Source organism: Muscardinus avellanarius (genome assembly GCF_963383645.1).
Source record: "Muscardinus avellanarius genome assembly, chromosome: 13".
In the NCBI taxonomy this organism is placed as follows: Eukaryota; Metazoa; Chordata; class Mammalia; order Rodentia; family Gliridae; genus Muscardinus; species Muscardinus avellanarius.
Window position 1 is genome coordinate 23,398,214 of NC_137799.1, and position 121,896 is coordinate 23,520,109.

Consider the following 121,896-nt stretch of genomic DNA (forward strand, 5'->3'; position numbering starts at 1 on the left):
TCCACTTGGTGCTACATGTTGCAGATTCATTCATCGGAAGTTCAGGCGGTTCTGTAGACCTGCGCTCGACGCTACATGTAGCTGATTCATCAGAAGTTCTGTCAGGTGGTTGTGCAGACGACAACATGCTTGGCGCTACATGTAGCTAATTCATCGGAAGTTCTGTCAGACAGTTAAGCAGACCCCAACAGCTAATGGCTGACATACTGGACAGTGGAGAACATTCATTTCCACTGTTGCAGAAGTCTACTGGCCATCACTGTTCTATTTGTAAAGGTTTTTCACTTTTCTGTAGCATCATAAAAGAAAGTAACTCTTACGGATGACTGGTGGTGACAGTGGCACAACCATGTGAATGTATTTAATGTCAATGAACTTAAAAATGGCTAAGATGGTAATTTTATGTTACACATATTTTACAACTTTTTTTTTTTAAAGGAAGCTCTGTTCACTCTTTATATATTCTGAAGTATGATACAGACTGCAACTGGTCACTTAACTAGACCCCACTTCAGACACAGAGCATGCAAAGATTAAACACTGTAAGTGGCTGTGAGTATACAAAACAAAGCTAATTCCTGCAGGCCAGCTCTACTGCCCATGCTCTGGTTTCCTAAGTTTTCACACGTCTTTGGTTGGGCCTTGTATCCACACACTTATTATTCAACAGCATAGTAACTAAATCTCCCTCTCAAATCTCTCACACAGAATGCTCTCACTCCACTTGTGACTTCTTGTTGTGTTCTGGATATGTGAAAATATAGACTGGAAATGATCAATGATCAACATAAAAAGAATTGAAATTACTTGGAGAAATAAGATGGAGTGGGTGTGAGAGGGCTGTGTGTGCGGGGATGGGGCAACATATGTACACACACACACACACACACACACACACACACACACACACTCATATCCACCCCCCCCATTTTTAGCAATTCAATTAAAGGGGAAAATTAATTTGCCAAAAGTATAGCAGAAGCCTTTTGGGTGTGCGATGGGATTGGAGGAAGAGAGAACAATAGTCCCAAAGTAAGAATAACTCAAAGTCTCTGCAATGCAGTCTACAATTGTACCATATCTACAAACCTCAGTGATCTCTCAGTTATGAATCGTACTCACCAGTCCTGTCTTCAACCCATTGCGAGGTCTGAATATTAAATACACTCCCTATTTGGGGTATATTTATATATGCAATAACTTCTAAGAACACAACTCCCCACATAAACACACAAGTACCTATGCATCATGAGGTAAAGGAGTAAAAGCAAGCCATCCAAGCCCACATCAGGACTATCTTCCCTACTGGGGGTTGGGTGTGGCTTGTGACAGAGCTCTTGCCTATGGTGTATAAGGCCCTGAGTTCAATCCGTAGGACTGCAAAATAAGGTGATTAAATTCTAGGCAGAGATAAGATGTGATGAATAGCTTAAATTCTATTTAATCCGAGACAAGTCTTCTAAAATCACATATCTACCAGTTGGCAATCTAAAATCAACACATCCAGTTTGGTGGTATTCTGACACAACCCTGTATCTTGTTAATTCAGGCCACCCACACATGTTAACTTGAGGGTATTACCCACCATCCACTCTAAGAACAATCTGGGCCAGAAGGATTCAAATTTCCACTACACCTAGTGTGACCCAAAGACAGATGCTGGATGTCAGAATATGCGCTAGAATGAACTACAGGGAACCCTCGGCAGGTCTCCAGGAACCCATGACAGGCTAGGCCAAATTCTCTGAATTTGGGCTTTGGTACATTCATATTGTTCAGTTTTTAGTCTGAGGGCTAAACTTTTTGGCTATAACCTAGGGTCAAGCCATAAAGAAGTAGATATGGTAAAGAGAAGGAAGCAGACCCCAACCAGGTTACCAAGGGTTAGGGCCCAAGGTCATAGCAAGCAAAGAGGATGAATGGACACATCAATCCAATCATACCCTCAGGATGAAACCAAGGAAGAGGAAATCAAGATCTGTTTGGAGGTACCAAGATAGTTATACACATCCAGTAGACATTTACTGTAAATGGACTAGAGAAACACCAAACACGACTTAAAGAAAATAGAGCTACTTAGAGATGGAAGAGAGACCAACAAACAGGATGGGGTAAGACTTGGGCAACAATAGTATTAGGGATAAAAGCACTAAAAACACAAGATCCCTTATCTACAGGGACAACAAAGTTTCTCAGGGAAGGATTCTTTAAAATCAGAATTCTATACAGAGCAGTGATCATTCAGGTGCATGGAGAAAAATAAAGACATTAAAGAGTACAGAAGGGCAGAGTAACCAGCCCAGTGCACCTACAAGGGAAAGAACAGAGAAGGTATTCTAGTTATATGAAAACAAAATTAGAACAAAAATTCCAGACATAAAAATAATAACCAACCAAGTTGAATTAGTGTATGAACTTTTCAAATACAGAGTAAATACTATTTTCCTACATCTACAGACCATTCCTCAAAAATTATCATGCACTATGCCACAAAAAAAATCTCAAAGTTCTCTAAAGCAAAAATCTTGTAGGCTATGTTTATGATCAAAATGCAACAAAACTAAAAATTAACATAAAAAATAAGAAAAACTTTAAAAATACTATTTTAAATGGTATAGGATTATTTAGGGATATAGGACATGGTGATTAAAACCCAAGGAGAACAGGCAAAGCACTGTACTCTGGAAGATGGATTTCCTCATGTGCTTTCATTAGAAAGTATCATGAAAGACTGAAAAATAATTATTAAACTCAACCATCCTGAAACATGATAAAAGAAGCTAGAAGAGATTATAAGGTAAAGGAGAAATTAATAAAACAAAACAAAATGAAGGAGATGGTAGAGACTGCATTGTGAAGGAAAAAAATCAAACATAACCATCATTTATTTAACATCTCATTCTGAGCACTATATGCCAGGTGCGAGGGACAGAATGTTGAAAAGGACCAACATATGCTGTCTTGATCCAAACCACAGATGGTCTACAAAGGACTTCTAGAAGGAAAACATAGGATATCAATATTTTTAGCTTCCATTTTTATTCTGTACATTTTAACTTTGTTCTTATTGGAAACTAAAATTAACATTTGTATTCAGTGTTTTCTTGGTTGGTGATCTGATGTTCCTCACATATAATGCATAGTTACAGTGGAAAACCCATGTATTTCTCAGTTTTCACACCCTGTTCATTTCTTGGTCACTTTCAAATTCTTTTCTATCAGTTCCTCTTCCTCTGTCTTTCCACCTATAGTTTAAGCTGTAGATGCTAATTTACACAGAATACCAAAACTCTCAAAAAAATTGACTGAAGACCAATATACCCATTCACCTGAGGTACAGAGTATCATGTAGAAGGTAGTAAATGCATCAGACATATGATGTGGCTTTATCACATGATAAATAATGTACAACTAATGTAAGATATCAATTTCATTCTGTCTCTACTTATTTGAGACTATACCACATTCGTTCTTATCTACAACTGAAGGTAGTACTTCTACTCAAAGCCATCACTAAAGACTGAATTAGATTTCCTTAGCAATAATATGTGTGTTAGCAACATGTTTGTCTACTTCTGTCTTTCCTATTTCCCATCTTAAGTATTTTGAAAATGTAAAAGCAATTTAGTTTATTGCCTCCTTTCTACTGACCAATCTAGTTAATCAAGCCAAGTGTAAAATGACAAAGAGCTTTTTTCACTTCGCCATTTCCCAAGGAGAACTTGATATCCCCTTGATCTTAAATTAAGATGACATTATCATCAAGTGGTTGAACCCCCTCTTCTATTATACTGGCCCACTTTCTTCTGCAATATTATATAACGAAGAACAAGAGACAAGTCAGTAATTTATATCAGCAGTTACTGAAATGCTAATTAAATGCTTTAATAATCTAACTACATAGTCAACTGGCATCAAATTATAAGTATATAGTAATTGTTGATCAGAAACAAGTTAATACCAGGCGTGGTGGTGCATGCCTGTAATTCCAGTATTTAGGAGACTGAGACAGGAGGATCACAGGTTCAGGGCCAGCTTCAGCAACTTCATGAAGCCCTCTGAAACTTAGTGAGACTATGCTTCAAAACAATAAAATAAGTCGGACGTAGTGGCACATGATTGTAATCCCGAAGGACCACAGGTTCGCAGCCAGCCTCAGCAATTTGTGAAGCCCTCAACAACTTAGTGAGGCTGGGTTTCGAAATAAAGAATAGGACTGAGGATCTTGCTAAATTGCTAAGGCTGTCCTCAAACCTGTGAGCCTTATCTCCTCCTCAAAAGTACTGGGATTACAGGTATACAACTGTGCATAGCTGGAAGGCTTTCTTTCTTTCTTTTCTTTTCTTTTTTTTGGTAAAACTAGGGTCTGGAAACCCTTCTACTTCCAGGCTACACTCCCAGACCTATTTTTTTATATATATATTTTTATTTGGAAACGGTCTCTTAAACCAGCTCGGCTGGCTTCGAACCTGCGCGATCCTCTTGCCTCCGCCTCCCAAGCGCGGGGATTATGAGCGTGCACCACCACACCCGGCTAAGTCTTTCTTTTTAATCTGATTTTTCTTCCAATCTGAATACTTTTTTCTTTTCCTTATTTCTTTTCCCTTATTTCATTAGCAAGATATTTCAACTTCTGTGGAAGCTTTGTGTTGGTCATAGAATTTGCCCACTTTATATAAGTTGTTACATTTATGGAATAAGGTTGTTTGTAAGTCTATTTGCCTTTTAACATCTGTGAAATTGGTATTATCATTCTCATTCCTGATATTGGTAATTTGTATCTCCTCTCATTTATCATCAGTTTAACTAAAAATATCTACTTTTTTCATTAAGTTTCATTAAGTTTCAACCTCCGAGCTACACCCCTAGCCCTATTTTTTATTCTTTATTTTGAAAAGGGTCTCACTGGGCTGCAAAGGGTCTCACTAAGTAGTAGCTGAGGCTGTCCTTGAACCATGATTCTCCTGTCTCAGCCTCCTGAAGGCTGGGATTACAAGCATACACCACCACGCCTGGCTCTTCATTTATTTTCTATTTTCTCTTTCACTGATTTTTGCTGTGATATTTCTTCTACTTTCTTTGGTTGTCATCTGCTCTTTGTTCAGTGTTCTAATGTCCCAAGATGGAGGATCGTTGTGTTGTTTTTTTTTATTTCCTTGCTACAGATCCCCCCCAAAGTACTATTTGAGCTGCACTTATAGATTTTGGTGTTTTCTTGCTTTATTTAGTTCAAAATACTTCCCAACTTTATGAAATTCCCAACTTAATGCAACATTTCCCAACATTATGTCATAGCTCAAAATACTTTCCAAGTTTATGTAATATTTTAAAATACTTCCCAACTTTTATGCAATTGACCTTTAGAGAATACTTCCCTTTACAACAGCAGACTACATACTCTTTTCAAGTATATGTGGATATGTACTACATACTAGCCTAATTGAAAAAATTCAAGTCATGAAAAAAGGTTTTGTAACAATGTTGGAAAATAATTTTTTAAAAAATCTAGAAATCCCTGAATATTTAAAAAGGCAATAACACTATCTGAGTAACACAGGTCAAAAGGTGTGTGTGGTGAGCCGGGCGTGGTGGCACACGCTTGCAATCCCCGCACTTGGGAGGCTGAGACAGGAGGATCATGCAGGTTGGAAGCCAGCTTCAGCTGGCTTAAGAGACCCTGTCTCCAAATAAAACATAAAAATAGGTCTGGAAGTATAGCCCAGAGGTAGAGGGCCCCTGGGTTCCATCCCCAGTACCACCCCCCCCCAAAAAAAAGTGTGTGTGTGGTGGGGGTGAACAGTAAACTGGCTCCCACACACTCTGTCTTGGTCTGAAGTCTAAATCTAATGTTTTGTTTTGATACTGAAGATTAAACCCAGGGACATTCTACCTTCAAAGTACTCCTCCTCCAGCCCTTTTTACTTATTTACTTTTTAATTTTGGAGCAGGTTTTTGCTAAGTTGCTGAGGCTGGCCTTCAACCTTCAATCGTCCTATCTCAGCCTCCCAGGTACTGGGATTACAGGTGTGCACCACCATGCTTGGCTTCTAATTTGTTTTTAAGACAATGTTTTATTTTAAGACAAGTAATTACAATAGGCATAAATACTCTCTTCGAACTCTTACAAGATTCATACTTTTGTCATAGTCATGATGTAAGGTTCTCTGTATTGCATGAATATAAAATATAAAAAGGGAGAAGGACAGTATGGGAAACAGAGGAGGACACAGACTAGGAGACAGGATTAAATATTTCACAAAACATTTCCAAACATTTACTTCTTATCCATGTTCTGAACAACTTTGAGGCTAAACTGTTAGATATTTCTAGTTCCACTGTACAAATACTGAAACTAGTTGAGAGAGGGTAAATGTTTTACCCAAGGCTAGATAAAAATGAAGTCAGAGACTGAAATAAAAACTTTGACTCAAAATTACTTGTCCTGATATAAAATTCTAAAATCAACCCTAGCTATAAAATGGAAAATAAGATTTGGAATCAACCATATCTGTGTCAGAATTTTCTTGGCTAAGTTATTCTTCACCCCAACGGATCCCTCTATCTTGTGCTGTCCCACAGGAGCTGTTCTTATTTCTTTCTTATGCAGCTTAGATTTCATGGTACCTCATTTTAAAACAAACTTTTGTACACATTCAATTCTCTAATCCCTTTCTTGCTTCAACATAGCATGATGACTGTTTTCCTATTAAAGTTAAGACTATTAGATTTAAGTGGGTCCTCAGTGCTACCTGCTAATCATACTTAGTTCAGTGGTTCTCAAACTTTTTTGTGCATAGGAATAAGCCAGAGGGCTTGTTAAAACAGATTTTTTCCCCTCACCTCTAGAGTTCCTGATTCCATAGTATTTGCATCTCCAACACATTCTCAGGTGATATGGTGCTGCTGGTCCAGAGATCACACTGAGCCCAAATCCACATTCGACTTTCTTTCCTTCCTTCGTTCCTTCCTTCATTCCTTCTTTCTTTTTATGGTACTGGGGATGGAACCCAGGGACATTCTACCTCCAAGCTACATCCCCAGCTCTTATTTTTATTTTTTATATTTAAACAGGGTCCCACTGAGTTGCAAAGGGCCACGAACCATGATCCTCCTGTCCTAGCCTCCCAAATGCTGGGATTAGAAGTGTGCACTACCACACCAGGCTCCACATTTTAACTGAGCAGCTCTTCAAATCTCCAATTCCTTCTGACCCATCCTCACTCTTACAGAAGAAACTGAAGCAAGCAGAAGATGATGTGCATGATCTCCCAACACCACATCTAGCTACTTTCCTCTTTAATGTCACCCCTTAAATCCTTCTTGCTGTTCCTCAAACACACCAACACCATACCCACATCGAAGACTTTCATTGGCTACTTGGAACGCTCTTTTCCTCAGGTGTCTTCATGATTCACAATTCTGTATATCTGCTAAAGTCCTCTTACTAGAGAGGTCTTCCAAATCAGCATTACAAAAATTAGCAAGCCTCTCCACTGTTACAGTGCAACAGTGGGAGATATGGCCTCGGGTTCTTGTTCTGAACTATTTTAGAAAATAAACAGTCTGAAAACTGCTGTAAACTTAAGTAATTTTATTATTACAAAGACAGAAAGAAGGAAGACATAAAAGCACTACACCAGAAGAGGTGTAGTGGAATAACTTGAAAACAAGTTACTGAAGTTTTTTTGATACAAAACAGTTTTTATAAAGATACATTACCCTTTATCTTGCTCAACCAATAATCTTCTGACCTGACTACATCTGCCCCTTCTCCAGGGCAAATCTTTTTTTGTGGGGATTCACCATCTTATACACTGTCTGATCTAAAGTCTTCTTCCCATAGGTGTAAGTTCAAATCTTTAAGATCCCCAAAATGTGTTACTTCGATAATCCCTGTCAGGTATCTCTTGAAGGCTTGTGCCCTCCTCCCACATCCTAGTCTGTCTGCTAGAAGTTACTTGCCTTTAAAATGCAAAGGCCCTGGGCTCCTCCTATTTTCTTGTTAGTCACCCTTGGAGCTGGGAAATCTGCAGGGTCTCTTCTCTGAGTGCCTGCCAGCATCCAAGCTGACTTTATAATACCAAAGCTAATTTCAAATACATTTGGAAGCCATTTCCCAGTACCGGCACATCCACCTGTGTCTGGTATCCCTTGTTCACCTTTCTTTGAATTACTTTTCTCCAAGGCACTTAATGTCATAGGATGGTTTACTTAGCAGTTTATCTAAATCTAAATCCAACTACATGGAAACTTTGAGTAGAACAAAGGTAGAAACAGCCAAATAGACTTATTGATAAAAATGGAACCCATTTATCTGAGAAATCTGCTGTGAAAGAAAGAGCCAGATGCAGTGGGCACATGCCTGTAATCCCAGTACTTGGGAAGCTGAGATAGAAGGATCACACGTTTGAGGCCAGAACACTGTGATTTAGAAGACTATGATTAAAAAATAGGACTAGAGCCAGCATGGTAGTACATGCCTGTAATCTCAGTACTTGGAAAGCTGAGACAGGAGGATCCCAGCTTCTAGGCCAACCTCTGCAACTTAGCAAGACCCTGTTTCAAAAATAAAAAATAAAACAGAGCCAGGGGTGTAGCTCAGAGATAGAATTCCTCTGAGTTCAACCAGTGCCACACAAAAAAAGTAAGTTAAGAAAGGAAGGAAGGAAGGAAGGAAGGAAGGAAGGAAGGAAGGACAGAAAGACAGATAAGCAGCTGCAGACTTAGGCAAAGGTTTCTCAAGATGCAAAAGCAGCCCTGAAGGCACAGGGACGGGGACCAGTGCAGAGATAAAGTATAAAGATGCTGAATACAGGAAACAAGACTGCTTAAATATCTGAAAGAAACAAGTACAGGGATTTTTACTTTTATACTAAGAGCAGGTATCTCCTAAGGATTGACTATACACAGGGCACTGTTCATACTTATTGTGACATCTGATTTAGTTAATCTTCAGAAAACAATCATATCAGAGACAGCCTACTGACAGATTTGCCTACTATGAAAATACCATGCAGGCTTCTCTTCCCAAACACATTCACTCTTCCTTTCTCTTACCTTACTTGCTCATAACTGACCCTAGAGTTTGCAGCCTCGGGGTCCTGTGCAGCCAAGCACAAGTGCTCAGAAGCAAACTTGTGTGGAAGGGGCTGAACCACAGCTTGGGCCACTCAGAAGCTTTACATGCCACACACACAGGCAAGTCCACCACGAGCCTGACACAGAGTCCAGCCCCTGCTGGCTGACTCCAAAGCCTTCAGACTAACTTACCCTCAGCTGAGCTCTTGGAGCTATTCCAGGTAATTTTTCACCATAGCACATGCTCCAAATATTTTCTCCTCATTCTTGTTAGCCACTCAATTTCAACCTCAGCCCACTCTCTCAACAGAAAAACCTTCAGATTCACTAAAGACATGGAAGGCACCCAACAGAAAACGTTTCAACCTCCCCTCCTTCTACACTTTCATCTTATTCTCAGGAATGTTCTTTTCCTCTATCCCATCACTATTTCTATAGATGGTAATAAAAGTACAACTTCCAGCCAGACGTGGTGGCACATATTTTTACGTGAGATGTTAAGACAGGAGGATTGCAGGTTCAAGGCCAACCTCCATAATTTAACGAAGCCCTCAGCAATTTAGTGAGACCCCCTTTCAAAACAAACAGAAAAGATAAAATAGGGTTAGGTGTGGCTCTGAGGTAGACTGTCCCTGGATACAATCCCCAGCCCCCTCCTCACCAAAGATGGCTTCTTTTCCAACATCTCTACCCTTTCTATTCCCTTATCTCACTTCTCAAATGGGACCTAGGAATATTGGTACTCTTATCTTGTTCCAGGCTTAACCTGTAGGCCTTCAGTGTTTCATTACTGGCATATACCTTTAGAATGGGCCTAGCTAGTGGCTTCCCACAACCATGTTTATTTTAAATGTCTTCAGGGTCATGCAAACAAACTTCCCTATAATAAACTTTTCTACACATTATTCAGCTGACAGAGAAGGCAGTAAACATATCTCTATTATTATTATTATTATTATTATTATTATTGGTGGTGGTACCGGGGTTCCTGGAGACCCTTCTATCTCCGGGCTACACTCCCAGACATATATATATATATTTTTTTCATAAACAAACTTCATAAAAAATAGAAAAATACTGTACATCCAAAGACAATGTAAACAGAATTAAATGTTACTGATAGAATGGGATAAAATATTTCCAAATGCTATATCTGAAGGTATATTAATATTCCAAATATAAATCCTAATAATTAGCAACAGTAAGCCGGGCGTGATGGTGCATGCTTGTAATCCCTGTGCTTGGGAGGTGGAGACAGGAGGATCGCGCAGATTCGAAGCCAGCCGCGTTGGCTTAAGAGACCCTGTTTCCAAAAAAAAAGTATAAAATAGGTCTGGGAGTGTAGCCCAGAGGTAGTAGGGCTTTCAGGAACCCCAGTACCACCAAAAAAAAAAAAAAAAAGCAACAATAAAAGCAAACAATACCATTTAGAAATAGGTAAAACACTAAAATAGATAATCTCCAAAGATTTTTATATGATCAATAAACACAGGAATATCACTCATCATTATCATAACTAATCATTAAGGAAATACAAATAAAATCTCTAGTGAAATACTACTTCACATTTGTTAGGATGGCTGCTTAACATGAATTACCTTGCTCCAGCCCTTTACCTTGAGTTTGTTCCTATCTTTACTTGTAAAGTATGTTTCTTTTAAGCACCAGATGGATGGATTCTGGTTTTTAATCCATTTTGTCATTTTATGTCTTTTTATTGGGGAACTGAGGCCATTTACATTCAGTGTGATTATTGAGAAATAACATAATTCCTATCAGTTTAAGATTTTATTTCTGTTTGAAATACTGTTTATTCTTTTTTACTTAGTTGTCTGCTGGATGGAAAATCTTGTTTCTCTGGTTCTGGTGTGTATTACCTATTTCTTCTTTGTAGTTAATCTCTTTGAGTATTTTCTCTAGCGCTGGTTTTGAAGAGATAAATTCCTTCAGTTTCTGTTTGTCATGGAAGCTTCTCATTTCCCCATCTAATTTGATAGAAAGTTTTGCTGGGTAGAAAATTTTTGGCTGGAAGTTGTTTTCTTTCAGAGTTTGGAATATGTTACTCCAAGCATTTCTGGCTTTCATGACTTGAAGTCTGGAGTGATTCTAATTGGTTTGCTTCTAAATGTCACTTGGCCTTTTGTTTTTGTTGCCTTTAAGATTCTGTTTGGGTTCCATTGGTCATTTTGACAATTATGTGGTGTGGAGAACCTTTTCTCTGATCCTGTCTAAAGGGAGTTCTATAAGCTTCCTGGACCTGTGTATCGACCTCTTGCTCTATGTTTGGAAAATTTTCTATTATTTCTTTGAAGAGATTAAACCGTTTGGTTTCACTTTCTTTTCCCTCCTCTATTCCAATTATTCTTAGGCTGGCTCTCTTAAAATGGGCCCATATTTCTTCAATGTCAGATTACTGTTGTCTGATTTTTTTTTTCTAAGTTGTCTATTATAAGTTTGTTTTTGGAGTGATCGTCTTCTAGGAGCGACATTCTATTCTCCATGTAGTCTAATTGATTGTTTATACTTTGAATTGATGCCTAAAGGCATCAATTGATAATAAAAATGTACTAACAATGATTACAAAAAATGTAATCAATGATTACATCCTTTATTTCTTTTAGACTCTAAATTCTTTTCGAAAGTCCTATATTGTTTCTACAGTTATATTCCTGATTTTATCTTCTGGAGATCTCTGAATTTCTGTGTTATCAGGTTCTGATATTATGGGGTTGTGGGCATTCATTGTTCTATTGTTGTTCCTCTTTCCCATGATTTTAGAAGTTTGTGCCTTCTCTAGGTTCTTCCCCGGGTCACCACAACTTCACTTAGGGTGCTTTGGATCTCGAGTTTGTGGTAATCTCAGCTGCCACTACTCCTTTACTGGGTTGTATCATAAAGTCTCAGACCCAGGGAGTTAATTGAGACCGTGCGCGAGACCGTGGGGGTGCTAAGATGGGAGTTTTCCCACGGGGAGCTGTGACTAGGGTGTGGTATCTTTGCTACCACTACTCCTTCACTGGGTTGGATTGCAAAATCTAAGACCCAGGAAGATTATCAAAGCTGAGCAAGTCCCTGTTGGTGCCGTGCTGGGATTTCTCCTTTAGGGGCCACAATTTCACTTACGGTTATTGTACGCGCTGATCTGGAGCTGTCACGGGCATGGTGAACTTGCGTCACTGCTGGCAATATGGAACCGCTGCTACGCCCTCAGCCGTGAAGCTTGCATATTTCTTTTCTGGTTTTGAGCTCCGTTTTGAGTCCCTGGAGGGTGTGATGAGCTTGGCCACTGGGAGTTTTAGACATTCTTTGCGCTGAAAGAACTGCTGAATTACACTCGAATAGTCCCCAGCTGCTCACTTCAGCTCCTTGTTTACCTTTCCTCTCTGGAGCCTGGTGCTGTGAGGCATGATGGCACAGGTGCAGCTCCACAATGCAGACTGGTTTCTTTTCTGGCCTCTGGTTGTTCTTCTAGTCTTCTTTTTCTCTGTCCCTTGTGTTTACTTTTTATTTCTCTGCTGATAGCATTTTCTGGCTATGAAAAGCGCTGATTTTGTGGCAATAGAGATTGAGTGTTAGCAGGACTCATAAGCGCTGCTTTTCTCGGTCACCATCTTCCCGGAAGTCCTATATATTTTTTTAAATTTGGAAACTGGGTCTCTTTAGCCAGCAAGGCTGGCTTTGAACCTGCACAATCCTCCTGTCTCCACCTCCCAAGCGCAGGTATTAAAAGCATGAGCCTTGCCGGGCGTGGTGGCGCACGCTTGTAATCCCCGCGCTTGGGAGGCAGAGACAGGAGGATCGCGCAGGTTCGAAGCCAGCCGCGCGCGCTGGCTTAGGAGACCCTGTTTCCAATTTAAAAAATGTAAAATTAGGTCTGGGAGTGTAGCCCGGAGGTAGAAGGGCTTCCAGGAACCCCAGTACCACCAAAAAAAAAAAAAAAAAAAAAAAGCATGAGCCACCATGCCTGGCTCTATTATCTTTTTTTTTTTTTTTGGTGGTACTGGGGTTTCTGGAAGCCCTTCTACCTCCAGGCTACACTCCCAGACCTATTTTAACATTTTTATTTGGAAACAGGGTCTCCTAAGCCAGCGCGCACAGCTGGCTTCGAACCTGAGCGATCCTCCTGTCTCTGCCTCCCAAGCGCGGGGATTACAAGCGTGCGCCACCACGCCCGGCTCTATTATCTTTTAACAATTTTTTTTTTTACCAAATATTATCTCTCCAGGCATTTTAATCACAAGTTAGCAATTTGTTGAAATATTTAGTACATTTTTATTATCAAATAACTTTCTTTGTGTAATGAAATAAATGTGGACTACATTTGTTCATGCCACAAAAGAATGGTATAGATGAATGCCCTACAAAAGTGGAAAAAAATTAATTGAACCATATACTATAACCAGTGTCCAATAGAGCCAAATAATCTTACACAAAAATCTTATTAGATAAAAATTAAGACAATCAGCTGGAAAGTACCAACCCGTCAACAGAAAGCTGATTTCAAAACCAATCCATAGATGTTTAATACTGTATATTTTCATGACATGGCTTTCAGCTGTTGTTTCGCCTTCTAGCCAAACTGAATTGGATTTTAACCACCCTTATGGTGCTGTACATATGTAGGGAGCAAATGCAACCCACTGAAGCAAAACAGTGTGTAAAAGGGAACAATTAAGTGGTGGAGTGTTCTTGTAAAATAAAGCCCTACTGAATAATCATCTCCCATGCGATTATCTTTCTTGGGATGTTCCAACAATATGCCATCATCATATGTAGCTGGTTTAATACCTACTTATTTGTAATGCTTGACATAATGAATTTTCCTGCTTTATTCCCTTAAAAATGAGAATAAAAATTTACCATTTTAATTTATCCTTGCTGGATTGCCTTTGTGAACAAATCAGTAGCAAGACACTATTTTTCCATAACCTACTGTGCAGAAGAATGATTTAACCACATCCCCCACTACTAGCACACTGATTGGGGGAGGGGAGAATAATGGATTTCTGATGGAAAATATGTCAGTTAATCTCTCCTTCCTCAAAAAAGTAAAATTTCCAGAAGCTCATTCTCCAGATTCTAAACTCAAACCTTAATATCTCTATTCTTAGAAAGAAGTCCGAAACTAAAATGTAAATACACAAATGAGATTGTTAATATAATGCATCAGGGAAGTCCACATATTTCTTAAAATTTATATAAAACTGTATGTTATGTGTGTGTAAACGTACATCTTATGAGAGTCAAAGATGTTACCCAATTCTCAGAGGGGTAATAGGAAAACCAATGAAAAGATTCAGAATTACCAAGTAAGGCTAACAGATATAGTATTTCCAGGTCACATTTTAATCTTAGAGGTACAGAGAATATGAGTGAAATCCTAGGATACATATTAGTTCCCTTGGAGCTAATGCTGCACATTTATAACAAAGATTTCCATTAAAAAAAAAATCAAACTAAAGTACTCAATCACAGCCATTTCTTAAAACCTACAACTCCCCATATTCTTTCCTAGTATTCCTATGTGCATATATCATCCTAAGCCCTGGAAATCCAAATCATATGCCACCTCTCACCCTGGGCCTGGCTTATCAACAGAGAGATAGAGAAAAGGCTAATTTAGACCACAAGTTTATGATGCATGAGGGTCTTTGTAAATGTATGGCTTTCTTCCTTCCACCCCAAAACGCTTCTAAAAGTCCTCAGCTTACCTATTTGCTAAATCATAAATATTTAATTACACTTAAATAAAACTTCTCAAGGGTCTATAATAATGGACTAGGAAAATTCCAAGTGACTTTCAGATTCAATTAAAAACCACAATTGCTACAATACAAATAACCACTGAGTATGAAAATACTTGAGCCCTGTTTGTTAGGAACTCACTACTAAAACCACCATGCTCCTAGTTAAGCACATCTCAGGCTCTATTCAGGATTAATGTTCCCAAAGAAATCCTATGTTACAAGCCATGATTCTGCAAGGAAGGCAAAAACCTTATTAAGCTAGTGTGGCAGAAACATGCAGACTCTCACTGCATTTATCCAGCTATATATATATTTTTAAAAAGCCTATCAAATAAAATTTCTAAAGATTTAGTACTAAAGAAAATTAACACTGCAAAAAGACTTCAGATTTTTCCCAATAAAAAAGTACCAGAACTGAGCCAGACATGGTGCCACATGCTTCAGTCTCCCCAGTACTTGGGAGACTGAAGAAACAGGAGGATTATAGCCTCACGGCCAGCCTCAGCAACTTAGCAAGACCTGTTTCAAAATAAAAAATAAAAAAATTGGACCAGGGCTATAGTTCAGAGGTAGAAATGCCCCTCAGTTCAATTGCCAATAACACACACACACACACACACACACACACACACACACACGTAATAGAATTCTGTGTAATCCCTAAGTAATCACAAACACAAATACACTAAAGTTATACCACACATACAAAATTAGCCATAACTACCACAAAAAATACCTAACATTTGTTTTTTTTTTTTTACAAATTCTCATAGTACTCTAAGCTAAATTTCATTTCTCCCATACTTCAAATTTAACCAAAACCTTTACCATATGTATTTTTTAAATTAATTCAATTTAGCCAGGAGTAATGCTGCACATTTGTAATCCCAATATTTGGGAGGCTGAGATAGGATGTAAAGTTTGAGGTTGTCCTGGGCAATTCAGCAAGACCTTGTCTCAAAATAAAAAATAAGAAGGGTTGGAGATGAAGCAGAGTGATGGAGAACTCCTGGGTTCAATTATACACACATTCACAAAAATTAAAATAGTTCATTCCATTTTTTTTTTTTTTTTGGCAGTACTGGAGATTGAAACCAGGGGCTTTCTACCTCTGAGACACACACACACACACACACACACACACACACACACACACACACACACACATTGCCAGCCGTACTTTAGTTTTATTATGAATCAGGGCCTCACTAGGTTGATGAGTCTCACTACTTGCTGAGGCTGTCCTTGAAGTTGTGATCCTTCTGTCTCAGCCTCCCAAGTACTGGGGTTATAAGCATGCAACTGTCATGCTGGCTAAACTATTCATTCTTAATTATATTCTTTATATGAGTACAATGGCCTTGAACCTCTCTGAGGCTAGGGGACACTCAAATATCAGAATTTTGGTAGCATACTTCAAAGGCTCAGAGCTTCCATCCTCATTTATTCACTCTACCATCTCTCTTTACCACTGTGTCTGGCTGAATCGTGCTCTTTCCTGCCTGGCCGAGGTTCCACCTACTCTCCTAAACAAGTCCCTTTCTCCTAGAGCTGGATGGACATGAGCTTGGGCTTTTATCACTCACCATGTCCCCCATCTCAGCACTCAGCCCAAATCATAGTATTCTGCTCTTCAAATACAAACAAATATCTTTGTTCCCAAAAGTTGGTAACAGTTGCGGTCTGCTCAAGTGTTATCAATGCAATCAGGGACATGGCTGGAAGCTCTGCTAGGGACTGTTTCTGGACCTGCTGCCCTCCCCACCGCCTGCTTGTTTTTGTTTCTGTCCTTCCTCTCCCCTCTCACCTTTCCACTTCCACTAAGCTGAGGGCTCTTTTTCCTCCTCTGCCATGCTCTGAGGGCCTGCTGCCAATTTCTTCTGCTGCTGTGACCCAGCTGACCACTGCCTGACCTCTGAAACTGTCAGCACCAAATAAACCTTTCCTCCTCTAAGTTGTGGTTGTCATGTATTTTCATCTTGGTGATCAAAAAGCTCCCTAATACATCAACTGTGAAGGACTGACCATCTACATGCTACAACAGCACAAAATTTGAAATTAATAACTAATTAAGATGATTGGTTTGAAAATGTTCTTAATAAGTTACTACACATTACCCATAAAGTCAAAGTAGAGAAACATATAGATTTAACCTTACAATTCTAAGATTTGAACTCAATTTTCTCCACTATGCAGCATTCAAATACCTTCTCTTCTAGATATTTAAACTTCAATAATAATTTATCTTTTGTGCCTGGCATACTACCCACATGAATTCATTTAATCCTCATAACAATTCTATGAAGCATATACTTAGTATGATTCTCTATTTTTGTAAATGCGAAAACACTAGAGATGTCAAGCATTCTACAAGGGCAAGAACTAAGCGTTATAAGGGCCAGAAACAAAAATTAAACCCAAGCAGTTTAAGTTCAAAATCTAATCTTAAGCAAGGCACTAAACTAAAGGAATTCATTATTGACACTGCAGATGCTCTAGTGGTTTAGGCACTGGAAAGATCTCCATAAAATATTTATATTTTATTATTTTCAAATATTTCATTTGGAAGCCGGGTGTGGTGGCGCACGCTTGTAATCCCAGCATTCGGGAGGCTGAGACCTGGATGATCACGGTTTGTGGACAGTCTCAGCTACTTAGTGAGGTCCTCTGCAACTCAGTGAGACCTGGTTTCAAAATAAAGAATAAAAAATAGGGCAGGGGGTGTAGCTCGGAGGCCAAATGCCCCTGGGTTCCATCCCAGACCCGCAAAAAACCCAAATCATTTGTTAATAAAAATTAGGGAAATCATTAATTACAAAAATCAATCAAGTGCTAGAGAGGCTCAGATTAAATGGTAATGAAACACACAAGCACCTCTTACAAGGAACCAGAAACCAAGTTCCTTTATACCCAAGACCATTTCTGCACCTACTAAATAAAGGGAATAAAACATCATCTCTGTAGTGCCTCCTGGTTCAAATGTATGAAGATTAATAATTAAAACCCAACAACTCCTTAGATAGTTTAAAACATGGCTGCCCTCTATCAATAAGTCAGATTACAATCAATTTGGGGAAGATCTAAAGTAACTGATTTCTGATGTGTTCAAAGACACAATATGCAAAATCCTTCAAATTTTTAAATGCTTCTATTAGAAAGTATAGCCAAATTAAGGCCAGGTTTGGCAATTTAGCAAGAACATATCCTAAAACCTTTTAAAAACAATTTAGTTTTAAAGGCTGGAAATGTAGTTCAGTGATAAAGCACTCCTGGGTTCAATCCCTAGTACCCCCCTCACACATACACTTGTCCTCAAAAGGCCATGTGCTAAAGACTTTGTCACCAGTTTGTGGCAGTACTGGGAATTGGTGGAAACTTTGGGAGGCAAGGCCTGGTTGAAGAGTACATCTTGTCCTGGGCCCACCTGCCTACTCTCCTTCCTTCCCCCATATCTGCTTCCTGGCCTCAATGAGATGAGCAGCTTGCTCCACCAAATGTTCCCCATCATGCTATTCGGCCTCACCACAGCCTGCAGCGATGGGGCCACCTGATTACAGGCAGAAATCTCTGAAACCAAGCCAAATAATTTCTCCCTTTTTTCAGTTATTTTTCTGATTTTTTTGTCACAGAGATGGAAGTTGTGTGTGTGTGTGTTTCATAACTCCAGCACATTAACAGTATTTTACAACATTTTCTTCCAATATTTTCCTTATGTATAGCTTAACTGTCATGATTAGAGAAGGAAGAAAAATGGAGGATAGAAGTGTTATCCCTCTTTCGTATTACTTGAAACTTTTATACGAGGAATCCATCATTTTGCCATCATTCTTCTACATGTTGTGCCCTCCTCACGCCACCTCAATTATCTGTTCAGCCGCTTGTTCCTAGCCCCCCACCATTCTCTGCTGCAGCCCTGGCTCTTCTTGTGGTTCCTAGAACACATCAGACATTTTTAACTGGTCTGAACCAGCTATTCCTATTCCCGTGGGGGTGACGCCCAGCCCAGCACCCCCACGGTCTAGCGTAGCCTCGATTAACTCCCTGGGTCAGAGACGTTGGGATACAACTCAGTAAAAGAGTAGTGGTGACTGAGATTACCACAGACTCGAGATATAGAGCACTCTAAGTGAAGTCGTAGTGACCCAGGGAAGGCACAAAATTCTGAACTCACGGGAAAGAGGAATAACAATAGAACAATCAATGCCCACAACCCCATAATATCAGAACCTGATAACACAGAAATTCAGAGATCTCCAGAAGATAAAATCAGGAATATAACTGTAGAAATAATACAGGACCTTCGAAAAGAATTTAGAGAGAGCCTAAAAGACATAAAGGATGCAATCATTGAGGTAAAGGCCTCAATTCAAAGTATAAACAATTAGACTACATGGAGAATAGAATCTCACTCCTAGAAAACAATCACTCCAAATACGAACTTATAATAGACAACTTAGGAAAAAAAATCAGACAACAGGAATCTGACATTGAAGAAATATGGGCCCATTTTAAGAGAGTCAACCTAAGAATAATTGGAATAGAGGAGAGAAAAGAAGGTAAAACCAAAGGGATCAATAATCTCTTCAAAGAAAAAATAGCGGAAAATTTTTCAAGCATAGAGCAAGAGGTCAATACACAGGCCCAGGAAACTTACAGAACTCCCTTTAGACAGGATCAGATAAGAGGTTCCCCACGCCACATAATTGTCAAAATTACCAATGTGGAAGCCAAGCAGAGAATCTTAAAGGCAACAAAAACAAAAGGCCAAGTGACATTCAGAGGCAATTAGAATCACTCCAGACTTCCCAAACCAAGTCATGAAAGCCAGAAGAGCTTGGAGTAATATATTCCAAACTCTGAAAGAAAACAACTTCCAGCCAAAAATTTTCTACCCAGCAAAACTTTCTATCAAATTAGATGGGGAAATGAGAAGCTTCCATGACAAACAGAAACTGAAGGAATTTATGTCTTTAAAACCAGCGCTAGAGCCGGGCGTGGTGGCGCACGCTTGTAATCCCCGCGCTTGGGAGGCAGAGACAGGAGGATCGCGCAGGTTCGAAGCTAGCTGCGCACGCTGGCTTAGGAGACCCTGTTTCCAATTTTAAAAATGTAAAATTAGGTCTGGGAGTGTAGCCCGGAGGTAGAAGGGCTTCCAGGAACCCCAGTACCACCAAAAAAAAAAAAAAAAAACCAGCGCTAGAGAAAATACTCAAAGAGATTAACTACAAAGAAGAAATAGGCAATACATACCAGAACCAGAGAAACAAGATTTTCCATCCAGCAGACAACTAAGATTGGTTATCTTTGGAGATTCATTATTTATTTTAGTCTTTTACCTATTTCTAAATTGAATTGTTTGCTTTTATTGTTGCTAATTTTTAGGATTTCTATTTGGAATATTATTATACCTTCAGATATAGCATTTGGAAATATTTTATCCCATTCTATCAGTAACTTTTAACTCTGTTTACATTGTCTTTGGATGTATAATTTTTTTTATTTTTTAGGAAGTTTGCTTGTTTACCCTTTTGTTGCCTGTGCCTTTGAAATCATATCCAAGAAATCACTGCCAATTTCATTGTTGTGAAGTTTTATGACCCAGATTTTCTTCTAAGTTTATAGTCTTAATATTTATATTTAGGTCTTTTATCTATTTTGAGTTAATATTTTTATATGGTGTTAGGTAAGCGTCCAATTTTATTCTTTTTCATGTAATTATTATTTTTCAACAATATTTAGTGAAAAGGTTATTATTTCCTTCACCAAATGTTCTTGGAAACCTTGTCAAAACTAACTTGACCATTTATGGAAGAATTTATTTCTAGGCTTTTTATTTTACTCCACTGGTTTATATATCTGCCTTTATAGCAGTACTACACTGTTTCAATTATTGTAGCTCTATAAGGTTTGAAATCAGAAAATGTACATCTTCGAGCTTTGTTCTTTTTCGAGATTGTTTTGGGTATTTAGAGTTCATATTTCATGTTAGGATAGATTTTTTTCTGCAAAATAAATAAATAAATGTATGATAGTTTCACCTTAAAAAAAAGAGAGAAAAAATATCCTCTGGTAAGAAAGAAAGCAAAAAGAAATATTGAAATGTTATCTCTAAGTCATCAAAAGCTTGGTATCAGACAAATGAGTGTTATGTGAGATTATCATTGTTAATTTTGGATAAATTGCTATAATACTAGATGTCAACCACTAAGCCAAGCATAGGAAAGAGGGATGGGGAGGGAATAGGGTGAGGATTGGGTGGGGGCTGACTGGGCAATGTGTGCATGTATGTCTACAAAAGTTTTTTTTATCCCACTATGATGTGTGAATACAGTGCACCAATAAAATAAATAAATAAATAAATAAATAAAACAGAGTAAAAGTATAAAAAAAAAAAAACCTCACAGAGTGCCCTGATGGATCATTAACAGAGCAGAAGGGTCCAGTCTATGTTGCTTGTCAGTTTCCTATTTTCTTACTTCAGAACTGCAGTGGTCTGAAGAATCCTGAGTTTGGCTATTCCAAAGGACAACCTTGTATTCTTGTGAAAATGAACAGAATAATTGGATTAAAGCCTGAAGGAGAACCAAGGATAGACTGTACTTCAAAGGATGAGAAAACAGCAACTGTAGAAACTTACCATAATCATGGAATTATAGACTTAAAATATTTTCCATATTATGGGAAAAAACTGCATGTGGGGTACCGGCAGCAGTTGGTGGCCACCCAGGTCATGTTCACATCCAACAGCACCAAGAGAGAGGTGACGGTGGAGTGCAAGATCGACGGGTCACCCAACCTGAAGAACCAGGACGACCGCGACAAGTTCTTGGGACAAGTGCATTCAAGATCACAGCACGTGCGTAGTCTGAGTAGATTCTCCACAGAATAAATGTTGTGTTGTCTGTCCTCGTTTGTATCAGCTGGACCTGCCATTCTAGAATTGTGAGGCCACCTTGGGAAAGGTGGCGTGGTACAAGACGTGGTGACATTGTGGCAAGCTGCCAGGCCGCAGCGTCGAGTGTCCTCAAGTAACTGCCTGTTGTCTCTGCTGCCCTTGAATGGTGCGCAGTCGCCAGCCAGGGACCCAGGACACCTGCTCCGACGTGCAGAATGGGGGTCTTGTCCTCTATGTGGTTTAACTGCCAAGTGTCTAAAGCTTAATGTGCTGTGCTGTGTAAATATTTTGTGGATTTAACATTGGCTAACTCATTTTGATGCCAACCAAGTTTTAGGGATGAAATGGTACCTGCCAATACCAAGTGACTTTATAACTGCAAGAAATGTGTGTGGAGAAGTTCTGTATATGAGGAGGAAACAACAGTGTTCTGAAAGTTAAAAAAAATACCCCCTCCAAAAAAGTCAAGCCTTCAACCTATCCCTTTTCCCTGATTTTTTTCTTATCACTCATCCCTTACATGTTATTTTACTTATTAATCTTGTTTATTCTCTACTTTTTCTCTACTCAAAGTTCTATAAGGATGGCTATTTTCTTTATTGATTTCCTATTACCTAGGAAAAGTACTAACAAATGGCAATTGCTTGATATTTTCTGGTTGCATAATCTCTATAATCATCATTGTAAGTGGTTATGTCCGACTCCACCAAGGATTCATATAATCAATCCCCTATTGATGGGCACATTAGTTACAGCAAATCTTTCACTACAAATACTACTCTAGTACAGGGTCAGCAAATGTTTTCTGGAGAAATATCAGCAAATATTTTCTGCTTTGCAAGGTCTCTATCATAACTACTCAACTCTGTCGCTACAACAAAAAAGTAGCCACAAACAATGAATGGCTTTGGCTCTTAGCAGGCTGGATTTACCCGACTTCATTGAATGTTTCATGTAGTGTGTGTGTGTGTGTGTGTGTGTGTGTGTGTTACTGGGGATGGAACCCAGGGGCATTCTACCTCTGAGCTACACCCCTAGCCCTATTTTTTTTTTTTTTTTTTTTTTGGTGGTACTGGGAATGGAACCCAGAGGCCTTCTACCTCTTGACTACACTCCCAGACCTATTTTTTTTTTTTTTTTCTTTTGGTGGTGGTACTGGGGTTCCTGGAAGCCCTTCTACCTCCGGTATACACTCCCACGGGCTACACTCCCAGACCTATTTTTTAACTTTTTTATGTGAAACAGTCTCTTAAGCCAGCGAGGCTGGCTCCGAACCAGCATGATCCTTCTGTCTCCGCCTCCCAAGCGCGGGGATTACAAGCGTGCGCCACCACGCCCGGCCTCCCAGACCTATTTTATATTTTATTTGGAAACAGTGTCTCACTAAGTTGCTGAGAGCCTCACGAAGTAGCTGAGGCTGGCTTTGAACCTGTGTGATCCTCCTGTCTCATCCTCCCAAGCATAGTGATAACAAGTGTGTGCCACCATGCCCAGCTCCTATTTTTTCTTCTTTATTTTGAAACAGGTTCTTACTGAATTGTAAAGGGCCTAAATTGTCAAATTGCTTTTGATAAAGATAATTGTAAATAAGTGGAACAACTGGAGCACTGATTGAAAATGTGAATATAAATTGATAAAATAACTTTGATACAATGACTTGAAAAACTTATAAATTGATATAATGACTAGTGTCAGCTAAAGCTGGATACTTATTTTTTCTGTTCGATATCAGAAGGAATACAAGGGTGCCAATAATATTTTATATTCTGATCTGAGTGTTGGCCACACATATTCAATCTGTAGTAACTGATCAACTATACATTGGTATGTTCATCTTTTATAAGAATATTAAACTTCAACATTTTATATGAAAAAAAGAGTACCATATTCCAAGGGGTAATACATATGAGAATAACTGCCTCTCATCCAATTTCCCCTCACCAGTAACGTGTTTTATTTCATTTTATATTTTGACTAATTTGGTAAGGTTAAAAATAAGTTTGTGGAATGCCAAAGTATTTTGTATTTAATTATCAGGATCAGTGAACATTTTTCTTTTATAAATTGGTTTTGGTTTTATTTTTGCCTTTTTGTGGTATTGGGAATAGGACCCACAGTGTTGTACCTTTTAGCTATACCCCCAGCCCTATTTTTGAAACAGGGTCTGGCTAAGTTACTGTGTACTGGCCTAGAACCTGAGATTTCCTGTCTCAGCCTCCCAAGTACTAGGATTACATGTGTGCAGCTCTGCACCTTGTAAATTGTTTTTACTTTATCATACAATGAAGTTTTACAAGTTTTTGCAAATAAACAAGAAAATAAAGTAATGTCATAGATACCAATTCTTTGTCTATTAATGATGTAATTTTTTTCTAGATTGTTCCTTTCTTCTTAATTATGCTTTTTTTGTTTGTTTTTGGTTTTAATGAAGTTCAAGCAGGACAGAATAGTGCATATGTAATCTCAGAACTTGGGAGGCTGAGACAGGAGGGCTGTAGGTTCCTCAGCAACTTAGTGAGACCCTGGTTAAAATAAAAAATAAAATAGGGTATAATAGGCTCAGAGGTAGAACACTCCTGGGTTCAATCACCAGTACTACACACACACACACACACACACACACACACACACACACACACGTTTCAGTTTTTACATAGTCAAATTGCCTGACCTTTGTATTGGTGTACCTATTCCTCAAAAACATTATATGGAATTACATTATACAGAATTATAGTTATTTCATTATTAAAAATATATTGTTGCCGGGCGTGGTGGCGCACACTTGTAATCCCCACGCTTGGGAGGCGGAGACAGGAGGATCGCGCTGGTTCAAAGCCAGACTCGCTGGCTTAAGAAACCCTGTTTCCAAATAAAAAAAAGTTTTTAAAAAAGTAGGTCTGGGAGTGTAACCCATAGGTAGAAGGGTTTCCAGGAACTCCAGTACCACCAAAAAAAAAAAAAAAAAAACCATACACACACACACACACACACACACACACACACACACACACACATATATATATATATATTTGTTAAACCAGGCATTCTAGTGCATTCCTGTAATCCCAGTACTTGGGAGCCTGAGACAGGAAGATCATAGCTTTAAGGACAGCCTCAGCAAGTAGTTACACTCTCATCAACCTAGTGAGACAATTTCAACATAAAATATAAAATAGACATAGGGTGTAGATCAGTGACAGAATGTCCCTGGGTCCAATCCCCAGTACAATTAGCATGTTCTCAAAAAGATAATTAAGTAGAATATCTTATTTGAATGATTAACAAAAAGTCATCAATAAACTAAAAAGGTATTAAGGCAACTCAATATGATGCATTTTGATGCTAAAATTAATATTTAATAGGAAACTTTTGAGGTAATTACTTAATATAATGACAATTTATATCTTAATGGATTAATACATCATTAGAGAAATGTATACAGGAAATATACATTGAGGTAAGATCATCTCCCTTTTTTTCTTTCTTACAGTGTGAGTATCCAACCCAGTGCCCTGCATATGCTAGGAAAGCACTGTACCACTGAGCTACTCCCCAGCCCTTGTGATAAGACTTTTCACTACCAGAAAAAGCCAGCCAGTTGGCCAAAAAGTGATTAAAAAAATATACACATATCAAGAAGATATTCACATACTAAATATATTTGTAAGCAAAATATATTCTTAGCCAGAATGTTCTTTGAGTGTATATATTTTTACTGAATATATTCATATTCACTGACTATATTCAAAAGGAAAATATTTATGAGCTATACCATCATGATGCTTAGCTTTTAAAAGCAGAACATTCCTTAAGATGCTACTCTGAAGGTAAAATGGAAATACTTTCAGCTAAAATTCACACAAATCTTTAAAGGCTGTTCAAATGAGATCCTGGTAAATCAGTGGATTTAATGGATTTGTCAGCTGGGTAGATTGATCTTTTCTTGAATTAGATGCAAAAAATGGCCTAATGCTGAAAAACTTCAGAGGTGAAAACAAGAGTATTTCCAGGGAAGGAAAAAATAATCTTGAAAAGTTTTGTTTGTTAGGTTAATCCAGATGCCAGAAAAGAATTCTTTGTGCATATTTTCAAAAGCAACTAACTGCACTGCTACATTTACTTAAGCAACATTTGGGGAATATTTTCACAAAAAATAAAGTCTAGAGTTCTTTTCCAAGCAATAAACTTTAGTTACATGAGAAATCCAATAATGTAGAGCTCTTTGTTTTCTGAAGATAACAAAAGTGACAGAACCCAAAACTATCATGAAACTGTTAAAAAAAAAAAAAAAAACCCTGAGTAATCTAAAAAGAAGTAAACTCCTTACAACAAATATGTACTGGTTTATCACTCTATTATAAATTAGATAAACTGGAAAAAGTGGTACTAATCATGATGGTGCACATCTTATCCCAAGACAACAATGACAATAACAACAATAAACTTTATGGATTAATTAAGGACTTCAAAATAAGCAAAATACTGGAAGAGGCTGAGTTTGTACTCTTTTCTTTCCCTTTCTTTTTTCTTCTTCTTCTTCTTTTTTTTTTTTTTTTTGGTATTGGGGGCTTTTCTACCTCCAGGCTATACTCCCAGACCTATTTTATACTTTATTTGGAAACAGGGTCTCACTAAGTTGCTGAGAGCCTCACTAAGTAGCTGAGGCTGGCTTCGAACCTGTGTGATCCTCCTGTCTCAGCCTCCCAAGTGCAGGGATTACAAGCGTGCACCACCACGCCCGGCTTGTACTCTTCTCAAATTCAATTATACAAACAAATGAACCAGGAAGTGAACCTGAATAAATAGGCCAACTGTAATTTTTAAAAAGATGCAAAACCAAATTTAAGGAGGGAAAGATAGTGTTTCGAACAAATGATGCTGTAGCAATTGGATGCTGTTTTGGAAAAAAAAAAAAAGAATCTCAAGCTAAATCTCATTCTTTATATAAAATTAGTACAAAATAAATTACAGACCTAATTGCAAAATCTAAAATGTGTAGGAAACAATCTGCGATCTGGAGCTAAGCACAGTTCTTACATTTAATACCAAAGGCTGAATCCATTAAGAGGAAAAACTGGTAAAATCAAAATAAAAAATGTGCTTGATAAAGGACTATTTAAAAAGAATGAAAAGATAAGATATAGGTTGAATATTTTCATAGCACATGTCCAATAAAGGAATAGCACTTAGAAGAAGAATACACACACACACACACACACACACACACACACGTGTATATATATACATATCTCAGAACTCAACAGTTAAATCTAATTAGAAAGGGGCCAAAAGATGTAAAGAAGTCAGGCACAGTGAGTATGTCTGTAATCCTAGTATTTGGAAGGGAGAGACAGGAGGACTGCAGGTTCAAGGGCAGCACAAAATATCTTAGAGAGACCTTGTTTCAAAATTTAAAAATATTAAAAGAGCTGGAGGTATACCTCAGAGATAGAACACCCATGATTTCAATCTCCAGTACTCTAAGGGGTCGGGGGGACGGACATTTCATGGAAGAGACCATACAGATGCCAAGTAAATACGTGCAAAATTTCCAACACTAGCTATTAAAGGATTCAAATTAAAACCTGAATGAGATAGCACTGACTGCACATTCACTGGATATGTTAGCATAGCTAAAATAAAATAGTGACAATTTATCAAATGCTGGCAAAGATCTAGAGAAAAACTATCATGCATACACTGCAAGTAGAATATAGTCACTCTTGCCGGGCGTGGTGGCACACGCTTATAATCCCCGCACTTGAGAGGCAGAGACAGGAGGATTGTGCAGGTTCAAAGCCAGCCTCGCTGGCTTAGGAGACCCTGTTTCCAAATAAAAAAGTATAAAATAGGTCTGGGAGTGTAGCCCGGAAGTAGAAGGGTTTCCAGTACCACCAAAAAAAAAAAAAAAAAAGAATATAGTCACTCTGGAAAAGTAGCTTGGCAGTTACTTAAAAAACTAAGTATGAGCCAGGAACATTCATCTGTAATCTTAGCAACTCAAGAGGCTAAGACAGGAGGACCACAAGTTCGGGGCCAGCCTGAGCAACTTAGCAAGATCTTGTCTCAAAATAAATAGAAAGGGCTGGGGATGTAGCTCAGTGGCAGAGCATGCCTAGGTTCAGCCCCCAGTACCACACATACGAAAAACCAAACATGCAATTAATATTCCTGGTTATGTATTTCAGAGAAATTAAAGCTATGTTCACTACAAAACCTGTGCATAAATGTTCATAATTGCTCTATTTGTAAGAGTCAAGAACTAGAATTAGCCCAGAGAGCTCTCAATAGATGAATGATTAAACAAGCTACCATACACCCATGGTCTACTCTGCAATAAGAGGAACAAAATACCGATAACCCAGCGACCTCCATGAATCTCCAGGGAATTATGCTGCACACACAAAAAGTCCCAAAAGGTTACATACTGTACTTTTCCATCTATCTAATATTTTAGTTTTTCTTTTTCCTGTGTATGTGTATGAGGGGCACAGGGGATGGAACCCTAGCCACACCCCCAGCCCAATTTTATTCTTTTATTTTGAAACAGGGTCTCACTAAGTTACAGAGAGCCTCACTAGGTTGTTGAGGCTGGTTGTAAACCTGAGATCCTCCTGTCTCAGTCTCCCAAGTACTGGGATTACAAGTGTCCCCCACCACACTTGGCTTAATATTTTATTATTACTTTTTATTTTTTGGTGGTACTGGGGTTCCTAGAAACCCTTCTACCTCCAGGCTACACTCCCAGACCTATTTTTTATACTTTTTTTTTTTTTTTTTTTGGTGGTACTGGGGTTCCTGGAAGCCCTTCTACCTCCGGGCTACACTCCCAGACCTATTTTTGCATTTTTATTTGGAAACAGGGTCTCCTAAGCCAGCGCACGGGGCTAGCTTCGAACCTGCGCGATCCTCCTGTCTCTGCCTCCCAAGCGCGGGGATTATAAGCGTGCGCCACCACGCCCGGCTATACTTTTTAAAATTTGGAAACAGGGTCTCTTAAGCCAACGCGGATGGCTTCGAACTTGCATGATCCTCCTATCTCCGCCTCCCAAGCGTGGAGATTATAAGCATGCACCACCATGCCTGACTTAATATTTTATTTTTAAATGAAATGTTCATAAAGGGAGAAAACCAATTAACGGTTTTTAGAGGTTAGTGATTGGATGAGGAGGTCAGGTTGGTGGTGGAGGGGCTGCTAAAAACAGGAACCTAAACAAGTGATAAAACTGTATTGAATACAGCACAGAAACACAAATAAGCAACAGTGATAGAGAAATATGCACAAAATTGGTGGACTGTACCAATATATTGGTTTTCTAGGGCTGCTATAGCAAAATACCAGACTGGGGATCTGAAAGAGCACACATTTCCTCTCATACAGATCTGGAGGCTAGAATTCCAAGATGAAGGTTATAAGCAGGTCTGGTGACTTCTGCAGCCCCTCCTTCTCTCCTTGAATTGTTGATGGCCACCTTTTCACCAAGCTTTTCTTCTGTCTACCCGCCCTTAACATTTCTGTTTCCTCTTATGATACCATGAGACTGGATTAGGACTCACCCTAATGGCCTCATCTTAATCACGATTTAAAGATCCTGCTTCAGTAAGACGCTGTAGCACATGCTTGTAATCCTAGTACTTGGGAGGCTGACAAGGGAGGATCATAGGTTCAATGCCAGGCTCAGCATCTGAGTGAGACCCTGTTCCCAAATAAAATTAAAAAAAGACTGGAGGAATATCTTGGAGGCAAAATGGTCCTGGGTTTAATAACCAAAGAAATGAAAATTAATTAAGTAATTACTTTTTAATTTTAATTTTTTTTGTTTAGGACTATTGTATTTTTTTACCTTTGGTTACTTTCTGAATTTTATAGACTTTCTTTAATGAACATATACTAATTTTCTTTTTTTTTCTTTTTTTCTTATAAATTTTTATTGGTACATTGTAGTCATACATCTCAATGGGGAAAAAAAAAAAAAAAAACTTGTGGAGATATACATGCACACATCACCCAATCAGCCCCTACCCAATCTCTAACCCCTTTCCTCCACCTCCCTCCTACCCATGCTTGGTTTCCTGATTGACTTTGATATGTTTAAGTACATCATGTGCTTTAAAGAGTTTCCCTTATCCTTCCTCTTTTCCCCTCGGATATGTCACCTTTATTGCTCTTCTCTAGGGTTCCTACTTCATCTAGAGTTCCTCCTGTAACCCATTTCTCCCTAATATTTTGCACATTTAAAAGCATCTGATTTATTTTTGTTGTTGTTGTTGTTGACATTTAACTGTAAATGCCATAATTTTGTTCTCCCTAATGACTGGGCAAAATTCCATTGTGTACATATCCCATAGTTTTGAAATCCACTCATTTGTTGAAGGACATCTTGGCTGGTTCCACAGTTTGGCAATGGTGAACTGTGCAGCTATGAATATGGTTGTTCATGCATTAGTTTGGAATTTTGGTTTTCAATCTTTTTGGTAGATACCCTGAGGTGGTATTGCTGGATGATATGGTAAGTTCATTTTCCTTCTTCTGAGGATCTTCTATATATTCTCCAAAGTAGTTGTATCAACTTGTAATCCCACCACCAATGTATTAGAGCTTCTATTTATTAGAGCGTCTATTTCTCTACACTTATTCCCACTTCCTGAAAACCTGAAAGCCAGAAGGTAACTTTGACAAGATGATCCACTCACAACCAATTTTTTTTAATACAAGTCACTTGCATCTGGAAATCTGCTGAGATTACGAGAATAAGCAGCAGCTTCTAGTGCTTCCTGGCCACACAGCTGAAGAAACTCACTGGCCCTTTGCTGTGGAGTAGGCCCCTTTTCCAGGCCTGCCACACAACAAGCTCCGGGCCCTGCCTCGATGACTCCAGACCCGGCCTGACTGCGCGGCAGGCTCTGGGCCCGCCTCATTGGCTCCAGACCCGGCCTCACACCAAGACAGGCTCCGGACCCAGCTTCGCTGGCTCCAGACCCGGCCTCTCCGTGCAGTGGGCTCTGGTCCCTGTCACTGTGGTCAGGATGTTTACAGAGGTTCCCATTTTTCCCTCCATATATATTTTAAGTAGAAGTAAACAGCACGTCATTTGCAGAAGCTGGGAGCTCAATTCCCTAGCAGCAATGCATTTTATCTCCCCACTGAAAGCAGAGTCTCACAGCCTCACCATGGAGAGCAGGATCCACTGCTCCAAGCACACCCTGGCCCCCAGTACAGCACAGAGGAGCGTGGCAGCCATGAGCTGAGGTCTCCTGGGACACCTGGCACAGCAAGCCAGCTCAGCAATACGGGGAGGGCTCCCTCCAACTTGCCCCAGATATTTTTCTTACATAGTATGTTGTCCAGAATTCCTGCACATGTGCAGCATGAGCAGTCTACTTTGGGGGAGATTTTTTCAAGAATTCAAGGTGGACTGGATCTGTCTGCCTCTCCCAAATACTGGCCACCACCACTGCCGCTATCTTGGTCCGTCTCCGTGAAACTTTTTCCTACATAGTATGTTGTCCAGAGTTCCTGAGCATGTGGGGCAGGAACAGTCTACTTTCTGATCTCTTCTGGGATATCCCTCCAAAAATCACTTTTCTTGCAGGGGCAGGCACCATGCTGCCATCTTGCCTCTAATTCTACCATTTTCCACTCTCTCTCCAGTATCTCAGATAGGAAGTCATAACTGGAAATGTTTCTGTATGTTGTCCCAATCAGCTATTAAATCAAAATCTGTTGTCCAGGGTTTCTCAGAGTGATGCATGTCCTATTCAGCCACGGCCAACCGTCACCCCTGAGGCTGTGGTCGCCACTACAGCTGCAAAGAACCTTTGCATTTGGGGAATTGTCTCAACCCTGTAACCATTAAAGAAATCTGGGTGGTCTCTGAAGTTGAAGAACAGCTAAAGATAAGCTACTACCATCTATCTTTCCTCCCTTTTACAAAATAGAGATAGTTGCCAAATAATATTATAATTTAAACCTCCCTGACGGGGCCACATGTCTCCGTCCCCCAGTGCATACTGTGGCCATACTTGGGTGCAAAAAAAAAAAAAAAAAAAAAAAAAAAAGAGCTTTCTTTAGCATTTTGGGATCAAACTTTTCCCAGTTTTGGAGAACACATCTGAGTGGAGATCCGGCACTTACTTTGGATTGCTGGGATCCCCCTTGAGAGAGAAAGGGTATGGTTTTAGTGGCCTGTCTGGGCAAGGTCGCCCACCCTTCCCAGAGCTTCCCACTCAAAAACCACTTAGTTACCCTAGCATTTAGGATATTGCTGGAATCCCACTTAAGAGAGAGAGAGGTCTGCGTGCCCTTTCTCTGTCCGGATAAAGTTCCCTGCACCCCTAAAGTTAGTGGCCTAGCCAGGGTGTCCAGCTGGAACCGCATAGAGCAGTTAAGTGGCATTACTGTCCACCAGAAAGCCAGTGCAAACTTGAAGTTGTAGCCACCTCCCTTCTGCTTGCAACCGAGCTTTCACTATGCCTGTCCTTTTTCTCAATGAGGGTTTCTAACTAAAAATACTGCTATTTTCAACAAAATCTTATTAATTTGCTTCCCTGAAAATATTTTCCAATTTCTGAAGGGCCTAAGAATCCCAAGCCACCAGCGGTCGGGTGTGGCCTCCTCCTGAGCTTCCTCCTCTGAGGGTTTCCTTATACAAATGGAAGCTGTAACTGCCTGTTGAATGCCAGACAATGCCTCCTGGGTGCGGCCCTTACCCTAGCAGACCTGCCTGTTATTTGGTTGAAACTTCTGACTTTGGCTTTTTCTTGAGCTCTTGGAGAAGCTTACCCATTTAGGCTTCCATTAGCTGCTGGGGACTACCAACTGCCATAGTCCACAGACCAACAGGGTGCACGTGGCCACAATTGCTAATGGCCACGCTTCCTAGACCCTGCCGCTAAAAAAAAAAAAAAAGCTAGCTTTTCACCCTAGAACGTGTTTCAAACTACAGAAAAAAACTCACTACCATTTTAGAAATAGGTGCTGGCTGCGTAGATTTAACTTTGTATAGGGCTTTTAACAGAGTACCCCATCTGTGATGTGGGCAGACTGGATGGGCACTCATTGAGCCTATCAAGCCTACGCTATTTAAAGGGTTAACTTCTTGGAGGGGATTAGACCATGGGCTAGTTCCTTGGCTGGGGGTTCCCACAAACCAAAATTGCCTCCCAGATGCCGGAAGATCAACAATCATTCTGGGGGAACTACTTATCGCTCCAGGAAGGCACATAACTTTTGGGGTGCAGTGGTACCAGGATCACCGGCGAGATGCCCTGGAATTCACTTTCAGAGATGCCGTGATGCAAAGGCTGCTCTCTAGCTGTTTTAAAGCTCAACAGCTGAACAGCTAGAGCTAAAACTGCTGCTACCCACCAACCCACTGGCCAAAAAGTCCCGTGAAAAGTACAGAGCCACGGGCTGCGCATTGCCCCAAGACGTTGGGCACCAAATATGGTAGAGTTTTAGCGCCCTTAGAAAGAGGGAAAGCTGGAGCTTAGTTAGTAAAGCACCATGCCACAGACTGACATAGTGGGATGACCCGAAACAAAGTCAGCCCCGCGTGGGCGCCAAATATGTTACGGTGAAATATGTTACAGTGTGGGAATGTTAAGGTTTTGGGGAACTGTCCCCAAGGACCCCTGTAAGGGTTCTGAACACAATTTCCCTCAAACCACAACAAAATCCAAAAAAGCCCAAAACAGAAAAACCGTGGGTTCTTGTCCTGAGCTAAGGGTCAATACACTTTAGCCTGGATTCTTGTTGTAGATTTAAAGAAGTTTATTAAAAAGATAGAAATACAGAAGATAGTCACAGCCCCATGCCAGAATGGCATTGGGTGGGGTGGTCCGAGCCAATTCACCACCCCACAAATGTTATTATTAGAGGATACTGGGCAAAATTTGGAAGGAACTTTGTATTCTATCTTACAAGTGCAAACAAATTTCTATTTCTCAATAGCAAACACACACACACACACACACACACACACACACACACACACACAGAGGACAGGATTTTCAACAAAATTAGATGATAAGGAAGCTCCAGGAACACCAAATAAGTAACCAGAGCTAAAACACCCACAAAAATAGGATCAACAATTGGGCAGATAAGGGGAAGAAAAGGAAAGTTCTAGTGATTATAAAGAGATAGAAAACAAATTTTCCAAAACTACCCTCAAAGCCAGGCATGATGGAGTATGCCTGTAATCCCAGTACTCAGGAGGTGGAGAAAGTAGCATTGCAGTTCGAAGTCAGCCTCAGCAATTTAGGAAGGCTCTCAATAACTCAGTGACACCCTGTTTCAAAATAAAATAGGGCTAGGGGTATATCTTGGAGGTAGAATGCCTCTAGTTTCAATCCCCAGTACTACAGGAAAAAAGGAGGGAGACAGGGTAGCGCACACTCGTAATCCCTGCACTTGGGAGACTGAGAGGAGGATGGCAGTTCACGGACAGCTTCGGCAATTTAGCAAGGCCCTTTGCAACTCAGTGAGACCTTGTTTCAAAATAAAGAATAAAAATTAGGGCTGGTGGTATATCTTAGAGGTGGAATGCCCCTGGGTTCCATCCCCAGTACTGGAAAAAAAAAAGAATAAAGAAAAAGGTCCCATTTAAATAAATTTTATCTAAGTACAACCAATAAAGTTTCTCAGTTTCTGGAAAAGACTGCAAGAACATGAAGACCTACTAAAAGATCTTGGGGGAAAAAACAACAACTGTGGAACTAGAATCCAAATCAACCAAAGAGGCTTTTGCTGGGATACAGGAGATATCCAAAAAGGCCCATCACAGAGAGTACAGAGAAGGCTGCAAAAAAGGCCACATTTTTTATGTTAAAATGTAATATACAATCTGAGAAGGGCAGAAATAATAAGTGAACATCTTGCTACTCATCAGCAGAACATACTTATGTAACCAGGGACCTGATCAAGATAAAGAACATTGCTGGCACCTGGGAAGCTTCTACTTTTTCTTTCCTTGACCCTAATCCTCCAGGGTAGCCACTATCCTGCGTCTACAGAACAGACGGGTTTGCATATCTGGGGAGTATACACATGTGGAAGTGTACAGTATGATCTCTATCTGGCTTCCTTAGCTCAGCATATATGTACAAGACTCATACGTACCACTGGTACAGATGCAGGCTACTCACTCTCATTCACTGCTCACAGTATTCCAATGCATCAAAAGACCAACATTTGTTTTTACCTACTTTGAGTCAGTTTAATAATGTTGTGTAACAAACCACCCAACATTTAGTAGCTTAAAACAACAATTTCTTAATTCTCACAAATGTCTGGGTAATATGGACAGCTTGTACCCTGACTTTACCTGAACTTGTCCATGGTGCTACTTTTTATTAGACGAAGGGCAGCTAAGCTAGAAGGTTAAAGACAACCTCACAGACACATTTTACAGTTAATTTTGGTCTTCAGCTGGGACACCCTGCTTGCCCTCCATGTGGCACTCTTGCTCCAGGACTTCTTTAGATAGTGGTCTCAGGGCAGTAATCTCCTAGTGTGTGAGCATCTATTAAGCCTCTGTTGCACAAAGCTTGCTAAGAGCCAATTGGCTAAAGCAAGTCATTTGGCTAAAATCAGATTCACCAGGAAAGGAGACAACACAACATACTAGTTGTAATTTACTTGGGGCCATCAGTATAACACTATCACATACTAGGTAATTTGGGCAGATTTTAGTTCTGGGATATTACAAATAGCACTATTAACATTTAGTACATTTATTTTGGTGAGTATATACTTTCAAGTAGAATTATTGAGTCATAAGAAATGTATATGTTTAGCTTTAGTAGATACTGCCAAATCGCTTTCCAAGTTGCTGGTACCAACTTATATTTGCATACCAATTTACACTTCCAATAGCAGTGCAGAATTCCTGTCACTCTATATTCTCACAACACTTGGTATTTTTCATCTTTTTTCATTTAGCCATTCTAGAGAAAATACAAGGATTCTTTACTTTAAAGTTGAGTGGCTTGTTTTTTGTACTACAGATGGAACCCAGGGGCATTCTACTTTTAAACCAGACCATCAGCCCTGTTCATTTTGAAACAAGGTCTCACTAAATCGCACCTACTGGCCTGAAACCTGCAATCCTCCTGCCTCAGCCTCCCAAGTACTAGAATACCAGAACTAAGGAAAGGCAGAACACACCCAGTTGCCCCCTCTTTTTAGTGGAGAACAAATTATATTCTAAAATAGAAAATAGACTCAGTATTTTCCTTCCTTCCTTCTTTTTTTTTTTTTTTTTTTTTGAGATGTGATCCTATTGCCTTAGCATCCCAAGTAGCTAGGACTAGAGGCATGAGCCTCCACCCCCTGCAAGTGGCCATATTTTAAAATATTTCACATAAGTTAACAACGGAGAACTTCAAACTAGGAAATCTACCCTCACTCTCATCAAAGGAAACAACTCCTAGAATACAGATAAATCCTTCTATTTTAAATATGAACAAGAGAAGAGAATGAGTCTCACCCTATAAAAAGGTACTGTGAGAAGATTAAAACAAATCAAACAACATCAATAACCAAAGAAGGCACTGGTGAACATACACACACCCACGTGCACACACACTGCCCATAAAACAAATGAGAACTATAACACAGTGCTTCAAAACGAATTACAGAAAAATGATAAAAGTTGTGAAAGAACAGAAAAGTTAAAAAATCAGACTAGCCAGATAACAAGACAATGTACAAAGAAAAATTACAGAGTTCAGCATGCAATAGAATAGAAAAAGGCCTCGGCCAATGCATAGTAGAACAAACCTGTAATCCCAGGTTACTCAGGAGCTGAGACAGGAGGATCACAGGTTCAAGGCCAGCACAGAGTAACTTAGTGAAACTTTGTTTAAAAAAAAAAAAAGGATGCCGGGCGTGGTGGTGCACACTTGTAATCCCCTTGCTTGGGAGACAGAGACAGAAGGATCAAGCAGGTTAGAAGCCAGCCTTGCTGGCTTCAGAGACCCTGTTTCCAAATAAAAATAAAAAGGATGATGGTGTACCTCAGAGGTAGAATGTCCCTGGGTTCAATCACCAGTACCAAAAGAAATAGAAGGAAAAGGAAATAAATAAGGTTCTCAAAAAGGAAATCAAAACTAGAAGGAACAAAAGACTTAACAGGTATAAAAAGGAAAGTGCATTGAAGGAACTGCAGGATAAAGGGAAAATATATAAATAAGGCAAATGCAAAAATAAGATAAAGGGGAAAATGCATAAATAAGGCAAATGTAAAAACTAAGATAAAAGTAATTTGAAGAAAGGTATAAATGTAAAAGATAAGCTAAGAACAGCCAACATATGTATAAAATATGTATAACAGGAGATCACCTTACAAAAAAGAAAATAATAAAAGAATATTAAAAATTTGTAAATGATGAAAATATAAATATTTAGGTCAATATAATAAAAATGCATTTTATATCTGGGAAAATTAACAGAGACCAACACTGACTGTTCTAGTAAAATTAATGGTATGTGTGTTACTGGGTATTGAATTCAAGAATCAAGGACATTCTACCCTTCAAGCTACACTCTCTGCCCTTTTTAAATATCTTTTTTTTTTTTTTAATTTTGAAACAGGATCTCACTAAATTGCTAAGGCTGGCCTCAAACCTGTGATTTTCCTGTCTCAGCCTCCCAAGTATTGAGATTACAGGCATGTACCAGCATGCCTGGCTATTAGCCTTTAAAAATGAACAAAAAAGTCCTTTCGGCATCTGGGCAAGAAGATAAATTACTTACAAAAGAAAAAAAATCATCTTGGTATTAGAATTTGAGAACACATTTTATCAAAATAAAACTGATAAGTGGTAAAACAAGTTTTACAAGTTTTTCTCAAATGTGAGAACTAAACAAACAAACAAACAAAAGTTGGGCATGGTGGTGCACATTTGTAATCCCAGTAGTTGGGAGACTGAGGATCACAGGTTCATGTCTAGACTCAGCAACTTAGTGAGGTCCTCCGTAACTTAGTGAGACAGTGTTTCAAAATAAAAAATAAAATAGGGTTGAGGGGTATAGTTCAGAAGTAGAATGTCCCTAGGTTCATTCCCTAATACCAAAAAAAAAAAAAAAAAGAAAAAAAGAAAAAGAAAAGGAAAAGAGCTGAGGTAGAAGGAAGGGCTACCAATATGGAAGAAAGGAAGGAATTGGGGGCAGGGTAGATGTGGTCAAAGCATGATAGAGATGCATGTATGGAAATGTCATGGTGAAGCCCATTATTTTTGTAAAAGGTTTGTAAATAGCAGGCTGAATCCAGCCCACTGCCTGGTTCTATAATTAGTCTTAACTGGAACACATCTGTGTGAGTTCATTTCCATACTTTCTGTGGCTGCTTTTGAGATGCAGTGGCACATTTAAATAACTATGACAGAGACCTACAACCGGTAAACCTTAAATAATTACTTTTGGTCTTTCACAGAAAAAGTTTGAGAGATAGTTTGCCAATCCCTGCAAGAAAGTAAAATTTTCAAGATACTTGAGGGAAGAAAAGTACAAGTATCTTTTATTTTGCTAACCTGGTCTTCAAGTATAAAAGCTACAAATGAACCACTTTACATATAAAAGCGAGGATCTGATCAACTTCAGGCTAGTAAATGATTACAGAAGCCATATCATAAGGACTTGTGTTGCAGGGTGAATATATTTAATTGCAGAATTAAGATTTAATTACTCCAGCATGGTAGTACATGCCTATAAATCTCTGTACTTAGTAAGAGACTGAGACAGGAGGATCGAAGGTTTGAGGCAAACCTCAGCAATTTAGCGAGATCCTACTTCAAAATAAAAAATTAAAAGGGCTGGAGTATAGTTCAGAGGTTGAATGCCCCTGGCTTCAATCCCCAGTACCAGGAAAAAGGAAGAAAAAAAAGCCAAGAGAATAAAAAAGGGCCAGAGATGTGCCATGACAACACCTCTCCAGAAGTTGCTGCAGTCAGCCAGACTCTGCTCCAGGGGAATCACGTGCAACCAAAAGATGGGAATCAAATCTGCAAGGACTGGCTGAAGCATGCACACAAGTGATGAAGAAATGTAACATATATATAGATGCTGTGGCCGTATGAAGGTGTTTAACAAGAAGTACAACCCCACATGGCACAGCATCCTGAGGATACTTCAGTAGCTTTGTTAACGCCTGAAACCAGATACTTCAACTGTGTCTGCTTGGCACTGCATCATATACCCAACAAATCACCCAAAACAATGACTGAAGCCTGTATTTCATACAAGAGACCAAAATCTTCAGCCTTGGTGAGGGAGCACTTCAGTTTCTTTTAATCTCCTGCTCTTTTCTTTTTTCTTTTCTGTGTGTGTGTGTGTGTGTGTGTGTGTGTGTGTGTGTGTGTGTAAATGCTGGGGAAATTGAACCCAGGGCTGTGCACATGCTAAGCTCTACCACTCTACCACTGAGCTACAACTCTAGGAGGCTTCTTCTTTCTCCTCCTTCTCCTTCTCCTTCTCCTTCTTGAGATAGGATCTTGCTAACTTGCCAAGCCTGACCTCAAACTTGCCATCCTCCTTGAACCCAGGGCAGTACACTTGACAAGCAAGTGCTTTGCCACTGAGCTACACATCCCAGCTCTCTCAGAAATCTTTAACTCTTTATTTACTGTTTTGTATAGGACATCCACTGCACCAATCCGTTGTGGTTTTAAAACATTAGCAAAACGGCTGCATTGGAATTTTATATTCCAAACTTCCCTGCCCGATTTTATCTCGAAATCTATTCCTTTATAAATCTGTTGAAGATGTGAAAAAAAAGGAGAGAAAAGATGAAACACTAGAAATGACATGTACAGAGTGAAGGAGCAGGGCCCTACCCACATAAGGCAACTAACAGGCATGGGGTGGGCGCGCTGTAAAGAGATGAGCAGGGTCCTCCGACTTGTCTGAGTCCCAACCCAAAGCCTCAGAATATGGCTTGTATTTGGAAATGAGGTCTTGAAAAGAGGTGATTAAGAGGGGACCCTAATCCTTTTAATGACTTAATGACTAATATCCTTTTACATTTTTTTATTTTTCTATGCGCGGTACTAGTAATTAAACCCAGGGACATTCTACCTCTGAGATACACCCCCAACCCTATTTTATTTATTTATTTATTTATCTATTTATTTATTTATTGTGGTACTGGAGTTCCTGGAAACCCTTCTACCTCTGGGCTACACTCCCAGACCTAGACCTATTTTTACATTTTTATTTGGGAACAGGGTCTCCTAAGCCAGTGCGCGCAGCTGGCTTCGAACCTGCGCGATCCTCCTGTCTCTGCCTCCCAAGCGCAGAGATTACAAGCGTGCGCCACCACGCCCGGCCCTATTTTATTTTTATTTTGAAACAGGGCCTTACTAAGTTATGGAGACTGGTTTTGAACCCATGAGTCTCAACATCCAAGTACTCAACCTCCTAAGTACTGGGATTACAGGCATGCACCATCACACCCTGCCTGACTGATATCATTAGAGAGGACACTATGGCACGTGAAGAGGGGAAGCCATGTGAAGACACAGGGAGGAAAGGGCACCTCCAGTACAAGGAGACCACAGAAGAACCCAATCCCACCAAAACCTTCATCTTGTATTTCTAGCCTCCAGAATGGACAGAAAACATATTTCTGTTGTTTAAGCCACTCAGTGTATGCAATGTGTGATACTTTATAATGGCAGCCTTAATAAATTAACATATATGAGGAGAAAGTGTCCTAACCGGGTAAGAATGCACAAATATTGTAAACTATGCCGTAGAAATATGAAGTTCCATAAAAGAAAGATTGTTTGACAAGTGGTAATTATGCCCTAAATAACACAATGATAAAATCTAAATATAATATTTACAAGGGAAAATATAAGACAAAACTGAGCCAGGTGTTATGGTACACATTTGTGATCCAGGAACTGGGAAAGAGACAGTAGGATCACAGGTTCAAGGCCAGTCTCAGCAACTTAGTAGGCCCTCAGCACCCTTGTGAGACCTTATTTCAAACAGGGCTGGAGGTATAACTCAGAAGTAGAATGCCCTAGGGTTCAATCCCTAGTGCTACAACTACCACCACCCCCCCCCCCCCCGCCAAAAAAAAAGGTATCAGCCTTAAGGAAAACCGAGAAGAAAAAGAAAATCCAGCCTGGTGTGATGATGCATGCTTGTAATCCCAGCATCTGCTCGGAGGTAGAATGCCCTTGGGTTCCATCTCTAGTAACACACACACACACACACACACACACACACACACACACACACACACACAGAAAAAAAAAAAATCTAACCAGGACATGTCCCAAACCTAAAATAAAAGTTAATCAAAGAGTAATGAATTAGAAAGCAATCTGGTACTGGCTGGGCATGGAGGTGCATGCCTGTAGTCCCAACACTTGGAAAGATGAGACAAGAGGATTACATGTTCAAAGTGTGCTCCAGCAACTTAGCAATATCCCATCTCCAAACAAAAAATAGAATAGGAGCCAGGCATGGTGGTGCACACCTGTAATTCCAATAATTGGGATGCTAAGACAGGAGGATCACATGTTAGCAGCCAGCCTCAGCAACTTAAGTTAGGCCTTCCACAACTTTGACTCTGTTTCAAAATAAAATAGGGCTAAGAGTGTAACCCCTGCATTCAATCCCCAGCAACACACACACACACACACACACACACACACACACACACTCTCTCTCTCTCTCTCTCTCTCTCTCTCTCTAGTCAAGCAAGGAAAAGTAATAGAAGCTAATTTGAAAAATTCTCTGGAATAAACTGGGCGTGGTGGTACACACTTGTAATCCCCGTGCTTGGGAGGCTGAGACAGGAGGATCTCATGGGTTCGAAGCCAGCCTCAGCTACTTAGTGAGGCTTTCAGCAACTGAGCGAGACCCTGTGTCCAAATAAAATATATTAAAAAAAAAAAGGTCTGGGAGTATTGCCCGGAGGTAGAAAGCCTCTGGGTTCCACCCCTAGTACCACCAAAAATAAAAAAAATAGAAAAATAGAAAAATTCTCTGGAATAAAAAGAGGTGTATGTATGAGTGTCTTTTTTAAATATTTGAGCTAACAGAATCATTGATGATTAAAAAGTAAAAACATTTTCAGACATCAAGTGAAAAGACATTTGCTGCCAGGTGTGGTGGTGCACACTTGTAATACTAGTTCTTAGGAGGCCGATCCTCTTGGTAGGATCGCGGTTCAAAGACAGCCTCAGCTGCTACCTGGTGAGGCCCTTTGCAACTCAGCGAGACCCCATTTCAAAATAAAGAATAAAAAATTGAGCCAGGTGTGGTGGCGCACCCTTGTAATCCCAGCATTCAGGAGACTGAGACTGGAGGATCGTGGTTTGTGGACAGCCTCAGCTACTTAGGCCCTCCGCAACTTAGTGAGACCATATCAAAATAAAGAATAAAAAATAGGGCAGGGTGTAGCTTGGAGGTCAAATGCCTCTGGATTCCATTCCCAGACCTGCAAAAAAAAAAAAAAAAAAGAAAGAAAGAAAAAAAATTGGACTGGGGTGGAGCTAAGAGGCAGAATGCCTCTCCGTTCAATCCTCAGTATCACCACAAAAAAGACATTTGCAAGGGGTTTTGGTTGAATGATAGAATTCTGGTTTCTTTAAAGGTTTCTTTCTCTTTTTTTTAAACAAGCATGTAATAATCATTAGCAATTTTACACATGCTACCTTCTGTCCTGCATCTAGAGCAACGGCGACCACAGAACTCAAGAGGAGAGGAAGGTAAAGAGAGAAAGCTATTCTCTATGAAGCAGCTGCTATAGGGGGAGCTATTCCCTGGTGCTGGACCAGCCAAAGCCCAAGATTAGAAGGAAAAAAGCTAAAGCAAAAATAAGTAATTTTATGGTAAAATTTTTAATTTTTTGTTGGTGGTGGTGGTACTGGGGTTCCTGGAAGCCCTTCTACCTCCGGGCTACACTCCCAGACCTATTTTATATTTTTGAAACAGGGTCTCTTACGCCAGCGCGGCTGGCTTCGAACTTGCGCGATCCTCCTGTCTCCGCCTCCCAAGCGTGGGGATTATAAGTGTACGCCACCACGCCCGGCAAAATTTTTAATGTTTTCAAAAGTTTCAAATAGCTGGGTGTGGTGGCACATGCTTATAATCCCAGCATTCGGGGAGGCTGAGACTGGAGGATCATGGTTAGAGGACAGCCTTAGCTACTTAGTGAGGTCCTCCGCAACTTAGTGAGACCCTGTTTCAAAATAAAGAATAAAAATTAGGGCAGGGGGTGTAGCTTGGAGGTCAAATGCCCCTAGGTTCCATCCCTAGACCCTCAAAAAAAGAAGTTTCAAATATTTTAGTATCTTACAATTTTTAAATATTTCGCATGAAGTTGTATAATTTTTCTTTTGAGAAACATGTTACTTCCCTTTGGGTATATAAATATTACTGACAGCCTATACCACATCTCTTTGCTTTCTATATTATTTGCAAGTGTGACAACATGTTTCTGAAATATATCCTCTTTGTCACTAGAGCCATTAGCATTAGCAATATGAAATGGTGAAAAGGCTCTCCAACTGCTGAAGTATAAGACTTTGCAAAACAAACTTGAATGCTGCTGCATAATTTGCTTTTCTCCAGAAAAGCCTATTAAACTTTGTTGGCATTGGATACAAAATAAAATTCCAAAATTTGCATTTTCAGTACTTTTGCTTTCTTGACCTTTATTTGAATTTGAGACTAAGCTTTACCAAACAACAGAATTTACACAGTAACTAGCCAACCACAGTCCTCATTATGGAATCTATGCAGTGCATTTGTTACCTAGGAAACGGACCAGAGCACAGGCAGAGTGCAATTTCAGTCTAGCAAAAGAATTCTCCAATCATGCTGGTAAATAAAGTCCATAAATCAACTAATCAAAAGCAAAGTCAAGAAGAATCATGTAAGAGTTAAGCCCTACAGAAACTTTTTTAAAGAAAGAAGAAAAAATGATGAAACCTTTTGGGTTTCTTTGGGTAACTATGTAGATCTCTTAAATAAATAATATGAGCAGGTTTCTTTACAAACACAAACTGTCATAAAATAAACTGTTCAAAATAAATGGCTTCTCTCCAATCTTCAGTTTCTCTATTTTTGACAGTATTTAAAAGGAAAAGCTTCTTTGGAGCCAGTCTCATACATCTGGTACCAGAATATTAGTCCAAGAATGAATCTGCACTTCCAGCAAGCAACATGGACTTGTGCTGTTCTTAAACAATTCAGGATGGTACAGGATGGGAGGAAAAGTTACTGTCCATACCTTTAACAGACCAGCTTCCCCATCAGACTACAAAACCCTATGTGAAAAAGGAGCCAAGTCACAGATATTTTTAAAGAATAATACTTACTTTCCAGCTTTCCATTTGGTTACTATGAATGTTAATAATTAGTCATTTGAAGGTTTCAGTAAGCATACAGTAACCATTTAAAAAGTTTCCTTTAATAATACCATATTGGTAGTTAACAGAGAAATGCCAGAAAAAGCTATGGATTTTAAAGCTGACTAGATTTAACTGTGGATAGTTTAGTGTTGTTTAAAAAGAAACTGGTATACCAAGTGTGGTGGTGCACACCTGTAATCCCAGTACTTGGAAGGTTGACACAGGAGGATCCCAGGCCAGCCTAGGCAGTTTAGGATGAGCCTGTTTCAAAATTTAAAAAAATAATAAAATTAAAAGAGCTGGGGGGTGTGACTTGAAGGTAGAAAGCCTGTGAGTTCAATCTCCAGTACCAATAAAATAACACAAAAACTGGTAAACATCAGCTATATTTTAAAATCCAATTTTATACAAATTCAAATTTTCTAGTATTTGTCATAATGTAAAAAGCTGCAAAAAATTCATCTGTGAAAAACAAAAAATAATTGATATGCCTTTTCAAACACCAACTTAACAAAAGGGAAATAAGATAGAAATATGAAGAATTTTCTGGAATATTTTTGATTACACTAAAATATTGTTGTTAATTATACAAAAAGCAAAATATTAATATTTACATATCAATAAAAAACTAAGTATTATCTTTTTAGACAGCCCACACAAAGACACTATGGTGCAGAGCCAAGAAAACTGTTAGGCACAACTACAACTTTGCCAAAGCAATTCTCAACACAGGCCACACTGTTAATGTTTGGTTTACACAGTAACTCTTTGTTCAATCTTATCACTACCACTGACAGCCTGGTAAATTCATATAAACAAGCAGTTTAATTTGCTAGCTTCTTTTTCTTTTTTTTAGTACTTCAACCAATTGATGATCATAGCTAGAATTCCGAGAGTAGTATAGAACTCCCTTCCACAATTCATTATTTTAAAGCCAGATCTCATTTCAATACCTCTCCTCTTTGGGCTATTCATACTGGGAAGGGGAGGGAGACATCAAGAGACTACCAGAACCACACACTAAGGTCTGTGTCTTTTGTGCAGTTTAAATGCATTTACCTAATCTCAACCGGAAGTCACAGCAGGAACTAATAAAATTTGATCAACTCGTAAGGGCTCCCTGGATCATTGTTTCATGAAGCCTATTCTAGTTTTTAAGTAAAGTGTGCATAAATATCCAGGCATTTATAAATGTGGGCATGCAATAATAGCAATCTACTAATGTAACTGGGGCAAGAAGCAAAGATAAATTTTCCTTCTAGAAAAAGATCATTATCATAAGCATATTAAACTTTTTATAATGACAAAAATTAGTTTGCCTAAATCAAATACATTAAGTTGTATATTTTTCTCATTAATTTCTACTTGATAGAAATTCAAGTAACAAAGATTTTTCCACCATAATATTTATCCTTCAAATTTAGATGATAATGCTTTTTTTTTCTTAAAGAAATTCTCCCCTTTTTTTCAAATTCTCAGACTAAGCAAAAAAAAAAAAGTTTCAGGAACTGAGCAGCAGATTAATACAAAGATTTATAAAGCCATTCCTACATTAAAGAAAATTTGAATTTGTCAAAGTGATTTTCTGGATGCTTACTGACGTCCATGTATTATATGAATATGTATAGACACAAGAGTGATTCTTTAGAAAACAAGTTAGGCAGATAACTAAATAAGAGATATTAGAAGCCGGGCTTGGTGGCACACGCTTGTAATCCCAGCATTTGGGAGACTAAGACAGGAGGATCGCAGTTCACGGACAACCTCAGCTACTTAGTGAGGCCCTTTGCAACTCAGTGAGACCCTGTTTCAAAATAAAGAATAAAAAATAGGGTTGGGGTGTAGCTCGAAGGTAGAATGCCCCTGCGTTCCATCACCAGTACGGCAAAAAAATAAAATAAATATTAGAAATATCTCTCCATGGTACTTTTCGAAACATTATATCCAACGTATACAACACCTCAATCATACATTACAGAATACATAAACACATAAATAAGGAGAGCATACTGAGTTTTAACATTCATGTTCGTCTCGTGTTTTGAAAGATCTTGTATCTTACACCAGCAAAAGGTCTTAGCCTAAACGCTAGATCATTGTTTCCTGCCCTCACACGTACCTACCCCACGCCATGGAAGCTGTCCCTACCTGACTCTCTTGTTAACTGTTTATTTCATAGGTACATCATTCTGTTCTGATAACCCTGACGAGTGTTAAGGGGGGGAAAACTTTATTCCAAAACTTCACAACAAAAACAAAGATGAAAATATGCAATTGTAAAAAAAAAAAAAAAAATCACACCCATGCTCATTTGTCCTCCTTAGAGAAAATGATCAACCCCGAGACATCCTTTGATCTGGCTCCCCGGCCCGAGGCCGGCGAGCCTCACCTCCCCCTGCCCGGGGCGCCGCGCTCCCGGTGGACTTGACAGCGCACAAATCCCTGTGCGCAGCCTCGGCGGGGCGGGGGCGGCGAGCGCGGGGGAGAGCCTCCTCCGCTACAAACAATAAATACGGCGGCGGGGCGGCGCACGTTCCTTCACACCGCCCGGCCGGCCCGACTCCAGGGCCGCCCCGGACTTGGAAACTCGGGGGCGGCCTCGCCCGCCGCCCGCCGCCCGCCGCCCGCGGGAGACAAAAGGCGGCGGCGGGTCACGGCGCGGCCCCCACACAAAGGCCGCCGGGCCCGGCGCGCGCTCACCCACCTGCAGGTGTCCGTGCGTCTGTCCATAGGCACGCGGCGGCGGCCTGGAGCGCGGCCGGACGGGGCGGGCGCCGCGGCGGCGGGCCGGGAGGGAGGGAGGGCGCCCGCGGGCGGCGAGGCGCGGGCGGCGGGCGGCGAGGCGCGGGCGCGGGCGGGGGCGCCAGCCTGGCTCGGCCACCGCGCGCGCCGCTCCGTGCGCCCCGGGCTCCGCGCGCCCGGCTGGAGCGCGGGGGCGGGGCCTGGCGGGGGCGGGGCCTGGCGGGGGCGGGGCCGGGCTCGGACCCCGGCTCCAGCCGGCACCGGAAGCGCGCCGCGGGCGGCGGGACCCACAGGAAGTGGGTGACGACGCCCCCCGCGACGTGCCGGGCTCGGCGCGGCCGCGGCCCCGGGAGGTGCGGGGCGGCCCTCCCGCCCTCCGCGCGCCCGAGCCCGGCCCCGCCGCCGCGACAGGTGTGGCGCCCGGGGTCTCTGCCAGGTGCCCAGGTGTGCCACGCTGCGCCCCCCCGCCCGGCTCCTCGCACCTCCAGCCAAACGCCAGCAGGTCGGCGGGCCGGCGCCGTTCGTGTGGCACCTGCTGTAAGGCAGTGAGAAGAGTCCCGTCTTCAGCCGGGGCTGTGCCCAGGCACCTCTGACCCATAAACTACATACCGCCCCCGGTCGCCGCGGCCCGGCACCCATCCCACCGTGGAGCGGGGCTGCTTAGGAACACCGAAAACTCGCCAAGACTGGTGCCGCAGCACACCAGGGACACAGGGACGACTCCTGCAGGACTGCACCCTTGCTTTATCCAACACACGCTTTCCAGCACTTACCAGGTACCTAAGTTCGCACCAAGTGTTAGCGAAATTTATTTAATCATAAGAACTCTATAAAATGGGTCCTGTTGGCATTACCATTTTATGAGTAAGTAAACCGAGGCCCAGACTTTAAAAATCTGCACAATATCACATAGATGGTAGCTGGAGAAGCCCAGATTTATCCAGGCAATCTGTCTCCAAAGGCTTTTTTTTTTTTTTTTTTTTTTTTTTTTTTTTTGCAGTACTGGGGATTAAACCCAGGGGCATTCTACCTCTGACACGCCCAGTCCTATGTTTTATTATTTTGAAACAGAGTCTCACTATGTTGCAGGAAGCCTCACTAAATAACTGAGGCTGGTGGCAAACCTGCAGTTCTCCTGTCTCAGCATCCCAAGTACTGGGATTAAAAGAATGTGCCACCACACCTGGCTCCTCATTTTTTACTCACAGCAATATCTCCAAAATAAGTGATTTAGAGCCTAAATGCTAATAACTAACATCTTTGGCCATTTGTGGTGTCCACATCTTAGCCTCACCCGCCTCTACCAGGAAAACCTCTATCACTCCTGTTCTTGAGGTAGGTGAGGGATGAGAATACACTGAAGCAACTTAGGGAGACCCTGTCTCAAAAAATATAAAAAGGGTTGGGGACGTTGGGCATGGTGGCACAAACTTGTAATCCCAGTATTTGGGAGGCTGAGCTAGGAGGATTGCAGGTTCAAGGACAGCCTCAGCAAGTATTGAGATTTTCATCAACCTAATGAGACCCTGTTGTTTCAGAATAAAAATATAAAAATGGGACTGGGAGTGAAAGTTGGAGGTAGAATGCCCTTGGGTTCAATCCCCAGTACCCCTCAAAAATAAAAAAGACTGAGGAGATAGCTCACTGGTAGAACAGTCCCAATTTCAATCCCCAGCTACACACACACACACACACACACACACACACACACACACACACACCCCACACATTAACAATGTTAGCAAAAGCAAATCAGGAATAGTATCACTAATGCCTAGAACACAGCCTTGAACTGGCTCATTCCCTGTTATATCAAGGTGATATTTGAATATTCTATCTGCCTGTCAGGGGGGAAAAAACTACTTTGGTAGAAGAGCCTTTATAATTTTTCATATATAATGTCTGGAATTCCATCAACAATTACCATCAACAATTTCATACATAATATCTGGAATTCCATCAACAAATATGCCAACAAACAAGACTGAAAAAAGGCCAAAGAGAGGGAAAAATATACAATACAAATATGCACACCTGATCCAGATATCACTGTTAGTAGATATAAACTTTAGTTTTATGATTAGTATGTTCAAGATCCTAATGGTACAGAATTTCACTAGAGAATTAGGATTTTTAGAAAACAATCAAATAGAGGCATCAGGGGATTTCAAGTCAGAACAATAGAACACTACTATACACCCACTAAGATGCTTATAATAAAGATAATAACAAGTGTTAGTGAGGATGTGAAAAATCAGACTCTATAGTCACCGCAAGTGGGATTGTAAAATAGTGCAGGCACTATGAAAAAAGACTAGCACTTCCTCAAAGGGTTAAACATAAGCAAACAACCCCAAAAGTAAAAAAATGAGAACACATCAGCACCAAAATTTGTACGTTTTCACAGCAGCATTATTCATAATAGCCAGAAAGTGGAAAGAACCCAAATGTCCATCAACTTGTGAATGGATAAGTACAATGTGGTATATCCATAGGATAGAATATTAGTTGGCCAAAAAAAGTACTGACTGGTGTGATTTTTTTTTAGTGGTTTTTTTTTTTTTTTCACTCCCTTCTCAAAGAGATGAAGTTTTGCTGTTTTCCAGGTGGGCCTGGAACTCATGGGTTCAAGAGATCTTCTTGCCTCCACCTTCTGACTACATGTATATACCATGCCAAATTATTGGTATGTTTTTTGTTTGTTTTTTGCTTTTTTTGTGTGTGGTACTGAGGTTCCTGGAAGCCCTTCTACTTCTGGGCTACACTCCCAGACCTATTTTATTTAATCATAATAATCCCAGACCTATTTTAAAGGTCTCTTAAGCCAATGTGGCTGGCTTCGAACCTGCGCGATCCTCCTGTCTCCACCTCCCAAGCACTGGGATTACAAGCGTGCTGGGTATGGTTTTTTGTCCCTGAGGGCAGGGGTCAAACTCAGGGAATGCTGAGCACAATAAACTAACTGCGGTTCCTGGAAGCCCTTCTACCTCCGGGCTGCACTCCCATACCTATTTTTACATTTTCATTTTGGAAACAGGGTCTCCTAAGCCAGCGCGGGCAGCTGGCTTCGAACCTGCGCGATCCTCCTGTCTCCGCCTCCCAAGCGCGGGGATTACAAGCGTGCGCCACCACGCCCTGCGAACATGGCTTCTTTCTAATTTGGTCTTGAGATCTCTCTGTAGAGTGGCCATCAGCCCAAATCGCCACTTTCTGTGAGAGTCCTGACCAGGGCAAAGCTAGGTTTCATGTGTGTGTTGGGTGAGACATAATGAAGTGAAACCAAAATGCATGAAACAAGAAATGTATTACTAATCCTAAATCCCAGTAAGGTTAGAGGTGCTGACAGAAAGTCTGAACCAGAGGACAGAGAAAAAGAGAAAGAGAAAAAGGAAATTTGTGGGACTTTTCATTTATTAAGGTCTAGGAACATTATGTCAGGATTTCCTGCAAGAATTATGGATTTTGCCAGCTTAAAGAAAACACTTGCAAAAGGAGAGAATTCGTTTATATGATCCTGGTGTTGGCCATTTCGTTTTATCATGGTCAGCAACTGCAGGATGAATTGGGTTTGGGTCACTGAGATGAGAAATGAGTGCACAAATAGCACAAACCACCACACTGGGGGAGGAAGTTTTAACTAGGCCAAATGCAACAGGGTACAACCAGGTTTCCAGTAGCTTATGCCAGGCCTAAAAATGGATGTTGGGGCAACAACTGTGTTAAACAAATCAGTAACACTGACACAATGCTATAACGTGAAGGAACCTTGCAACCCTAAGCTAAATGAAAGAGGCCAGTCACAAAAGGTCACATTTATCCCATTTATTTATAGGAAATACTCAGAATAGGCAAATCAAGAGAAAGAAAAAAATGGTTCTCTACAAATGCTAGGATCTATGCTGTAATCAGTTGAATTACATTAACATTTCTCTATAGGTAACTATATTTGGAAAACTAGTTAACAAAATGAAAAAATATTTTCATTTCATTTAGTTTTCATAAGTAATATTTATTACATAGTTAACTATGTAGTTTATATGAAAAGCATGTTGATGTCTTTAAGTATATAAAAATCCAAAATATTAAGATTTTCATTAGTGTACAATCCAAAACTAAAAGTTTCAAAACAAACTAGCTTTATTTTACAAGAGAAGGTCTACATAGGGCTAATTTTAATGCCTGACCCTGATCATAACATATACTTTTCCCCAAAGAAGATAGTGAATGAGATGTAGATCTCAGAAATCAAAACTCACAAAATATAAGAAATACAATGCCTTAGATCCCACTTATTGGCTAGCTATTTCAATGATAAGAATTCAAGTCTTAGAGAAATTCTATTTTTTTCCAGAATAAACATGCATATCCTCATAATACAATAGGAAAGACAACAAACATTGGATTTAACTGTTGATTTTTTTTTTTTTACTTTTGAAGCACAGCAGTCGTCATTTTTGTTTTTTTCCTTCACAGTCTGGAATTCATCTGATTCATTAGCTTCTCCAATTTGATTGCTAGAGCCATGTTTCCTTTAATCTTCAATTTTCCTGACATGAATGCCATTGTTGGTTTTAGTTTTCCTAAAATGAGAAAATAAAGAGAGGGGAAAGCACCCATTAGTGTCTTGAGGGAGGTGCTGCTGCAAGGACATGCATTATAAAAAGAATCTCCTTGAGTTCTATAAATCCCAGAAGCATAGTAATTTCTACTGTAGCACTTTTTATCCGTATCTAGGGAATTCCAATTCGTAGACTTAAGATGTTAACAATATCCCATAATATGAGAGATAATGTAAAAAACAACAATCAGCAAAAGATTATGGCAAAAAGCTGAGGATGCAACACTTATCTGTCGGCTGGTTACATACAGTTCACCAAAAGAAACATAGTCCTCAGACAAATTCCAGTAAACATACTATTTTATGAACTATAATAGATTGAAAAGTTAACAGACTATTTTATTAACTTTTCAATCTATTATAGTTCATTAAGCTTTTGACCATTTCAGTCTTAAATGCAAGAAATCACATGCTGTAAAATGCATAAAATATTCTTTAAAAATGACAATTAAAAGCTGGGTGTGGTGGCGCACACTTGCAATCCCAGTATTCGGGAGGCTGGGACCAGAGGATCGTGGTTCACAGACAGCCTTAGCTATGTAGTGAGGCCCTCCGTAACTTAGTGAGACCCTGTTTCAAAATAAAGAATAAAAAATAGGGCAGGGGTGTAGCTCAGAGGTAAATGCCCCTGGGTTGGATCCCCAGACCCGCAAAAAAAAAAAAAGACAAAAATACAGTGTATATGAGACAGGAGGATTGCACAGGTTCGAAGCCAGCCTCAGCTACTTAGTGAGGCTCTCAGCAACTTAATGTGACCCTGTTTCCAAATAAAATATAAAATAGGTCTGGGAGTATAGCCCGGAGATAGAAAGCCTCTGGGTTCAACCCCCAGTACCACCAAAACAAACAAACAAAAAAATACAGTGTAGAGCGCTAGGTGTTGTGGCACACCTGTAATCCCAGTATCTAGGAGGCTGAGACAAGAGGATCACAGCTCTAGGAGAGCCTCAGCAACATGCCAGACTCTGCCCAACCTTAGTAGAACCTGCTTCAGAAAAGAAGATAGAAAGGGCTGGAGGTGTAGCTCAGAAGTAAAATGCCCCTTGGGTTCAATGCCCAGTATCAGACACACACACACACACACAAAGTATATGAAGACAAAAGCATGTGTTAGCCTTATTTCAATCACAGAAATGCCAGAGTATAAAAATGTGAGCACAGCCAGGCGTGGTGGCGCATGCCTGTAATCCCAGTACTTGGGAAGCTGAGGCAGGAGGATCACAGGTTCGAGGACAGTCTCAGCAATAGTGAGACTCTCATCAACCTAGCAAGATCCTATTTCTAAATAAGAAATAAAATCAGTGTGTGTAGCTCAAAGGTAGAATGCTACTGGGTTTAATCCTTAGTGCCACACACATGAAAAAAAAAGTGTGAACATTAAAATAGAAATGTAGCCAATAAAATAAAATGAATAAAATAGTTCCGTGGAAAAAGGGAGGGTTTTGTTTGTTTGTTTGTTTGTTTGGTACTGGGTATCGAAACCAGAAAGATCCTACCTCGGAATTAGACCCCTAGCTCTATTTATTTTATTTTATTTTTTTTATTTTGAAACATGTCTCACTAATTTGCTGAGACTGGCCTTTAACCTGTGATCCTGCTGTCTCAACCTCCCAAGTACTAGGACTGTAGGCATGCACCACTGTGCCCAGGCTGGAGCTTTGTTTACCTCAGTATCACTTCCCAGTTACACACAAAGTGGCAGAAATATGAGAACACTGAGGCTCAAAAGAGGATTCTGACTTGCCCACGGCCACTCAGCTTGCATACACGGGAGGGTTCGTTCCTGGGGTAGGACCTTAATTACTTGGCCAGGGCTTGGAATGACAAGACAGGAATGTTAGAGCATGTTCCTGTCTCTTTCCTTGAGGTGAACCTCTTGAGGATGTTACCCTCAGGGAAACAGCTGTAGCTCATAGGTCAGTGGTCCTTTGCCATATTGGGATATTTTAAGGAGTCCTTCACTTTAAAGGATTTGGAGCAGTGATAAGCAGGATAGACTGGCCATATGACTGATGTCATGGAGGGGAGGTACTAGAAAGAAGCAACTAAAGAATGAAAGCTTTCTTGGAAAGGAAACTGGGAAATTACTAATTTTGTAACCTTTTCTTCCCTTTTGCTTAGGCAAAAGACAGTGTCTCTTGAGATGGGGATAGTAAATGGGGCTTAGAACTATGCAACAGATATTTGTTGAGTAAATTAATTAATGAAATTAATCAATGAAAAGAGTGCAGCGCCGGTTATTACAATTCACACTTCGGAAGGCATACAGGAACAATTATATTCCAATGGCTATGCTACAGCAGATTGGTGGGGATGGAACCTGGAGATGGAGCACCTCCGGGCTCAACCCCCAGCACCAAAACAACAATAACGAGGCAATCATGAGTGCTGGCGAAGTGTAGAGAAACTGGGCCTTCCTCTGTTGCTAAGAGGAATACAAAAATGGCACAACCAGCCAGGCGTGACGGCACACACTGTAATCCTGGGGAGGCTGAAATAGAAGGATTGCAGGTGCAAAGCCAATTTCAGCAATTTGGCAAGACCTTCAGCAACACTGAGATCCTGTTTCAATAGGGCTGGGGGTGTGGCTCAGAGGTAGATTGCCCCTGGGTTCAATCTCAGCACCAAAAGAAAAGTACAGCTACTTTAGCAAATACGTTAGTAGTTTCTTTAAAGTTAAATCAACTTACCATATGATTCAATTCCACTTAGAAATTTACCCAAGAACAATAAAAACATACATTCATACAAACACATATATAATGTTCACAATAGTCATAATAGCCAAAAAATTGCTACAATTCAAATGTCCATCAGTTGGAAAGTGAATAAAGAATACATGGTATTTCCATATAACAGAATACTATTCAGCAATAAAAAGGAACTGAATTGCTGATACATGCTAAAATCTGGATGGATGAATCACAAAGCCTATGCTAAGTGAAAGAAGCCAAATGCAAAAGTCCATTTATATGACATATCTATATATAGAGAAGGCAATAATAGTATTTGTCTGGTTAGGGGTGGGAAGGAAATAGAGAACTACAAAAAAAAAAAAAAAAATTCCGTTTTTAGTGTAATGGAAACATTCCCAAACTGGATTGTGTAGTGATGGTTGATCAACTCTGCAAATTTAAAAATCATACATACTTATAATGATAGCATTATGTTATACAAATTATACCTCAACAATACTATTTTTAAAAACTTTTGAGCTGGACATGGTGCTCATGCCCGTAATCTCAGTACTTAAGAGGCTGACACAAGGATCACAGGTTATCAGACAGCCTCAACAACTTAGGCCCCTCCACAGCTTAGTGTGAGACCCTGTTTCAAAATAGAGAAATGTAACAGGGCTCAGGGTGTAGCTCAGAGGTTAAATGCCCCTGGGTTCAATCTCCAGTACCACCAAAAATAAAAATCCTTCAAAAACAGTGTTAAGCATAATGTACTCTCTTCAAATATACACACACACAAACATACATACCTATATGTATGTATGTATGTATATATATATATATATATATATATATATATACACATATACACATATGCATACACATTCATCCCTTCTCAGATAAAGTCATCTTACATAATTTATTTTTAATTAAGAGACAGGATCTCTCTATGTTGCCCAAACCTCTAGGTTTAAATGCTCCTCCTGGGCCTCCAAGGCCGGGATCGGAGCCTGCCGAGGGGTTAGGCCAGTACTGGGGCGAGTGAGGCTGGGATCGGAGCCTGCCATGAGGCAAGGCCGGGGCTGGGGCCTCCAAGGCCGGGATCGGAGCCTACCGAGTGGTTAGGCTGGGGCCAGGGCCAGCAAGGCCGGGATCGGAACCTGCTGTGAGGCAAGGCTGGTGCTGGGGCCTCCGAGGCCGGGATCGGAGCCTGCCGAGGGGTTAGGCCGATGCCGGAGCCAGCGGCTGACATCGGAGCCTGCCGTGAGGCAAGGCCACTACTGAGACCTCCGAGGCCGGGATCGGAGCCTGCCTTGAGGCTAGGCCGATGCTGGGGCCACCAAGGCCGGGATTGGAGCCAGCTGAGGGGTTAGGCTGGTATCGGGGCCAGCGAGACCAAAATCAGGGCCTCCCATGAGGCAAGGCCGCTGCTTGAGCTAGCGAGGTCTGGATCAGTCCACCAGGTAGCCAGGCCACTACTGGGGCCGTCAAGAGTGGGATCGGTACTTGCAACGCGGCATGCCCAGAGAAACATCACAGAAAATAAAAACCAGATGCTTCCCCTAATCAGCAATAACCAGGAGGAAAGGGGCAACAGGAAGAGGTATAGTGAAGCAATTAAGGTGACCAATCAGAGGGTATGGAATAGGGGAGGATGGAGACTCTTTAAAATGCAGGAGGTACATAAACAAATGTATCAAAGTTAATCACCAAACAAGCATGGGATTGAGGGAGGGGGAGGGAATGGGATGGGGGCTGGATGAGGGCTAATTGGATGATGTGTGCTTGTATATCCTCTCAAGTCTTGTATTCCAATGTGACATATGATTTCAATGCACCAATAAAAATAAATTTTAAAAAAAGAATTAAAATAAAATATTCCTCCTGCCTCAGCCTTCCTAGTAGCTACAACTGCAGGCACATGCCAGTTACAGGGCTACAATTAATTTTCTACTTTTCTGTTTTACCATACAGTGGCCTCTACTGGCCAAAAGGAGGTAAGCAAAAATGATAATTTGCTTACCAGTTGCTTTAAGTTTTTATATTTATAATGTATCCACTATATAAATAAGCACAGAAATGGCTATAATTTCTAAAAAGATAATTCTTAGGCTATGAGATCTACATGGGATCCATTTAAAGAAAAGCAAGATAGCCAGGCGGGCGCACGCTTATAATCCCAGCATTCGGGAGACTGAGACCGGAGGATCGTGGTTCTCAGACAGCCTCAGCTACTTAGTAAGGCCTTTTGCAACTCAATGAGACTCCGTTTCAAAAAATAAAAAGACTAAGCCAGCCGTGGTGGTGCACTTATAAATTCCATTCTTTGGGAGGCTGAGACAGAGTTGCAGTTCGTGAACAGCCTCAGCTACTTAGTGAGACCCTTTGCAACTCAGTGAGACCCTGTTTCAAAATAAAGAATAAAAAAAATAGGGCTGGGGTGTACCTTGGAGGTAGAACACTCCGGGGTTCCATCCCTAGTACCTCAAAAAAAAAAAAAAAAGACTAAAAAGTAGGGCTGAGAGTGTAGCTCAGAGATATAGTGCCCCTAGGTTCTATCCCCAGTAAGGCAAAAAGTAAATAAAGTAGATGAGCTGAATAGTAAGAATGAAAGGACATGTACACAAGTGAACTCACCTGCTCCCAATCCAAACTTGCTACAAAACACACCTCAGAATAACTTACGGTTCTTGAAAACTACTCATTTAACTGGTTGACCTCCTCTAGTCCATGCAAGAACACATTCATGCAACAACCTAAGTGAAAATCCCATTATTTCAAGTTTATGCTATGTAAGTAAGAAGTAAAGAAGACTCTGATTCACTTCTGAACGTTAGAACAGCATAATAGTTACGAGCATGAGTTTGGGTTAATATCCTGGGCCCAGCATTTACTCACTTCTTATCTGACCTTAGACTTACTGGTTAATTCACCAGAGTCCCAGTCTCTGCTTTATTTATATATGTCAAAATGCCATATTGTATAAAATACAATGCATACTTCTATTATATATATTTCATTTATATATTATAATAATATTACATACATTGTGTGTTTGTTACAGGAGATTCCATCCAGAGACAGAGACATTCTACCTCTGAGCTCCATTGCAGCCGTGTGTGTGTGTGTGTGTGTGTGTGTGTGTGTGTGTGTGTGTGTTGCCACTGGGGACTGAACCCAGCGATCCTCCCCTGTCTCAGCCTCCCAAGCGTGGGGATTACAAGCATGTACCATCATGCCCGGCCAGAATCTATTTTTATAAAATTGAGAAAATACCTTATCTCAAAGTACTGCTGAGTGTATCATTTAAACTATAATAGTCATACAATAAATATTAGACATAATTACTATTTTTTTCAATTTAGAAGTTGATAAGAAATTTTTATTTTATTTGTTTGTTTTTGTAGTACTGGGGATGGAACCCAGGGGCCTTCTACCTCTGTGCTACAGCCCCGATTTATTTGATATTTTATTTGGAAACAGGGTCTAAGTTACTGAGAGCCTCACTAAGTGGCTGAGGCTGGCTTGGAAGCTGTGCGATCCTCCTGTTTCAGCCTCCCAAGTACTGGGATTACAAGCATGTGCCACCACACCCAGCTAAATTTTTATTTAAATGATTTATAAGGGTTGGGCATGGTGACGTACACTTGTAATCCTAGCATTCGGGAGGTGGAGACCAGAGAATCACAGTTCATGGACAGCCTCAGCTAGTTAGCAATGCCCTTTGCAACTCAGTAAGACCCTGTTTCAAAATTTAAAAGACTAATAAATAGGATTGGGGGTGTAGTTTGGAGGTAGAATGCCCCTGGGTTCCATCCCCAGTACCGAAAAAAAAAAAAAAAAGATTAAGCCGGGCGTGGTGGCGCACGCTTGTAATCCCCATGCTTGGGAGGCAGAGACAGGAGGATCACGCAGATTCGAAGCCAGCTGCGCTGGCGTTAGAGACCCTGTTTCAAAAATATAAAATAGGGCTGGGAGTGTAGCCCGGAAGTAGAAGGGCTTCCAGGAACCCCAGTACCACCAAAAAAAAAAAAAAAAAAATTAAAAGTTTCAAAACATTTTTTTTGTGTGGGCTTGGGGGTTCAACCCAGGGGCATTTGACCTCCGAGCTACACCCCCTGCCCTATTTTTTATTTTATTTTGAAACCAGGTCTCACTGAGTTGCAGAGGGCCTCACTTAGTAGCTGAGGCTGTCTGCAAACCGCGATCCTCTGGTCTCAGCCTCCCGAATGCTGGGATTACAAGCGTGTGCCACCATGCCCAGCGTTTAAAAACATTTAAAAATTCATATTTGCCAAACATTTACTGAGCATGTATTGTGTCCAAAGCACTATTTAAGCTCTGTGAAGAAATAGTTTTTAAAATGCTAAACGTAAACATATTATTAAGAATGACTACAGAGATAACCATTAACACTGAAAGGTGTTATAATGTACAATATGAGCCAGGTGTGGTGGTGCATGACTGTAATCCCAGTACTTGGGAGGCTGAGACAGGAGGATCACAGGTTTGTAGCCAGCCTCAGCTACTTAGGCCCTCCGCAACTTAGTGAGATCCTGTTTCAAAATAATGAATAAAAAATAGGGCTGTAGCTTGGAGGTAGAATGCCCCTGGGCTCAATCTCTAGTACCACAAAAACAAAAAAAAGTGCAATGTGAAAAAAATTACCAAATAGTAGTAATGGTATGGTCCTGTTTTTATAAGCACACGTGTATATTTTTATACACTTATAAACACATATGTGGAATGCTAAACCAAATTAATTGATGGTAATGATTATTCAGTGGTGTGGTAAAAAATCATTTCATTTTGTACCGGGGATTGAACCCAGGAATGCTCTACCACCAAGCTACATTTCTAGTCCTTTTTATTTTATTATTAATTACTATTATTATTGATACTGGGGTTAGAACCCAGAGGCATTCTACCTCCACCTACACTCCCAGCCCTTTCTATTTTTTATTTCAAGACAAGGTCTCACTAATGTTGCCCAGGCTGGCTGCCTCAAGCTTACTATCTTCCTGCCTCAACCTCCTGCCAGTAGTTGGGTTACAGGCCTGTGTCACTGCACCCAGCTCATTTTCTTTTTTCTTAAATGTGTCTTCTAATTTTTGTAGAATGAATATTTAACCCTACAACAAAAAAAAGGGAAAAGTTAAAGAAACTTTAAAAATTAGTACACCATTAATTACAAATTGGCTAAAAGAGACCACGGGCAGCCAGTATTCTGGGTTAGAGTTGGAAAGCAAAGCTGAGAGGGCATGGAATACACCATGACCCTGTCTGTCAAGACTAAAATAAATCAAAGTATGAATGTATTTAAAAGTCATTACATCAGCCGGGTGTGGTGGCGCACGCTTGTAATCCCAGCATTCGGGAGGCTGAGACCTGAGGATTGCGGTTCGCGGACAGCCTCAGCTACTTAGTGAGGCTCTCTGCAACTCAGTGAGCCCTGGTTTCAAAATAAAGAATAAAAAATAGGGCAGGGGTGTAGCTCGGAGGTCAAATGCCCCTGGGTTCCATCCCCAGACCCGCAAAAAAAAAAATAATAATAATAAATAAATAAATAATAAAATAAAATTCATTACATCAAAGATTCTTTAGAATGCTTTAAAGTGCTGCGAATGTTTACATGTTGTGTTAACCAGTTGGAGTGGTGTTCTAAGAGTATAGAGTAAAATAAATTACCCTTAAAATTTTACTGACACTGTTAAGTGCAAAGGGTTCCCTAGGTGAGAGTGCCATAGAAAGCAGGTGTGTGGGCCATGGCGGAGGAATGGAACATCTCCCATAACAAGAGGCAGGACTATGGCATGGCCTTATTCTCATTAAGGGAACTGCTACTGGCTTTAGCATTTCCAGTGAGCATGGAGCTGTTGGAAATATGATATCTTAGTCCAGTTGGTAGAATGAAGCCCACCTTGGTGTCCTTCTGAATCATCTCTGTCTCCAACACTATCTCTTACTTTAGCTTCCCAGTCATGAGAAAAAAAAATTATCCCACAAATTTCCATCTATTGTAGGAGGAAGAAGCTGCAGTAGATGAAAGGTAAAGAAGAGACTTCTCAGCTGGGTGTGGTGGCGCACGCTTGTAATCCCCGCGCTTGGGAGGCGGAGACAGGAGGATCACACAGGTTCGAAGCCAGCCGCGCTGGCGTAAGAGACCCTGTTTCAAAAATATAAAATAGCCGGGCGTGGTGGCGCACGCTTGTAATCCCCGCGCTTGGGAGGCAGAGACAGGAGGATCGCGCAGGTTCGAAGCCAGCCGCACGCGCTGGCTTAAGAGACCCTGTTTCCAAATAAAAATGTAAAAATAGGTCTGGGAGTGTAGCCCGGAGGTAGAAGGGCTTCCAGGAACCCCAGTACCACCAAAAAAAAAAAAAAAAAAAAAAAAAAAAATATATATATATATATATATATATATATATATATATATATCAGGAGTGGTGGTACTTGTGATCCCACTACTTAGGAGGCTGAGACAGGAGGATTGCAGGTTCAAGGACAGCCTCAACAAGTAATGAGACGTTCATCAACCTAGTGAGACCCTGTTCAAAATAAAAAAAAAAAATGAAGCCGGGCATGGTGGCGCACGCTTGTAATCCCCACACCTGGGATGCTGAGACAGAAGGATCACGCAGGTTCGAAGCCAGCCTCAGCTGGTTTAAAAGAACCTGTTTCCAAATAAAATATAAAATAGGTCTGGGAGTGTAGCCTGGAAGTAGAAGACCCCTGGGTTCCCCAGTACCACACACACACAAAATAATAATAATAAAATTAAATTAATAAAATTAAATTAAAAAATGAAACAGGGCTGAGGGTGTAGCTTGGAGGTAGAATGCCCTTGGTTCAACCTCCAGTACCAAAATAAAAACCCCTAAAAAAACAAAACTATGCTCTTTAGCAGAAATAGCTTTTAAGTTTCTACCATTTTGGACATTAATGAGTCTTGATTATTTGAAAGAGGATAAAATAAAATGTTAGAATTAAATCTTCCCTGAGCAATAGACAAACTAAAATTGAAAACTCACCTGAAAACATTTTGACAAAATCCTCAGTAGACATACTCATCACCACATCTGCCCGATCAGAGGGCTCTCCATGTCCGACATTCCCGCCCTTGCTTTTCAGATCAAGAAACCATGTACCACCATCTTCACCTAGATTGAAACAAATATATAGAAATCAACTTAATTGCTACAATTAGAATAATCCTCCAAGATGCAATTTCCCAGGTTCAACTCCTCTGGCTTCTAGCAATCAAGCTTAGTGAATAGTTACTGAGCACTTACTACTTATGCTCCAAGTACTGTCAGGTTTGAAGACCCTTTAGTAAACGAGAAAAACAGGGCTTTTCTCACAAGAGAGAAGTAGAAGGTGATGTGGAAGCATACCAATGGTCATGGTGCATAGAACAGTGAAATTCATAAAGGCAGAAAGTAGAATGGTAACTGGGTGCGATGGCACACGATTGTAATCCCAGTACTTGGGAGGCTGAGACAGGAGGATCACAGGTTTGCAGCCAGCCTCAGCTATCTAGGCCCTCTAAAACTTAGTGAGACCCTGTTTCGAAATAAAGAATAAAAAATAGGGCTGGGGTTGTAGCTCAGAGGTAGAATGCCCCTGGATTCCATCCCCTGTACCACATACACAAAAAACTAGAATGGTGGTTACTAGGGATAGAAGATGGGGGAATGGGGGGTTTCTGCTGTGGCATTCTATTTTAAAGATAGAATAGGTTCAGCCTAGCAAGACCCTGTTTCAAAAAAAATAAAATAAAAAGGCCGGGGCTGTTCCTCAGAGGTAGAACTCCCCTAGGTTCAATCCCAGTAACACACACATTCACACACAGAGAAAGACAGAATAGTCTTGAGAATACCACTGAGACTTAGGAGGCTGAGACAAGAGGATCACAGGTTGAAGACCAACCTCAGCAATGTAGAAAGATCCTCAGAAACCTATCAAAAATCTGTTTCAAAAAATAAAAAGGAAAGATTTTGCCACCTACTCCTCAAATAAGAGGACTAATATCTAGAATATACAGAGAACTCAAGAAACTCAGCACTAAGAAAACAAATAACCCTATCAAAAAATGGGCAAGGGAACTAAATAGACACTTCATGAACGAAGAAATTCAAATGGCCAATAAATGCATGAAAAAATGCTCAACATCACTGGCAATCAGAGAGATGCAAATCAAAACTACCCTGAAATTTCACCTAACTCCAACTAGAATGGCAATCATTCAAAACACAAACAACAACAAATGCTGGCGAGGATGTGGAGAAGTGGGAATTCTAATACATTGTTGGTAGGACTGCAAATTAGTGCAACCACTTTGGAAAATAGTATGGAGAATCCTCAGAAGAATGGGAACAAATCTACCATTTGATCCAGCAATACCACTTCTGGGTATCTACCCAAAAGAAAGGAAACCAAACTACCAAACTAATGCATGTTCATAGCTGCACAATTCACCATTGCCAAACTATGGAACCAGCCAAGATGTACATCAACAGATGAATGGATTAGAAACTGTGGGATATGTACACAATGCAATTTTACTCAGCCATGAAGAAAAACACAATTGTGTCATTTACAGGGAAATGGATGGAACTGGAGGACATTATACTAAGTGAGATTAGTCAGTCACAAAAAATAAGAAATTGGATGCTTTCCCTAATATGTGAAAGCTACAGAGAAATGGGTAACAGGAGGAACTCTAGATGAAGGAGATCCTATAGAGGCGCAAATAAGGCGACCTAACTGAGGGGGTGGGAGGGAGAAAGAGGGAAACTCTCTAAAGCACACGATGTCCTTAAACATATCAAAGTCAAGCACTAAGTCAAGCATGAGAAGGAAGAAAGAAGAAGGAATGGGGTGGGGATTGGGTGAGGGCTAATTGGGTGATGTGTGCATGTATGTCTCCACAAGTCTTTTATCCCATTAAGATGTATGACTACAATGCACCAATAAAAAAAATTTTTTTAAATAAAAATAAAAAGGAGCCAGGCATGGTGGTACATGCTTGTAATCCTAGCATTTGGGAGGCTGACACAGGAGGATGGTGGTTCACTGACAGCCTCAGCTACTTTGGCCCTTTGCAACTCAATGAGACCCTGTTTCAAAATAAAGTATAAAAAATAGGGCTGAGGGTATAGCTCAATGGTAGAATGTTCCTGGGTTCAAGCCCCAGTACTGTGTAAAAAAAAATACATACATACATACATATATATACATATATATAATGTATGTATGTATTATATATGTATATATGTATTATATATATGTGTGTGTATGTACGTATGTATGTATGTATGTATGTAAAAACAAAAAGGGCTAGAGGTGTATCTTGGAGGTAGAAGACTCCTGCGCTCAATTCCCAGTATAAGGAAAGAAAGGAAAGGAAAGAAGGAAGGGAGAGAGGCAGGCTGAGATGCACGCTGTAGGATGAGCAGATTGAAGAGAACGGACAACACAATTCCTGAGGTGTCAAAGGAAACAGGATCTAGTACTTTGTTACTGAAAGTGTCATCCATGCACTGCAAAACTGTCACCACCTGTCAGAAATGCAGAATTCCAGACCCACTGGGTCCAATTCTGCATTTGAGGAAGATCCCAGGTACTCAGTCCCAAAGAGACAGTAAAGCTTGAGATGCACTGATGGTCAGCTGAGCTCTATTCCGTTGGGAGGAAAGGAAGAATTTTAATAGCTCATTATATCTAATGGCAGGAAGTGGAAGTAATCTCTGTCTGCAGGTGTTAGAAGGTGCTGATTAGACCCCTTTAAAGAGGGGCAGTGATGGACTTCTATGGGTAAAGATCCACCAGGTGGTATGCTTCTTTATTATTTTTTTTGGTGTGTGTGTAGGTATATACTTTGTTCTTGTTTTGTTTTGCTTTTCTTCAGCAGGATTTAGCAGCCTCGATACAACTATGGGCAACCCAATAGTTTGATAATTCACCCAAAACTGCCTTGGCCTTTGGCAGGTAATGACATAAACACAAATGGTTCAGCGAGTTTAAGAAATAGACAAGAGAATGATTGAAGCATGGACCATGGATCCAAGGACAACAAGGAAGGATGGATTAAGAAACGGCAGAAGGAAGCGGGTGCAGTGGCCCACACCTCCAATCCCAGTACTTGGAAGGCTGAGACAGGAGGATCAGAGGTTTTGAGGCCAGCCTCAGCAATTTAGCGAGACCCTGTTTCAAAATAAAAATACAACAGGACTTGGGGTGTATCTCAGAGATATAATGCCCTGAGTTCAATCTCCAATACCATTTTAAAAAAGAAAAAATGCAGCTAGGCATGGCGGCGCACGCTTATAATCCCAGTACTTGGGAGGCTGAGACAAGAGGATCACAGGTTTGTGGCCAACCTCAGCTATTTAGTGAGGCCCTCAGCAATTTTGTGAGACCTTGTTTCAAAATAAAGAATAAAAAATAGGGCTGGGGGTATAACTTGGAGATAGAATGCCCCTGGGTTCAATTCCCAGTACCACACACACACAAAAAGACATACAAAAGATATATTATATGTAGAAGTCTGCATATAATATTCTGAAACTACCATTTACCTGTGCTAATTTTATTATATAGAGAAGAAAAATATTAAGAGTTTTTTTTCTAAAGCTGACTACATTTATACTGACCTGAGTAATGTCAAAGATAGAAATGGTAATGTGCCTGTGGTTGATATGTTACTGTATTACAATACCTGTCATGAGTACATTTACCTTTCCATGTAGGATTTTTCTCCATTATTTATTTCAAGGTTTTTTTTAATACTGAAAGTATATGTAATGAAACTGTATTTCATATGCATCCATGTACACTGATCTTAACTTAAAAATACAAACCGTTACTTTCTATTCTTGAATGTTAAATTCAAGGACCCTAGATAGTCAACTACCCAAGTTAATCACTAGTAGAGGCTGACTTTTTATCAGACACAGTTCTCACCTGAGAGTTCAAACTGGTAGACTGCTTGCGTGGCTTTCACGACATCATCACTCAGAGAGTCCTTAACAATTCTAAACGTTTCCTCCACAGCTCCAGAACGCGGTTTTGACCGTGGCTGTGCCTTTTCTTCTTTGAATTCTGGAACAGCACCTGCAGAATATTATTCATGTGAATGGCCTTAAAGCCTTGGCAGTGTAAAGCCACACACAGAATTCATTAATTACTAAATGAGACTTGCTACCAAACAGACCTAAATGACCAAATGACTTTTAAATGCATCATCATTTAAAAGCATAAACCAGCTGGGCGTGGTGGCGCACGCTTGTCATCCCCACGCTTGGGAGGCAGAGACAGGAGGATCGCGCAGGTTCGAAGCCAGCCGCGCGCGCTGGCTTAAGAGACCCTGTTTCCAAATAAAAATGTAAAAATAGGTCTGGGAGTGTAGCCCAGAGGTAGAAGGGCTTCCAGGAACCCCAGTACCACCAAAAAATAAAAAATAAAAAATAAAAAAATAAAAGCATAAACCAAACTGATGAAATTTGTAGCCAAACATACCAGCTATGACTATGAATGTAGGTTTATGCTGAGTCAAAGGCTGACATTCAGAAGAGGTTACAACAAAACAAAAAAGTCACAGACGGACCTAAGCAAAACTACTGAAGTTCTAGGGGTGATAATTAATCATCCTTTTATATTCTGAATTTTAAAACCAAATGAGAGCTGGGCATGGTGGCGCACGCTTGTAATCCCCGCGCTTGGGAGGCGGAGACAGGAGGATCGCGCAGGTTCGAAGCCAGCGACCCTGTTTCCAAAAATAAAGAAATAGGTCTGAGAGTGTAGCCCGGATATAGAAGGGCTCCCAGGAACCCCAGTACCACAAAAAAAAAAATTAATAATAATAATAATAAGTAAATAAAAATAAAAAAATAAAACCAAATGAGAAAAAATAGATCCCGAAGTAAGAGAGATGGAGCTCAAAATACCAACTATGAAATTAGTGGAGCTGAAGTGGAGGTTATAGCTTGAACCAACAGCCAAGAGAACTTCCTACTTGCTTTACCTCCAAATTAAATTTATTCACCTAATCTCTTTCCCCAAGGACGGAGCCTACGCCCTCCCACAGAGGTCAGAAGTACACTAAGTAGAGCTCCACTCTGTGAGCACGGAGGACAACTGGCTTGGGAACAGACAATGCTCGGAAGGGCCTGAACTATGTGAGATCAACTTCTCACTCACATCGGTGCCCCCTACTGGACGAAACGGAGGTTGAACTGTTAAGATCATCAAGGCCCCTGTCTGAGAATAGTAAGCCAGAGGGATGGGGGTTATTTGTCAGATTTTTAACTTGAATTCACTTAACCCACTGGTTTGCACAACTCTGCATATGATTAGCCTGGGGAGAAGACAAACGTTCATGGGACTGCCCTGTTCCCATATCGGGGTGCTGTCGGGGTGCTGTCCCCAGTCCAAGTCTCTGTTGCTTTATTTATCCTTCTGGAGCCCCTGGAGTTAGGTAGTTGTCTCCAGGAACAGGTAAGATTAATTCATTAATTAAATTAACTCCAAGGCCAATCTGTCCTCTAGGCTGACAATTAACTCCCGATTGCCCAAATGAAATGATGCCCTGCCATCTTGTCCAGACAACTCACCAAATGTTATTAAATGTCAGATAGCCAATCATGGTGGCATATGCTTGTAATTCCAGTGCTTGAGAGGCTGAGACAGGAGGATCACAGGTTCGCAGCCAGCCTCAGCAACTTAGTGAAACCCTGTTTCAAAATAAAAAAGAAAATAGGGATAGGAGTGTAGCTCAAAAGTAGAATGCCCTTGGTTAAATCCCCAGCACCAAAATAATAAATAAATTAAAAGATAGATAAATAAATAAATGAAAAAAGAAGGAAAAGAAAAGGTCCCCAATGACAATATCTAATACTTTATAACCTTTGTAATTCTTCTATCACTGAGCCAAGCATGGTGGCACACGCCTGTAATCCCAGAATTTAGGAGACTGAGTAGGACCACAGGTTCTAGGACAGCCTCAGCAAAGCAAGTGGTAAGACTCTCCTCAACCCAGCAAGACCCTGTTTCAAAATAAAAATGAAACAGGGCTAGGGGTGTAGCTCAGAGTTAGAAGCCCATGGCTCCAATCCCCAGTATCCTCCCAAAAAGTATCATGTTTATTCTTCCCAGTATATCCTTTAAAATAAATTACTTTCAGTTGTACTCCAGTGCAGATGAATGCGGCACATTGCTAAGACACTAGTATTTAGAAGCCAATTTAAAACCTGAAATGGAGGCGTGTATCCTTTTTGTGTGTGTGTGTGGTACTGGGGATTGAACACAGGGCATTCTAACTCCAAGCTACACTCCCTATTTTTTATTCTTTATTTTGAAACAAGGTTTCACTCAGTTGCCTAGGGCCTCACTAAATAGGAGTTGAGGTTGTCCTCGAACCACAATCCTCCTGTCTCAACCTCCCAAATGCTGGGATTACAAGCATGCACCACCATGCCTGGCCCTATAAGTAAATTTTAAGACTTCAAATGGTAACTTTGGCTATTTATTTATGTTATAGTACAGGGGCATTCTTCTGCAGAACTATACACACCCCAGCCCTTTTTATTTTTTATCTTGAAACAGGGTCTCCCTAGGTTGCTGAGAGTCCTGCTTAATTGCTGAGGCTGGTTTCAAACCTATGATTCTCCTGTCTCAGCCTCCCAAGTACTGAGATTGTAGTAGTGCTATACCATTCCTGGCTTGGCTTTTATTATTAAAAATCTGGTAAATGTCCTCAATCAGAATTACAACCATCAAGAAGTCACACAACAATAAATGTTGGCGAGGACGTGGAGAAGTAGGAACTCTTCTACACTGTTGGTGGGACTGCAATTTAGTGCAGTCTCTATTGAAATCAGCATGGAGATTCCTCAGAAAACTGGGAATGGACCCTCCATATCATCCAACTCTACCACTCCTGGTATCTTTCCAAAAGGGTTGAAATCAGAGTACTACAGTAATAGATGCATACCCATGTTCACAGCAGCACAATTCACAATAGCTGAATTGTGGAACCAATCTAGGTGTCTATCAACAGTAAATAGATTACAATATCATGGGATATACAACATGGAATTCTACTCAGCAATAAAGAACAAGATCATGTCATTTGCAGGAAAGCAGAAGGACCTGGAGAATATTATGTTAAGTAAAATTAGCCAGTCATTGCTGGGTGAGGTGGCGCACGCTTGTAATCCCCGCGCTTGGGAGGCTGAGACAGGAGGATCACACAGGTTCGAAGCCAGCCTCAGCTATTTAGTGAGGCTCTCAGCAACTTAGTGAGACCTTGTTTCCAAATAAAAATATAAAAAATAGGTCTGGGAGTATAGCCCGGAGGTAGAAAGCCCCTGAGTTCTGCACCCAGTCCCACCAAAAAAGAAAGAAAAAAAAAAAGATCAGCCAGTCACAGCAAGTGAAGAGTCATATGTTTTTCTCTCATATGCGGAAGCTAGGGAGTAATCCAGATACCAGAAGGGCTTCAGATAGTGAAGAAAAACCCCAGTGAAGCCAGGGAAGTGGTCTGGTGGGGGAGGGGAAGAGGGAAGATCAAAGAAGAAATCAAGTCCATTGACATTGTATACATATGTGAGCATACCGATGCCAATCTCAATACACCGTATGGAGAGAAGAGGAAGTAGGGAGGAAGGCAGGGAAAGCCCACCAAGTGCTGTGTGCATGTATGTCACCATCACTATGAACTGCATTATGATATGAGACTACAATGCACCAATAAAAATATAAAAAATAAATTTAAATTTAAATCTGGTAACTGAATTAAAAAAAAAAAAGTTTTCAAAGAAAGAACTTTAGCCGGGCGTAGTGGCACACACTTGTAATCCCAGAATTTGGGAGGTGGAGACCAGAGGATCTCAGTTCATGGACAGCCTCAGCTACTTAGCAAGACCCTTCGCTGAGAACTCAGTGAGACCCTGTTTCAAAATAAAGAATAAAATATAGAAAAAAATTTTTAAATGGGGTGTAGCTCAGAGGTGCAATGCCCGAGTTCCATCCCAGTACCACAAAAAAAAAGAACTTAAAAAAAGGCCCAAATGACTTAGCAGATGATATATTTTAAACATTCAAAGAAAAGAGCATAAAAAAAAGTTAGCTGGGTGTATTGGCACATTCCTGTAATCCCAATACTTGGGAGGCTAAGACAGGAAGACCACAGATTCAAGGACATCCTCAGTAACTTAATGAGACTCAGCAACCTGAGACTGTTTCAAAACAAAAAAATTAAAAAGGGGCTGGGATACATCCCAGAGGTAGAATAAACCTGGGTTCAACCCCCAGTCCCACCAAAAACAGAAAGAAGTTACTGAATTCTTTTACCATATTCAAAATTATAACCAATATAATACTCTAAAAGAAATGTATACACAAAATATCAGATTTTTTAAAAAAATCCTGTGTGTGTGTGTGTGTGTGTGTGTGTGTGTGTGTGTGTGTGTGTGTAAGGGGGGGGGGAATCCTGTGAACTGAACCCAGGGGCATTCTACCCCTGAGCTACACTCCCAAACCTTTTATTTTTTGTTATAAAGCAGAGTCTCACGAAGTTGCTGAGGCTAGTCTTGAACCTACAAACCTCCTGTCTCAGACTCCCAAGTACTGGGATTACAGATGTGTGCCATCATATCAGGCTTGCGCGCGCGCTGTCTCTCTCTCTCTCTCCCTCTCTCTCTCTCTCTCTCTCTCTCTCTCTGTGTGTGTGTGTGTGTGTGTGTGTGTGTGTGTGTGTGTGTTACTCGAGATTGAACCCAGGGGCATTCTACCTCTAAGCTGAACCCCACGCCCTATTTTATTTTTATTTCGAAGCAGGGGCATACGAGGCTGATGAGAGTCCCACTATTTGCTGAGGCTGTCCTCAAACCTGCAATCCTCCTGTCTCAGGCTCCCAAACAGTGGGGTTACAGGCATGTAAAATGAAACCGAGCTTTTTAAAAATTCATTCATTTATTTCCTTTTGCTTCTGAAGATTGAACCCCACCCAGATTTTTTAAAAATCTATCTTACACTATCTAATATCTTACTTAAGGGTAAAATCTAAAAGTTTTCCATCAAAATTAATAATAAAGCCGGGTGTGATGGTGCACAGTTATAATCCCAGCATTTGGGAGGCTGAGACAAGGATAGCAGTTTGCGGACAGCCTCAGTTATTTATGAGGCCCTCTGCAACTTAGTGAGACCCTGTTTCAAAATAAAGAATTAAAAATAGGGCAGGGGGTGTGGCTCGGAGGTCAAATGCCTCTGGGTTCCATCCCCAGACCCGGAAAGAAAGAAAGAAAGAAAGAAAGAAAGAAAGAAAGAAAGAAAGAAAGAAAGAAAGAAAGAAAGAAAGGAAGGAAGGAAGGAAGGAAGGAAGGAAGGAAGGAAGGAAGAAAGAGGAAGGAAAGAAGGAAGGAAGGAAGAGGAAAGGAAAGGAAAGGAAAGGAAAAGAAAAGAAAAGAAAAGAAAAGAAAAGAAAAGAAAGAAAAGAGACACAAAAACTGTTTCAGAATGCTGAAGTAGTTGTCCAGGGTCATAGTGATAGGTGACAGTGGCAGGATCTCAACCCAGACCTGTCTCATTCCATACCCTATCCTTTCAGTGTCTAGTACCATTCTATTAGAAACTATTACAAATCTTTTAAAAAATAAAAAAATCCACAAAGGTGAGCAAATATATATAAAAGTTAGTTACTCCTTTTTATTTATAATTTCCCTTGTTCCATAAAGCATTTCAATTTAATTAAATAAAAATAATTCAAGAATGAATTTTAAAAGCCAGGCATGATAACACAGGCTTATAATCCCAGCCTGAGGCACGAGGACTGAAACCTTGATGAGTGTGGACAATTTAGTGGGACCCTGTCTTGAAATGAAATTTTTTTTAAAAAAGAAAAAGGCTAGGAATTGTAGCTCAGTGGTATAGTACTTGCCTAGCATATACAAGCTCCTGGGTTCAATTCTCAGTACCCAAAATAAATAAAGAAAAAAGAAAAAGAAGAAAGGAAAGAAAAGAGAATTAAAATAAAAAGAAGTGAGCTAGGTTTTCAAGCGGCAACTGGGGTGCTCAGCAACTCACCCAAGGCTGTGTACGGTAAGAAGCATAGCAGCAATTTGAATGCAGTCTGTCTGACTCTACAGCCTGCAGTTTTCTCCACTGAGAATACGTCTTCCATATTTCTTTCTGGATCCAACTGTCTAATTTGTATACAGCCAACACAGAGGCTGAGCATAGACCCACGATCTGAACTCACCCAGCATGGCCCGAGCAGAGACTGCCAAAGCAAGGGTAGCAAAGACACAGGCTCCCTTCATGTTTCCATGGGCAGGGAATGTATAGACTTTTACTAGTTACACAAGGAAGAATCACATTTGTCACACGAGTAACTGCCTGAACTCCTCCCTTACTGGTGAGTAACTGCTCCAGGTGATTTGTGTATTAATCATGAATTTTCTGAGAAGCCAAAGAGATTGCAGCAAAAACTTGAGTTTAGCCCTGAAGGACATTTGCTGAGAGATACACTATCATTTAGCCCTTGGAATACCTAGACATATGCACAATGACTTGGCACTGGAGAATGAAACTTCAGGAGATAAAACTGTTATATATCTGAAAAGTACAGTCAGTAGACTACAAATGTGTAAGCTTCAGTGACAAAGAGATACCTAGAGCATTTCAGTAACTTTAAAAGAAAAACACTTAGAGCTAGTAGCCCAACAAAGCCCCTCATAACTTCACTCTAAGTAAATATAAAATGGTACTTTAAAGAGGAAGGGGTACCATGCATGGTGGTGTACACTTGTAATCCTAGTACTTGGGAGAATGGGATAGAAGGATTGCAGGTTTGAGGCCAGCCTCATCTACTTAGTGAGGCCCCCCACAACTTAGTGAGACCTTGTTTCAAAATTAGTACTGGGGCAGGGCATGGTAGCACACGCTTGAAATCCCAATACTTGGGAGGCAGAGATAGAAGGATTGCAGGCCTGAAGCCAGCTTCAACAACTTGCCAAGACCCTCCACAACTCAGTGAAACCCTGTTTCCAAATAAGAAATAAAACTGGGTGGGGGATTTAGCTCAAAGGTAGAATGCCTCTGGGTTCAATCCCTAGTGCCACACAAAAATATAATAGTGCTGGGGGTGTAGCTCAGATGTAGAATGCCCCTGAGTACAATATCCACTTCTTCAATAAAATAAAAAAGAAAAAAACAGTGGAGGTGGGGAGTGTACCTCAATGGTGGTAGAGTGCTTGCCTGGCATGTGCAAAGCCCCAGGTTCAGTCCTCAGCACTGCAAAAAGTACCAAAAAACAAAAAACAAGACAAATACCAAACATCACTTGGACTTACACACAAATCTGTTGTCTGAATCTAGGAAGAATGTTCAGTAATTCTAATGTACAGAGCCAGCCAAAGAAACACAGGCCTGCATGTGCTTTGCCTCATGAAAGATCTCAAAGAGGGAGCAGCTGGGCCTATCTAAACCAGAGACAGGCGCTGGCCTATTTAGACCATCGATCACAGTCCGGCCTGTACCAACCAGAAGACTAGGAGTTGTCCTTCTGTATTATCAGTGTTGTCTTTCAAGAAAGACTTGATATTATTCCTCATTCTCATCTTTGAAATCAAAGTTCAAAGCTTACAGCTGCCAAACAAGATAGGAGCAGAGGACGGGGGAGTTGTGTGGGGACCTGGGAAGCACAGCCCGTAGCATGTCCGACAAGGTGGGAGGGAAGAACTGCCTGGCAGCAGAGCACACTGGAAAGAGGAGTCTGAGAAGAGGTTAAAACGGCCCCCGTCAGCCTTGCATACCGGTGCCAGTTATGTACCTCACAGGCAACAACCATGTCAGCTCCGAGAAAGGAATTCCATCACGTAGACAGGAGCGGGACCAAAAGCAACTCACATATCCCTAAAATTGACTTCACTAGCTCCACGGCTCCCACTAATAAGATGACAAATTAACAAAGAAAAACCTACTGTTTATGAGAAGGTAATTTAACACAAGGGTAACGCAAGATTATGCTGAAAAGCAAAATCCTCCCTCTCTCTCTCTCTCTCCCTATTTGATTTTACCTCTGGGCTACACCTTCAGCCCTTTATTAAATTTTGAAACAGGGTCTCACTCAGTTGCTGAGGGCCTTGCTAAATTGCTGAGAGTGGCCTTGAACCTGCAATCCTCCTGTCTAAGACTCCCAAGTACTAGGATTACAGGTGTGTGCCACCACATCCAGTGCAAAAGTCTACCTCTAAAAATAATTTAGTATGAAGCCAAGAATTCCTCTACATGATTATGATGTGTTGATCTCAGTCATAAAATGTGCCAGTCTGGTGGAGGATGCTGAAGATGGGGGAGACTATGTATGTGTGGGGTTTGGAGAATATGATTATCTGTATACCTCTCAATTTGTTGTAAAACTAAAACTACTATGAAAAATAAAGTCTTCAAAACACTGAGAGATGGGTATGGTGGCACACACTTGTAATCCCAGTACCTGGGAGGCTGAGACAGGAGGTTCGCAGGTTCACAGCCAGCCTCAGCTACTTAGTGAGGTCCTCTGCAACTTAGTGAGACCCTGTTTCAAAATAAAGAATAAAAAATAGGGCTGGGGGTGTAGCTCGGAGGTAGAATGCCCCTGGGTTCAATCCCCAGTACCGCAAAATAAAAAAACACTATGAAACAGGTAGAGAAAATCAAACATAGCTGACAAAATGAGAAGACAATAGGAAAAAGTAAAAAAAAAAAATTGTGGAAACTTGAGAAACAAAAGCACAATAGAAAAATCAAAATAAACATTAGACGTAACACAAAACAGAAATCAAACTGTAGAGCCAAGTGTGGTGGCACACAACTATAATAATCCCAGTTCCTAGGAGGCTGAGACAGGAGGATGGCAGGTTTAAAGCCAGCCTTAGCAATTTAGTGAGGCTCTCTTTAACTTAGTAAGACCTTGTTTCCAAAGTAAAAAAAAAAAAAAAAAAGAAGAAAAATTTGGTTTGGGGATGTAGCCTGGAGATAGAAGGCCCTTGGTTTCCATTCCCAGTACCCAGTACCACACAAAAAGAAAGAAAAGAAAGAAAACAAATCAGACTGTTCTCTACAATATAGAGGATAAACCTGACAAGGTTTCCAATAATACAGAAAAAAAAGAGAATAATGAGAAGTAGTGATAACTGTAGAGAAAAGGGAAAATGTACACAACCTGGGAAGAAGAGTTCCTGAGGAGAATCCACAACTGAAACAGAAGCAAAACCACAAGAGAATAAAAATAAACTGGAGGGGGAAAAAATAGAACGTGTGAGCTCCTGCATTCTATTGGGGAGTGTGGATGAGAAAACCAGCAGAGAAATGACAATATTTATGACAAGGAACAAAACATTAATTTGTAATCAGGCATCCATTTACAATAATTACACACATGTGATATAAATTAACATACACAGAACAAGTTCCAGAAAAATGTTAACACGGGTTGGTATTATTATAAATAGAGTATGCAACAGAGAGGTAAACTCAGCCGGGTCTGGTGTTCCACATCTATAATCCCAGTAACTTGGGAAGCTGAGACAGACAGATCATAGGTTTGAGGCTAGACTCAAAAACTCAGCAAGACACTCACAGCAACTTAGTAAAAACCTGTTTCAAATTTTAAAAATAAAAAAAGGGCTGGAGGCATAGCTCAGATGCAGAATACCCTGGCTTCAATTCAATACAACAAAATAAAAATTAGTAATAATTTTTAAAAGGTAAACTTTCCCACTTTGGAAATCAGGGATACACCCAGGCCTGGTAACTTATGAAGCAAATATGTGATGGATCTGGATTTGGACGCGAAAAATCACCTGAAAAGAGATGTTAGACCAAAGGCAAATAGACTGGACAAATATACCTGTGCAAATGTATCATTCATCTACAGAAAATGGCAATTAGAATTGCTATTCGGAGCCAAGCATAATAAAAAATAAAATAAGCTGGAGGCGTAGCTCAGAGGTAGAATGACCCTGGGTTCAATCCATAGTACCACAAAAAAAAAAAAAAAAAAAAAAAAAGAATTGCTGAATTGCTATTATGGAACCAGACAGAAGAGGGAGATACAGAGGTTCTCTGTAGCGTTATTTGGGGAAGTCAGTCAAGGCTTCAAGGGTGAGAAGTAAGAGCATTCTTTATATGAAGATGCCTACAGGCAAAATCACCCCTATCAAAGCCAGGAAAACTTATCTCACATTCTATTTATTTAACCTCTCTTGTTCTTATTCCACAGTCAGAAAACAACCTGATTATGATTCTGTTCCCTGAGTAATTATGCCCAAAGGGAGAAAATGTGCTGGTTACAGCAACTGTGTGCTTAGTCCATGGGCTAGCAACTCCTCATAATACATTAATAATGGGATAACTAGGGAAAAGAATAAGCTAGTTTCAAGGACTTTTAAATATTAGGCATTAGAAAAACCAGTTAAGAAGCCAGGCATGGTGGAATACATTTACAATCCCAGTACTTGGGAGGCTGAGACAAGGAGGATCACAGATTAGAGGTCAGCCTCAGCAAGTAGTGAGACTCATCAACCTCATGAGACCCTGTTTCAAAATAAAAATAAAACGCCGGGCGTGGTGGCGCACGCTTGTAATCCCCGCGCTTGGGAGGCTGAGACAGGAGGATCGCACAGGTTCGAAGCCAGCCGCGACGCGCTGGCTTAGGAGACCCTGTTTCCAAATAAAAAAATGTAAAAATAGGTCTGGGAGTGTAGCCCAGAAGTAGAAGGGCTTCCAGGAACTCCAGTACCACCAAAAAAAAAAAAAAAATAAAAAAATAAATAAAAATAAAATAGGGCTGGGGAGGTAGCTCAGAGGTAGAATGCCCCTAGGTTCAATCCCCAGTACCACAAAAAAAAAGAAAGAAAGAAAGAAAGAAAGAAAGAAAGAAAGAAAGAAAGAAAGAAAGAAAGAAAGAAAGAAGAAAGAGAAAGAAAGAAGGAAGAAAGCAAGCAGGCAGGCAGGCAGGCAGGCCAATAAAGTATACTAAAGACACACTTTGAAATCAGAGACATGTGAGTTCAAATCCAGGCCCTGACATCTGCCAGTTGTATGACTATATCTGTTAATTAGGATAATAATATCTGCCTTATTGCTGCTTAAGTATTAAACAAAACACAAAGAAACTGGCCCAGAATGTGGCACATGGTAAATGCTCAGCTAAGTATTTGTCATAAACAAGATGAAGATACATGATCAATAAAGTGTTTTTTACTTAAAATCTAGAGTTTACTTATTTATTTTAGTATTGGGGATTGAGTCTAAGGTCATTCTACCTCTGAGCTATACCACGATCCCCTTTTTATTTTTTATTTGTGAAAGAAGGTCTTGCTAAATTGCTGAGGTCTCTCTAAATTACCATGTGCTGGCATCAAATCTGTGACCCTCCTGTCTAGGCCTCCCTAGAACTAGAATTATAGGCATGTGCCACCAAACCCAGTTTACAATCTAGAATTTTTTAAAACTCAGTTCAAGCAGGGTATAGTGGCACACACCTATAATCCTAGTACTTGGGAGGATGAGACAGGAAGATAACAGGTTTGAAGACAGTCCCCCTACTTAAGGAGGCCTTCAGCAACTTAATGAAACCCTGTTTTTTAAAATAAAAAATAAAATAGGGCTGGGGATGTAGCTCTATGGTAGAATGCCTCTGGATTCAATCCCCAGTACCATAAATATAGAAATAAATAAACAAAGCAGCTCACACATGTCTTCCTCCAAAAGATAGGCCCAAAAGCAGGATTTGGGCTTGCCTAACTTGAAAACCATACTCTTAAAGACTTTATAGGCTCTCTAGGTAATTTCAGCCACTCTGTAAGAGGCCTTTTGAGGACTGATTTTTTGTTTGTCTGTTTGTTTTAATACTTTGCTATCAAGTAGCAACTGAGTCAAAGATTTAATTTTTAAAAGTTATCACTGGGTAGTGAGATTATAAGTCACTATTTTCCTTTTTAGAGTTTTCAATTTTTCTATTGCACAAAAAAGTCATGCTATTATCTAAGTAATATTCTTAAATATCCTCAAAAATATGGACAAAGAAAAGATAACCAAAAAAGTAAGAATAAACTGGAAATAAGGTCTGGCACTAACATACATTATGGTAAGGTCCTCTAGATTTGCTACAGATATAGTGAGTATCAGCCTTCTAAAGATACCTACGATCATTTAAGAGATTCACACCATCTTTAAGATTAAAATAAGCAGAGCCTTTTTTTTGTTTTTTTTGGTGGTACTGGGGGTGGAACCAGGGGCTTTCTATCACCGGACTATACACCCCCCCCCGACCTATTTTTTTTTTTATATTTGATTTGGAAACAGGGTCTCACTAAGTTGCTGAGAGCCTCACTAAGTAGCTGAGGCTGGCTTTGAACCTGTGCGATCCTCCTGTCTCAGCCTCCCAAGTGCAGGGATTATAAGCACGTGCCACCACCTCCGGCTTAGCAGAGCCATGCTTGTTAGTAACCCTGGGAGAGTTCTTCCCAGGGGAATCTGTTAAAGAGCAGTCTCTCTGACATCTTGCAGGAAGGCAGGCACAACGCCAGAACACCAGTGCTCAAAACTCAACTCAGACCAACCCCAGGGGCCTACAGTTAGAGTAATAAAAAGAGGAGTAAAACCAAAACCTCCTCTGAAGTCAATGCTTTCACAAAGCAGTCTCACAGTACAAACTGAAAATGGTGATAGATGAATTATGATGTGACACATTTTACCTCAAAGTAAAAGACCAACTGAAGACAGTGTCAAGGAAAATGAATAAAGCTTCAACAACTTCTTGAAAGAAAAAAAAAAGCCAGGCATGGAGGCGGACACCTGTAACCCCAGTCCCTGGGAGGCTAAGACAGGAGGGTCACAAGGTGGAGGACAGTCTCAGCAAAGTAGCAAGATTCTCAGCAACTAATGTAGCAAGACCCTGTTACAAAACAAAAATAGGGCTGGGCGCAAAGCTTGGAGGTAGAATGCCCCCGGGTTCAATCCCCAGCACCACAAAAAATAAAAGCAAAAAAAGAATGTATTAAGAGCTTATTGGTAGACAGGAAAAAAAAACCTTTGTTGCTAGTATTAACTGAGAACTCCTATACTTTTAGTACAAATCACAAAATGGTTTAGAAGCAGAAAGAAGAAACATCACTGTTATAGGATCAAGTCTATGTTTTAGAAGAAATACATAAGTTAGTGTCTGTATTTTCCTACATAAAATATGGTCTAGATCTTACCAGATGATTCCAGTTGCTTGCTTAATTCATCTGGGTGTTCATCCAAGAAGAAATCTGGTAATAAAGGATGGCCTGAAAAATTGACCCCAAAAATATATCAGGTTAATATACAAACATTTTACCACCTATTTAATAAACATATATATAATAAACACCTATATAATAAACATTTGTTCTAAGATTACTCTGGAGAAATGAAAAAGGCCCCCATGAGAGCTGTTAAGTAAACGTTCCCATAACTCAGTTATCCTTTTCTCCTGTGAAAATTTCATCTTTGATATCTAATTAAAAACATTAGCCGAGGATGGTGGCGCACGCTTGTAATCCTTGCATTTGGAAGGCTGAGACAGGCGGTTTGCAGACAGCCTCAGCTACTTAATGAGGCCCTTTGCAACTCAGTGAGACCCTGTTTCAAAATAAAGAATGAGGGGGGAGAGGGGACCAAAAATAGTTTAAATGTATACCATTTATGTTCAATAAAAATTTTGTTTAAAAAATATTTCATGAAAAAAATAAAAAAAATAAAGAATGAAATATAGGACTGGAGGTGTAGCTTGGAGGTAGAATGCCCCTGGGTTCCACCCCCAGTACCACAAAAACAAGCAAAGAAAAAACAAAACAAAATAAATAATGATAACAACAGCAACAGAAACTGTGATGTAAAGTCTTTATCTGGGATTTGAGGTGCCTTTGCCCCCTTATCCTCAGAACCCTTTAGTACCACATCACTCCCAGTACTCAGGACTCTCAGCTCACCTGGTCTCCTGAGCACAGGGGTCTTCTTAGGAGGGCTGGCTTCCCAGCAACAATATATTTGTATCAAGTTCTTTTTTTTCTTTTCTCTGTCTCTCTCTCTGTCTCTCTCTGTCTCTCTCTCTCTCTCTCTCTCTCTCTCTCTCTCTCTCTCTCTCTCTCTCTCTCTCTCTCTCTCTTTGGTGTGTGTGTATGTGTGTAGTAGTGGAGATTGAATTCAGTGCTATTCTACCTCTGAGCTATACCCCAGTCCTATTTTTTTTTTTTTAATTTTGAAACAGGGTCTTAGTTACCATGTGCTGGCCTTAAACCTGCCTGCAATTCTCCTGACTCCACCTCCCACATAATAGATTACAGGCATGAGCCACTGTACCCAGCTTACAAAATTCCATGTTGGGTTTTTTTTGTTGTTGTTGTTGTTTTGGTGGTACTGGGGATGGAACCCTTCTACCTCTGGGCTACACTCCCAGACTTATTTTATTTATTTGTTTGTTTGTTTTTCTTTTTTTGCGGGTCTGGGGATGGAACCCAGAGGCATTTGACCTTCAAGCTACACCCCCTGGCCAATTTTGTATTCTTACTTTTGAAACAGGGTCTCACTGAGTTGCAGAGGGTATTTTATATTTTTATTTGGAAACAGAGTCTCTTAAGCTGGCACGGCTGGCTTCAAACCTGCGTGATCCTCCTGTCTCCCCCTCCCAAGCGCGGGGATTACAAGCGTGCGCCACCATGCCCAGCAAATTCCATGTTCTTAATCACTAAACATTATTTTATTAATCACAAGCATGGGATGTCTATGAAGTTAAATAAATAATGTATATGCAAGGGGTTTGCAAAACTGCAATTAGCTATTTAATATAGTCAGAACTGAAAAGACAGGCAGGGATGACACAAATATAAACGTATGGTTTCTGTTACCTATGAGCTCAGTTCAATGAATAATATTTAAAATATGCTTTAGTACAAATAAATATAACTTCCATTTCTGGTTATGGTGTCTATTATTTAAAACGTTTACCTATTTATTTACTTGAGACAGGGTCTCACTATATCGTCTAGTCTGGCCCCAACTCCTAGGCTCAAACAATCTTCTAGCCTCAGCTTCCTGAGTGAGTGGTCCATGCACCACTGTACCCAGCTTACAATATATTACATTTTAATATAAAGCCAAAATCCATTAGCATCTGCATTTTCAGAGAAAGTTATTTTTGAATGAAGAAATCTTCTGGAAACTTCTCTAATCAGACCATTGTACATAAGACAGTATGTCTGCACCAATGTACCTTCACCATCTGTCATTAAGCTACTCTAAGAGACTGCACTTAAAAAATAAACATTTGGAATGTGTCCACAATCTGAAAGGCTTTTTGTTAAAAAAAAAAAAAAAAAACGCTATATCATCTGTCACATATCCCTGGATAAAGTATTTAATTTTTTTTAATATTTTTTTTCAAGTCTGGGGATGAAACCCAGGGGCATTTGACCTCCGAGCTACATCCCCTACCCAATTTTTTTTATTCTTTATTTTGAAACAGGATCTCACTAAGTTACGGAGGGCCTCACTAAAATAGCTGAGGCTGTTTGTGAACCACGATCCTCTGGTCTCAGCCTCCCAAATGCTGGGATTACAAGCGTGCGCCACCATGCCCGGCTTTAAAATCTTTAATTTTAACATCAACTTTAAAAACTAATTTCCAGCCTCCAGCACCTGGGAGGCTAAGACATGAGGATGGCAGGTTCAAGACCAGCCACAGCAACTTAGCTAGATTCTCAGTAACGTAGTAAAATCCTGTTTCAAAACAAAAAAAATTATAAAAGGGATGGGGTGTAACTTGGATATAGAATGCCCCTGGGTTCAACCTCCCCAATAAAAAAAAAAAAAAAGCCCAGAAGGTGAATTTCCATTTTTGGTTCAAACCTTGAAAATGGCTGGTGCTAAGACAACATCCTGTGCCTGCCTATCAGTTCACTTACAAGACCCCCAACTCACTTCTATTTGTCCTTCCTCTCTTTTTTCAAGTAGAGTTGGTTCCTGGAAGCCCTTCTACCTCGGGGATACACTCCCAGACCTATTTTATACTTTTTTTTATTTGCAGCTGGCTTCGAACCTGTGTGATCCTCCTGTCTCCGCCTCCCAAGCACGGGAATCACAAGCATGTGCCACCACGCCTGGCAAACATTCACTTTTTGGTGGTACTGGGGGTGGAACCCAGAGGCTTTCTACCTCCGAGCTATACTCCCAGATATATATATATATAATTTTTTTTTAATTTGGAAACAGGGTCTCACTCAGTTGCTGACAGCCTCACTAACCAGCTGAGGCTGGCTTCGAACCCGTGTGATCCTCCTGTCTCAGCCTCCCAAGCGCGGGGATTACAAGCGTGCGCCACCACGCCAGGCTTTCACTTTTTAATCACACAAACACTCAGACAAAACAGGTATGTTTACTGTAGAAAATGTGGAAAAACACATCATTACTTTCAAAAAGTGCAAGCCTTACCTGGTTTAATTGCATAAACATCAAAATTTTTTATTCCTTCTTCTTTTAAGATATTTTCATCAATAATAAAATTGCCAGTAAATGTTTTTGGCTTTTTGAAAATGGAATAGGCAGCATCTGCAATAATATCGACTTTCCTACACTGGCTTTCAACACCAGAGCCTCCCAGCATATCCATGGCGGCGGTGTGGATAGCTGTGGAGGAAAAGCACATAGACATCTGTGACTTCAAACTGAACAGAAAGACCACCTGGTAACCAGCAAGCACCTCCCCTCTACTACTAAGGTTAAGGCCTTTATTTCTCAGAAGACATAAAGGTCCAGAAAGACTAAGACGATCTGCTAAGTGATCTATAAAAAGAACTGGACTGAAAGCACTTTTTTTTTTTTTTTGGTACTGGGGATAGAACCCAGGCCTTCTGGCTCCAGGCTATACCCCCAGACCTATTTTATTTTTTATTTGGAAAGGGTCTCACTAACTTTCTGAGGGCCTAAGTTGCTGAGGCTGTCCTTGAATCTGCAATCCTCCTATCTCGTTCTGGGATTGCACATATGCCACTGTGCCCAGTTTCACCTGGCATTCTTAAAGGTCAAGAAAGCTAGTGAGGTGTAACAGAAAGGAACTGAGCAAAGGGCAGGTGAATGGGATTTCTATCCCAACTGTGCCATGATTTCTGGCAAGCCTCTGTTACATCCTCTTCGGGCCTGTTTCCTCTCACTAAAATACTGAACTTTCCAGGCATGGTGGCATATGCCTGTAATCATAGTACTCAAGAGGCTGAGACAGGAGGTTCGCAGGTTTGAGAACAGCTTCAGCAAGTAATGAGACTCCCATCAACCTAGTGAGACCCTGTTTCAAAATAAAAATAAAAAATGTACTGGTTTTCTTCCCCCTGTACTAGAGAACAGGGACTGTTAATCTTGTACATCACTTAAAGTCAATATTTAAAACAATGACACATGCTATAAACATGTAATAAATATTGGCAGAAATTTGCAGGGTTTTTTTTTTCTTTTTTTTTTTTTTTGGTGGTGCTGGGGGTGGAACCCAGAGGCTTTCTACTTCCGGGCTATACTCCCAGACTATTTATTTATTTATTTATTTATTTATTTATTTATTTGGTGGTACTGGGGTTCCTGGAAGCCCTTCTACATCTGGGCTACACTCCCAGACCTATTTTTTACTTTTTAATTTTTTTTATTTTTTTTAATTTATTTTTTTTATTGGTGCACTGTATTCATACCTCATAGTGGGATACAAACTTTTGTAGACATACATGCACACATCGCCCAGTCAGCCCCCACCCGATCCCCACCCCATTCCCTCCCCATCCCTCCTTCCCATGCTTGGCTTAGTGGTTGACATCTAGTATTATAGCAATTTATCCAAAATTAAAAATGATAATCTCACATAACAGTTTCATTTGTCTGATACCAAGCTTTTGATGACTTAAAGATAACATTTCGCCGGGCGTGGTGGTGCACGCTTGTAATCCCCACGCTTGGGAGGCGGAGACAGGAGGATCGTGCAGGTTCGAAGCTAGCCATGCTGGCTTTAAGAGACCCTGTTTCCAAATAAAAATATAAAATAGGTCTGGGAGTGTAGCCCTAAGGTAGAAGGGGTTCCAGGAACCCCAGTACCACCAAAAAAAATAATTAAATAAATAAATAAATAAATAAAAGATAACATTTCAATATTTCTTTTTGCTTTCTTTCTTACCAGAGAATATTTTTTTCTATTTTTTAGGTGAAACTATCATATATTTATATATTTATTTTTCAGAAAAAAATCTATCCTAATATGGAATATGGATTCTAGATACCCAAAACGATCTTGAAAAAGAACAAAGCTAGAAGATATATATTTTCTGATTTCAAACCATATAAAGCTACAATAATTGAAACAGTGTAGTATTGTTCTAAAGGCAGATATATAAACCATTGGAGTTAAATACAAGCCTAGAGCTAAATTCTTCCCTATATTATCAAGTTATTTTTGACAAGGTTTCCACGAACATTTGGTGGTGGAAATAATAATCTTTTAACTAAATATTGTTGAAAAATAATAATTACATGGAAAAGAATAAAATTGGACCCTTACCTAATCCCATATACAAGTATTAAAATAGATAAAAGACCTAAATATAAATCTTAAGACTATAAACTTTTAGAAGAAAATCTGGGTCATAAAACCTCACAACATTGAAATTGGCAGTGATTTCTTGGATATGATTTCAATGGCACAGGCAACAGAAGAGTATACAAACTCCCTAAAAAATAAAAAAATATTGTATATCCAAAGACAATGTAAACAGAGTTAAAAGTTACTAATAGAATGGGATAAAATATTTCCAAATGCTATATCTGAAGGTATATTAATATTCCAACTAGAAATCCTAAAATTAACAACAATAAAGGCAAACAATACAATTTAGAGATAGGTAAAAGACTAACATAAATAATGAATCTCCACAGATAACCAATCTTAGTTGTCTGTTGGATGGAAACTCTTGTTTCTCTGGTTCTGGTGTGTGTTACCTATTTCTTCTTTGTAGTAAATCTCTTTGAGTATTTTCTCTAGCGCTGGTTTTGAAGACATAAATTCCTTCAGTTTTTGTTTGTCATGGAAGCTTCTTATTTTTCCATCTAATTTGATAGAAAGTTTTGCTGGATAGGAAATTTTTGGCTGGAAGTTGTTTTCTTTCAGAGTTTGGAATATGTTACTCCAAGCCCTTCTGGCTCTCATGACTTGGTTTGGGAGGTCTGGAGTGATTCTAATTGGTTTGCCTCTGAATGTCACTTGGCCCTTTGTTTTTGTTGCCTTTAAGATTCTCTGCTTGGCTTCCACATTGGTCATTCTGACTATTATGTGGCGTGGGGATCCTCTTCTCCGATCCTGTCTAAAGGGAGTTCTATAAGTTTCCTGGACCTGTGTATCAACCTCTTGCTCTATGTTTGGAAAATTTTCTGCTATTACTTCCTTGAAGAGATTGTTGATCCCTTTGGTATCACTTTCTTTTCCCTCCTCTATTCCAATTATTCTTAGGTTAGCTCTCTTAAAATGGGCCCATATTTCTTCAATGTCAGATTCCTGCTGTCGGATATTTTTTTCTAGATTAGAAACTATGCGTTCATTTTTGGAATGATCATCTTCTAAGAGCGAGATTCTGTTCTCCATGTGGTCTAATCGGTTGTTTGTGCTTTGAATTGAGGCCTTTACTTCATTAATTGCATCCTTTATCTCTTTTTGGCTCTCTCTGAGTTCTTTTCGAAGCACCTCTATTATTTCTACAGTTATTTTCCTGATTTGATCTTCTAGAAATCTCTGATTTTCTGTTTTATCGGGTTCTGATGTTGTAGGGTTGTGGGCATTCATTGCTCCAGTGTTATTCCTCTTTCCCATGATTTCAGAAGTTTGTGCCTTCTCTGCGTTCTTCCCTTGGGTCACTATGACTTCACTTAAGGTGCTCTGGATCTCGAGTCTGTAGTTATCTCAGACCCCACTACTCCTTTACTGGGTTGTATCACAGAGTCTCCGACCCAGGGAGTCGATATAGGCTGCTTTAAACTATGGGGGGTGCCAGGTTGCACGTTCTCCTATGGTGTGATATCTCTGCCACCGCCACTCCCCCACTGGGTCAAGTCCCAGGAAGTACAGTACTGGGATTTCTCCTCTGTGGCCCACAATTTGACTCACTGTTCTTGAGTTCGCAGATGTAGCTGTACTGAACTCATTGAATTCGCTGCTGCTGCCGCCGGTGGCAATATGGCCCCGCTGCTACGCCCTTGGCTGTGAGGCTGGCTTATTTCTTCTTGGTTTTGAATTCCACTCTGAGTCCTTGCAGCGTGTGCTGAGCTCAGCCACTGGGAGCTTTAGATGTTCCCTGAGCTGAAAAATCCCGCCTGGCTGTTCCGCAGCGGCTCACCTCGGCTTGCTGTAGCCGTCTGGTGAATTCGCCGCTGCCGCCGGCAGTATGGCGCTGCTGCCGCGTCCTCGGGCGTCAGGCCGGTGTATCTCCTCTGTGGCTCTGAGCTCTGTTCTCGGTCTGCTTTCTCTCTGGAGCCTGGTGATTTTTTTGTTTCTCTGGTGATGGTGTTTTCTGGCTATGAAAGGCGCTGATTTTGTGGTAATGGAGATTGGTTGTTAGCGGGGCTCTTAAGCCCCGCTTTTCTTGGTTGCCATCTTCCCGGAAGTTCCCTCCCAGACCTTTTTTATATTTTATTTGGAAACAGGGTCTCACTAAGTTGCTGAAAGCCTCACTAAGTAGCTTAGGCTGGCTTTGAACCTGTGCAATCCTACTGTCTCAGCCTCCCAAGCGCGGGGATTACAAGCGTGCACCACCACACCTGGCTAGAAATTTGCAGTTTAAACTTGGATAATATCACTTTGTGGAAAATAAAAGGATCAAAGGAAGAATTTATGTAGGCATGTATTTAATTAATTTGAGCTCTGGGGACTGAACTCAGGGCTTCTATACAACTAGTCCAAAAGAAAGAATTTAAAAATTAACTACAACCCTACTTCCCAGAGATAACTAATGTTAAAATATGCATATAATTTTCACCAGTTAAAGTGAGATATCTTTTTTTAAATTTTGAGATGGGGTCTCACTACGGTGTCCATGCCATCTTCAAACTCCTGGCCTCAGTCAACTCTCTGCCCCAGCCTGCAGACGAGCCGGGACTACCACAGGTCACTCTACCCAGCAAGCTGCAAACACTTTTGTTCTCTTCTGTGATACTGAGGATAGATCCCAGAGGCATTCTAACTTTAGGCTATACCCTCAGCCCTATTTTTTTATTCTTTATTTTGAAACAGGGTCTAATTGAATTGCAGAGGGGCTCAGTAAGTAGCAGAGGCTGGCTGTCAATCTCGGATCCTCTGGTCTCAGCCTCCCAGGTACTGGGATTATGAGCAGGCACCACCACGCCTTTTGTAATCTTAAAGGCTGGGAGTGTATCTCGGCGGTAGGGTGGCCCTTTTTCACTCATTAAATAAATAGCTATTGGGCCCTAACTTTAAGTCAGGCACTATTCTAGATGCTGGAGACAAAAAGTGAACAAAACAGACATCGCCCCTATCGTCATGAACTTTGTATCCTTATTTCATAAAAATGCTTAACTAACTTGGGCTTTTTTTTTTTTTTTTTTTTTTTTTTTTTTGCGGGTCTGGGGATGGAACCCAGGGGCATTTGACCTCTGAGCCACAACCCCTGCCCTATTTTTTATTCTTTATTTTGAAACCGGTTCTCACTGAGTTGCAGAGGGCCTCACTAAGTAGCTGAGGCTGTCCGCGAACCGCGATCCTCTAGGTCTCAGCCTCCCGAATGCTGGGATTACAAGCGTGTGCCACCATGCCCGGTTTGGGCATTTCTTAAAAGCAACAAGTTAAAAGATATTTTCCTACTTTATAATATTTCTTGACTTAACCAATAGTTCCAGAATCCTGAGATGAATATGATGGGGTGCATGCCTATAATCCCAGTACTTGAGAAGCTGAGACAAGAGAATTTAGGTTTGAAGCCAGCCTCAGCAACTTAGCGAGACCCTCTTTCAGAATAAAAGTATCTGGGCGTGGTGGCGCACCCTTGTAATCCCAGCACTTGGGAGGCTGAGACAGGAGGATCGTGGTTCACGAACAGACAGCCTCAACTACTGAGTGAGGCCCTCCGCAACTCAGTGAGACCCTGTTTCAAAATAAAGAATGAAAAATAGGGCTGGGGGTATAGCATGGAGGTTGAATGTCCCTGAGTTTAATCACCAGTACAACACACAAATATTTTTTATTTAATTTTTTCAGTACTAGGGATTGAACCCAGGAGGTTTCTACCTCTGAGCTACACCCTCACTCCTATTTTATTTTTAATTTTCAAACAGAGTCTTAGTTGGGTGCTGTGGTGCATGCCTGTAATCCCAGTACATGGAGGGCTGAGACAGGAAGACTGAAGGTTTGAAGTCAGCCTCATCAATTTACCAAGACTATCAGCAATTTGGAGAGACTGTTTCAAAATAAAAAATAAAATGTTGGGATGTCGTTAAGAAGTATAATGCCCCTGAGTTCATCCCAATACCAAAAAAACACAAAAAGAAAGAAAGAAAGAGAAAGAGAGAAAGGAAGAAAGGAGAGAGAAAGAGAAAGGAAGGAAGGAAGGAAAAAGAAAGAGAAAGAAAGAAAAAGGTCTCATTAAATTTCTACACTCTGGCCTTGAGCCTGCAGTCCTGTTTCAACCTCCAAAGTACAGGGGCATGCTACCACGCCCAGCTCTCACATCTATTTGTGATGTGGTCCAGGTGACAGAGAGTGATATGGAACTGGAATACTTCTGTGACCTTCTTCCCTGTTGCCATTAGCAAATCAGCATCTGCCCTTCCCAAACTCCCAGTCCAGCCCACACAAAACCCACCCCAAAGTGGACTTTCCTGCTTCCACACCATGTTCAGACTAGTCACGAGTTAGGAGGCAGCCAGCATTTTGAATAACAGCTATCATCCATTTTTTCCCACCCCACCCTCCATTACAGCAGGAACTATGAAATAGTTCTTGCAAAAAAAAGTTATAATCTTGGAGGTGATTCAAGATAGTCTATTTTGAGACTTTATGGGTGCATGCACACTCAGAGTCTCAATATAGATTATATGACTTCTGAGAATTCTTTTTTTTTTTTTTTTTTTTGGTGGTACTGGGGTTCCTGGAAGCCCATCTACCTCCGGGCTACACTCCCAGACCTATTTTTTCTTTATATTTTGAAACAGGGTCTCGTAAGCCAGCACGGCTGGCTTCGAACCGGCGCGATCCTCCTGTCTCCGCCTCCCAGGCGCGATCCTCCTGTCTCCACCTCCCAAGCACGGGGATTACAAGCGTGCGCCACCACGCCCGGCCTGAGAATTCTTTAAAATTCTAAATAATAAGTCTAATTAAAAATATGCTGTTAGCCGGGCGTGGTGGCGCACACTTGTAATCCCCGCGCTTGGGAGGTGGAGACAGGAGGATCGCGCAGGTTCGAAGCCAGCCGCGCTGGCGTAAGAGACCCTGTTTCAAAAATATAAAATAGGTCTGGGAGCGTAGCCCGGAGGTAGAAGGGCTTCCAGGAACCCCAGTACCACCAAAAAAAATAAAAATAAAAAAAATATATGCTGTTAGAGGGCTGAGACAGAAAGGTCACAGGTTTGTTGCCAGCCTTAGCAACTTAGCCAGGCCCTCAGCAACCTAGTGAGACTGTTCTAAAATAAGAAAAATAAAGCAGGGCTGAGGGTATAGCTCAAAGGTAGAATGCCTGTGGGTTCAATCTCCAGTACTACAAAGAAAAAAAAATGCCAGCTACACTAAGCACTGTGGCACACTCCTATAATCCAAGATACTTGGAAGGCTGAGGTAGGAGGATTGCACGTTTGAGGCCAGCTAGGTAACTGTGAGACCTTGTCTAAAATTTTTAAAAAGGGCTGGGGATGTGGCTCAGTGGTGGAGCACTTGCCTAGCATACCTTAGCCCCTGGGTCAATCCTTATCACCAGGTTGTAAAAAACTAAAAACCCAAATATCTCAGTGGTAGTAGTAGAGCACTTGCCTATCATGTGCAAGGCCCAAATCTCATCACAGCACTGAATAAAAAAAGAATATCAGCCGGGCGTGGTGGCGCACGCTTGTAATCCCGGCATTCGGGAGGCTGAGACCAGGGGATCACGGTTTGCGGACAGCCTCAGCTACATAGTGAGGCCCTCCACAACTTAGTGAGACCCTGTTTCAAAATAAAGAGTAAAAAATAGGGCAGGGGGTGTAGCTTGGAGGTCATATGCCCCTAAGTTCCATCCCCAAACCTGCAAAAAAAAAAAAAAAAGAATATCATGTACACATATATACATGCCGAGCGCACGTGTGGGCGTGTGTGTGAGTGTGTGCGTGCCCTCTGATCTCTTTTCTGGATGTCTGAATGCAGCAGAATAAAGGCACTAAAGCAAGGAGGAGCAATTTTACAAGTGTCAAAAAGAAAGACACTGCTACAATTGACAATAATATATTACAGTGTCCATTTCATTAGGTAAGCTAAGTCTCCTTTTCCTTGAAAGGCAACCATGTTGGGAGATTACCTCTGGTTCCAGCTGACATAAAGAATCTTCCACAGTCCAGGAGGAGGGAATGCTTATTTTTAAAAATAGGAACTTCACAAGCAACCCAGAAGAGGACACTGCTCAAATCCACTTTCACAGCCTGACTCATGAAGAATGCAAGATTCTAGCAACCTTTCCTTTCTCCTCTCTCTTTAACTCTACAGGCCATGCAATAGTTAGATGCAGGATTAAATGTCTTCAACCACAACAACAAACATATCACTTTCCTGCTCCTACTTTCTCTTCTGCTTGTTATTTCTCCCCCATTTTTTAATGTCTTCTCTCCCTTCCCCCAATACTAGGGACTGAACCCAGGGGCTCTTTACCATGAGCTATATCTTCAGCCCCCCTTTTAAAAAATTTTAGCCAGGCACGGTGGCATACACCTGAAATCCCAGTATCTGGGAGGCTGAGACAGGAGGATACCAGATTTGCAACCAGCCCCAGCAACCTCATGAGGCCTTCTGCAACTTAATGAGATCCTGTTTCAAAATAAAAATAAAAAACAGAGCTGGGAGTATGGGTTCAATTCCTAGTACCTCCTACACACAAAAAAATAATAATTTACTTACTTATTTTTATGGTGCTGGGGGTTGAACCTAGGGGTATTCTACCACTGAGCTACACTCCCAGTTTTTGTTTTTTGTTTTTTTTTTTTTGGTGGGTCTGGGGATGGAACCCAGAGGCATTTGACCTCTGAGCTAAACTCCCTGCCCTGTTTTTTATTCTTTATTTTTTGAAACAAGGTCTCACTAAGTAGCTGAGGCTGTCCGCACCCCCGAATGCTGGGATTACAAGTGTGTGCCACCATGCCTGGCAGCCCAGCCCAACTTTTAATCTTTATTTTGAAATAGGGTTTCGCTAAATTGCAGAGGGTTTCACTAGGTATAACCTGTAATCCTCCTGTCTCAACCTCCCAGGTACTTGGATTTCAAGCGTACACCACCACACCTGGCTTCACTCCCAACTCTAGAGAACACACACACACACACACACACACACACAATTTTTTTTCTTTTAATTTTTTTTTTTTTTGTAGTTCTGGGGGTGGAACCCAGGGGCTTTTCTACCTCCAGGCTATACTCCCAGTCATATTTATACTTTATTTGGAAACAGGGTCTCACTAAGTTGCTAAGAGCCTCACTAAGTAGCCAAGGCTGGCTTCGAACCTGTGTGATCCTCCTGTCTCAGCCTCCCAATCCCTGGGATTACAAGTATGCGCCCCACACCCAGCTTCTTTTAAAATTTGAAACAGCATCTCCTTAAGATACCACATGCTGGCCTTGAACCTGCTATCCTCCTTTCTCAGCTTCCAGAGTAGCTGGGATTGCAGGTGTGCACCGCTAAACCTGGCTACACAGCTTGAATTTTAACCAAGTATTCAGTGGAAAGCCTTCTGATGAATTTTTAAAATGAGGGAGAAGTAATAAGCAAAGGGGAAAATAGGAGCAATAAAGTGATGCAGCCACTGATGAAGATTAAAATGTGATATTCTGCATCTGATACTGGATGGCTGTAAGCTTTTAGAGAAAGGCGGCAGGAGAGGTGGCTAGGATGCTGCATTATTCAGGAGAAAGGTAATGAAAGTACTGAGCACTCCTGGGCTGAGGATGGGGCTCGGGGGTGGAGTGCTTGCCTAGCACGTGTGAAGCCCTGGGTTCAATTCCCAGCATGGGGATGGGGTGGGGGACTGCTAAAGTTCAGAAACAAGACCTGTTACTTAGCTCATCCATCTTTCACACACACCTTCATCTCCACCCAGAGTTCCAATAAACCTGAACTACAGGAGTTGCTCAAGTTCAGTGGGAAATAACAGCCACACCTTCTCATACACACACCCCATGCAACTCCCAGAAATTCCACCACACACACCAGGTTTCCCTACAACCTCGCTTTTGCATAGGTTGGCACCTCTGCCAAGGAACATCTTGCCCAGTTTTCATTCTTGTTAGCCCCAACATTCCCTTGCCATTCCCTTGCGATCCTATTTCAATTGTATGCCTCCTTTCGAAAATCCCCAGTCCTAATTCATATTCATTCTCTCTCTCTCTCTCTCTCTCTCTCTCTCTCTCTCTCTCTCTCTCTCTCTCTCTTGTGATGCTAGGGATTGAACCCTGGGGCATTCTACCTCTTGGCTACACTTCCAGCTTTGTTTTTTATTCTTTTTTTTTAATTTTTTTTTTGGTGGTACTGGGGTTCCTGGAAGCCCTTCTACCTCTGGTATACACTCCCACAGGCTACACTCCCAGACCTATTTTTTAACATTTTTATGTGGAAACAGAGTCTCTTAAGCCAGCGAGGCTGGCTCCAAACCAGCGCGATCCTCCTGTCTCCGCCTCCCAAGCGCGGGGATTACAAGCGTGCGCCACCACGCCCGGCTTATTCTTTATTTTGAAACAGGGTCTCACTCAAGTTGTGGAGAGGCTCTAACTGAGGCTGGCCATGAACCCGAATCCTCCTTTCTCAGCCCAAGTACTGGGATTACAAGCACCACCACCACGCGGGGTTCCCCAGTCCTAATTCTTTACCTTAGCTATGTGGTCCTCCTACCACCTTTCAAAGACACCCTGTATATAATTCATCATACCATGTAACACAGGAACATGACTGTAAATTTAATTTACTGTGTCATGCTTGTAATCCCAGTACTGGGGAGGCTGGGACAGGAGAATCACAGGTTTGCAGCCAGCTTCAGCAACTGAGTGAGGCCCTCCACAACTTACTGAGTGCCTGTTTCAAAATAAAGAATAAAAAATTTGACTGGAGGTGTAGCTTGGAGGTAAAATGCCCCTGGATTCAATCCCCACTATAAAAAAAAAAAAATTGCTGTGTCATCAAGTCAGGAACCACTGGCTCCAAAATTTTCCATAAATCTTCAAAAGTGAACATCTTACATTTTCCAAATAAGACATAAAATAGGTCTGGAGTGTAGCCCAGAGGTAGAAGGCCCCTGGATTCCACCCCCTGCTACAGCATCTCATACAGACCTTGAGAAAGCTCGATCAGGGGATCCGCAACGGCGTAGATCCCCCATGAGGTATGTCTAGCATTCCTTGCCTCAAAAAATTATTTTAGGATTATTTGGATCAATATGTATAATTGGAATTTTATGCATAAGCATTATAACTAACACTGATGGGCAGCGGCTTGTGAGAGACTCAAGCTGCAAAGATTTTTTCCCAAGAATAAAGTTTGGGCCAAACATTAAGTTCAAACTGACCTTAGTTTGGGCCAATGTATAAGATTAAGTTTGAGTCAGCCTTGTGAAGTGAGACAAAGCATACTATGATTATTTAAATGTCTGACACCCTTGCCCTAAACTCTATAAAAAATAAAACTTTTCCTGTCCTTGGAGATCCTGCTTGCATGGCTATGCCCTTGCTTTTCTGCCAAAAAAAGAAAATATAAAAATTGTAACAAATCCTGAATAAAATGGAGAAGTTTAAACCTGATCTCGTGTGACAGCTCTTCTCTCACCAACACACGAACCTCGACTCTTGCTAGGGCTGGACCCCGGCAATCCCCAGTACCCAGTACCACCAAAAAAAAATCCTCTCTTGATAAGTCTTTGTTCTGATAGTTTGCTTTTTTTTTAAGGTACTGGTATAGATACAGATTTTATAAACATATATTAATATATAAGTATTACATATATTTGGCAGCTTTTCTTTTTATCCTTGAAATTTAGAGATTCTCCCACATTTTTTTCCCCTCAACATAAATGCAACCTCAAATTTGGTAAACTTTTTCATCTGCATATGCTTTCTATTAACAGATCATTTGTTGCTCTTTTTCCAGTGCCCCTGGGACTCCTGACACCCGCATGCGCCACTGAATGCGCCTTCTAAGTCTCTCTTCTTTTCATTCAGGGTTTATTTGCTCTCTTGAGATCTTTCTTGCTTCCAAGCTATTTATTCAGGTATTAACAATAAACATCCAGTCCTTTAATTCAAACACTATATGTTTTTTAATTCAAAACAATCCATTTTTAGCTCCAGAAAGCAATTCTCATACTACAATTTAATCTCTTCTATAGCTATTTGTGTGTGTGTGTGTGTGTACTGGGATTGACCCAGAGACTTTTTGCCTCTGAGCTACACCCCAGCCCCCCGCTTTTTTTTTTTTGAAACAGGGTCTCATTATGTTGCTGAGAGTTACCACACCCAGCTAATGGTTGTTGTAATTGTTAATCAAGATATTTTCTGTTCCTTTAGTAGTTTTATTCCACTAAAAGCTGCTATTATTCTGGGTGTTTTGTTTATTCTGTCTGTGTTTGGACATGGCCCCCTTGCCTGAACTGCAGTTTTGTCTGTTGAAGGCTTCCTGTTCACCCTTAAATACTTGAGGTGCCAGCCTGGCTGGCAATAACAAGTGCAGTGGCCTCTGTCCCATGGGCAGTGAGTAGCTCAAATGTACCAGGCAATGAATCCACTCTGGAGTCTGAAGTCTCCTTCCACTCCTTACTTTCTAAGCCTCGAGGGAAAAATACTTATCTCACCTACTGAATCAGCTTGTTGAGGTCCTCAGATCTCTATGATCCAAGTTCTGTCCAGAAACATCTGAGTACAGATGCTCCTCAGCTTAGGATGGGTTTAGGCCCTGATACATCCATCATAAGTAGAAAAATATCCTAAGTCAAAAATGCATTTAAGCCGGGCATGGTGACACACACTTGTAATCCCTGCGCTTGGGAGGCAGAGACAGGAGGATCGCGCAGGTTCGAAGCCAGCCGCCCGCGCTGGCTTAGGAGACCCTGTTTCCAAATAAAAATGTAAAAATGGGTCTGGGAGTGTAGCCTGGAGGTAGAAGGGCTTCCAGGAACCCCAGTACCACCAAAAAAAAAAAAGAGAGAGAGCGAGAGAGAGATCCTGTTTCCAAATACAAATACAAATACAAAAAATAAGTCTGGGAGTGTAGCCCGGAGGTAGAAGGGCTTCCAAGAACCCCAGTACCACCAAAGAAAAAACAAAAAAACAAAACAAAAATGCATTTAAGCTAGGCATAGTGGCATACACCTGTAATCTCAGTATTTGCACGCTGAGACAGGAAGATCACAGATTTAACAGCCTCAGAAACTTAGCAAGACTCTCAGCAACTTAGAGAGACCCTGTTTCAAAATAAAAAATAAAATAGAACTGGAGATGTAACTCAAGAGGTAGAATGCCCCTGGGATACATATACATTATATGCATTTAAAATACTTGTCCTACTAAACATCATAGCCTAGCCTAGCCTACTTCACAAAACATTTACAGCAGCCTCCAGTTGGGCAAACTCATTAAATATAAAGCCTATTTTATGACAGTGTTAAATATCTAAAATATCTCATATACAAGCCGGGCGTGGTGGCGCACGCTTGTAATCCCCGCGCTTGGGAGGCAGAGACAGGAGGATTGCACAGGTTCGAAGCCAGCCTCAGCTACTTAGTGAGGCTCTCAGCAACTTGGTGAGACCCTGTTTCCAAATAAAGTATAAAATAGGTCTGGGAGTGTAGCCTGGAGGTAGAAAGTATAGCTCGGAGGTAGAAAGCCCCTGGGTTGCACCCCCAGTACCACCCAAAAAAAAAAAAGAGTAGCTAGATGTGGAGGCACGTGCCTATGATCTCAATACATGAAAGTCCAGGATAGGAGGACCACAGGTTTAAAACTAGCCTCGGCAATTCAGCAAGACTCGCAGCAGTCTAGGGAGACCTCGTTTCAAAATAAAAAAAATAAAATAGGGCTAGGGCAGGGCTAACTTGGAGGTAGAATACTACTGAGTTCAATCCCCAGAACTACAAGAAAAAAAAAAGTAAAGAAAAACAATTTAAAGGGTAAAATGAAAAAGTAGTTGCCACTGTGTATTCTTTTAATCACCCAGTACATTTTGGGAGATGAGATGGCCCTTTAGACTGAAGATGAGGAAAATTAAGGTTTGCACGGTCATTATTTATTAAGTATAAAAATGTACAATGAAATAAGTTCTCTTCTTTTTCGTCCTTTAGGCTACTTTAATAGAGAGGTGGTGAATAAAAACCTCTCCCCTCAAGGCTTTGCCTTTCTCTCATTTTTGCTAGATCTCCTTCATTTTTATACAACTTATTCCAGTCAGGAAGCCATCAACTTGTCATGTCAAAACTGCAAATTCAAGCCGGGCGTGGTGGCGCACACTTGTAATCCCTGCGCTTGGGAGGCTGAGACAGGAGGATGGCGCAGGTTCGAAGCCAGCCTCAGCTGGCTTAAGAGACCCTGTCTCCAAATAAAATATAAAATAGGTCTGAGAGTGTAGCCCAGAGTTAGAGGTCCCTTGGGTTCCATCCCCAGTACCACCACAAAAAAAAAAAAAAAAAAAAAAAAACCTGCAAATTTAGCCAGGTATAGTGGCACAAGCTTGTAATCCCCCCGCTTGGGAGGCTGAGACAAGAGGATCACGTAGGTTCGAAGCCAGCCTCAGCTACTTAGTGACACTCTCAGCAACATAGTAAGACCCTGTTTCCAAATAAAATATAGCCCGTGTGGTGGCGCACACTTATAATCCCAGCATTTGGGAGGCTGAGGATGGCGGTTTGTGGACAGCCTCATCTACTTAGTGACGCCCTTTGCTCACTCAGTGAGACCCGGTTTCAAAATAAAGAATAAAAAATAGGGCTGGAGCTGGGTGTGGTGGCGCACGCTTGTAATCCCCGCACTTAGGAGACAGAGACAAGAGGACCACACAGGTTCGAAGCCAGCCACGCTGGCTTAAGAGACCCTGTTTCCAAATAAAAATATAAAAATAGGTCAGGGAGTGTAGTCCGGAGGTAGAAGGGCTTCCAGGAAACCCAGTACCACCAAAAAATAAAAATAAAAAAAAAAAATAGGGTTGAAGTGTATCTTGGAGGTAGAATGCCCCTGGGTTCTATGCCCAGTACCGCAAATAAATAAATTAATTAATTAATAAATAAATAAAATATAAAATAGGCTGGGAGTATAGCCCAGAGGTAGAAAGCCTTTAGGTTCCACCCCCAGTACCAAAAAAAACTGCAAATTTGCCAGCGTGGTGGCACACGTTTGTAATCCCAGCATTTGGGAGGCTGAGACCAGAGGATCGCTGTTCGCGGACAGCCTCAGCTACTTAGTGAGGCCTTCTACAACTTAGTGAGACCCTGTTTCAAAATAAAGAATTAAAAAAAAAATAGGGCAAGAGATGTAGCTTGGAGGTCAAATACCCCTGGGTTCCATCCCCAGACCTGGAAAAAAAAAAAAACTGCAAATTTGCTCACATGGTGCAGGCACATGCAGGTCCTTCTGTGATCACGAGAGGGCTCTGGGCCCTCTGTGAACTCAGAAAAATTCATGTGAAAGTAGATAATCCACATATTTATAAAGTGAAAAAAAAGAAAGAAGTATACAAAAATGTTAAGAAGTATTTGTTGGAACACAGAAAATAAAAACATGTTTTCTTTGCAGAATGTAACTGGGTGTGGTGTTGCACGCCAGTAATCCCAGTACTTGAGAGGCTGAGACAAGAGGATCGCAGATTCAAAACCAGCAACTTACAGACTCAGCAACCTAGCAAGACTCAGTTTCAAAACAAAAAATAAAAAAGATATTAAGGACTGGGAGTACTTCTCAAAGGCAGAATACCCCTGGGTTCAATACCCAATACAAAAAAAGAAAAATAATTTTTTGCAGAAGGTAGCAAAAAGAGAGAAGGCCAGGGGGCAGACAGCTTCTGCTGCAGCCTTCCTGAGATTCTCCACATGTTCCAGTGTCCAGTGTCCCCACTTCAGTGCAGGCCGAAGGGTCGTCCATGCAGTCCAAGTCAACCCTGCAAGAGGACTGATAAGGCTGTTACACTGCATGATAAAAAAATGTAGCTGGTGTCCCAGACTGGAGTTACTGTTGACAGTCTGTCCCTCACCACATTTAAGATACTCAAGACCGCCAAGGACAGAGTTAGGTACACTGGCACATGCCTGTAATCTAGTACTTAGGCTAAGACAGGAGAATAGTAGGTTTGAGGCAAGCCTCAGCAACTTAGTGAGACCTTCAGCAATCCAGTAATACTCTATTTCAAAATAAAAAATAAAAAGGGCTAACGTATGGCTCCGAGGTAGAATGCCTCTAGGTTCAATCCCTGAAGGGGGCGTGGTCAAGCTCAGTGGCAGAGTACTTGCCTAGCATGAGTGAGGCCCTGGGTTCAATCCTCAGCACCCGGGAAGAGAAGACAATAAATGTAAGTCTACTAACTTCTATCAAACTACTTACCTGTTCTAGGCCATAAGGCATTGACTGCAATTTCACCTTTAAATTCCTCCGCCATTCCAAGCACACACATAGACATCCCATATTTAGCAATTGTATATGCTGAAAGAAACCCACAAAGTAATATTAGAAACACATTAGTGTATATAAATAACCAACTTCCTTCCATTACTACTTTTCCGATACCTGTGTAAATGTATGTGTGTATGTTAACACACACATACACACACACACACACACATACACACACACAAACACACACAAACACACACAACTGGGGATCAAATCAAACTGAGGGCTCTGCACATGCCTGGCAAACACACTAACACTGAGCTAAATTCCCCAGCTCCCTGACACATTTTTGAGAATTCTTTCCACAAATATAAAATATACACCATATAGCTTTTTGTTGTTGTTTTTCCATACTGGGGATGGAACTCAGGGGCTTTCTACCTCCGAGCTACACCCCCGGCCCTAGTTTTTATTCTTTATTTTGAAACAGAGTCTCACTGAGTTGCAAAGGGCCTCACTAAGTAGCTGAGGCTGCCCACAAACCGTGATCCTCCTGTCTAAGCCTCCCAAGTGATGGGATTACAAGTGTGCGCCACCATGCCCGGCCTTGTTTTTCTTAATTTTTTGTTTCTCCTTTAACATCTTTTTTTTCATGTTAGTACTGGGGATTAAACCCAGGGCCTTGTACATACTAGGCAAACACTCTAGCATTGAGCTACATCCTCAACCCCTTTTTCTTTTCTTTTTTTTTTTTTTTTTTCGATACTAGGGATAGAACCCAGGAGCATTCTGCCTCCGAGCTACACCGCCAGTCCTATTTCTTAGTCTTTTTTATTTCTTGAATTGTGAAGGGCCTCACTAAGTAGCTGAGACTGTCCGCAAACCTCAATCCTCTGATCTCCGCCTCCTGAATGCTAGGATTACAAGTGTGCACCACCACGCCCAGCCTTTTCAAGTATCAAAAGTGATTATTTACTTATTTTCGGTGGTAGTGGGGGCTTGAACCTAAGGCCTTGTACATGGTAGGCAAGCACTCTACCACTAAGCCACATCCTTACCCTGAAAGTGATTATTTAAAAAGAAACTACTGTGGTGGTGCATGCCTGTAATCGCAGTACCTGGGAGGCTGAGACAGAGGATCACAAGTTCATGACCAGCCTCAGCAATTAGCAAGGCCCTCTGCAATTTAACGAGACCATGTTTCAAAATAAAAAATAAAATAGGGTTAGGGGTGTGGCTCAGAGATAGGATACCCCTCAATTCAATCCCCAGTAGCACAAAAATAATAATAATTAATTAATTAAAAAACAAAAATACAAGCTGGGCATGGTGGCACATGCTTGTAATCCCAGCATTCGGGAGACTGAGACCAGAGGATCATGGTACATGGACAGCCTCAGTTACTTAGTGAGGCCCTCCCCAACTTAGCAAGACCCTGTTTCAAATTAAAGAATAAAAAAATAGGGCTGGGGGTGTAGCTTGGAAGGTCGAATGCCCCTGGGTTCCATCCCTAGACCCACAAAAAAATAAAATAAAATAAAATAAAATAAAATAAAATAAAATAAAATAAAAATACACTAGCACCAGTAAAACAACAACAGCACGGGCTGGACATGCATTTTAGTAGTAGAGTGTTTGCTCAGCAAGCACAAGGCCCTTCAGCATTGCAAAACAACAGCAACAACAGGACTGAAACTCCCGTAGCCAAATCAATTAAACAAAACTTCTTTCAGTTTTGCTTTGTGGATTCCTATTTCAAGTGCCTTTCCAAATGTCAGTTTATTATACTGAAATAAAAACCAAGCACATGATATACGGATTAAAGGAGGCACGTATACTCAAATATTGTTACTTAGCAAACTCACCTTCCATCACTAGTTTGCTATTAATAGTACAGTATTTCATAGATAGTTTTTAACTAGCTTTATTAAAGAATAAATTACATACAATAAAGCATACCCACTCGGATGTGAAAGAGCTTTCTAAGATGACAGAAATTCACATCCTGATTTGGATAATGGTTATATACATGTGTCAAAATTCATTATACTGAACCTAAGATCTGGGCACTTTATACCTCAATTTTTAAAACTACAGATTAACAATTATGATTTTACTTTCCGAATGCTTTCTGCAGTTTGGGCACAGAAAATTCACTATTGCATAGTTTGTACAGTTGTGATTACATAATAGAAACATGATTTGATTCAAAGCAAACCCACAGAACCTCCCGTCCCACCACCTACCACAGTGCTGTTTGAACCAGACTGGATTCAGGTTCAGTGGTGGGCTGAGATTGAGGATGTGGGCGACTTTACTCTTTTTCAAAAAAGGAATACATGCTTTAGATCTGAAAGTGAAAGAAAGCACAAGTCAGTGACTTTCTAAAAGCTTCACTTTTTAAAGTTCCATTTTAAAGGACTCCTATGGGGCAAATGAACTTGCTCAGTTATCTGCAGGTGCTTTTCGTTTGTAGGATGCATCCTGTTGTTTGTTTTCTAGAAAGAAGATAGGACAATAAACTAATATCCATGTTTTGAAACTCTGCGTAATGGATGGCCTGACTACATAATCTGTTAGGTGGAAAAAACATTAAATCCTGATGCAGTAGGCAGTTGTGCCCAACAGAGGTCATCCTCCATCACATCCATCCTCAATTCTCTCTCACCTGCATACATTCATAATTCTTAGAATAATGTACTTGCCAGTCAGCACTGTGGTAAAGAACATGGACGTTCAGCCCGGCGTGCTATCCCACCAACGCATGAGGCTGAGGCAGAAGAATTAAAGTTCAAGGCCAATCTGGGTAAGTGTCTCAAAATAAACAAGAGAAAAGGCTGGGGCGCTGGGTTCGGTGACCAATGCCTGTAATCCCAGTACTTGGGAGGCTGAGAATAGATGACAGTGTCAAGGTCAGCCTCAGCAATTTAGAGCAACTTACTGAGACCCTGTTTCAAAATAAACAAAAAAAGGGTTGGGGTAGAGCTTAGAGGTAGAATGCTCCTGGGTTGAACTTCCAGTATCATCGAAGAAAAAAAAAAGAGCTGAGAACTGGAGAGAGGGCTCAAGTGGCACCCTAAGTTCAAACCCTAGCACTGAATGTTTTTTTTTTTTTTTTTTTTTTGCGGGTCTGGGGATGGAACCCAGAGGTATTTGACCTCTGAGCTACACCCCCCTGCCCTAGTTTTTATTCTTTAATTTGAAACAGGGTCTCACTAAGTTGCAAAGGGCCTCACTAAGTGGCTGAGGCTGTCCTCGAACAGCGATCCTCCAGTCTCAGCCTCCCGAATGCTGGGATTACAAGCTTGCACCACCATGCCTGGCCTGAAAAAAAATAAAAACTTTGTTTATTCAAGCCAGAAAGACCTGAGTTCAAATCCTGTTTCTGCTCCTTCACTGTGCAACCTTGGGCAAATTATATAGCATTCTAATTCTCAGTTTTCTCTTCTATAAAATGTGGGAATAATCTGGGTATGGTGGCACACACCTATAATCCCAGTACTTGGGAGGCTGAGACAGGAAGATTGTAGCAAGGACAGCCTCAGCAACTTAGCAAGCCTCTCAGCAACCCACTCAGAGAAAAAACACCCTTGGTTTCAATCCCCAGTACCCTCCCTCCCCCCAAAAAAATGCTGGGAATATATACTACCATATAGATTGACCAAAGGATTAAAATGAGATGACATATGATAGGTTTAGGACAGTATATATATATATCAAACACAAACTAAATAATCCTCCCATGAGTATTACATATATTGATTTAATTCACTTCAGTAGACATCCTCCTCCTACTACATACTCCTGCTATTATTAGTACTATAATTTAGTAATATAACTCCCAAAACATTCTCAAATGTAAATGTACCAATACACAATGTAATTTGCCTTTAGGACAAACACATAATTTATTTCATAAAAGATTTGTGTTCAATATTTTTAAAATTTTAAGTACTAAGTTACAGCATTAATAGTTAAAAGCTATATTATAGCCTAATTATGTTATAGCTTTCTTTTATACTCAGGGACACCCTAGAACTTCAAACTAGTCCTTTCTTCTTTCAAGTCAGTTAAGTTTTTCATTTCTAAAGTAAAACACTCTTTTTTTCTTTGGTGGTACTGGGAATGGAACCCAGGGGCCTTCTACCTCCGGGCTATACTCCCAGACCTATTTTACATTTTTTATTTGGAAACAGGGTCTCTTAAACCAGCTGAGGCTGGCTTTGAACCTGCGTGATCCTCCTGTCTCAGCCTCCCAAGCGAGGGGATTATAAGCATGTGCCACCACGCCTGGTTTTTGTAAAACACTGTATCTTGTCAAGCTTACAAACCAAATAACTAGAGGGATGTGTGTGTGTGTGTGTGTGTGTGTGTGTGTGTGTGTGCGCGCGCGCGCGCGCGTGCGTTTTGTTTCCAAATATGCTTCGCTGTTTGGTTTTTTTTTATTGTTTGGCTGTTTGGTATTTTTGCAATACTTGGGATTGAATCAGAGCCATGTACATGCTAGACAAGCACTCTACAACTGAGCTTATATCCCCAGCCCTTAAATTTTTTTAAATTTATTTTGTGTGTGTGAGTGGGTGGTACTAGGAATTAAACTCATTAATATTCTATTTCCAACCTACACCCTGAGATCTTTTTATTTATTTATTTATTTTTTTTTTTTTTTTGTGTGGTACTGGGGATGGAACCCAGGGACATTGTACCTCCAAGCTACACCCCCAGCCCTATTTTTGTAATTTTTATTATTTATTTATTTATTTATTTATTTATTTATTTATTTATTTTTTGGTGGTACTGGGGTTCCTGGAAACCCTTTTACCTCTGGGCTACACTCCCAGACCTATTTTATATTTTTATTTGGAAACAGGGTCTCTTAAGCCAGCAAGGCTGGCTTCGAACCTGCGCGATCCTTCTGTCTCCGCCTCCCAAGTGTGGGGATTACAAGCATGCGCCACTACACCCAGCTTTTGTAGTTTTTTTTATTGAGTCTCACTGAGTTGTGAAAGGCCTCACTCAGTAGCTGAGGCTGTGTACAAACCGGCAAACCACAATCCTCCGGTCTCCGGGTCTCTGCTCCCAAATGCTGGGATTATAAGCGTGTGCCACAACATCCAGCCTTTTATTCTTGGTTTGAATCAGGGTCTCACCAGGTTGCTGAGAGTCTCACTATGTTATGAAGCTGGTCTCAATCTTGTGATCCTCCTGTCTCAGCCTCCCAAGTACTAGGATTACAGGCATGCGCCACCATACCCAGGAAAACACTTTATTTTGAGATAGTGTCTTGTTACATTGCTGAGGCTGACCTCCAACTTTGATCCTCCTGCCTTAGCTTCCCAGGTAGCTGGGATTACAAGCGTGAGCCACTGCTGCTGGCTGGTGCTTCACTTTTATGGGGTGCAGTGAGGAGGGACATAGAATTTTTTCAGCTGATTTTCATTAAAACAGTGAAACTGCACCTAAAAGTATCAATAGAAAACCATCTAAATTGGCTAGGCGTGGCAGTGCACACTTGTAATCCCAACATTCGGGAGGTGGAGACCGGAGGATCATGGTTTGCAGACAGCCTCAGCTACCTGGCGAGGCCCTTTACAACTCAGTGAGACCATTTCAAAAATAAAAAGACTAGAGCTGGGCGTGGTGGTGCACACTTGTAATCCCAGCATTTGGGAGGCTGAGATAGGTGGATCGTGGTTCTCAGACAGCCTCATCTACTTAGTGAGGCCTCTGCAACTTAGTGAGACCCTGTAAAGAATAAAAAAAAAAAAAAAAAAATAGGGCTGGGGGTGTAGGTTGGAGGTAGAATGCCCCTCAGTTCTATCCTCAGTACAGCAAATAAATAAATAAACAAATAAATAAATAAATAAATAAATAAATAGATAGAGCCGGGCGTGGTGGCGCACGCTTGTAATCCCCGTGCTTGGGAGGCTGAGACAGGAGGATCACACAGGTTCTAAGTCAGCCTCAGCTACTGAGTGAGGCTCTCGGTAACTTAGTGAGACCCTGTTTCCAAATAAAAATATAAAATAGGTCTGGGAGTATAGCCCAGAGGTAGAAAGCCCCTGGGTTCCACCCCCAGTACCACCCAAAAAAAAGAAAAAAAAGAAAGAGACTAAACAAATAGGACTGGGGGTGTGGCTCAGAGGTACGATGTCCCTGGATTCCATCCCCAGTACTGAAAAAAAAAATCTAAATCGATTCCAGACAATAAGATCATACTTTATACTCCAAGGAAAGAGCTAATTTCACTCATACCATGAATATGAGCTTTTCCTTTGACAAAATCTTTCCATCTGTACTTTCTGAGCTCGCCTGAACACACTCATCCTATCTCCAGTGCATTTTCTATAGCAATAAGCCCTACCTCCTACGTTGTAGTGAAAACTCTTAATATACTTACCATACTAAGATAATGGATTTTACTGACTATTTATGTGTATGTATTTTTTGTTTTCTGTTGTTGTTGTGGGATGTGTGTGCATGTGTGTGTGTGTGTGTGGTTGTGTGGTGCTAGGGATTGAATCCAGGGGCATTCTACCTCTGAGCTATACGCTCAGCCCTTTTTTAAATTTTTTATTTGAAAACAGGGTCTCACTAAGTGTTGAGAGCCCAGCTAAGTTGCTGAGGCTGGCTTCAAACCTGCAACCCTTCTGGAATAGTATGTGTGTGTGTGGTACTGGGGATTAAACCCAGGGCACTTTACCTCTGAGCTACATACCCAGCCCTATTTTTTTTTTTTTTTTTTTAATTTCTGAAACAGGGTCTCTTTAAGTAAAGGCCCTATTAAATAGCTGAGGCTAGCCATGAACCTATGATCTATCTGTCTCAGTAGTGGGATTACAAATGTGCACCACTACACCCCGCTGGTTATTGACTAGTTTATAGTGTACTGGTAGCTTGGTTCACATCTACTTATAAGTAAGATCTCCAGGCAACACGGTGGCATCCTCCCCACACTCTTCTCTGACTCACGTAAGGTAGGTGCCTCTGGTGTTCACGCTCATCATCAAGTCCACTCTCTTTGTAGGTGTTTCCAATGTGTTGGTCAGGCTAATAGCACTGGCATTATTCACCAAAATGTCAATTCCTGTTTCCAAAGTAATAAATTTCATTTTAATGCAAATGAGATGTTTTAATTACACACAAAAAAAATCATTTACTCTGTTGACCCCTCAGTTTATTAAGAAATACCTCTTAAGGTAATATGACTGACCAATACGTCCATGTGAGAAGCACAATCTGTTTCAAGAGAGCAGCCACGTGATTTTCACTGGCACCATGCAGGCAGAGTCAATCAGCAGAGCCCGATGAGAAAGAAGGCGGCTCAGTCCTCAGCGGCTCTTAGCTCCTACCCTAGCTGTCCTCTTTCCTCCTGGCCTTCTTTCCCTTTCTCCACAAGCCATAGGTCAAATTCCTATCTAGCATGTCTCTAAGACCTGTACCCGAGCACACTGGGCTCCTTTCTGGTCTTGAAACCAGGAAAATACAAAGATCTTAAGTCTCAAACCCAGCAAATGATCACATTGGATCAATTCTGTTTGTGATTATATGCATACTCAAAAATATCTGACTAATTTTTGTGTATTCTCTCTAATTCCTACTTATAATTCCTATAATACTAATTCCTATAATACTAATATCTTATCTAGTTATATGCTTCTGAGATAACATTAAATGAAAATGGTCAAACATTTCCCTTTGTTTCTAGATACAGTTCATTATTCTTCTTAAAGAGCAGTTAAGGATGGCTACACAACAACCTGAATGAACTTAGTGCCACTGAACAGCACACTTAAAAATGGCTATGATAGCCGGGTGTGGTGACGCACACTTGTAATCCCCACGCTTGGGAGGCGGAGACAGGAGGATCACGCAGGTTCGAAGCCAGCCGCGCTGGCGTAAGAGACCCTGTTTCAAAAATATAAAATAGGTCTGGGAGTGTAGCCCGGAGGTAGAAGGGTTTCCAGGAACCCCAGTACCACCAAAAAAAAGAGTGGGGGAGAAAAATATCATTATGCTGAGGTTGCTAAGCTCTACACTAAGAATGAATCTTCTATAGGTGAAGCTATAAGAAGGAAAAAAATTTGAGCTAGTTATGCTAGTATGCTCAGGTGAGTTATGTACCTCAAGCTACAGGTTAGGAGAGAAGAGAGTCTACAGCCACACAACTTTCACTACTGCATATTATTATACATTGCTGTATTTTATTATTAATTACTGTTCACTTTCTACTGCGCTTAATTTATAAATTGAACTTTATCACAGGTACATACACATAGAAAGTAATGCAACATGTCCAGGGTTTAGTTACTATCCATGGTTTGGGTTGTTCCCTGGGTATTGTTACACGACTTTTATCAATATTCAGTAATCATCTGCTGAGTATTGTTATACCTATAGGTTATCAACGCAGAATAATTGTTTCAGAATGAAAGCACTACCTCCAAATTTCTCAACGGCTTTCTCCACTGCGCTGCTGATCTGCTGTTCATCTCTTACATCAACAACGCACGGCAAGGCCTTTCCTCCAGCTGCTTCAACTACAAAGGGCAAACAAACAAAAGAGCAGTGAAGCAGTCAAGTATTATATCTCCCACTCGGATACAAGAGTCAAAAGCAAAAAGGACCCTATGTTCAGAAAATCAATATAAATAACTATAGTCTTCTAACCACATAGTAGGACAGAGATTAACCATAGCCAGCTTCAGACTTGCTAGGCCAACTCTATTCAAAACCAAGCCAGGGCCGGGCGTGGTGGTGCATGCTTGTAATCCCCACACTTGGGAGGCGGAGACAGGAGGATCGCGCAGATTCGAAGCCAGCCGTGCTGGCTTAAGAGACCTGTTTCCAAATAAAAATATAAAAATAGGTCTGGGAGTATAGCCCAGAGGTAGAAGGGTGTCCAGGAACCCCAATACCACCAAAAAGAAGCCAGGCATGGTGGCACATGTTTGTAATCCCAGTAGTTGGGAGGCTGAGACAGAAGAATGGCAGGTTCACAGTCAGCCTCAGCAACTTAGCAAGGCCCTTTACAACTTAATGAGACTCTGTTTCAAAATAAAAAAGTAAAAACAGTCTAGGGGCTGGGCATGATGGCACGTGCCTGTGTCCCAATACTTTGGGGGCTGAGACAAGAGCATCACAGATTTAAAGCCAGACTCAACAACTTGACAAGGCTCTCACAACTTGGTAAGACCCTGTTTCCAAATAAAAAATAAAACAGGAGCTGGGCATGGTGGCACACACACTTGTAATCCCAGGACTTGGGAGGCTGAGACAGGAGGATCACAAGTTTGCAGCCAGCCTCAGCTACTTAGTGAGGCTCTCTGTAACTTAGTGAGACCCTGTTTTAAAATAAAGAATAAAAAATAAGACTGGGGATGTAGCTTGGAGGTAGAATGCCCCTGGGTTCCATCCCCAGCACTACAAAAAAATAAAAATAAAAATAGAATAATTCTGATATCATTTCACTTAAAAGTACCTCAAGCCAGGTGTGGTGGCTCATGCTTGTAATCCCAGTATTTGAGAGGCTGAGACAGGAGGATAGCACAGGTTCGAAACCAGCCTCAGCTACTTAGTGAAGCTCTCAACAACTTAGTGAGACTCTATTTCCAAATAAAATAGAAAATAGGTCTGGGAATGTAGCCCGAAGGTAGAAAACCTCTGGGTTCCATCCCCTGCACCACACACACAAAAAAAGTACTTCAAGAAATCAAGAAATGTACATTCTTCCAACATAATCACAATGCTATTTATATGACTAACAAAACTAGCAATGTAAGCCACGCGTGGTGGCGCACGCTTGTAATCCCAGCACTTGGGAGGCTGAGACTGGAGGATTACGGTTCGCAGGCAGCCTCGGCTATTTAGTGAGGCTCTCTGCAACTCAGTGAGACCCTGTTTCAAAAAATAAAGAATAAAAAGTAGGGAAGGGGGTGTAGCTTGGAGGTCAAATGCCCCTGGGTTCCATCCCCAGACCCACCAAAAAAAAAAAAAAATAGCAATGTCAATTAAAGTTGATTCTTTGCATGTATGTGTATGGGGCTAGGGATTGAATGTAGGGCCTTTCTACTTCTGAGCTACACCCCCAGCCCTTTTATATTTTGAAACAGGGTCTTGCTAAGTTACCGGAGCTGGCCTTGAACCTGCAACCCTACCATCTCAGCATCCCCACCCCCTAAAAGTGTGTGCCACTATGCTCAGCTTTAAAGTTGAATTTTTTTAGCTCTGCTACCTGGGTACTGTACCTGGCACAAAGCTGTGAAAATAGGCACATAATAATTATTCATCAACCAAAAATATTAAAATAACCTGCAAAATGGAAAGAGAATAAGTAACATAGAGATTTTTTTCAAAGTGTTCACACCATCTTCCCTCAACCTGTCCCTTCCCCATTTACACTCCTTCTTCTCCCATTCAAGAATACTGCCTTCCTGAGAATTTGTTTTTCTCCCCACCACCACCACCAACTTCTTGTTTGCAGAGCCTGGCCTCAAGAGGACCTTTTTTTATTTTTGCTTTTTATTTTCAGTACTGGGGATGGAAGCCAGAGGCATTCTACCTCTGAGCTACACCTCCAGCTGCCGGGGTCCAGCCCTGGCAGGAGTCGGGGGTCCTGTGTTGGTGAGAGAAGAGTCAAGGTCAAGTGAGAGAAGACTCTGACACACGAGACCAAATGCAAGCTTCTATGGCGCTACTATGCTGGGGTCCAGCCCTAGCAGGAGTCGGGGGTCGTGTGTTGGTGAGAGAAGCTTGCATCTAGCCTCATGTGTCAGAGTCTTCTCTCACCAACACACGCCCCCCGACTCCTGCTAGGGCTGGACCCCGGCATCCAGCCCTAATTTTTATTCTTTATTTTGAAACAGGGTTTCACTGAGTTGCAGAGGGCCTAAGTAGCTGAGGCTATTCACGAACCGCGATCTTCCTGTCTCTGCCTCCCAAATGCTGGGATTACAAGCATGCGTCACCACACCTGGCTTTTGAGAATTTGCTTTTCTTTTTGTGGTGCTAGAAATAGAAGCCAGGGCCTTGTGTATGGTAGGCAAGAGCTCTACCACCAAGCTGCATCCCCAGCCTTCAGACATGATTTTCCATTGGACCTTCCATATTTTCAAAGTGCTAGAGGAGAAAAATGATCAGAATTCCTGCTCTCTGGAGATGAAATAAATGTGTGTGTGTGGTGCTAGGGATTCAACCCTGGGGCATTTTACCTCTGATCTCTACCTCCAGCTCTTTTTAGCTTTTATTTTGAAACAAGGTCTTGCTAGATTGCTGAGTCTTGCTGTTGCTGAGGCTAGTCTTGAACCTGAAACCCCCCGCCTCAGTATACCAAGTACTGGGATAAGAGGTGTGTACCACTACATCTAGAAAATATTTCTTTAAACAGATATTAAAAATGTGTGTGTGTGGCCAGGCATGGTGGCGCATGCTTGTAATCCCTGCACTTGGGAGACGGAGACAGGAGGATCGCGCAGGTTCGAAGCCAGCCGCACTGGCTTAAGAGACCCTGTTCCCAAATAAAAATATAAAAATAGGTCTGGGAGTGTAGCCCAGAGATAGAAGGGTTTCCAGGAACCCCAGTACCACCAAAAAAAAAAAAAAATGTGTGTGTTATGTTACTAGGAATTGAACTCAGGGACATTCTATTTCTAAGCCATACTCCCAAGCCATATTTTACCTTTTGTATTATATATATATATTTTTTTTTTGGGGGGGGGGTGGTACTGGGGATGGAACCCATGGGCCTTCTACCTCTGGGCTATACTCCCAGACCTATTTTTTTATATTTTATTTGGAAACAGAGTCTCTTAAGCCAGCTGAGGCTGGCTTAGAACCTGCGCGATCCTCCTATCTCAGCCTTCCAAGCACGCTGATTACAAGTGTGCACCACCACGCCCGACTATTTATTTTATTTTATTTTTTGGTGGTACTGGGGGTGGAACCAGCGGCTTTTCTATCTCCAGGCTATACTCCCAGACCTATTTTATACTTTATTTGGAAACAGGGTCTCACTAAGTTGCTGAGAGCCTCACTAAGTAGTTGAGGCTGGCTTCGAAGCGCTGGGATTACAAGCCTGCCCCACTATGCCCAGCTTATTTTTTTATTTTGAAATAGGGTCTCACTAAGTTGCAGAGGGCCTTACTAAATTGCTGACGCTGGCCATGAACTTGTAATTCTCCTGTCTCAATCGTCCAAGTACTGGGATTATAAGTGTGTGACAAAACAGCCAGCTAGACAAAATTATTTAAAAGGTAGCTTTCAAGTGGCTCAAACTAAACTTCCGCAAATTCTCTACACACTAAAACCACTGTGAGGACGTCTCATGAAATGGCAATCGTCACACTTACTTTCTGCAGCAGCAGTATAGATGGTGCCTGGAAGTTTGGGGTGTGACTGGGTGGTCTTTGCAGCAATGACAATGTTTGCTCCATCTTTTGCCGCTTTCAACGCAATAGCTTTGCCGATGCCTCGGCTAGCACCGGTGATAAAAACTGTACATCCTGCTAGCTTCCTATAACAAAACAAATGTTAACTTATTAGAAAGCTCAATATTTTACTTAGTAACCTATACAGAAGCTCATACACATTTTCATAATGTTTTCTCCTGTTTGATTTTCTCTAACCCTTCCGACCCTGCCTACTTGATGGTTAATAACTCCACCATATTTCCACTGCACAATAATTTATAAATTATTTATGACAACAGCAGCTGGCCAGTGTAGCTGCGATCTGTCAAACAAAATCTGTTGAACTGCAAAGTAAATCTTAGAAATAAGAAATTAATAAAATACACTATATAAACATGCATTTTTTCTGCAAAAAAGTTATGAAATTATACACAGATTTTATAATATTTACATTCTTTAATACTTTATAATTTTTCTACAACTATATAACACTTAAAAGAAATTATCCAAAAACAAATCATTGTTCAATGGATGCTCATCGTAGCTGGAGTGGAAATAATCCAAATATCCATTAACTCATGAATGGATAAACATAACATGGTACATGCACACAATGGAGTATTGTTCACCAATAAAAAGGAATAAAATGCGGATACATGCCACAGTATGGATGAAAGAGACACATTTTGCTAAGCGAAAGGCAGCCACATAGAGACATATGTTGCAGAATTCCATTTGTATGACCTATCCTGAACAGACAAATCTACAGAGACTGGGTCACTGGTTACTCAGAGCTGGGAATGGGAAATTTTAGGAGTTGACAGCTGAGGGGTTTCTTTTAGGGATGATGAAAGGTTTTGTTTTGTTTAGCTGGTGGCACTAAGAGTTGAACCCAGGGCCTCTCGCATGCTAGATAGGCACTCCATCAATCAGCTACATCTCCTGAGATTTGACACCTGCCTCAGCAACTTAGTGAGACCCTGTTTCAAAATTTAAAAAGCCAGGTGTGGTGGCACATGCTTGTAATCCCAGTATTTGAGAGGCTGAGATAGGAAGACCAGAGGCTTGGGGCCAGCCTTAGCAACTTAGGCCCACTGCAACTTAGTGTGACACTGTTTCAAAAAAAAAAAAAAAAATAGGGCTAGGGTGCAGCTCAGAGGTAGAATTCCCCTGGGTTCAATTTCAGTACCACAACTAATAAATAAATAAATAGGCCTGGGGCTGTAGCTCAGAGGTAGAACTCTTCTAGTTCAATCCCCAGTACCCACACATACACACAAAAATGCACACACAAACACACACAGAGGCCCTCTCTCTTTGCCTGTGGCACAGCTGCTCTGATTCCCAGTAGGCTAAAGGGCATTCTCCTTCTAGTCTAGAATCTCAGAAATTAGAAACAAGTCAAGCAAAAGCAGCCAAATGTGTACTCCTAAGGAACTGTTCCAGCTCCAAAGAATTAGGACCAGAATGTCAATGACAAAAGCATCTCTGTCAAAGAAAGATTCTAAATGTCTTAACCCATTGGTAGATGACTAAAATTTGGAAATGCAGAAATAACCTGAAAAAAATTGGAGTAAATATGAATTTTAAAATTACTTTTAAAAGGAAAAACAAGCCAGCCTCAGATACTTAATGAGGCCATCTGCAATTTAGTGAGACCCTGTTTCAAAAGTTAAGAAAAAGCTGGGCGTGGTGGTGCACACTCGTAATCCCAGCATTCGGGAGGCTGAGACCGGAGGATCACGGTTCACGGACAGCCTCAGCTACTTAGTGAGGCCCTCTGCAACTCAGTGAGACCTGGTTTCAAATAAAGAATAAAAAAATAGGGCAGGGGGTGTAGCTTGGAGGTCAAATGCCCCTGGGTTCCATCCCCAGACACACACACACACACACACACACACACACACACACACACACACACACACAGAATAAAGCAGGTGTGGTGGCATACATTTAAAATCCCAGCATTTGGAAGACTGAGAAATGATTGTGGTTTGCAAACAGCCTCAGCTACTTAGTGAGGCCCTTTGCAACTCAGTGAGACCTTGTTTCAAAATAAAGAATAAGAAATAGGACTGGGGGTGTAGATTGGAGGTAGAATGTCCCTGGGTTCCATTTCCAGTACCACACACACACAAAAAAAAAACAAGAATAAAAAATAGGGCTGGAGGTATAGCTTGGAGGTAGAGGGTAGAATGCCCCTGGGTTCAATTTCTAGTTACTCCCCCCCACACACACACACAAAAAAACCCCAGGGGCATTCTACCTCTGAGCTATATCCCTAGCCCTATTTTTTATTCTTACTTTCAAAACAGGGAGGGTCTCACTAAAATTGCAGGGGGCCTCACTAAGTTGCTGGGGGGCTGGCCTTGAACCTGCAATCTTCCTATCTCAGCCTCCCAAGTACTGGGATTACAAGCATGTACCACCATGCCTGGCGTTTTCTGTTTTTGAGACAGGACCTTGGTATGTTACCCAGGCTAGTCTCAAACTCTTAGGCTCAAGTGTTCCTCCTGCCTCAGCCTCCCAAGTAGCTAGGGCTACTGGCATATACCGCCATAGCCAACAAAAAAAAAAAACTATTATTTGTTTAAAATGATACAAACTGCCGGGCATGGTGGCGCATGCTTATAATCCCCACGCTTGGGAGGTGGAGACAGGAGGATCGCACTGGTTCGAAGCCAGCCGTGCTGGCTTAAGAGACCCTGTTTCCAAATAAAAAAGTATAAAAATAGGTCTGGGAGTGTAACCCGGAGGTAGAAGGGTTTCCAGGAACCCCAGTACCACCAAAATAAAAAGTAAAAATAAAAAAAAGATACAAACTATTCCAAAGTACATTTGAAAAACTAAATACCCAAGAACAGGTTCGTGGTCTGCCTTAGCTACTTAGTGAGGTCATCTACAACTTAGTGAGAATCTGTTTCCAAACAAAAGAATAAAAAGGTCTGGGAATATAGCTTGAAGGTAGAATGTCCCTAGATTCCATCCCCAGTACCACCAATAAATAAATAAATAAATACTAGAATAATTAAAAGTAGTTTGGCACTAGTGCATGAATAGACAGACCAAAATAATACTATAAAACCCAGAAACAGATTTTTATACCTAACAGTTTAATATATGATAGTGGCAGAATTTCTAAGAGAAAAAGAATTATTAGGTCAAGGCTGTGAAAACAATTGGATGGCCATGTAAACAAAAATGAAGTGAGCTTCCTAACTCACTTGCTAAACCAAAATAGATTTCATGTGAATAAGAAAATCTCAATGTAAAACTCACAATCATAAGTATATATTTAGCCAGGCATAGTGACACACACCTATAATCCCAGTACTGGGAGGCTGAGACAAGAGGATTGCAGGTTCAAGGCCAACCTCAGCAATTCAGAGAGACCTCGTCTCAAAATAAAAAAATGTAAAGGGCTAGGGATATAGCTTGGAGGTAGAATGCCCCCTGGGTTCAACCTCCAAAACAACAACAACAACAAAAACAAAATTTATCATGGCCTTATAAGCTTGTTACAAAATCATAAAAGCCTTGAAAGTCTTAAAATACTGACTTCATAACCTTTCTTCATGTGAAACACAGTATAATCAAAGCCAAGATGCAATTATAAAACAAATATTTGTAACACATATGATAAAGGTTAAATTGTTAAATATATAAACTCTCAGAGATTAATTAAAAGCCACATTGGTTTAGCAAGGCAAATTAAAAAGATACACAGATGACTTTAAATCAGGTGTCTCTGCACTACTGACTTTGAGGATGAGGCAAGTCTGGGGGGGGGGGGGCTACCTGTGCACTGCGCTCCACTCACTAGATGCCATTAGCATCTCCCCTCAATTAGACAAGCAAACATCTCAGATATCACCAAATGTCCCATGGCGGATAAACTGCCCCTACATTACGTAATAAAGAGATCTTCCTCCTCACATGTCAGGAGAGAATGCAAATTTTAACTATAATGAAGAGATTTTTTTTCTCTAATTAGACTTTTGTTATCAAATATTCTGTTGTTCTCAATTCCAACATGTGGATTAGGAAATCTCATTCATCCTTTTGGGTAGGCAACCCTTTTGGAGGCAAGTATCTCTTGTAATATCTATTAAAAGTAAGAACAAGCCAGACATGGTGGTGTACACTTTTAATCCCAGCATTTGGGAGGCTGAGACAAGAGGATAGCAGTTCGCAGATAGCCTCAGCAACTGAGTGAGGCCCTTTGCAACTCAGTGAGATCCTGTTTCAAAAATAAGCAATAAAAAATTGGGCTGGGGGTGTAGCTCGGAGGTAGAATGCCCCTGGGTTCAATTCCCAGCACAACACAAAAAAAAGTTAAGTATGCCGGGCGTGGTGGCGCACACTTGTCATCCCCGTGCTTGGGAAGCTGAGACAGGAGGATCGCACAGGTTCGAAGCCAGCCTCAGCTACTGAGTGAGGCTCTCAACAACTTAGTGAGACCCTGTTTCCAAATAAAGTATAAGATAGGTCTGGAAGCATAGCCCAGAGGTGGAAAGCCCCTGGGTTCCACCCCCAGTACCACACACACACACAAAGTTAAGTACATAATCTTTCTTATTTATTTAATTATTTTGGTACCAGGGACATTCTATCTCCAAGATACACCCTAAGCTCCTTTTATTTTTTTGTTTTGAAACAGGGTCTTGCTAGGTTGCTGAGAGTCTCATTAAGTTGCTGAGGCTCGTCTCAAACCTATGATCCTCCTATCTCAGCCTGCCCAGTATTGGGATTACAGGTGTGTGAAACCATGCCCACCTTATTTTTGTTTTTGGAACAGGATCTCCCTAGTTTGCTGAGCATCTCATTATTTACTGAGGCTGTCTTCAAACCTATAACCCTCCTGTCTCAGTCTCCCAAGAATTACAGGAATACACCACCAGACCCAGTTTACGTATTCTCTTTGATCCAGCAATTTCACTTCTAGGAGTTTATCCTAGCTATCACATTTGTGCAAACAGATGAATATAAGGATAATACATGGAAGCACTTGTGGGGAGCCATTAAGGCCTTCCCCTTATCTTTCCTAAAAAGAGTACTTCTGACTGTCCTTGGCCCAGAGTCAACAAGGTATGGAGTCATGCAATTAAGATTGCCTCAGAAGGACTGATGCTATTGTTCTGTCTGCCAGATAAGATTAGGTTTGTGTTGTATCAGGGCACTGTTTGACTTGCCTGTGATGTATATACTTTGTACTTGTCTTTCTTGCATTCCTGCGTAACCCAAGGCTAGAAACTATATAAGTAACCAAGAGAGAATAAAGTCATGGTCCCAGTAGTGACTGGTGGCCCTCCCATGCTTCAATTCTTTAATCCTCACTCCTCTCTTCGGAAGCCGTACTTTGCCGGCTGGCTCTGGCAACCAAAGAAAAAGTAACACCAAAAAACCAACAAGAAATTATCTGATATCCAAAACTAGGGGACAGGTTAAGTAAATGATGGAATTTAACAGACTATTATACAACCATTAAAAAATAAAGAAGAGCTACATGTACTAAAAATAACCGTATATCTCAGGACATATTAAGTTAAAGTAGCAAGGCCAAAATAGAGTTTTTTACTATTTTGTCGGTTTTTTTTTTGGGGGGGGTGGTATTGGGGGTGGAACCCGGAGGCTTCCTACCTCCAGGCTATACTCCCAGACCTATTTTTTATATTTTGTTTGGAAACAGGGTCTCACTAAGTTGCTGAGAGCCTCATTAAGTAGCTGAGGCTGGCTTTGAACCTGTGCAACCCTCCTGTCTCAGCCTCCAAAGCACAGGAATTACAAGCGTGCGCCACCACACCCAGCTAGGTTTATTACTATTTTCTAAAAAAAAAAAAAAAAAGATGAGGCCCTGCTTAACTGTTATACAAAATATGCTTATAAATTCATAGAAGAGAAACACCAGAAAGTTCCTGAGGGTCTGGATATTTTTTTTCTTTTCTTTTCTTTTTTTTTTTTTTTTTTGCAGTACTGGGGGTGGAACACAGGAGCATTCTACCTCTGAGCTAAACTCCAAGCCCTGTTTATTTATTTATTTATTTATTTTTAATTTCTAAACAGGGTCTCACTAAGCTTCAGAGGGCCTCACTAAGTATCTGAGGCTGTCTGTGAACGGTGATCCTCCTGTCTCAGCCTCCCATCTCGGCCTCCTGAATGCTGGGATTACAAGTGTGTACCACCACATCGGGCTAAGGTCTGGATTGTAAGAATAAGAAAACTTTTTTTTTTTTTTATCTCACACCTTTTTGAGCTATTTAAGTCTGCTGGTTATGTGCCTACTTCAAGCTAATTACAGAATGGACATGTCACTCAGCTTAAATACCCAAACAGTGTAGAAACAGAGAAATTGGGAGACATAGTTCTTTGAAGGTTATGTGTGTATGTGTGTGTGTGTGTGGGGGGGTACTGGATATTGAACCCAAGGGGTCTCCACCATGGAGCTACATCCCCAGTCCTTTTTATTTTTGTTATTGTTGTTGAAACAGGGTCTCACTAAATTACCGGGGCTGGGCTTGAACTTGGGATGCGATGTTCCAGCCTCAGTCTTGCACCATCTAATGGGACAGTTAAAGTACTGCAAGATGAAAAAGTTCTGGTGATTGGCTGCACAGCGATGTGAATAGACTTGACACTATTAAACTAGACACTTAAAAAATGGTTAAGATGGCCTGGCGTCATGGCACACGCTTGTAATCCCAGCATTTGGGGGCTGACACAGGAGGATCTCAGTCCGAAGATAGCCTCAGCTACTTAGTGAGGCCCTTTGCAACTCAGTGAGACTCTGTTTAAAAATAAAGAATTTAAAAATAAGGCTAGGGGTGGAGCTCGGAGGTAGAATGTCCCTGGGTTCCATACTCAGAACCGCATTAAAAAAAAAAAAAAAAAAAAGGTTAAGATGTCAAATTTTATGTTAACATAAACACTTTAAGTGAAAAACCCTTCCCCAAAGTTACTCATATATGAACAAATGCAAGTTCAATTAGCTATCTGGAAGTCATTTTTAAATATCCCCATCATCTTATCACCCTACAGTCAAGAGTTGGGGACAGGTGGAAACGCTAAGGTCGCGAGCTTGTTCCAGTGACCTTTCACCTAGATTGTGCAGTATTCTGCGGGCCACGCAGCAGTTGTTAAACCCAAGGTAGGGCTACCCCCGTGGGCGGCGGGAGACCCTCTCTCTCTGGAAGGGGATTTTACAATGCTGCCCCCCACGTAGAACACAACTTGGCGTTACTCTGCAAGCGTTGCTGCAGCTCTTACAGGGTTACCCCGTGGGGACCAGAGTTCCAGAGCAACTTTGGCGGGTCCTCCCTCTTCGCGGGCCGGGCTGCCGGGCGATGTCCGCAGCCCCACCGAGCCGCGCACTCCACCCCGCGCCGTCTCCCCTCGCATCGCCCCCTTCCCTTACCCGGTGTTGGGTAACATGACTTCCGTGGGTCGGAGGAGGAGGAGGTGGCGGCGGCGGCGGCGGCAGCGAAGGCGGCAGGAGCCGGCGGAGGGGAAAAGGCGGGCCTTCTCTGCATTGAGCCCCGCCCCGGCCCCGCCCCCCGAGGCCCCGCCCCGAGGCCCGCCGGGAAAGAGCGCTCGCAGAAGCCGGAGATCGCTGAGTGCGCCTGCGCACGCCTAGGCCCCGCCTCGTTCGGTTCCGCCTCCTCTCAGCCGGGAAACCCGCTCTCTGCGCAAGCGCGAAGAGCCGCCCCTCTGCCCCGCCCCTCTACCGAGGCGCTCTCGTGACAATCGGTGTCCCGCCCCCGCCTGGCGTAAGGGGAGTGTCAATCGTTGCGTCTTTTCCCGCACCGGGGTTGCCGTAGCGCCAGCCTGGGCCCGGGACGGCGGCCGCAGGAGCAGGGCGCTGGAGACCCTGAACACTAGGGTCTGCCCCGAGGACCTTTAGCTCTCCATCTTTGGGTTTCTTCCCGGCTGCGGGAGCTGGCAACCAGGCTCCGCTTAGAAATGTACTTTTTTCAAGAAGCCGGCCAGCTTTGCATGTCCTCTTTCCCAAACAATCTGGACTAAAGCCAGCCTGACCTCTCTCTTCTGTCAGTAGCCTCTGGTGAGAGGGCAGCTTCTGAAATAGTGATTTTTGCAAAAGTTGTGCTCAAGTATGGTGGCCCACGCCTGTAATCTCAGCACTTGAAAGGCTGAGACCTGAGGATCGCAGGTTTGAGGCCAGCGCACAGTAACTTAGTGTTTCCAAATAAAAAATAAAATAGGGCTGAGGGTGTAACTCAGAGATAGGACGCCCCTGGATTCAGTCCCCAGTACAAGTAAGTAAGTAAGTAAATAAATAAATAAATAAATAAATAAATGCCAAATTTAAAGAAGGAAAGTTTTACTCCTAGAATGAGGTCACTTCCAGAATCCGTTTGGGTTTTGGGAGTGAAGCCTATGTTTAACTCAGCTACCCTAAATGAACTAAAGACTGTGGCATATTTGAAATGAAAAAAGTGTTTTGAATTTTGGAGGGTCAGAACAGGATGCTAAGGAGATTGTTTCACGAAGCCTGCTTAAGGAAATTAGTCTATTTTAGGGGAAAAGCTATGTCAAACTCAACACGTTCAGTTGTTATGAATGCCAGATAAGCAGCCCCACTGATTTTACTCCATCTCAAATTGATCAAATCAGCTCAAAATACTCCGTATTTCCTTGATGGTCTCCTCACTACAACACATTTTTTCTTACATTTTGGTTATACATAGGCTGTGGGCATGGTTGTGCACACCCGTAATCCTAGTACTTGGGAGATTGAGACAAGATCGCAGGTTTGAAGCCAACTTCAGCAATTTAGTAACGCTCTCAGCAATTTAGCAAGACACTGTTTCCAAGTAAAAAAAAAAGTACAATAGGGATGAGGGTGCAGCTTGGAGGTAAAATATCCCTGGGTTTAATCTAGCACCTAAAAAAAAAAAAAAAAAAAAGGGCCGGGCGTGGTGGCGCACGCTTGTAATCCCCGCACTTGGGAGGCAGAGACAGGAGGATCTCGCAGGTTCGAAGCCAGCCACGCTGGCTTAGGAGACCCTGTTTCCAAATAAAAATGTAAAAATAGGTCTGGGAGTGTAGCCCAGAGGTAGAAGGGCTTCCAGGAACCCCAGTACCACCAAAAAAAAAAAAAAAAGGTTTTGGTTATACATAATAGTAACCTAATCTGGCTAATATATGACAAAATAAAGAGGGGAGAGGTAGAGGCTGACTTATTAGAACTCTGCTATGGCTTATATAATTTAAGGAAGAGTTGAATACGCCTGGCATTGGGAGTCAGCGTACTTCCAAGAACCTCATGATCTTTCTAAAGTGCTATCTTATAATACCGTTACCTTTCTTCTTTGCACATCTGTTCATATTTCAATAACTAAGAACCTCATGATCTTTCTAAAGTGCTATCTTATAATACCGTTACCTTTCTTCTTTGCACATCTGTTCATATTTCAATAACTAAGAGAGACACTCTAGTAGAAGGTTTAATATTCAAATCAATCATCCAAGGCTGAGCCGGGCGTGGTGGCGCATGCTTGTAATCCCAGCATTTGGGAGGCTGAGACCTGGAGGATCGCGGTTCGCGGACAGCCTCAGCTACTTAGTGAGGCCCTCTGCAACTCAGTGAGACCCGGTTTCAAGAAAAAAAAAAAATAGGGCAGGGGGTATAGCTCGGAGGTCAAATGCCCCTGGGTTCCATCCCCAGACCCGCCAAAAAAAAAAAAAAAAAAATCATCCAAGGCTAAGGGTAAGAGTCAACATAAACTGGAAAATGGTGACTTACATGACAGATTCAAGGCCAGGCTCAACAATTTAGTGAGCTCCTCAGCAATTTAGTAAAACCCTGTCTCAAAATTTAAAAATGAGGCCAGGCATGGTAGAACACACCAGTAATCCCAGGACTTTTGTTACAGTTTCGTGTTTAATGTGAGTACTTTTCCCTCACTAAGTAAAGAAATAGAGTTAGAACTCAGTCGCAAAGCTCAGGAGTCCATTCCAGCTGGAGCCCTGGTTAGACCCATGATAACAGGGTATGTCTTCATCAGTAACTGGGTGAGAGGACACATGATATTTCTCAATTCTCCTTTAAGTTTCAGCATCTATAACCCTTTAGGTCATAGTGTCTCCATCGCTCTTATCTTTATTGCCATGGTAACAGCTTGCCTGTCCTATTTCAGCACTCAGCAGCACAGCCTGCCTGTAGCTTATCTTTGTTTCTATGATAACAGCCTGCTTCCAGAGCAGCCTCTCTGCAGCAGAACATGCATAGCAGAGCATGAAATCATGTATCTGTATTTGGGTCATTCCTCCTTCTTTTATTAAATTGCATACACCTGCAGCCAAAGGAATGGGGTCAATCTAATTACTTCCTGTTTATGAGGGTACAGTGAGGGGCCCTGGCCTTGGGAGTGCATACAAGCAATGTGTCACATGGAGGAATGTCCCAGGACCTCACGATTGTCTAACGGACTCTAGTGGATGTATATTTATGGTTTTATCTGGAGCACTTTCTGGAGCTTGATAGCTTCAATCCTGTTGGAGACAAACTTGATCATATGATTTAGTAACATGGGCCAAATATGAGTATGAATTGATTGGCCAGTAGAGGTCCCAAAAGAGGTAGGCTTAGTAGAACCTCAATGTAAACCTTTTAATTAATTTTATCACACATGAAAATATTCTTTTTATAAGCATTATCCTTCACAAACATTCTGTATTGTACTCAAACCTTCTGCAACTTGCTTTTAACTTTCGGAGTTTACCCTGGTCTTTCATTTCCCATTTGAGAGAGTCTTAGGATAAACTTTATCATTAAAAAATCCTTTTTTATCCCTAAAATATTTCCTGTTCTTTTTATCCTTCCTTACCAAAACTTCTCATATCTTGTTTATCTCTCTAAGTCCTACATACTGGTTCCTTTTCTTATGGTTGTAATAGTGCTGTGGGCTCCTTACCTCTATACAACTAGAATTTGTTGAATAGGGAAATTAAAACTAATAGAGAGCTTGGCGCAGCCTTTTCTTTATTGTAAAATCCGTAGAAAATAGAAAAAGAGAAGAAAAAGCAGCATGCCTGACAGGCATACTAAAGAGCCCAAAAATGGAACTCTGCCACCCCCTCTCTATCCCAGAATTGCCTCCCAGGTGCTAATAATCAACAGTCATCCAGACTGAATGTCTTATCACTTAAAGGAAGTTACTGGCCTTTTGGGGTGGCTTGGTGTTAAGACATCACTGGTGAGATTTACTAGAAATCACTTTCAGGGTGCAGTGATATTAAATCACCTTTAGGTGGCGCCGTTGTTCTGCAGTTGTTTTAAAGCTCCACAGCTCTACAGCCAGAGCTGAAGCAGTTGTTGCCCATCAAATCACTGAGCCAAACATCCCATAAAAATTATTACTTAATTTTTTTTTTGCGGGTCTGGGTATGGAACCCGGGGGCATTTGACCTCCAAGCTACACCCCCTGCCCTAGTTTTTTTTATTATTATTCTTTCATTTGAAACTGGGTCTCACTAAGTTGCAGAGGGCCTCAC

The 121,896-nt window shown here is 41.1% G+C and overlaps 1 protein-coding gene and 1 pseudogene across 3 annotated transcripts; one reads left to right on the forward strand and one right to left on the reverse strand.

Annotated features, from left to right (window-relative positions):
• The first annotated feature begins 21,219 nt into the window (after window positions 1–21,219).
• LOC308272129 (sodium/potassium-transporting ATPase subunit beta-3-like) lies at window positions 21,220–21,689 on the forward strand (annotated as a pseudogene). Its single transcript has one exon. The product of its transcript is annotated as a sodium/potassium-transporting ATPase subunit beta-3-like (transcript).
• Window positions 21,690–51,306: 29,617 nt separating this feature from the next.
• Window positions 51,307–117,813, reverse strand: HSDL2 (hydroxysteroid dehydrogenase like 2; the record flags this gene model as incomplete). Of its 2 annotated transcripts, XM_080708343.1 has the most annotated exons (11): window positions 51,307–51,419; window positions 61,167–61,295; window positions 65,101–65,250; window positions 78,384–78,455; window positions 81,637–81,831; window positions 97,970–98,068; window positions 100,225–100,328; window positions 104,951–105,065; window positions 106,420–106,518; window positions 110,326–110,489; window positions 117,797–117,813. In XM_080708343.1, the coding sequence occupies 11 exons, from the start codon at window positions 117,811–117,813 to the stop codon at window positions 51,307–51,309; spliced, it is 1,257 nt and encodes a 418-aa protein (XP_080564469.1). The 2 variants fall into 2 exon arrangements, with proteins under 2 accessions (XP_080564469.1, XP_080564470.1); XM_080708344.1 differs by lacking the exons at window positions 100,225–100,328; window positions 104,951–105,065.
• Between the last annotated feature and the right edge of the window lie 4,083 nt (window positions 117,814–121,896).